General features: G+C 33.3%; 10 protein-coding genes and 2 long non-coding RNA genes across 36 annotated transcripts; 7 read left to right on the forward strand and 5 right to left on the reverse strand.

Annotated features, from left to right (window-relative positions):
* Window positions 1-36,603: 36,603 nt before the first annotated feature.
* On the reverse strand, window positions 36,604-39,321 carry LOC112294631 (pentatricopeptide repeat-containing protein At3g18110, chloroplastic). Its single transcript, XM_024545307.3, has 2 exons — window positions 38,387-39,321; window positions 36,604-38,020 (listed from the first exon to the last, which is right to left on the reverse strand). The coding sequence occupies exons 1-2, from the start codon at window positions 39,164-39,166 to the stop codon at window positions 37,652-37,654; spliced, it is 1,149 nt and encodes a 382-aa protein (XP_024401075.1). The 5' UTR covers window positions 39,167-39,321; the 3' UTR covers window positions 36,604-37,651.
* Window positions 39,322-39,405: 84 nt separating this feature from the next.
* On the forward strand, window positions 39,406-40,715 carry LOC112294632 (uncharacterized). The gene is made up of 3 exons (XM_024545308.3): window positions 39,406-39,590; window positions 39,872-40,055; window positions 40,290-40,715. The coding sequence occupies exons 1-3, from the start codon at window positions 39,461-39,463 to the stop codon at window positions 40,513-40,515; spliced, it is 540 nt and encodes a 179-aa protein (XP_024401076.1). The 5' UTR covers window positions 39,406-39,460; the 3' UTR covers window positions 40,516-40,715.
* A 2,334-nt stretch (window positions 40,716-43,049) lies between these two features.
* Window positions 43,050-53,570, forward strand: LOC112294654 (AP-2 complex subunit alpha-2). Of its 2 annotated transcripts, none has more exons than XM_024545351.3 (27): window positions 43,050-43,587; window positions 44,466-44,597; window positions 44,685-44,810; window positions 44,974-45,036; window positions 45,411-45,508; window positions 45,756-45,963; window positions 46,305-46,376; window positions 46,507-46,599; window positions 46,823-46,924; window positions 47,115-47,212; window positions 47,722-47,803; window positions 47,936-48,024; window positions 48,260-48,365; window positions 48,511-48,576; window positions 48,932-49,038; window positions 49,230-49,334; window positions 49,601-49,721; window positions 49,894-50,082; window positions 50,266-50,568; window positions 50,720-50,800; window positions 51,083-51,247; window positions 51,460-51,546; window positions 51,769-51,894; window positions 52,144-52,224; window positions 52,371-52,439; window positions 52,745-52,824; window positions 53,048-53,570. In XM_024545351.3, exons 1-27 carry the CDS (start codon window positions 43,456-43,458, stop codon window positions 53,175-53,177), a joined length of 3,111 nt encoding a protein of 1,036 aa, XP_024401119.1. In that variant the 5' UTR covers window positions 43,050-43,455; the 3' UTR covers window positions 53,178-53,570. The 2 variants fall into 2 exon arrangements, with proteins under 2 accessions (XP_024401119.1, XP_024401120.1); XM_024545352.3 differs by having other exon boundaries at window positions 43,220-43,587; window positions 45,394-45,508.
* Window positions 53,571-72,688: 19,118 nt separating this feature from the next.
* Window positions 72,689-75,397, forward strand: LOC112294409 (ras-related protein YPTC6). 4 transcript variants are annotated; one of them, XM_024544766.3, is made up of 3 exons: window positions 72,689-73,005; window positions 73,201-73,412; window positions 74,478-75,397. In XM_024544766.3, exons 2-3 carry the CDS (start codon window positions 73,248-73,250, stop codon window positions 74,961-74,963), a joined length of 651 nt encoding a protein of 216 aa, XP_024400534.1. In that variant the 5' UTR covers window positions 72,689-73,005; window positions 73,201-73,247; the 3' UTR covers window positions 74,964-75,397. The 4 variants fall into 4 exon arrangements, with proteins under 4 accessions (XP_024400534.1, XP_024400535.1, XP_024400536.1 ...); XM_024544767.3 differs by having other exon boundaries at window positions 72,689-72,784; XM_024544768.3 differs by having other exon boundaries at window positions 72,689-72,738.
* A 1-nt stretch (window position 75,398) lies between these two features.
* LOC149987522 (uncharacterized) lies at window positions 75,399-77,828 on the reverse strand. Its single transcript, XR_016498146.1, has 4 exons — window positions 77,034-77,828; window positions 76,363-76,642; window positions 75,901-75,986; window positions 75,399-75,745 (listed from the first exon to the last, which is right to left on the reverse strand). It is a non-coding gene; the product is annotated as an uncharacterized LOC149987522 (long non-coding RNA).
* Window positions 77,829-78,672: 844 nt separating this feature from the next.
* LOC141046425 (uncharacterized) lies at window positions 78,673-80,769 on the reverse strand. Its single transcript, XR_012219423.2, has 3 exons — window positions 80,636-80,769; window positions 79,249-80,292; window positions 78,673-78,845 (listed from the first exon to the last, which is right to left on the reverse strand). It is a non-coding gene; the product is annotated as an uncharacterized LOC141046425 (long non-coding RNA).
* Window positions 80,475-85,229, forward strand: LOC112294406 (tryptophan aminotransferase-related protein 1). Of its 6 annotated transcripts, none has more exons than XM_024544761.3 (7): window positions 80,475-81,072; window positions 81,305-81,622; window positions 82,860-83,436; window positions 83,565-83,865; window positions 83,975-84,261; window positions 84,401-84,696; window positions 84,826-85,229. In XM_024544761.3, the coding sequence occupies exons 3-7, from the start codon at window positions 82,922-82,924 to the stop codon at window positions 85,002-85,004; spliced, it is 1,578 nt and encodes a 525-aa protein (XP_024400529.1). In that variant the 5' UTR covers window positions 80,475-81,072; window positions 81,305-81,622; window positions 82,860-82,921; the 3' UTR covers window positions 85,005-85,229. The 6 variants fall into 6 exon arrangements, with proteins under 6 accessions (XP_024400529.1, XP_024400531.1, XP_024400527.1 ...); XM_024544763.3 differs by having other exon boundaries at window positions 80,722-81,072; window positions 83,224-83,436; XM_024544759.3 differs by having other exon boundaries at window positions 80,753-81,072; window positions 82,865-83,436.
* Window positions 85,230-86,758: 1,529 nt separating this feature from the next.
* On the forward strand, window positions 86,759-88,779 carry LOC112294410 (protein RAFTIN 1A). Its single transcript, XM_024544769.3, has 2 exons — window positions 86,759-86,932; window positions 87,092-88,779. Exon 2 carries the CDS (start codon window positions 87,346-87,348, stop codon window positions 87,916-87,918), a length of 573 nt encoding a protein of 190 aa, XP_024400537.1. The 5' UTR covers window positions 86,759-86,932; window positions 87,092-87,345; the 3' UTR covers window positions 87,919-88,779.
* Window positions 88,780-91,548: 2,769 nt separating this feature from the next.
* On the forward strand, window positions 91,549-93,878 carry LOC112294408 (malate dehydrogenase, chloroplastic). The gene is made up of 5 exons (XM_024544764.3): window positions 91,549-92,149; window positions 92,340-92,513; window positions 92,658-93,008; window positions 93,153-93,242; window positions 93,410-93,878. Exons 1-5 carry the CDS (start codon window positions 91,697-91,699, stop codon window positions 93,596-93,598), a joined length of 1,257 nt encoding a protein of 418 aa, XP_024400532.1. The 5' UTR covers window positions 91,549-91,696; the 3' UTR covers window positions 93,599-93,878.
* A 799-nt stretch (window positions 93,879-94,677) lies between these two features.
* Window positions 94,678-98,244, reverse strand: LOC112294411 (uncharacterized). Of its 13 annotated transcripts, none has more exons than XR_012219417.2 (5): window positions 97,700-98,244; window positions 96,560-97,381; window positions 96,233-96,304; window positions 95,432-95,921; window positions 94,678-95,166 (listed from the first exon to the last, which is right to left on the reverse strand). XR_012219417.2 is itself a non-coding variant. In XM_090244122.1 (3 exons), the coding sequence occupies exons 1-3, from the start codon at window positions 97,729-97,731 to the stop codon at window positions 96,945-96,947; spliced, it is 309 nt and encodes a 102-aa protein (XP_090100248.1). In that variant the 5' UTR covers window positions 97,732-98,244; the 3' UTR covers window positions 96,365-96,944. The 13 variants fall into 13 exon arrangements, 3 of the variants coding, with proteins under 3 accessions (XP_090100248.1, XP_024400539.1, XP_090100247.1); XR_012219415.2 differs by having other exon boundaries at window positions 96,233-96,313; XR_012219416.2 differs by having other exon boundaries at window positions 96,224-96,313.
* A 545-nt stretch (window positions 98,245-98,789) lies between these two features.
* Window positions 98,790-106,101, reverse strand: LOC112294825 (protein TIC110, chloroplastic). The gene is made up of 15 exons (XM_024545710.3): window positions 105,425-106,101; window positions 104,577-104,760; window positions 104,177-104,245; window positions 103,767-103,865; window positions 103,596-103,662; window positions 103,328-103,392; window positions 102,975-103,069; window positions 102,602-102,726; window positions 102,305-102,405; window positions 101,859-102,075; window positions 101,500-101,654; window positions 101,133-101,258; window positions 100,181-100,720; window positions 99,533-99,979; window positions 98,790-99,270 (listed from the first exon to the last, which is right to left on the reverse strand). Exons 1-15 carry the CDS (start codon window positions 105,976-105,978, stop codon window positions 99,025-99,027), a joined length of 3,090 nt encoding a protein of 1,029 aa, XP_024401478.1. The 5' UTR covers window positions 105,979-106,101; the 3' UTR covers window positions 98,790-99,024.
* A 417-nt stretch (window positions 106,102-106,518) lies between these two features.
* On the forward strand, window positions 106,519-108,618 carry LOC112294826 (haloacid dehalogenase-like hydrolase domain-containing protein At2g33255). 4 transcript variants are annotated; one of them, XM_090244117.1, is made up of 2 exons: window positions 106,519-106,625; window positions 107,192-108,618. In XM_090244117.1, the coding sequence occupies exon 2, from the start codon at window positions 107,323-107,325 to the stop codon at window positions 108,052-108,054; it is 732 nt and encodes a 243-aa protein (XP_090100243.1). In that variant the 5' UTR covers window positions 106,519-106,625; window positions 107,192-107,322; the 3' UTR covers window positions 108,055-108,618. The 4 variants fall into 4 exon arrangements, with proteins under 4 accessions (XP_090100243.1, XP_090100244.1, XP_024401479.1 ...); XM_090244118.1 differs by having other exon boundaries at window positions 107,198-108,618; XM_024545711.3 differs by having other exon boundaries at window positions 107,267-108,618.
* The last annotated feature ends 35,561 nt before the right edge of the window (window positions 108,619-144,179 follow it).

Genomic DNA, 144,179 nt, shown 5'->3' on the forward strand with positions numbered 1-144,179 from the left:
TATTATGCATGTAATAAGATAGTGGTTTTTATTGTAAGCAATCAAAATATGAATTTTGGAAGTTGAAAGTCATCTTTTTGGGGCATATAATATCCTCCAAAGGTGTGCACATAAAGCATGATAAGGTAAAAGTAATAGATGATTGGCCAACTCCTAGTAATGCTTTTGAAGTCCATTCATTTTTAGGCCTTTTTGGATATTATTGCCAATTTATTTGACAATTTACACACATTATTGCTTAATTGATAAATCTATTGGAAAACGATGCCCTATTTGAATGGAAATTGGAGTAGCAAAGCACCTTTGATAGATTGAAGGAGGCACACATTACTGCTCTAATATTGCAACTGTATAATCTCAACCTTCCTTTTACACTTGACATTGATGCTTCCAACTTTGTTATTAGAGTAGTCCTTCAATAAAACTTTGATAGGAACCTTCAACCTATGGTGTATGAATTATGCAAGCTCAAAAGGATAGAGCACAATTACTATGCATGAAATTGAGAGCAATTAGCGATTGTATATATCACAAAGGTATGGCAATACTATCAGTTAGAGAAGCCAATGATTGTTCGGACTGACTATTGATCCTTGGTATATAATTTACATATGGATAATATGAAATCACAACATCATCATTGAAAAGAATAGTTGGAGCTTTTTAATATTTAGCATGAATACAAGCAAGGGTAATAATATATTATGTCAAAGAATTTATAATAGAGACCAGATTTGAAGGCCAAATCAACGGACAAGACAAAAATTGCTACCATTTGTAGTATCTTTTCAAACCTAATCAAAGTAAAATAGAAGGAAGCTATGCATTAAAATACTTATTTTAAGATAGTTAGCAATCGAGAGAAGATGGACAATATACAATATTAAGATTATATTTTTAATAATAGCTTGTTCTATTTTAAAAAGAATATTTATATACTTGATAATGTTATACTCTGGACACATAGATTTTAAGAGAGACATGATATTCCAATATCTGGATATTTACAGTGTAAAAAGATTCTAGAACAAATTACAAAAATATGATTTTTGATAGGTTTGGATCATGATGTTAAAACTTTTGTGTACTCTTGAAAGTTATGTCAATGTAACAAAGCACCCAATGTAACATTTCTTGGACTATTGTAGCTAATTCTACTATCTATGACACATTGAGAGCAAATAATTATAGTTTTTATTATATGTTTGCTGCAGATGCTTTATAATCACTCCACAATTGGTATCTTTGTAGATTGGCTTTTGAAGCAATTTCATTTGGTTGTAGTGCAATTTGATATTAGTGCCCCAACACTTACACGGATCTTCTTTGACACTGTCTTTTGTCACCATGGATTACGTCGTGTCATCATTTTAGATCAAGAATTGTACTTTATGGAGAATTTTTGGCAGACCTTATTCAAACTACTAGACACTCAATTTGTCATATCTATTGTCTCCTATCCTCATACAAATGTACAAATAAAGCATACAAATTAAATCTTAGAGGAATGCTATGAGTATTTGTAGCGATTCATTATCTTTGAAGTTTGCTTACAATGATAGTATTTGAGTAAGTATCAGTCATTCACCATTCTTTTTTAGCACTAGTTAGCATCCAATTATATCAACAATTTTCTATCATCTCATCGATACCAACAATCTAACAACAGAAGATTTTATATAACAACTTATAATTACCTTGTAGAAAGCACATCGCCTTTTTATTGTAGAAAATCAACAAAAATAATGTAAGAATAATTATTAGAAATATAAGATCTTTTGAAAAAGTGATCAAGTATTATTCTCCAATGCTAACTTTTCACTTGCTACATCAACCCAAGTCTATAAGCTGGTACTTTGGTGGCTTGGACCTTGGCTTTAGAAAGACTATTTCATCTATGATGCAATGTAAGAACTTGTATAGAATCTCATCTATTGTCAAGAAAAAATCTAGAACTACTATTAAAAATAAAATAAGAATATTCTATATTAGTAGAAGAGATTTAATTGCAATAAGATATAGATAAGATAATTATATTATTGACGCATAGAAATAGATAATTGTGGTTATTTTTAGAAAGTTTTTAAAAGTTTTTAGAATTGATACAAGATAGGTGATTAATATAAGATCCACCATGGAACATCCTAAAAGAAGTAAAGGCAATTATCTAAGTAGAGTCCACCTCTAGAACCTTCTAAGAAGGTAGTTATTGAGGTAGGACCTATCTTTAAAATCTTTTAAAAGGACTATTATCTTGATAGGGCCTATCATTAAGAATATTCTAAAATTTTTTAAGATTGTAAGAAAAAGTATAAATGAGACTGATCAACGCTATTTGGAGCATTTCATTAAATATGGCTATAGTTATTTTTTCTCAATAAAGTTTGATTTATAATTTTTATTTTATTTTATTCTTTTTTATTTATTTATTCTTTTTATATTATTTTATGTTTATTTTTATTTTATTTTATTTTGATCCATTTTATCCTACTTTATAATAGAATTTATGTTGCTATAGATTAGAAGAGATTTAGGATCTTTAAGAGAATTCAATCTCATTTCATGGATAGAATTAATAAAGAAATTATACAAAAAATCAATACAATATATGATATTATAAATAAGTTTGCTGTCTGTAAATTTAATTCCAAAAACTCAAATGAGTGAAGAAAAATATTCTAAAAGAAACTTTGAAATTTGGCCTTTTTACTTTCTACTAGAAAAGAGCCTCGACTAATGTCACTTCAATACAAGGACAAAGTATTATTCATAGGCACCAAAAGCATAGAAATAATAAGATTAGACGAAATTATTAATTTTGACAATATTAAGACTATATTACCTCTTTTTATTGAACAATAAACTCTCAAGTCCTATCCAAATGAAGAAGAACCTCGACTAATACCACATATGAATATTAAAGGCTCACTTATCACTAAGCCAATAGATAATACTAACTACAAAGATATATAGACTATATCATCTCTCTATATTGACTATCAAACTTCTATTTCTAATTTATTCAATATTTGATTACTTGACCATATAAAAAATAATTTAGCTATTTATACAACAATCAATCAAAATATTGGAATAGACACATTGATCATTCAAAAGATATTAGATATAATGCACTACACAATAAAAAAATCTTAAAGCCTTCATTGAAGCAAAATTGGACACTATAGAAACTTTTATTTAAAAAACCTATAATTTAGACTACTACATCAATATACTATGGAAAAAGAGCTCAAGCAATTTTTGAAGCAACTAAAGCCAAATGCCAATATTCTATTGTAAGCTTATCGTATTGATATTCCTACTATCAGCAATATAATCATACTTATGCCAATTGTCACAATATCCTTACAACTTTAATCTATAGACATCATAATTAAAGCCAATATTAGCATAAATATAATACAATAATTTTAGGAGTAAATAATACATGAAGAGAGACACACCTTTATCAGTTACTTAAAGAAGAATCCTAGCTCGAGGATACTCCATGAATGGACCACTTATGTATTCTATATTTCCTATTCTTTAATAATGATATTAAGTGGAAGCTGCTTTGAGTATAATTCATAAACAAATAAGAAAAAATACAAGCATTAATAAAACAATATAAATTCAATAATCAAAATATCATATTTTCTATATGGCAAGCTGATTTCAATCCTGAATCTATATTAACTTTTCAACATGTCACCTATCTAATTTGTACCCTACTTAGAGAACTACATCATTTACTATGCATTCCAAAACTTCTCACAGAGGTATTCAATAGCATTAGAGAGGTGATAGTGATTGATCTGTGTAAAATATATAGAAGTAAAGTATGAAGCTCTTGCATACAAATATTAGTGGAAAACATCACAAAACTCTTCCATTTAGTAGTCTTATCAAATTTTTTTGGTGGCAAAAAAGAATACATCAATAAATACAATGGTTTTTAAAATTAATATAATCAATGTTGAAGTATCTTATACCATATCAAAGATTGTTCACTCATTAGAAATAAAAAAAGAAAGAGGAGGAGCAACAACAAAGTAAACCTATTCACTCAAAAAATTCTAATATAATCAACCTTTTATCACCTAAACAAAGTAGTGAGAACCAAGAGACTTTGAAGAATAAAGGATTAAGCCTACGTAAGAAACATATATCTTTAATCTAAAGACTATAATTTATCTTGATCAAAAAAAAAAAAAAAAACTAAACTAAATACTTCCATGAGATTGTACAACCTGTAACACTCAAAGGAATAATTTCCTATAATTTTTTATTAATATATTTAAATTTTTGACAAGTATTGGAGCTTAAGAAATTATATGGTAATACTTTACAAAAGAACATCATTTCATTATTAGTACGAACTACTCCAGACCTCTCTTTGAAAATGCTAATCTATAAGGACAATGATGCTTTCTTTTGCATGCTACAATTGCACCATGTACTCAACAAAAATAATTGGTCTAAAACCTGTACATATATACACACATATATATATATATATATATATATATATAGATATATAATACCTTAATAGAAGAACTTAGAACAAAGATTATTAATATAAACAATGACTTAAATCCATTGAAGTAATAAAAAGACATATTTTAGAAGTCAAACTAAAAAATTATAAAAGACCTATCTATAAGTGACTGCATAGTCATCATTCCTTTGAATGACTAATGCATCTAGATCAAGCAGAGTAAGAACATATATTAGAAAAAATTGCCTTTCAATTCCAAAAAAATTCAAGTTGTTATACTAAAATACCTACAATCACTAATCCATGTGGATTAGATAATAGAATTTGGACACTCATAGTAAATCAAACTTATTAAGCTCATACTTTTGGCTCTCTTAGCTTACTTTTAGTAGAGATTGGTATTAAAAAATCCACCTCTAATCTATGAATGATGGCCTAATGATGGCCTCATTCTACACCTAGTGCTTGAAAAAAAGACAAACAAATGTGAAAAAATATTAAAAATTACAAGACTTCATGTAAAACATACAATTCAAATTAGGTGTTATTTTATTACAAGAATACAAATTTATTTACAAAAATTTCCTAAAAAGATTTATACAACTAGAATTTATAAAAGATGTTCTTTTTTAGAATATTATATCTATTTTATATTAGATGATAGCCTTGTAGGAAGAATGACAATCTTAATCTCCACAATATTCACAATGAAGTTACAAAAATATAACATAATTGTTTGAAGTTGAGCATAATATGTAGTCTTTGAATTTACTCCTTTGATGCAAATAGGCATTGTTAACATCTATATGTATAATCATACAGGTCAAGGATCTAATTGTGGTAAAAAATTTCTAATCACCTCTCCCTTATCTGCTTTGTAAATAATAGAAGGTAATCTCAACTTTATTGAATCTTACAAATACAAATAAGGTGGCAACAACAATCTCAACTAAAGACTTAAAGAGGTTGCATTTTGGACCAATTTTTTTATCAGATTATAATTTTAATACTTATTATCATACTATAAATACTTATAGTATATAAAAATTAATTAAAATATATTTTATGTGGATAAATTTTGATGTGTCTTAGAATGGTTAATAAATTAATATAAAGAAAGTGAATATAAAAAACTTTATTTTGAATTTTATCTATTTTAATCATAATATTTAAATTATATAAGATTTAAATATTTAGTATAGAGCTTTAAAAGAAGGTAGAAGCCTAAAGATAAAAATCCAAACCACTAAGAGGCTTTTGGGGAAGAATGAAATCAAGTCATGGTTGGATGAAGGCAAAAGGTAAAGATCTTTATTCCCATCTTACCCAATTAATCCCTATTAAAGGCCATGCTTAATAGGCATTCAACAGGCAGACTGTGACCATAACAAGGGTTTTAAAACTTCAAAAGAAGCATTCAAGAATCAAAAGTAAGGATTATAAGATTTAGGATTTGGACTATAATTTATGTATAAATTATAGAGGATTTGGAATTAAGATGATGAAGTTATAGCCATTTGAAGTTAAGGTGTTGTTTAAGACATATTGTTGTTGTTTTGGAAATGCGAGGAGTTTTATGATAGATTTTGGAGATCGAAAGGTGCAATTGCAAAGATAATTTTAAGATTTATATTTTTTATTGAAAATTTTTTGTATTTAAAGTTTTTTTTAAGAGGTTATAAAGTATTAAAGACAATACATGTAATTCAAAGGCAATAAATGAGTTGTTTTGTTGATAGTAATAGTTGGAGCCATATCTTGAATTTTTGGATGAATTTTTTGCTTAAAATTTCTGAAAATGTATGCTATTAAGTTAAGAAGATATTTATTAAAATTTTATGGTATTTTAATACTTATTTTGTAAGATATAAAGAAATTTGTACATGGATGTATATAAGCAAGGGTTTGAAGCTATTGTTAGAGTTTTGGTGATATCTCAAGATCCATAACAAATTATGGTTGAAATTAGTTGTAATAATTGTTAAAAGTATATCAACACTTCATGTAAAATTTGGATTTATTTAGACGGTTTGATCGTGAGATATAAGTTGTTGAAGTTCAAGAAGAATTCACCTTAAAGATATACAAGTTTTTATAATATTTTTATCACATTTTTGGTGATCTTTGGTAATTAAGGTTTATGTATTGATGTAATTGTCTCTATAGGAATAATTTTATATATAAACTTGGTATTTTTTGAAATATTGAGGCTTAATTAAGAAATTAGTGACAGCCAAAAATCCAGTGTATTCTTAAGGCAAATTCTCTCTACAACGATATCATTCCAAAATCTGTAAAATTAATACAAAAATTAGAATAAAAAAAGAATAGCTTCCAAAAATATGATCAAATGTTTGGATCAATCTTATAATAGAAAAAAAAAAAAAAAAAAAAAAAAAAAAAAAAAAAAAAAAAATTGTAGGAACATAATTGGAAGCTAGTTCATACAATTCAATATTTCAATCCACACTCTAGTATTTATTAAATTGAAATCCCTCCACTTCCTTCTTCTCAAACTCAATTTTTTAACAAGTACCAATTAGATTCACTAGCTAGTGAAAAAATTCTCATCAAAGCATGGAAATAAGCCATTATCCAAATATATTCCATTCATATTATAATTACATACAAATTGCTCTAATTATTATTTAAGCAAAAAATATAAAAATTACTAAGAAGAAATGAGACACTTGGGAGCACCAATATCAAATTCAACTCACAAAAATCTTCAAAGCCAAAGCATTCCTAAAAATAAACTAAAATGGCCCATATACATAGAAGAAATTTAACTCAGCTCAAATCTACATTCAATAGATATGATACAAGAAACTAGAAAAATAATTCACCTCCCTATTTATGAAGTGGATCCAAGTAGGTGATAGATATAATATTTATTTCTTTTACTACTATAGTATAAGACATAAGAAGGTTTGCATCAAAGAATCCAATGTATGTGGCTACATACTAAAAAAATTCTGAGATATGGTTTCTTGTACTATCATGATGTAACACAACTAATAGGTGAAAGAGGTGAAGAATATATTATATTATAAAAGCTCTTACTTCAAATATTATAGCGAATTATCTTAGAAAATAGACAATAGTTCAAAAGAAAATAGAACTAAAGGTTTAAATGCTACTTTTTTACAAAGTAAGCTTCTACTTAATTTATAAGGCCATAAATATAGTAAAATAAGGTATATTAGAATAATAAAGAATATGAGAATATATAACAAGAAATTAGGAGTTAATTGAAACAAAAATTAATTCAAAAGGATAAAATTAGATACCCTAAGAGGATCGATTATTAATCTAGATTGAAATTAGATCCCGAGGCATAAAATCAAGCACCTATGGCAACTTAGGGATTCATTGGTAGATTAAAAAGTATCAAGGACATGAATCTCAAAGAAAGAGAATCGTCAATACACTCTTCTATCATTGAAGAGAACTAGAAAGTCTCTCAAAAGGTGATGTAATATTAACTAGAATGGCTAGTACCAAAAACAAGAAGACTAGAAAGTCTTGAAACAAGACTAAGATTAGAAAGGCATTGATAAGAGTGAAGAATGCTTCACTCTTGCCTCCATATATACTATCTAACTAAGAGCTATGTGGCGATGTCCTATAGGACCTCCAACATGTGTTGACTTTATTAGCCACATGTCTTATCTTGCAAGGCAAGTTATCTATGTATGGACCACGTAGTTGGCTTGTTCCACAAGTTACTATACGGAGATAATTTGTTCCACAAGCTACCAATACATGGTTAGTTTTTTGGCCAAGTTTCTAACCTACAAATACATCTAAAGTCAAAACCGTGTCTATGAAGCTTCTAGAAAGCTTTTCTAGAAGACTTTATAAAATTATTCTATACTTACCTACTTCTACTTAATCATTTAAGTAACTATTGAGGTAAATATATATGTCTGTGAAATTACCTCTCCTTCTAGGAATGAGTTCCACAAGGAGCGGTCTTCATATGTTGACGAAGTTCAAGATGCGGCAAATTGTATTTTCTACATACTCTGATTTTTGCTCTCTTCGAAGATAGTTGATACATCCTCTCAACCATCTATAGTGTCTTATACTAGGACAAGAAGACCACCCTATTATTTGGTTATTGTTGAGGCCTTCATAACTTCCTTCAAATAAAACATTTAGAACACCATCAGAATTTGTTCCTACCTCTAATAAAATCACTAAACATTGGGAGTCTCTTCCAAGGTCATGATACCAAACAAGTTGTAACTTGCCATCTATTCGAGGAAGCGCATGTCATTCTTGAAGATCTTCATCTTGATTCTGTCATCTTGAAGGTTATGACAATCGCAATGTCTCATCTTCTAAGTCCGCAAATGAGAGCTCTTGAGTTGAATCTGTTGATTGTCGATGCTTCATCTCATCACAAATACACAAAAGCTACAATGAAAGATAGAAGGTAGAATGTTAATTTCTTTTGATCTTGTTTCTTTTATAGCAAAGGTTTGCTATTCTTTATCTTGGTTTTGATAGATGTCATTGATGAAAGTCTTCAACTTTCTTTGCTGTATTTGTAAGATTTTTTGATGGCTTCCATGTGCATTCACTAATATCATATCCATGCCAATGAACAAGATATTCCAATCTATTTTGGTGCCACCTTGAGTTTAAGACTTCTTCCACCTCAAATTCTTGGTTATTATCCACTTCTATAAGAGGAGGTGGCATTTGTCTTCTTTCCAAGATTTTCACTATCTTATACGGCTCCAGAAGAGACACATTGTCATATGGCATAATTAGCTATCTGGAAATACATTGGATATCTAGATGTAGAAAGTGTAGCTTAATTTTTTATATGAATCTTGTCTTAGCTTCCAAAACTCCTTTATAATGCATAAAACTCAAAATATAACAAAATCCCTTCAAAACATATTTTTTTCATGAAGGGTTTTCTTGTTCCAAACTTTAGAAATTCATAACTCTTGATTTGGCTATTCAGTTTATCTCAAATTTATAGGATATGTAAAATTCACCCTTAAATTTTATCACAAAAAAAAAACCAATTACAAATTCACTCCCGAGCTTTTGACATCTAAGAAATCCTAGCAGACACTCTAAACCCTAATTTATAAGCACTTGAGCACTACTTTCTTAATATCTCAAGAATGCAATACTAAAATATCATAAAAATTATATATAAAGTTTACTAACATGAAATTACACATTCTTTGAAATTTTGAGCCAAAACCTTGTCAAATTGCTCAAGATATGGCTCAAGCCACAACTACTAATAAATCGGGTCACTTACTACCCTTAGATTGCATGTGTTGACTTCAAAATCCAATAACTCCTTCATTCCAACTTAAAATCCAGCAAGCAATATACAAAAAATATAGCCACAAAAGTGCTCTCTCTAGTCACAGTCACCAATCCTCAATTCCTATCCGTACGCGTGCGTTATGCTAAAAAGAGTGACAGTAGCTCCCAAAACAATACCTTAACTTTGAGCACCTATATCTCCTTCATATAAACTCCAAATCATACAAAACTTGAACTAAAACCATAGCTAAAAATCTAATCTTGGTGACCATAGTCTTTAAAGCTCAAATAGCTCCAAAAAACTAACCCTAATCTCTAATATGGCCTCGGGCAGATTTTTATTTTTCATCTCCATTCATCTATATTGGTGCCCTAATTACTCCCTTTGCTACCAAAACCCTTCTTCATTCCTTTTTCTTATAAGATTTATATAATTTATGCTCTAAACACCAAATAAAAGAACCAAAATAAGTTTCCAAAGGTCACCAATGTCTAACAAAGGTGACTCTAAATATTTAGAAGTTACTATCAACGAAAACCAATCTTAAAAGCCACTATTAAAAAGAAATTCAAGTTATTCAAATTCTATAGTAATCTTTTTAAACAACCTCTTCTCAAGGTAATAATCAAATTATATTCTACAACCAACTAAAATCTACTAACATGGCTCTCACCATCTTACTTAATAAATTATATATTAAGTACATAATTACATTATTTTCATATAATAGCCAAATCACAACATGACAACGTGAAATATAGAGTGGACTTTCATAGACTCGAGTAGATGTAATTGATAGGCAATAGGATTAATTTATTAACAAATAGGAAAAGGTCCTAGCTAAGATAATCTAATTTATCACAAGGACGAGTAATCTTGATATTACGATGAAGTAACCATATCTTGTCACCTATATTATATTGTGGTTGCTTCTTGTGATAGGCATCCGTGTTGGTCTTTTGTCGTTCTTGAGCTTCCTTTAATTGTATCTTCATTGTTGTATATAGCTCTGATAAGTGATTTGTAAAATCTTCTGCCACAAGATTATCAACTTTTGAAAAGTCAAAAGTATCAAGACATAAATCATAACCATAATTAGTAAAAAAAATGTATTTGTTGAATGGAAGAATATACCAAATTATTATATGTAAACTCTGCCAATGGTAAAAGAGTTGTCCAATCATCTTCATGATAGTTGATGGTACATCTCAAGTACTACTCCAGAACTTGATTTATCCGTTTTGTTTGTCCATCAATTTGAGAATAAAAAGCTAAAGAAAGCTTTATATATACCCTTAGAAACTTAAATAGGATTCTCCAAAATCTTAATACGAATTGAATCCCCCTATCTGATATAATATCTTTTGGCAATCCATGATAGTGATAGATATTGTTAATGAAAAGCTTAGTTGTTTCTTCACCTGTGATAGATTTTGTACATAATATTAAATGTGCCATCTTGATAAAATGATCTACTACCACGAATATAGAGTCATAAGAATCTGAGATTGGAAGATCCATGATGAAATCCATAGAAATAGAAGACCATAGTTATTTTGGAATAGTTAACAGCTGAAGAAGTCCGTAAGGTTGATAACAAGGAATTTTTGATCTTGAGCAAACATCACAAGATTATACAAAAATTTTGATTGCCTTTCACATTTGCGGCCATCAAAAATCCCTGGATATTAGTTCCAAAGTTTTATTATACCTAAAATATCCTCCTGCTAGAAAGTCATGACGAGCTTGAAGAAAACGTAATCGAGCTTCACTTTTTGGAACATATAGGCGTCCTTCAAAATATAATAGATTATTCTTGAATTCAAACTTGGAAGTATCATGAGACTTAGAAGAAGCATCCTTGATATCCTGAACAAGAAGATCAAAAGACATGCTTGATTGAATTTGCTTCACAAATGTTGAATCAACAGTCGATGTTGATTTTATATCTTGAAGATGAAAATACTTGAGTTTCGAGATAATTTATCTTTGTTGATGAAAAGATGCATCTCTTTCTTTTGGTACAAGATAAGAACATTTAAAAAGAATGTCCAATAGATCTTATTGTTTTTTGAGTCGATAAGTGATCTTGAAATTGAATCTATATAAAGACATGCTCCAACGAACTTGACAACGATTCAAGATATGTGTTGACATGAAATACTCGAGGTTCTTATAGTCTGTATATATGGTAACTGGACTTGAGGTGCCTTCTAGATAATGATGCCATTCTTGAAATGAATCCACGATTGCAAGAAGCTCTTTGTCATGGATCTCATAATTAATCTCGCCTGTTGAAAATTTCCTCGAATGGAAAGCTACTGGGTGGAGTTTATCATCTATTTCCATTTAAGACAACACCTCACCTATAGCAAAATCTGACGCGTTTGTTTCCATAAAAAATACCTTAAAAAATTCAACGTAATATAAGATTGATGTAAAAATAAATTCCTTCTTTAAAACATCAAATGATGCTTTTGCTTCTTTATTCTACTCAAGTTTGTCTTTACAAGTCAAACATGTAAATGGAGTTGTAACTTGAAAAAAATTCTTGATGAAGATTTGATACTAATTAGCAAAGTTCAAAAAGCATTGTACATCTCGTACTGTACTTGGAATCTTCCAATCTATGATAGTTTGAATCTTCTTAGGATCCATCATGAGGCCTTTGTTGGAAATGATGTACTCTAAAAAATCAACTTGAGTAGTGTAGAATATACACTTTTTTAACTTGGCATATAATCCTACATCTTTAAGTTTTTGTAACATGCGACGAACATGAAGCTGATGTTCTTTTGTATTCTTAGAGTAGATTAGAATGTCATCAAAATAGCAAATAAAAAAATCATCTAAAAACTCTCAAAAAACATCATTCATAAGATGTTGAAAAGCAGCCAGTGCATTCGTGAGTCCAAAGGCATGACATTATATTCAAAATATCCATATTTAGTTCGAAAAGTAGTCTTTCATTCATCTCCTTCTTTAATAAAAACTAAGTTGTTTGCTCTTTGTAGATCTATTTTGGTATAGATCTTTGTTTGATTGAGTTGGTCAAGAAGTCTTGAAATTAAAGGCAAAGAATACCTATTTTTGATGGTGATCTTGTTGAGTCCTCGATAATCCATACATATTTGTACAGATCCGTCTTTTCTCTTTACAAATAAGATAGAAGCCTTGGCTGGAGATTTAGAATGGCATATGAAATTTTTTGCCAAATTCTCATCAATATACTCCTTTAATGCACCCAACTCATTCTGCGATAAGCTATAGATTAGTCCGAATGGTGGTTGAGCTCCTTCTTGCAGATTAATTTAATAATCATAAGTTCGATGCTTGGGGAGGATATTTGTATTCTTCTTTTAAAAAATATCTTTGAATTCTTGATATTGCTTAGGAATACCACCCGATGTTGTTTCACCATTAGAAATGGATGTAGCATATATAGCAAAAGATGATTCTTCTTTTGCAGCATGCATGAAAGCTTTTATATCTAGTTATAAAGGTTTCGACGTACTAGACTTACATACTTCTACTTTACTAATGCGATCTTAGATTATATTATTAGGAAAGTTAAGGTTACGAGAAATCCAATCTATTTAGGGGTTATATTTTTCTAGCCATGATAATCCTAAAATAACTGGATTAGAGGGAGATTTTATTAAATTAAATACTACTATATTATTATGATCTTTAATTACTATATTTAAAGGAATAGTTTCATGGATAACATTTCTAGAAGACAACAAACGATCATCTATGACTTATACATGTACGGATTTAACTTTCTTCACTAAAGGTATTTTTTGATTTTTGGCAAAATCTTTATCTGTAAAACATGCTGAGGCTCTTAAATCTAACAAGACAAAGACTTTGTGATTATTAGGTCCTAAATATACTTCTATTATAAAACAAGGTGAGGGGTCTGAAGAGAGGATAGGAACTTTACTAGGTGTTGCACATGATTCTAACTGCACAGTCCTTATTGTAGCTAGAGAAACTCATTTTCCGACATATTATCTTCTTTGGTAATTAAGCTCCTCATTTTGTAATTGTGTTGCTTCTTTGGATAATATTGAGCAGTGGGCTTAGCTTCTCCACACTATAAATACAACTCTTCTTGGTGACGTCAGGTCTTTTTCTACTTTATAAGAGATTTAAAATGTATCATATCCATTTACATTGGTTCCGACTTTGACGAATACATTTCAGAAAACTTGGGAGCTACTGCCATTACTTGACTTGTTCCTCTCCAACCAAATCTTTGTTCTTGATGTCTTTTAAATAAATGATTGTTGCATGCATTGGCTTAAGTAATAAATTATTTTAAAGATTCTACTTTTGGCATTGTTAATAAAAAAATCTTTTATGCTATCTTTCAATCCATATCAAAATTGGTTGATAAGTGCTTTATTGTTCCAGTCCAAGTCGCAAGCAAGATTTTGGAATTCGACAGTATATGTAGTGATTGATCGTGATCCTTGTCGTAAGGATAAAAGGTTAGTCTCTACTACTCGTTCTCGATCACTTTCTCTGAATGTGGCCGTAAACACTTCTAGGAATGAATTCAAATCATACATGAGTTGTGAATCTTTTTCCATTAAAGGTGCAAACCAAGAGAGAGCACTTCCTGATAATAGTGCGCCTGTAAATCCAACTTGGATAAATCCATCAGGATATTGGAAAGAGTGCAGCCTTAGATAGAACTTGATTTGTTGCAAAATCTTTGAAATTTTGATCTTGTTCTATCAAACTTCACATGCATACTAATCTTTGTCCCTGTCATACTTGTAGAAGCAAAATTCCGTGGATTTGTTTGTGACGTTGATCTACTTGCTTCTTTCAACTGCACAACTTCTTGCCGCACACTCTGAACTTCTTCTATAGGCGTAGGTATAGTACTTCCATGATTCACATTGGAAATACTTGAGATTTTCACTCTTAGAGTATTGACAAGCTCATGAAGATGTGCCATAGTTACAAATCTATTCTCACTTCCATTGAGAGTAGTATCTATAATCTTTCCTTCCATGGATAACTCATACGAATTCAAAAGTTAAATTAGAGGAGGGTAATCTACAACTTCTAAAAAGAAATCCCACAAAGAAGAATAATCTACTATCTTTAACGAAAAGATCAATGTTAGAAAATAAGATTTTTGTTTAAAGGTCAGTAGTCCACAATCTTCAAAACACAAGAATAGAAGTGGGATAATCCACTCACTTCTAGAAGAAGACAGAAACAATATGTTAGTACTGTTGTTAAACTATCAAAGACATGAATCTCGAAGAAAGAGAATCCTCAATACACTCTTCTATCACTAAAGAGAACTAAAAAGTCTCTCAAAAGGTGATATAATATTAACTAGAATGGCTATTGCCAAAAACAAGAAAACTAAAAAGTCTTGAAACAAGATTAAGACTAGAAAGACATTGACAAGAGTGAAGAATGCTTCACTTTTGCCTCCATATATACTATTTAACTGAGAGCTATGTGATGATGTCCTATAGGACTTCCAACATGTGTTGACTTTGAGCTACATGTCTTATCTTATAAGGCAAGTTATCTATATATGTGCCACATAGTTAGCTTGTTTCACAAGCTACTACAGTGAGATAACTTATTCCACAAGCTATCAATACATGGTTAGAATTTTGGCCAAGTTTCTAACCTACAAATACATCTAAAGTCAAAACCGTATCTATGAAGCTTCTAGAAAGCTTCTCTAGAAGACTTTATAAAATTATTCTATATTTACCTACTTCTACTTAATCATGTAAGTAACTATTGAAATAAATATATATGTCTATGACAGAGAGTAGGATTTTTAGAACAAACTTGATAATGTTCCTTTGAGCATTAATTTTAAGAAAATTAAGTGTATAATGACTTTACAAGAGCTTTGCAAAGTCATAATTATTTCAAGTGACTTTCAAATTTGTGAAATAGAAAGGATGATATATTTTAGAGAATTTCATGAGTTTGGTAGTAGATCGATAGTTCAAAATTTTGAAGGCTTATGAAATTAGTTCTTTCAAGTATATATTATAAGTTTGAGCTTGATCGAATAGTTGAATTAAAGGATATTGAATTTCAAGTAGGTTGAGATCTTGGAAAATGGACTTTGAGAAGCACTTAGGATTTTTAAGATCTTCAACAATCTATTAGCTAGATTGAAATAAAATTTGAGTTTGAAGATAATAGATTGATTTGATATATATAAGTAAAATTTGAGATTAATTAAATAGTTTTATAAGGAGATATTCATGTTGGAAGTTCAACATATAGATTGAAGTAGAAAGCGAGTCAACACTCAAGCAGAATTTAAGATTTTCTTCCATTTGATAAGTGTAATGTTGTATTATGTGGCATTTGGCTTGAGAATGCACTAGGCACCTAGTTGTGGAAGATAAAAGGAAAATTGCAATAACAAGTCCTAACAACTTTAATAGATTCTTAAACAAATTACAATTAAAGATTAGCAAATATAATCAAACATTGATCAAATTCAATCATAATTTTAAAAGAATTATATAAAAAACACAAAGTATTTATATAGACCTTTTAAAGAATCATAAAGAAATAATATAGAAATTCAAAAATAAACTAAAATAGAAACCTTAATAAAATATTAAAATATAAATCTTAATTAAATCCTACTCAAAATCTAATCAAATTCTAATAAAATCCAAGTCAAATCTTAACCAAATCCTAAATAAATCCTAGTCAAATCCTAAAAAATTCTAACCAAATCTTAATCAAATCGTAAACCAACTTTAATCAAATCCTAGTCAAATCCTAAACAAATCCTAACCAAACTCTAAACAAATCCTAAAAAAATCCTAAATAAATCTTAACCAAATCCTAAACAAATCCTAATCAAATTCTAAACAAATCCTAAAAAAATCCTAACCAAATCCTAAATTAATCATAGTCAAATCCTAAATAAATCCTGACCAAATCCTAAACAAATCCTAAATAAATCCTAAATAAATCCTAAATAAATCCTAAATAAATCCTAAACATATCCTAATCAAATCTTAAACAAATCCTAAATAAATCCTAAATAAATCCTAAATAAATCCTAATAAATCTTAAATAAATCCTAAATAAATCCTAATAAAAACCTAAATAAATCCTAAATTTATCCTAATCAAATCCTAATCAAATCCTAAATAAATCCTAGTCAAATTCCAAAAAAATTCTAATCAAATCCTAATAAAATCCTAAAAAAGCTTTAAATAAATCCTAAAAAAATCCTAACCAAATCCTAAACAAATCCTAATCAAATTCTAAATAAATCCTAGTAATTCCTAAAATAGATTTAAATTTCAATAACTAATGAATGAACTATTGATTTTAACTCAAATTTTGCACATCTCTTAACAATTAAGTTGACAAGAAGTAAAAAAAATTGAAGAAGATCAAACTCACCAAAAAGAAGATTAACCTTAATATTTACTTTGATGTTGGCTAGCCTCCTTCTCTAATCTAAATGTATAATTTTCAGTGACAATATCTCCTTATCAAACCATTTAATTGATTTCAAATTTCTTAAATATGTAGAAAAATAAGTCTACTACCTACATACATAATTTTCACTCCAATCCAACTGGTAGATTGCAAAAAATCTTAGAAATCCTCATTGGACCTAAAACTCTACTTTCCAAGTCTCCAATCCACTTAAACTTCAATAACCCTCGATCCAATCCTTGAATCAAGCTCAAACTCATAGCATATATTGAACACATATAAATCCACAAACCTTCAAAATTTCACTTGTGGATCTATTGCCAAACTTACAAATTTCTCCAAAAAGTATCTTTTTTTTTATTTCACAAATCCAGAGTCATCCAAAAAAAATCTTGACTTTGCAAAGCTTTTACAAAGTCAATACAAATCTAAATCACCTCAAAACAACACCTATTAAAACCTTATCAAGTCTACTCTCTAATTCCACTCTTTAATCTGCCAAAGAATCCTAGAGTCGTCGTTAAGGCTTAGTTTTGTGTCTTGAGGTCTGATTTCAATCCTGGTTCATAACTGGCCCTCTTTGGACATCAATATATAGTTTTTTTAGGTAATTTTTTCTAGAATTTACTCTTAACTTCTTTCTCAAGGTGCTTATATCATTTATTTTTCCAATCTACTTTGTTTTGCCTTATTTATGGTCCTACAGAATAAATAGAAGTCACTTTACTAAAAAGGTAGTATTACAACTAAAAGTTTTACTACCTTCCTATCTTTTATCCATATTATTCTACTTTATCTTTTAACTTGGCTCTTTTATAATAAGATCCATATTATCATCTTTTATCATATAATCATATTACAACATAATAGTGATTATCTTCAAATTTTTGTGTACTTATTTCCAACTTAATTTTTGAAAAGTATATAAATTTTTAAACAAAATCAACGGTTTGATTGATGGATATTGAGGTTCTAAATGGTATTAGAATTAGATTGAATTGATTAGAATTTGGTTAGGATTTGGTTTAGGATTAGGATTTGGTCTAGGATTTGATTTAGAGTTTAGGATTTGTGTAGGATTTCTCTAGTGTTTGGTCTAGGATTTAGGAATTTTTTAGGATTTGGTTTAAAATTTAGGATTTGTCTAGGGTTTGGTTTAAGATTTAGGATTTGTTTAGGGTTTGATTTAAGATTTAAGATTTATCTAGGATTTGATTTAGAATTTAGAATTTAGAATTTTTCTAGGATTTGATTGAAGTTTAATAGGATTTTAATTAGGGTTAAGTTAGAAATTAATTAAGATTTATTTAAGACATATTTTTGATTATTTTAATATTTTTTAGTAATTTTTAAAGATTCTTTTAAGGTTTATTATGGATTATCTTTCAATTCCTTTAAGATTTTTTTACTATTTCTTTTGTAATTTATTTAAGGTTTCTTTGAATTTGATTAAAGCTTCTTTAGCATTGTTAAGGTTTAATTAGAGTTTTGTATTCTATTAGAATTAAAATTTTAAAATTATAATTTCAATTCTACCTTTGATAGTCAAGTGCCTGGTGTACTCTAAAGCAACACCTCATGTAATACAACAATGTCCAAAAATACTAAAAACAACTCTTCACTTAACATAAAAAGATAGAAATGAACATTACAATCAGGTTACTATATCTATCTAATATGTCCAAATTAATCACCTACATCCAAAATATTTAATTAGAAAAAAGAATTATAGCAGAAAAGGTCAAAGTAGCGATAAAAGTTCTATCTTAAAAAAAAAGCTTACAAAATAGACATGATCCTAGCTAAGTTCTTCCAAATATGCTGAAAGATATAAGATCCATCATGGTCGAATTTATAAAAGAGGTCATTTTTTAAGAATTTATTTTTGACAAATCAAACATAAGCTATATAGTATCATTTCAAAAATAAAAGACCTCTCAATAATCACCAATTATAAATCTTTATTTTTCTTTAATATAATATACAAGATAATTGTAAAGATCTTAGCCAATGGACTAGTCTCAAATCTACGTAGATAGATTTGATTATCTCAAACAAAATTTATAAATGATAGATATATATATGATAATATTTTTTTTCCAATGAAGCAATGACATAAGCAAAAGATAGCAACCAAGATCTACTATTAATGCTATTGAACTTTCAAAAGGCTTATAATTGAATTAGCTAGAGCTTCCTCCAAACAACATTGAAACAAATAGATTTTTTAGATAATTGGATCAAATGAATAATGGTACTCTACATTGAAGCAAAATCATTGATTATAATTAATAGAAAATAAGTGATATTTCTTGAATTAAAAAGATCTATATGCCAAGATTGCATCTTAGCACCATATTTATTCTTCTTCACAATAGATATTTTAGGATATATGCTATATGATTACGAACATAAGATAAAAGGTCTTAGTTTACTTAATTCAATACATACTTAATATTTGCTAATAATACCTCACTATTCCTAAAGAACATCTATGAAAACTTGAAAAAAATAATAAAAGTGTTAGATATATACTATGATGCATTTACGATAAAAATCAATTTGAATAAAATTACAGATGTATGAAATTCTTCAAGACCATACATTACAGATTGGAGACTTTAGCAAGGAACTAATTGGATTAGATTGAACTCTTTAATATAATATCTTGAATTTTTGATAGGCTTTTATATACCTCCAACAAAGAATGGAACAAAAATCCTATACCAAATCATATCACAATTCATTAAATAGGATCTAAAATAATTATTATTAGCTAGAAGGACTATGATCATCAATTAAGTAATTTTAGCATCAGTTTGATATATAATCTTATATGTAAGTATAGAAAATAAAATCTTCAAATAAATCAAAGTACTTGTGAAAAATTACCTTTCATCAAGCATAATTATTAGCACTATGTGAGCCAAGGCCCAATAGAATACCACCATTTAGCCCATCATCCATATAAGACTCAAAGTCTTTGATCTTAAGCTCCAAACACAAGTAATCTTAGCCAAATTAATTGCAAGGAGCATGGCATTGGAAATAGAGCCCTAAAAGGTATTTTTTTGAAATAGAGTAACACAAACTCAGTATTGCAATAGAAGACTCTAGTATACTGGTTCCTATGAGATCATGGAGACCAAGATATAAGTCTAAAATTAAGGCTCTCACCTCTAAATTACAATGAAATAGGCATGGCAAGAACTTCAAAATGATTTAGATCAAATAATCCTATGTTGTAGAGATGAATTATTATATCAAATATTATTCAATAATCTTCTTATTAGAATATCAAACGGCAATCTATACAACTATAATAAAGTTAACCAATATATTTTATGGATTGAACAAGAATTACAAACTTATAGTAATATTTGAAACTTTGACACATAAGATTGGCATAATACAACAGTCTTTTATTACATTACAAATAAAAGGCAAGTTAAAAATTAATATTCTCATATACTTAATAGTATATCTTGGCATCTTGGCAAGTTTCAAATCTATGCATGTATCAAATGGTAGACTCTAAATATTATTAGTCCTATCGTAAAAATATTCTACATATTCAATATAATAAACGAGGTTCTATGAAGTGACAAGTATATTGTCACAAGTTCAAAAGAATTAGAAATACTTAATATGAGACCAATTGATCTTAGTGACAAGAAAATCAAACACATCAAGTTGATAATATAAAGAGGCTTGACAAGAATATTCAAAGAATTCAACCTCTTAACCTATCCAATTAATGATACCGCAATATGGCTTGTTAGGACCACATTAATTCAACACATTCTCATAGATTGAATTGATTGGCAATAGAAACTACAAGGCAATTTAATAAAAACTAATCTATTTATTACAATAAAAAATAAGGTTATAAAAAACAAAATCAATCCAAAGTTATTTTTTCAAAAGAAAAAGCTATCTTTAGAGATCTTAACTTTGGAATCAAAGCTAAAAAACAATTCAATGCAATTTTCTAACATCTTTAGATCCTTTAAAAAGTATCAGCTATATAATGGCTAATATTAATTAGAAGCATACTCATAGGAGCATAGAGATAAGTAATACAAAGATATGGCTATTACTTCTTTTTCAACAATGATACTATAGAATCAATTGTCTATGTTTTTTGGAAGTACCTACATATCAACAAAGTATGGCATAAATACAATGCACTTTGATAGTCTATACATCTTCCACCATTTGCAAGCTAGAATAACATCCTCTATAGACCATTCAATTCTAATTTTTATTCTATGATGCATCTCATACTCTCAATCAATGTCTCTTTGAATATCCATACTTCATACTGTAGTCTTTAATACTTTGATATATCTAAGTTAAGAAGTGTGTATTCAATAGAAATTATATATTCTACTACATTGGATTGATATTTTATAAAGCTTAAAATATAATTATCTATATTAAAATAGAAGTATGGTGAGATTTACAATATCACAATAGTACTTTAGAGGCTCAGATAACAAAAAATAATATATTTATATAACTTTGGATTACATGTAATATATATTAAAAAAAAAAAAAAAAAACATCAATAAACTCACTTGACATTTTATCTATCTTCAAGCATTGTTCCTTCAAGATCTCAAGTGATACTTCTACGAATTGATTGTACAATACCATACAATAACAACTTTAGAGGAAATATCATTGACTTCTTTTAATAATATCCTTTGAATAAATATGACCTTAGTAACTTCAACAAATATAGCCATGATCAATGATAAGGACCTAAACCATGATAAATAATAGATGTTTGATAAAATTGAACAAAAAAAAAAGAATCAAGCTAAACACCAGAGTAACATCCATTAATACTCATCCAAGACCTTCTTCTTCTTATGTCAACAACTTCTCCACTATGCACAATAACACCAGACCATAATAGTACCAAACTTATAACTCTAAATTTATGCTCCGATGGTATTTATAAACATAATAGATGAAGACTTATTTAGATTAATTAATAATTTATATAATAATAAGTAAGACTTGAAGTAGAAATTAGATCCTATAAATAGATATTATATAAATACAAGGCCAAATAAAATGATATTAAATAAAAAAAATTATATATTAAGATCATATTAATAATAATATAGTAATCAAATCCTAACTCAAAGGACCATACTTCCAAAAACAAAGCTTGGCCAAAATAGAATAAGTAAGACAACTTGTGTTATTAGCATAAATTATTGCATTTTCACAAAGATACTAATCTATTTTGTAGGTGCATAGATGCATTGTTTTTATTTTATTATTTTAACCTCAATAGAATATTTTTCTTAGTGATAAAAAAATCAGCTATAGTTTAATAGGTCGGTGGATCAATCTTGCTTGCCTCCTATTATATTTTTTTATTTGTCCAATCTTATTACTACTTAATAGCAATCAACTTGAAAAATCAAATCTTCAAACAGAAGAAAAATAATAAAATTATTACAACCGATTTTTGATAATATAAATACTATAAGCAATTTGGCTCTTTATACAAGGGTATATAGCTCAATAATAGAGCCTGACCATAGCTTACTTGATAAAGTAAAGAAATAGTTTAAATAATAGATTGGAGTAGTTGTGTAGTAATAACCAATTAGAATAAATATTGTTATCAATTAGTTAGATAATTTAGTTCAGATGATAGTAACTTTAAGCATTCAAAATTTTCAAAGAGAATCTATGCATCAAAAGAACTTCAAAAAATATTTGGCATGAATTAAAGCAACTTTAGATTAATAGATCAATTAAGAGTATTCAAATATTTGATGTTTTTATAGCAAAAACTATTATATCATCAAAATATATAAAACAATCATATAAAATCATAATAGAAATAAGCCAATCTAAATTATATTACATGAAGAACCAAAAAATAATAATATTGCATATAGAAATATTGCATTTAAGTAAGAAGAAGATAGAATCATTCAACTAATAAGCTACCATTATATAAGTAATGGTCTTAGAATAAATAACAAAAGAAAATATATGTGACATTAAAATTGATGTTGAAATATAAGTAAAGACAAAAGAAGCCAATCAATTGCCATCTCTACAAGAGCGGCCAGCAACAAAGGACGAGATGGAAGCTTAGCTACCAAAATCTTGACTACTTCAAATCCTAAGATTGGATCTAGACAACATTGTACTAACTATATTAACACTATTAAAAATGAGACGCAATCAAGCATATCAAAAGATTCAAAAATAAATAAACAAAATAACAACTAATTACAACAATATGATGGAGCAAATAAAAGCAATCTTATGGTAAAAAATAGATGAATTTATTACAAACCAATACATCTAGCAGGACCAATTGAAAAACATCAAAAAGAAATCCAATCTTATGAAGCAAGGTGTACATGATACCATTAATTCATAAGTCATTTTCCTACCTCCATCTCTTATTTTGCCGCATCTACTATAGTCTCTTACAATCACATTGAAATCATCCACAATTAAAGCTAATAAATTCATATCCAAAATTACACTTACTAGATACATTAGCAAAAATTTGAGCTTATGCACTATTTAAGAATGGACCAAATATGCATTGCATAGATTAATCACCAATATTTTGTGATAGAAGAAAGAAATTTAAAGATTCAATTTTTAAAAGAAATTGGTATAGTATATGCTTTTTAGAAAACTTACCAATTAAAAATCAAAGATAATATATTTATTATATAAAAAATTCATCTTCACTTCAACAAAAATTAGTCAAATATTTTATTCGGATTTAAGTATGAGGTCTCCTTAACTACTAGAAAATAGAGACTTTCTTCAAGGAGCTATTAGCTCACCTTTTTTTAAAAATAGTGAACATTAAAAATTCTAAAAACTACAAAAATAAGCTTTCTAATTTCCATGCATAAGAACTAGTGGAGAATCATGAGGCCTTATTTCTATCAATATTAATTACTTTCTACAAAGATACAATGTTCTTAGATTTATATGATAGCTATTTAAGAGGCACAAGTATACTAGCTTCTCCAAAAATCTCTATGTCTTTTTGTAAATATGGTATCATTATCAAAAGTAGAACTCAATTCATCTTTTTTCAACTACCTCAAAAAGTAAGATAGGAATAATAAACATCTATGAACACAATACTATGGATTTATAGGTAAGCTTATAGCTTAAGATTACAAGACTAATATTTCATGAAATCAAACAGATACTAGCAAGAAATTTTAATTATATTAAAACATTAGATGACAAACTAGGAGGCCTACCCATGACAAGCCATGGAATACAAGAGATAGAATTCTAATTGAATATGATAATTCAACTTAGAGTTCAAAATGCATATAATCTAAGTGAAATTTGTCTTATCAGTATAAAAAGATTCACATGAGATAATTGAAGATTTGTACAAAAAATGGTCTACACAATAATTGATTATACCTATATATTAAAGGGATTAATTAAAAAGGAAGATATGATAGGAATTTAGTCTATAAACCTTCAAATATTAGATCATGCAAATTTTTTTTTTGAACCCAAAAGTAGGGATAGAAGTATTTTTAAAATACCAAAATTTGATAAATAATAACTTATTATAGAAAATAAAAAATATATATATCTAAGCATAGAAAGAAGAAATTATAACAAATAATAACCAAAGTTAGAACTTCAAAATTACCAAAGCCATATATACTATTTAAAATAAGAATCTTGAGATCAAAAAGTAAAATAAAAAAGAATAGGTGAAATTCTATGAAAATCAAATTTGACACATAATTAAAGATGAAATAGTCATTTGAAAAAATTGGAATAAACAAGAAGCTAGAAATACATTGAATGTTGCATAATTAAAATTACAAAAGGTATGATACAATAGACTAGAAAAATAATTTGATAATTAACTTACAAAGTAGGTAAGAATAGAAAATATATGTAGAAGTGAATTCTTTGATTTTTTTTAATTCTAAGATAAATATCAAATCTTCAAAGATTAAAGATTTCAATGATAATTGTTACATTTTATAACAATAAAAATAAATGGCTATATATGTACAAAGGTTCAATCTCATATTATATAACTAAGTTTAGGATGTAGAAAAAAAAACAACAATACTAGAGAAAAATGCCTCTCCAATGTGCATCATATTGTGGCAATTGAATAGAAGATACAACTGAAAAAATCAATACTAAAATCAAAAATACAAAAAGCTATCAATTAATTAGCTACAAGCAAGATATCAAAATTAGATAAAATCCCATCAAAGTTCTTCTAGGTATGTTGAGAAGAAATAAAAAGAGATATCACCTTCTTAATACATGAGGTATTTATTACACATAAGCTTATTTTATGCCTAAATATAAATAAGATCATTCTTATTTTAAATATTTAAGATTTATTTTTTATTACAAATTATAGATCAATTTCACTTTTAGGTTTTGTATACAAAATCATAGCTAAAGTCATAGAAAATAGGATGTTATCTTGTTTAATTAATCAAGTTTTTCTTTCATAAATTGATTTTGTAAAAAGATGCAACATCCTAAATAATATTTTTTTAGCAACAAAAATAATGCGATAGATAGAAAAAAAGCCAACGAGACCTTGTTCTTATACTTTTTGATTTTGAAAAAGCATATGAAAAGATCAATTTGTCTTTCCTCCAACAAGCTCTCCAAAGACTAGGATTTTCAATGTAATGGATTCAAAGCATACTATCTCTCTACTCAAAAGTCTTAGCAATAGTATCAATAAATGAAGAATAAGGACCAACCTTTGAAATCCAAAAATTGATAGGGCAAAGATATCCCTTGGCTCTTTCTTTTTTTTTAATAGTGGATGTCATAGGATATATGTTGGATAATCTAAAATATGAAATAATAGGACCAAGACTACTAAATAAATAAAGAATTAGCAACCAAATATTTACAAATGATATAATGCTATTCATACTTAAAAAATCATCTAACCTCACAAAAACAATAAAGGTCTTAGAAAGCTATTGTGCAACCTCAAGAGCAAAGATTAATTGACATAAAACCTTTGCTACATGAACTTGATAATAAAATAGAATATAGATATGGAATCATGAGAAGAGACTCAAATAGAAGAATATAGGAGAGTACACCTACTATCTATTAGAATATAATAGAATATAAAGACCTATATAAAAAACATGACAATTAAATCTTAAGCTAAATCACCAAGTACTTAATAAAATAGAGTATTCACAAATTATCCAATGTAGGTCAAAAATTAATCTTCAACTAAGTAATTTTTGACTCAATCAAGTATATTGCATTAAAAAAAATTCTTTCTAATAATCTAATCAATATAATCTGTATTATTTTTAAAATCTTTCTTTAGAGTAGTATCACTTCAAAAAAATACACACTCTAAAATTAAGCAAAGTATAGTTATATGATAATATCTATATATATATATATATATATATATATATAGAAATATTAAGATAATAGAACTAGGCCTACAATTCAATGCATTACTAGCCAAATTCATAAGCTACAAGATTAATTCAAGTACTAAATCATAGAAGATCCAAATATGCCACTGATTAGTTTATATACAATTCTCCAATAGTGATCAATAGTACAAATTAAAACCTCTCTAGAAAATATCAAGATTATCCATAAAGACTTACCATTATGACAAAGTATTCTAAAATAACAATAATAAATGGCTTTTAACCATTATCTTCAAAATATATTGATGAGATATAGAAACAACTAATATTTGAGAATAGACAAATATTGGACATTAAGAAACACACATGGAATATAGATAAGGGTGACAATTCTTACACCTAAGACAATAGAAGAATCACTATGATTAAAGATCTTTGAGATAAATTAAAAATAATTGATACGACAAAGCCACCTTCAAGTAATTCATCTACTTTTTGTTAATATCCTTCAACTACTATCAATTCTTTTCTAGTATTCTTTAAAATCTATACTAGTGCATGACATTGAATCCAAGAGACTAATCTTTAATAGACAAGATTGGAGAAATTATTGAAGTCTATTATTCCACTGATATAGTTGTAGGACTATTAATTGGAATTATATACATAGTCACCCCTTTCAAAAAATTGGTGCTAGTTCATAAAAATTTATTCAAAATCGACACTAAATAATATAAAAGAAGTAAGGTGGTCTATTATCATGTAACAATATGGTTACTAGATAAAAGAAGAAAGAAATTATTTCATTATAGAAGAGCCTAGTAGAAAGATATAGTAAAAAAATAAGAATAAATAATAAAAAGATAAAAATAAATAAAAATAAAAAATAAAATAGATTTAATATTATTTTTTTACAAAAAGAGACTTCTAATTACTTTTTAGAAATATAATTGAGCCAAATCAAAGTAAATAAGATAAATAATTAATATAATTATATTTTAAAAAATTAAGAATATATTTTAGTAAAAAATAATCTCAAAATATGAAGAATTGATACCTAAAGAGGACAAGTTATGAATCAAGATTGAAATCAGATCCTAAGGAACAAAACCGTGCACCTATGACAACTTTGGGGTTCTTTGATTGATCAAAGAGAGAGGTTTTAGAGCAAAATCGTGACAAGATTTTATAGAATTTATTTTATGTAATTTGAATACATATTGAGGTTTTAAGAGCTTATCAAACTAACAAGTATATTCTATAGATTTTTATTTTAGAAAATAAAAAAAATAATAATAATAAGTTTGCTTACTATGAATGTATGTGAGAATTTTTTTTGTTAGTTGAATGCATAGATTAAAGATTATAAAAGTTTTTGTAGATTATGGCCTTAGATAATTGAGATTAAAGGTTAGTGAGTGTTTTTGCAATTTTGCAACATCCAGCAGTTCAATTGAAAAAAAACTTAATGAAAGTAATTAAAACTTAAATACCTATATAAAAGAAAAAATTTAGCAAATGATTTAACAAGGAGAAACTTTTGTTAAGAGATCAAAATTCAAATTATAGAAGGAAGGGAATCAATATCTAAGTAATTTTGGGAGCTTTTTTTTCAATCAAAAAATTCAATTCTTCTTAAATTTTATGTAATGATAAATTTCTTAAAGCTTAAAGTCAAGATGAAATTTTAGCCAATATCAATAGTTCAATTAATATTTATTGAGGTTTCAAAACAGCTATTACAATTGATTAAGTTTTATTTAGAATTTTCTTAGAATTTTTTAAGATTTTCTTAGGATTTGATAAAGATTGGTTTAGAATTTTATTAAGATTTGATCAAGATTTGATAAGAGTTAGTTTGTGATTTAATCTAGAGTTAACATTTAGAAATTGATTAGGATTTGATTATGGCTTGATTTAAGATTTTTTAAAGATTTGGTTTAGGATTTGGTCTAAAATTTGGATTTATAATCTCATTAGGATTTATTAGGATTTATTTAGAATTTGATTAGAATTGATTTAAAATTTTATTAAGATTTGGTTAAGATTTTTTTAAGATTTTTTGGAGATTACATTAAGGTTTGAATAGGATTCAATTAAGATATCTATTTTTAATATATTTTTAGGATTTTTTATTATACATATATTTTTTAAGATTAATTTATAATTTTTTTGTTTTTTTATAAGTTCTTTAAAACTTCTTATAGAATTCAATTAAAAATTAATTAATCTTAATATAATTTAATTAAAATTTATTTATAATTTAATTAAAATTTGTTTAAAATTTTATTATAATTATTTGAATCTTCTTATTGCAAGTTCTATCTTACCTTCTACAGCCAGATGCATGGTGTATTCTTAAATATACTTCATGAAATAAAATATTGTAGGAACGGCCACACAAGATCCTTCTTTGATTTTAATCCAACCAAATTTGTAGGCATAGACTACATAGCATGATTCATAGGCATAAGTCCAATTGACTCATTAGACATTAATTATAATAAATGGAGGTGAAAAAGATAAGATGTTTTCTTGGAAGTACTACTATACAAATATGTATATAAGTGGAGCTACAAAATAGGCTTGCACAAGATAATAACATCAAATAAAACTAAAGACATATTCAAACAATATCAATTTATAAAAAATATATATATATTAAGAAATTTTATAAAACCTCTAGTATCCATATGTACTAGCCAAAGCTACATTCTTCCATTGACTCATAGTAACATGAAGATTATTTTTTTACAAATGAGGAATGATAATAAGCCATGATAGCATGTGCACCTTATGCAATTACACAAAGTTGGAATGGATGGAGCACTTATTTGGAAATTTTTTACATATCTTTATTATTCAGATTCAATATAATATCTTACAAGTTTAAAATGGACAATAATAAGCCAATATTTGGATATATATCTTATATGAAATACTCAATTTAATTAAAAAGAAAGAATACCAAAAATTCATTGATAGTATATAAGTCCAAAGAGGCACATGCTAACTAATCTTCCACAACTTCCTATTTTAGAACATTTAGAGAATAAAATATGATCACAATTACCATTATATGTTCTTATATACTAGTGCTATCTAATACCAAGCCTAGAAAACCACAATACACATCAATATGGAGATATAGCAAGAGCTTCATAAGTGCCTCAAAAACCACAAAATCCTTAATCATCAAGAATGTCTATTCTTTGAGATATACATATGAAATAACATATTTGCAACAAAATGTCAACCAGTATGGCAAATCCTTTTGTCAAAAAATTATTTACTTTATAATCTAGCACTTCAAGGTAAAATCTTTGATACTAATTCTAAAAAAATAAAAGTAGTATGATGTTGTATTGTAAGTATTCTTGCTTGAAAATTCACCAAGTATCTAATTTTAGAAGATAAGTAATAATATAATAACAATTCTACTAACTCTGATAGAATCTTAAATAAAATTTAAATAATTTTTAATAATCCAATAAAATTTTAACTTATCAATATAAATTTAAAAGGAGTCACAAAAAAATAAAAAGAATTCTAGAACAATATTAAAAATAAAAACCATAATATAATTTCAATTAAAATCTTAATTGAATCTTAATCAAATATCAAGTCAAATCTTAATTGAAATCCTAATTGAACCTTAATTAATTCCTAGGTCAAATCCTAATAAAATCCTAAATTCTAGACAAATTCTAGATAAGTTCTAAACCAAATTCTAATCAAATCCTCATCCTAACCAAATCCTAGACCATACTCTAAACTAAATCTAATCAAACTCTAAATCTTAAACAAATTCTTAATAAATCCTATAGAAAAATAGAGCCTCAATAACTAATGATTAAATCATTAGTATCAACTTAAAATTTGTATAATTCTTCATATTTTTGTTAGAAACAAGTAAAAGAAAGATGAAATCAATTGCACTTACCAATTGAAAAAAATGCAAGGTAATTCAATTAAGTATTAGGCAGCCTCCTATTCCAATCTAAATGATGAACTTTTATTACCAATATTTCTTTCTTAAACCATTGAATTGCTCTTAAATTTCACTTAAAAATTACAAATTCATTCTAATATCTATTAAAACAAATATCACTTCAATCCAATTGACAAATTGCTAAAGTTCTTAGAAATACTCACTAATTCTCAAATTCCAATTTTTAAGACCTCAATCCACAAAAACCTTCATATATTTCACTTTAACCATTCAATTGACCTCAAAATTTGCATACACATATATAACTAGCACACCAACATACTATCCAAATTTCATTAGTATATACACCAAAAAACTCAAGAAATCTTCAAATTTATAAATATATTTTTATTTTTCAAATACTAATCCCACCAAGAACATTACTAACTTTGAAAATCTTTCAAAATCTCAATTTTGATTTAAACAACATGAAACCAATGCCTAAAATTTTTTTCTCAAGTTTGCTTTCAAATTCTATTCTTTGATCTACCAAAAAATCCTCAAGTCACCATAGATGCGTGGTTTTAAATCTCATAGTCTAATTCCAATTTAGGTTGACAATTGGTCCTCTCTGGATATCAATTCTTGGCTTCTTTAGGCAAATTTTACTAAAATCTACTATTAATTTTTTCTTACACATGCCTATATTATTTAATTTTCCAATCTACTTTGTTTTTCCTTATTTATGGCCCTACAAAGTAAGTAGAAGCCTATTTTATAAAAAGGTAGCATAAGCTTTTTTTCATTTTACTATCTTTTTGACTATTATCTATATTTTTAAGATAATTTGCTATAATATTTTAAAATAAGATCAGCTATAATATAATATTTTTTCTCTCTTTTATTCATTAGCTATTTTACATCATGACAATGGCCATCAATAATGCCTCTATATCTTCTTGACCTTTTTTAACATTAATTACCAATGACATATACAAAAGTCTAACCTCCAAGTAGAGACAATAGAAAATTTCATTAACTATGTAACAAAAACATGTATTCTATCTCTTCGTGAATACATCTTTGTTGACCAAAGAATTGACCACCCTACCATATACAATGATTAAAAAATTAGATTGCATTTGGATAACTCTATGAATACATACAGCTTGGAACAAGAACTAAAAGAGGAAATAGATGGCTTTTTAGAAAAAATCAATATTCAACTACTATATGAAGATTAAATGATGTTGATAGATATGACATCAAAGAAGAATCATTCTTTCTACCACTAAGACAAATACTTCTTCAAGCATCAATAACCAATGTGCAATGCTTTTGCTTTCAACCATGCACTAATCTAATACTCCAAATCTACACCAAAATAACAAAAAAAACATCTTTAATTATAATTTCTTTTGACTATTGGATAGTACCTTTGAAAATAGATAAATATAGATAATACTATTAAAAAATAACATAAGTCATGAAAAATATGTCACTAGACCAAGAATAAGCCTAGAACCTTTAAAATAGATAAAAATCAGGATCCATGCATTTCTTTTAGAAGCAAAAAACTATGCTTTGAGATTAAGGTCATATTAGCATATTTTCATCTAGTTTATTCATATTTTATCTAGGGCATTGCACAATGTATAAACTTTTGGACTTTAATCCCAATAGAGTTTTTTGCTCAGTAGTAGAGTTATTGGCTATAATTTCAAAAGTTAGCAATTCAACTTTGTTTGCTTCATATCCAATGATCTTATAACATAGGCAAGTCCTGCTAATGTCAAGTAATTTTTACCTCTTCAATTACAAAAATATTGTCAAAATATCAAAAAATTATGCTCCAAATGAATAAAAAGTAGACAAAGGTACTTCTATAATATCACATATTGTAAATGAATATGTCAAATGAAATTGTTTACTTCTTTGTAATATCATCTTATATAGACATCTTTTCTTGGAGTATTTTATTTATATATAGTGATAACTAATAATAAGTATGGTAAAAAAAAAGTATATGCAAGGTTGTGAACATGGATTAATTCTTATTATATATATTTTTATTAAATAGTTGTATTTTGGCATTGACTGAGTATATCACAATTCTTTCATAATTATTTCCAAATCATCTTTATTACTATCTCTTTATTTTATAAAAGTTATAAATTTTAATTATATTAATTTAAAATATATATATATATATATATATATATATATATATATATATATATATATATATGGTAAGCAATATAATTACTTAAGTTTTACTTATCTATATAGAAAAAAAAATAAAAAAATAAAAAAATAAAATTATAAATGACCAAGTTTTATAAATGATTATACAATATCTCAAATTCAAATAATAGTAAGTTGACATGAGAAAATTACTAAAAGATATTAATATTTAAAAGAATATATATAATTTTGAATTTCAAATTCTAAATACAACTATAAGATGTTATATATTACTGAATGTTTTGTAAGAAACTCTTCTTATAAAGCCTTAAGTATAGTCTTTCTTTTTTTTACTTATTTCTATTATATTTATTACTATTTTATATATATATATATATATATATATATTTATTTATTTATTTATTTATTTTATATAATGATTTTATACTATATTTACTCACATTATTTTAAAACCAACTTTAGACAATAAAATATATTAGTTCTTTAATTTATATTTTATCCATTAAATAAAATATTTTAAAAAATAAGTTTTAAAAATAATTAATTATTTAAGTTATAGATTAAAATAAAATTTAATGATAATATATTTAACAAATACAAAAATAGAGGCATGAATTCTATTAGCAAAGAAGTACCATAGTTTGTTAAAAAACTAAGTTTATAGAAAGAAATTAGTATTTAGGATAATTAATTATTCAAGTGTCTATTTAAGATAAAATTTAATAGACATTTTTTTAGTAGGTCTATAAATAAGTATAAAAATTTGATAGAATAAAAAATTATAGTTTATAAAAAATAGAGATTTAAAATTTAAAAAAAAAACAAAAGCAAAATACGAGCAAGCTTTTAGAGACTAGAATTTAGGCTTTAAACATCAAATGGCGGCTTGGTTCTTGTAGAAGTGGATGGATAATAAGATGCTTGAATAACCTTAGATAGAAGAGTACTTGCTTGTTTGTTTTGGATACTTAGAGCTCTATGAAAATCATAGCCAATGAGATCCATAGATCCAAATTTAAAAAATAATCTCTATATCAGAATTTGATAGTAATATTAACTAGCATTCACCTAGAATGCAATATCTCACTCAATGAGCATAGATTATATCAAATTTTATAACATTAGAAATAAAATGAAGCAAGATAGGAAAATAGGCTAGATTAGAGCATAGGGCAATCAAAATAAGCTAATTACATTGACACTTGTAATAAGATTAAAGAATATATTCAAAACAATTGACATAGAAGAATTAGAGACAACAAACAAATATTATATAAGAAGTAGAAGTAGATCAACATATATAAATTTAGAGGCTTTCACCCAAATATCAATACATGGCAAGAAACTCAAACAACCTGCATAAAAAAAAAGATGTCGACAACAATAACAACAACCATTCACTAAAACAAATTTCCAAGAAATGCAACATCGGTACATGTTATATCTTGATGCTTTAACCTTGCAGGCACAAACAATATCTAAAAAAAAATATATGATGTACAAGAAATAGAATCCACATGATCTAAGGTAAGAATACAATAGATTAATAGGATTTTCTACAATACAAATGTGACTGAGTATATTATGAATGGATATTTAACCACACACTAGAAATTAGTAATACATGGAAAAATATAAATATAGATATTTATCATCTCTTATAAAAATATATTTAAATTAAAAAAAGATAAAAAGACTAGATATAAGGAATATGAACACATTAATTTCACCCTTTCTCACATCAAAAAACTAAGAACCTCAAAGGCTAATAGAAAGAGTATCTCCAAATCTAATTAAATTTTTGAGAGAAAATTACGAAAAAATCAAGATATAAGAACATTGTTGTGATGTAATATAGCTAATAGGTAAAAGAGTGAAGAAAATATTATATTTTAGAAGATCTTATTTCAAATTGTTGTAGCAAATTATCTTAGAAATATAGATAATAGTCAAAGGGTAGTAAACTAAAAGTGAAAATAGTACATTTTTACAAAGTCAACTTCTATTTAGTTTATAGGACCATAAATAAACCAAAATAAGATAGATTAGAAAAATAAAGAATAAATGCATATGTAGAAAGGAGTTAGAAGTTGATTTTAGCAAAAATTACTTCAAGAAGACAAAACTTGATATTTGAAGAGGATCAATTATCATTTCGAATTGAAATCAGACCCCAAGGCACAAAACTAGACACCTACAACGACTCTAGATTTCTTTTGCAAATTGAAGAATGGATTTTGGAAGGAGACTTCATAAGATTTCCTTTAGTATTGATATTGAGGAATTTGAGTTTGTAATGACTTTGTAAGACCTTTGCAAAATCAAGGTTGTTTTCAATGACTTTATATTTTATGAAATAAAATAGGATTTACAATTTTAGCAATTTCATGAGTTTTATAGCAAATCTATAAGTAAAATTTAATAGGATTATGAATATAGTTGTGATGAATATATGTTGTGAATTTGAGCTTAATTGAATAGTTGAATTGGAGGTTATTTAATTTTAAGTAGATTAGGGTCTCAAAAATTAGATTTTTAGATCTAATATGGTTATATAAGATTTGCAACGATCTCCTAGTTGGATTGAGGTGACTTTTATTGGAGCTAATACTTGACTTAACTTCCAATACTTACAATAAAATTGAGAGCAAATCAACGATTCAATTAGGAGTTATTCTTGTTGAAAGATCAACATTAAGATCAAAGATGGAGGTTGGCCGACACTCAAGTGGATTATGATGTTTTTTTCCCATTTCATAAGTTCAATTCTCTTCAAATTTGTTGTGCTTATTATTAAGTAAGATACATATATATACAATAAAGAAGAGTCAAAATTTATCTAATCTGCTAATCTATTGAATAAAGTATTATAAAAAATGATCATTATCTAAAATATTATTTCAAATGGTTTTTTAAAAAAACTCACTTATGATAATAAAATCAAGTGTGAACGTATATACAGATATATATATATATATATATATATATATTCATATGTATATTTATTGATTTCAATCATAGTCTTTTATATTATTTTTATAAAATAATAAGTATTTATAATCTTAAGAAATAATATTCATAATTTGATTTTGTAATAAGAATTGAAAACTTTATGTTCATTTTATACATTTAATATAAAATTTATAATTTAAATAGTTTTTAAAGCAATTACTATAATTTATTTTAAATTTTAATCATTTTTTTTTAGTTTACATAAATAAATGTACATATATATATATATATATATATATAATTTATTTTTAACTTTTAGAAACAAAATCTCTAATTTAAAAAATATGTATTACATAATATTCTATATATCAAGTTTGTATCAAAGATTCTTAAATCAAATCTATTAATGAGTTTTAGTTTTTAATAGTCTTTTAAGGTACATCATAAATAAGATCTTGTTTTGTGCATATTTACCTTTGTTGAGTGTTCTAGCACAATAAAAAGAGTACAACTGAAAATAAAATCACAATCCTCAAATTTTACCAAATTATGACGTCGTTTTTCCAAAAAGTACATCATGGTCCTTTTTTTATTCTTGCCCAACACTTGAAATTCTCGCCAGAATTTCAAAAGAGGATGTAAATGGGTTTCATTGTGTTAAAGCATACAATGTATTGTTAACAGTTTTACAACTATTATTTGACTGATTTCATGAATGAATGCACTCAATTTAGTTCATCCGACTAGGAGACAACCTGCGGATTTTCTTAGTAATCACAACGTCTACACTCTCCACCAGAGATAAATTTCACGATGGTTAAAGTAATTATGCACTGTTTGTTATAGATATTCCAATTATTATTGAACAAATGCTGAGACCCTTTGGCAGATCTCATCCCGACTGCAAGCAACAATCTAAGCAGAAAGTTGTAGCTCCAAAATTTACATGAACATCATCACCAAAGGAGGTGGCTAAAATGATTTTTTGTATGGGCGTCACAAAATCCCTACTTTACATTGAAACTCTTCGACGTAAAGCATCATGTTACTTTTAAATCTATAGTACAGAAGCTGTAATAGGAGAAAGCTGACGTACCTTTTCTTCAACTTTGCAACAGCAGTTATCAAAACCCTGAACCACAAATCTCTTCAGCCTCGAGCACTGTACCGATCACAGATGTACACTTTTGAAGACGACCTTGGTTTTCTTCGTATGATCTCCGTCTTTCGTCGGAAATCCCTTCGCACAGATCTATTGCACTGTCTCATCAACTCAAAGAAAGCAACTTAGACCTTGTGCATTTGACACCTAAGTGATCGGCTACCGTATGGTCATCCTCTCTCAGACTGACACTTTTCCAAGTCTGCACTGTCTCTGCCTCTCCCCAAGCTTGTGTTAAAGGATAGGAGGAGGGGAACCTTCTAGGAATCAAGCAATTCAATATCCAGGAAGAAATCTGCTGAGGATTTCTAATTCCAAAAAATCCTCGTCTGCGCAATTGGTTCCCACCCATATGCCCAGAAGAACTAGACAGATAATCATTGCTGTCACTGGTGGACTATAAGATGGAGCATAACTACCATCTGATGTACCCAGAAGGGCCAGATGTTTTTTATCTGAAACTCAGCATATTCTTCCTAATCTGAGTTCCAGATACATTCTGAAGGTCCTCGACATCAATTTGTCGAGGGGTAAGCAGTCAAAGATTATTCGCCTTTCTCAGAATCTTGAAATGATGCGCTCGATTGATGCACAGCACAATGGTCTGAGAACCCAAGCGAAAATTGTGGTGATGCACATTGACTGTTGAGAAACTCCAACCAGTATGCGTCAGTTTAAGTTCGAGAGTCACTTACTGCTCTTTTCATCTAATCTCATCAAGAAGGTCCTTTTTCTTTCCTAGCAGATACTTGCTATAAGCATCTGGTTCATAACCCCGCCGAACCATTTCCTTCACAATTTCTTTCGCTTCCATGAAGTTTTTGTTGGCAATGCATCCCCCTAGTAAGGTATTGAAGGTGATTAAATCTGGTTTGAAAGATGCTCTCTGAACTTCTTTCAGAAGAGCAATTGCTATTCCAGGTTGCAAATTGGCTTTGCATCGAGCATTTATGACTGTGTTGAATGTGATGATGTCAGGTTCACAGCCTTTTGACTCCATTAGCTCAAGGATTTGCTGGACCACCTGCCATTTCCCTTGCTTGGCATAAACCCCCAAAATCCCATTAAAAACCTGCAGCAAAATCAGAGCACAAGATCTATGTTATGTTGAAAGCAGGCAGCACAAGACTTCTCAGATTATCATGAAGGAGACCCGAAAGTATATGTCCAACATATCACAACAATTGCTTTCAACTTGAATCAGTAAACGCTGCACATAAACTCTGCTGATCACTTCAAATAAAATTTGATACAAACGATGGCGTTCCCGCAATCAACCTAACAGAGTTCTGAATCCTCTAGAGAAATAGAAGGATCATTTTTTTTAAAACAAAAATTGCAAACACTGCAATGCTCGTCAAAATCTGTACACAACATGCAAACCTTGAAAACGAACTCCTTGAAAACTTTGAAAGATTAAACAAATGACACAACTCACCTGCACATGGTCAGCGGTCAGCTCCGGCTCAGCCCGCAAGAACAGCTCCCGAGCAATTTCCACTTGGTTCGACCTACCGAGAATGCCGAGAATTGTAGCTAACATGTGGGTGTTAGGGGTATACCATTTTCGCATATTTAAACACTCATAGAGCTCCAGAGCACGGCGCCAATTTTCCCTACCGACGTTTCCAAGCACAACAGATAAATCCTCATTATTCAACTGCTCTGGCCAGCCTTCCAGCACATCAGCCACCGGCCTCGCTACATCCAACTCGCAAATCGCATTCGACAATCTCGCGGTTCTGGCTTTCCAATCCACCGCTTTCTTGAGCGCCAACTTACTCATCCTCTTCAACCTCCTAGTTTGTCCCTTCATCGACTGTCGAAACATCTCTCTTTCCCAAGCCTTCTCCCTAACCTTGTCTTCATTAATCAACCGATAAATAGGCGACACATGACCGTCAACTGCATCCTCCGGGGACGGACGCGCTTGCAATTCATCAACCGCCCTCATGACGCCCTCCACCGCCTCCCTCACAGCCCGCTTCTGGATTTCGTCACTGCTATCCCGCCATCTCTCTGCAGGAGAAGCTCGACGATACACGAACGACTTCTCCTCTAATCCTACGTCAACCTCAACGGGCTTCTCTCTGCGCCAAGCGCAACACACCGAAACGGGAGCCAAGCGTGAATTTCTCTTACTGATTGAAATTGCAGAAAAACGCTGGCACGCCACAGCAGAGGGCGACACGGGTACCATCGCCGCTGCTGCCGCCATAGCTCACTCTCCGCAAGCATTTTTTGCAAAACCTTGGTCGAAACAGGGTACCCTCAAGATACTCCATGCAGACGATGGCCACTTCTGATCCACGTAGGATCCACGTAGGCTTAAAGAGGGTGCCATATAGATGGAATCCTGCCGTTGGTTCTGGAAGGTCGAGATTAAGTCTGCCTAAGACCGCTGGATGTCTCACCTTAGGTGATGAGTGTGGCACTCGCATTTCGGTGTTGCGACGCGAGGTGGGATTAGGGTTTCAGACCATTTTTCGTGGTGTTTTGTGTTCGTGAGGCCATGGCTATGAGCAGAGTAGCTTCGATTCGGCCTCACAGGCTGTTGCCGCTAGTGCGGCTTCACGCTTGCATGTCCACTGAGGCCACGTCGTTAGCCGAGAAGGTTCTTCTAGCTGCGAAGGTGCAAGCTGGTTCGATTCTGAATCCTAGATGCCGGACTTTGTTTCCATCTGTGATCTGTTTGAATGCGCGACTGAATTAGTATTAGGAATTTTTAAATCGTTAGTCTTGACTTTCCCAGTTCGCATTTTGTCTCATCCTCTACATGGATGCGAAATTGAGCTTTTAGGTTTTTGAAGTGTAGGATCACTCGTTCCGTACTTCGTTATTTTTTTTTTTTATTTTTTTTTTTTAAGGAATGCGGAGTCCAATGTTCGATGTTGAGATCAATGGTATGGGCGGTGATGTTCAGGGGATGTATTGGTCCAAAATGAAGCTGATACAGAACTAGGGAAGGCTGTGATTAAGGCTGCCAAAGAAAGAGGAATTTCCACCATCAACATCTTGCCCTCCAAGCCCGGTGTTAACGAGTCCATTGAGCTCTTGAAGAGTATCGGGGGTGATGTCGTTGTCACTGAAACCTACACTAACACATGGTAGGCGCTTCGTTTACATTCTGTTTTAATTCTCCGCGATCGTTCTCTTTGGACGTACTATAATTTTTAGATACATGGTGAGCTCTCGTTGCTTTCTCAGGTTTCGTTCGTAATCTTTTGTAATTTCACTCCTATGTATTCGCATGAAGGTTTTTAGGATCTGTTGCTTTCCATTAAGGTTTTTAAGGATTTTGTATAATTAAAACTTCATCTTCATCGCTTGGAATTTTCCAGGTACATGAAAAGGTTGATAAGCGACCTTCCAAAGCCTACCGTGGGTTTGAATTGCGGGGAGGGGTTACAAGCCACAGCTGTTGCCAAGTTGCTGAAGGAGGGAGGAACGCTTTTGAATTGTGGAAAGAGTTTGCCACAAGACGTGACGTATCCTGGTGCTGATAGACGGCCACTCAAATGGGATGACCTTCTGAAAGCAAGGAAGTTAAATGTTAAGTCTGTTTGAGGCCCAATTTGATTCTTTCTCTTGGAACCGAATTTGATTTACAAGGGCAACTTAAGGTTCATTCGAAATGAGTCAACTGGTCATGTCCGTTTCAATCTTTCGTGTCGCATAAATAGAATTGGTACTCTTCTCAGTTACAGTACCTGAAATCCTGACTGCAGTGTCAAAGCACCACCTAATGAAATAAGGGCTTGAAGTCAGCTGTGTCATTGGCATCCTTATTCTGGAATGGGTTTATAATGCAATACTAAGTTTCGGTTCCAGTAACAACTGGCTGATTGCTTCAGTGAGATTTTTAGGCAGCAAGATATAACCCGGGTAACGTTGGGTGCGAATGCATGCCTGACCATTAGTTTTGCTGTGTTGCACGTTGTTAAACAAGATTATGTGTGTCTAGTGTTCATGTATGTCTACAGTGAAAACTAGCCCTACAGGAAGGAATCCAGTTTCGACATGCAGCTTTGATGATTACAATCCAAGTCAACTTTGACGAGATAGAATTTGCGAGATATAAAGAGCAAATGTTAATAATATAACAATAGGTCAAATAAGCTTGAGCCTATTAAAGAGCAGGGTGTTGAGTGGTACTTTATTTAATTCAGTTTTTACAACAGTACATAACATCAACAAAAATTTAATATTATGATATCACTGATAGATGTATAGATGAACTTCACAAATTTACTTAAGAACGAGTGTAAAGCATACTCTCACCCGCATGATCTTCCTGTTGTTCAACAAGATTTGTTGAGTTCACATCAATACTATATTGAATTATCAATGCAATTCATAGTAATGGGAGAACCAGTAAGGTCTGTTTGCATTAAGTAATGAATGCGCGTTGACTCAAAACATACCCAAATTCATCTTGTGTAAATCTTTGAGAATATAAATATACACACAGTTATTAGGAATTATTTTTAATTTTAAAAAAAATACTATAAAAAACACATTAATATATATATATATATATATATATATAAAAACGTAATTCCATTAAAGTAGTGTATACTTTGAACTTGATTACAAAAATAAGCATTTGTCCAAAATTAATAAGATAAACAATCTTTAATTATAATTGCAATATAACAAGAACTAAGTTTGTTTTAACATAAATATTGTATGATTGCACTATTGAAGAATAAGATGATTATTGGCTTAAAAAGATACAAATCTATGGATTTTCAACCTTCATGTATACTTCTAATAACACTGTTGGCATTTTGGTTAGTTTCTATAAATTACATTTTTTATTTATAAAAGCAATGTATATTTTATTTCTAGATCCACCACAAAAAATAAATAAAATATAAATAGTGTAATTATTAATATCTATAATTTTGATGACTATGTCTATATTATTGGATGTATTTTTTTAAATATATAATCTAATATATATAAGGAATTGTAAAATTGACAAAAATATTTACTAAATGGACACACTCATCATCATTAGTTGTAGATCCAACCATTTTTTTGGTGGTTTTCAACCAATTCATATCCATTGTAGAGATTTTTTTTGACAATGGTTAGGATGGGTGGATTGATTTAGTAAATGCTTGGGTCAATTTAACGATTATATATATATATATAGTCACTTACTTATGTGTAAAATTTGCATAAATAAATAGAGAAAAAATATAAAAATATATATAACAAAACCATAATACATAATCAACTTAGCTTATTAAAAATTAAAAAAAAAAAAACTACCTTTTTAATTTATGAAATGAAAAAAAATATATTATCAAATATGAAAACATGCCTAGTCTATATATAAATATATTAAAAAAGCTTGAATGGAGTTCACAAAATATGTCTCGAAAAGTAGTAGAAGATGAATTAGGTTTTCTACAGAGTTGACATGAATTGTCTCCAAAGTATAAAAGTTTTAATCAGACTTTATACAAAGTCTTCAATTTCGATAAACAACAAACAGATTTGAACATGAATATTTACAAGTTACTGTATATATATATATATATATATATATGTGTGTGTGTGTGTGTACATACATCTACTAATACCACACGAGATGATTAAAAAAAATTCCAGAATAATCTATCTAAACATGACATAATTTATATGCCATATTAAAAAGAGCAAAGAAATGGATCCAGAGCAAGAAGTGACGTGAAGCCGAGGGGGACGGATGAAATAAGAATGAATGACATAGGGATGATACGAGGATGAAGGTTGGAAGCTGTGGCGGGAGGAAGGGAGGGGGGGGACTCTCAATGGCCTCGTCCAAGCTTCACCCGGGGAACGGACTCAGAGGGAACACGGGAACACGGGAACCCTTCGTTCGCGAGAATGGGGCGGGGGCGGGGGAGGGGGGTGGAGATTCGGAGACCCGCTGAAGGTTCGCGAATCGGCCCGGCCGGCGAAAATTTGAAGTATGGTGCGAAGGAAGGAAGGAAACGAGGAGGTGCCGAACGGAGGAGCAGGCAGCAACGGGAGGGAGAAGAACCACACCAGCAGTGTCGCACAGTGTAAAGAGAGCCTTTGAAATTTTCTGGCTACCAAACCGAAGCTGTCCATTTGCCAGACTTTTCAAAGCCCTGCATCCCAACGACCGTCTCCGGTGTCTCTCTCTCTCGCTTGCTGCGTCGCGCTCCCTCTCGCTACCAGTGTGTCCCACCGCTGCCCCGTGAGCCTCTCTTGGGAGTGGCACGGCATTTTACAACATTGTGGACGTGAGGTTTCAGCGTTTGTTAGGGAAGTGGGAGTGGAACTATGAAGAAGCAGCGGAGCGCTTGCCAGCGGTGGTAGGCAAGGGATAGGGCGAAGGAGCTGACGAGTTGACAGTGGTCGAGTTTGTGTTTTGAAGCTTTGAGATTTAGATTGGGGGTGGAGAGAGAGAGAGGGGGAGAGAGAGAGAGAGAGAGAGAGAGAGAGAGCGAGCGAGAGAGGAAGGTGTGTTCAGTGAAGTGATCGGCGATGGCGCTCTCGGGGATGCGGGGGCTGTCTGTGTTTATTAGCGATGTGCGGAATTGCCAGAACAAAGAGCAGGAGCGGGTGCGGGTTGACAAGGAGCTTGCTAACATTCGGACGCGGTTCAAGAATGAGCGGGTACGTGTGGTAGTCAATTTCGGTGGAGAGTGTGTGTGCGGAGGTATTTTACTAGTGTTGATGCGTCGGGACTGGTGCGTAATGTTGGTCCCTTTTTTTTGGGGAGGCGACGGGGTGCGAAGTTCAGTGGCTTTGATCTCGAACCCTTGTTGGATTCGGAGGCATTTTATGTTTCAGGGATTGATTGCTCTGGTGGATTCGCGAGGAATGTGATTTGGAGCAGATATTCAGTTGTTTTTAGAGGTCCATGCAATCTCGCTAAATTATAGGTATTTGAGTTCGAGTTGGCAAGGACAATCTGGAGAAGAGAATCTCCTGCTTTTGAGAGCCAGAGGATTTCGTACAGATTGTAATTGGAGTAATCTATTTGACTCAAGCGCCTTTGGTCATGAAGTTGGAAGCAGTGATCGGTATTGCCTTCGGTTCTTCTTCGATTCAGTCGTCTCTCCTGCTGGACATGCTATTCTCTCTGTTATCCCCATCGAAACCTTCCATATTTCTAAACATTTGGGGACCAGCTGGCTCTTGCCTCGCCTGCGAGTTCTTGAATGTAGTCTCCTTGCACGTTTTGTTCGGGATAATTGGAATTTATTATTTTGCTTTAGTTGCAGAGGGCAGATAATTGACCGAACTAGCTGCTCTGATTCACCTCCTTTCGTAAGCTCTTTAGGTAGACGTAAGAGGCTTTAGTGGAAACTTTTCGACATCCTTTGCAGCGACCTGGAATTCCTCTGCCCTCGCAGATATTCAGTTTCATAAGCCAGCTTTAATGTAAGGATTTTTCTTGAGGTAGCCTGTATGGCATCAAATGTCATGGATTGTCGAACCCAAGACTTTTCACACGCGGTATGTTGCAATTTTGCCATTTGTGTTCCCAGGGCTTGTCTGTATACGAGAAGAAGAAGTATGTTTGGAAGATGCTATACATTTACATGCTTGGCTATGATGTGGACTTCGGACACATGGAAACAGTGCAACTTATTTCAGCTCCGAAATATGCAGAAAAGCAGGTATGTATCAAATATCGATATTCCTTGCAACCGTCAGTGACTTGCCTCTGCACTGTTACACTGGGTCTAATGATTGGTATTAATCAGGTTGGCTACATCGTCACATCTTGCCTGCTCAATGAGAACCACGATTTTTTGCGACTGGTCATTAACACTGTCCGTAATGACATCATTGGTCGGAATGAGACTTTTCAATGTCTCGCCTTAACAATGGTACACCAACTTCAAATTTCAGTTGAAATCCCGTTTCAAGCTAGATGATGTTGATTATTATTTTTTGTCCTGTTGGTGTGTTTTCTTATATTTTTATGTTTTGATTCCCTCTTGTCTGTATGTGCTCGGTTACTCTTGACATATTTGATAATTCTGTAATTAGGTGGGCAATGTTGGTGGAAGAGAATTTTCAGAATCGCTGGCTCCAGATGTACAAAAGTTGCTGGTAAGAGAGAACTTTTCACTAAGTTCCTTGTTGTTTTACTGTATTTTTCACTGGCAGTCATGAATATGTGGGCACTTTTTTCTGCTTTTCGAAGACAAGCAACGTTGACCATCACCTGTATGCTGATGAACACGCTCTTCAGCACTATGCTGATTTACCACTTGTAATGTGTATGTTCATTTGTGAGGTTTGGGGGGGGGGATGTTGGTTTTTCTTAGACGTAAATTGATGCGAATCAAGTCTGCTTTCAATCTTGTGAATTTCTCATGAAGTGGTTATCTAACGGAGATTTAAAGAAGAAAGAGTTAAAGTTCTTACAGACGCGACATGAACAAGCAGTATTTTACTTTGTGTTAGGAGGTGTGATGTTGCAGATCTCAAACTCTTGCAGACCTTTAGTGCGGAAAAAAGCAGCTCTCTGTCTGCTTCGTCTTTATCGCAAGAATCCTGATGTCGTCAACGTCGATGGCTGGTGGGTGGCAGTCTAATAGACTGTGAATTATTCCTCGAGCTGCTGCTGGTTTGATAGTGTGAACTCAGTTGAATTTCTTATGTTCTTCATTAACGTGGTTCAATCTCAAAATAAGTTCAGACTTTATTGACCAATAGTATTTTATTCCATTTGGGTGTGTTTCAAGCACTATTTGACCGTTTGAACTTTGTTGAGGATAGTCGTTATCGTCCCGGATTATTGACATTTTTTGCTGGGGTTCAACCAGGTCGGAACGCATGGTGCAGTTGTTGGATGAGCGGGATCTAGGAGTTCTTACAGCTGTCATGAGTTTGTTGGTGGCACTTGTGGCAAACACTCCTCATGCGTATTGGAATTGTGTACCTAAATGTGTCCGTACATTGGAACGATTAACCAGAGGTCAGGATATTCCGCAAGAATATACATATTATGGCATTCCGTCCCCGTGGCTCCAGGTATGCTTTCAAATTGTTGTCACTTGCATATCTCTGTATAATCAACCTAATGGATATCTTGGTTTTGTCTCAATAACTATTCTGCATTTTTTGTGATAAAATACAACGTGCTTGTCTAGGCTTCCTACCCTTGTTTTTTTGGAACGGCTTTGCCCTTGGTTGGACATTTGAAGCCGTTGTTGCATCTGTGGATCTCTACTTGATTCTTTTCTTGTATACTATATTTGGAGTATCCATTTTAATACTGTTGATGATCGTGCTCAAGTGCTGCAATCGTGTATTAATTGTTCCACAATGAAAGTTTACAGTCGTCTGTGTTGCACGGGTGCCGAATGGAATAGGTCAAAACAATGCGGGTGCTGCAGTACTTTCCGAAGATTGATGATCCTACTATCAGGAAGTCGTTGCTTGATGTAAGCTGATACTTATGTCTATTCTTTTTTTCTATTTCATTCCCTAAATTGCTTCTGTTTCTCGTACACTGTTCTTATGGTTCTCTCGGTCATAAGGAGCGTATTAATTAACTAATTTTTTTGGGTACAGGTTTTACAAAGGATCTTGTTGGGCACGGATGTTGTAAAAAATGTCAACAAAAATAATGCATCTCATGCTGTTCTCTTCGAGGCTCTTGCGTTGGTATGTCGATCCATCTTGTTTAATGCTGTATATGAGGGGTAGGATAAGGAGTTTTTCGGAAGTTGGAATTTGTCAAATCTTGTTAAGCTTACGTCGTTTTTCGTCAGTATCATTAAAGTTGGCGAACTTGTTGTACTGTCGATTAATGCAACAGCAGTCTACAATTGTAGCAGTCTTCTGTAGTTCTGTCAGGGCCCTTTGAACTGATGCTGTTCTTTGGCAGGTGATGCACCTGGATGCCGACAAGGAAATGATGTCGCAATGCGTAGTGTTGTTGGGGAAATTTATTTCTGTTCGGGAGCCCAACATACGTTACTTGGGTTTGGTAAGTGTTGAAATTCTAAATTCCCATTTGATGAATTACGAAGCGTCGGTTTGTCAGCTGCTTTTTTCTGCGATCTAAATATTAGGAAACATAAAATAAGAACCTCGAGGTGGTTGCTAAATGTGTTTTGGTGATTCGGTGATGCACATAAAGGTGGTCCCTCAGATTCTAGTGCTTTTGATTCACACAGGAGAATATGACTAGGATATTACTAGTAGCTGATGTGGCCGACAGTATTAAGAAACATCAATCGCAAATTATCACATCATTGAAAGACCCAGATATCAGGTAATGTGGTCTTCACTGATCACAAGACCTTGGCTCTACTTGTCTCTTTCTTCTCCCTTCTTTTGTTGTGTCTAGCTTCAATTTTTGTTGTATTGGGGATTTGTTTGAAAGTCCTCATGGTTGTGACGACGTTTTGATATGAATGAATCGTCTAGTAGATGCGGTTACTATAGTAAATACATAGTCATTTTATAAATCGTGACGCCCCTTTTAATACACATGCACACACACATACACACACATATATACACGCACGGTTTCAATGCAAAAGTGCCAAAAGATGGCTCTCTCATGACTCACTGAATCTTGCGGCACTTAGTTCAATCTAGTTTTTAATTTTTGTTTATGTGGTTAGAATTGCTTTTCTGTTCTGTAAATATTTCAAGGCTATTTCAATCACCGTCGTGAACATACCATGTAAGCCACTGTCCGGGGTCACTGTCAAAAGTCGTACCTGATTACGTGCTCAATTTTAAGATCCTGATATTTTAGATGTTTGTTTTTCGCAGCATTCGAAGGCGCTCTCTGGATTTGCTGTATGGCATGTGCGATGTCAGCAATGCCAAGGACATTGTGGAAGAGCTGTTACAGGTTTGCCCCTGTAGTACTTGATGTTACCCTCTCAACATGGTGCTTTTTCTATGGTTTGAAGCTCTTTCAGTTGTTATCGCTGATCTGGACATACTGATATCTGCTGTTCACTTTATGTTGTTTTTGTCACAGTATTTGACAACTGCTGACTTTGGAATTCGGGAAGAGCTCGCTTTGAAAGCTGCCATTCTGTCTGAGAAGTTCGCTCCAGATTTGTCTTGGTACTCTCCTTCTTCATCAGAAGAGTTATTTTGAGCAGACTAAGCTCAATGCTGTAGTTGGTTGTATATTTAGGCACGCAGTTGTTCATTTAGATTGTTTGAGGAATAGTGAATTTGTTTTAGTTTTTTGTCCAGTTGACCTTGATATGGAATGTTCATTGTGAGTTATTGATTACCTAGACTTCTAGAATACTGTGCTAAAGTGAAGTGCTTTATATTGTGATTGGGATCGCAGGTACGTTGATGTCATATTACAGCTTATTGAGAAGGCTGGTGATTTTGTTAGTGATGATATATGGTACCGAGTGGTTCAATTTGTTACCAACAATGATGATCTACAGGTACTCTAAATAAGTGTTTTACGTACATATTGAATTGCGCACTTCGGTTTCTTTTAAAGTTAACCTAGAGAAGTGTTTGGGCTGAATTAACTAATACAATTATTCCGTTGTTATGTTTATTTTCTTGAACTCTTTGGATACGTAGGTGCATGCTGCAGCTAAGGCACTTGACTACTTGGATAAGCCCGCTGTGCACGAAACTATGGTGAAGGTAATTCTTTGCAACCTTACTTGAGTCTAGTAGAGATCAGATTAGTAAGTGGGTATCTGGAAACAGAGAGGTTTGCGCTTTACCCCCTTCTTGAGATCGAGTATTAGTTTGATTTTGCTTCTTTTGCCGTTCAGTGCGTGGGGTGGGCTCGAAAGTGTGAAGAGATGAACTTGGACACTTCACGGGGTTTTGTTTGTTTGTTTGTCTGTTTGTTTGTTTTTTTTGTGGTCATCTTAAATGCAACATTATCTACAATTTGGTCTTTTTCAAACTGGTATCGTTCTTTAGTATCTACAGAGGGTTATTATAGACTTGGTATTCTAATTCATCGATGATGGCTTCTTGATGCGTGCAGGTTTCAGGATACATATTAGGAGAATATAGCCATCTTCTTGCCCGACGACCTGGTTGCAGCCCTAGGGATATTTTTCATATCTTAAATGACAAATTTCCAGCAGTCACGTGAGTTGTTAACGTGTGTGTGTATTGCAACATATATTGCAAGTTATCATGAGTTTAACCCGAATATAATACTATGTCCTCTGAATGACTGTGTGTCGTGTTAGCAAAGGGAATTCGGTGCTTATTTCTGATGTTCCGTTATCTTCACTGCCTCTCAAGTTTTATGTATTCACTTGCTGTTTGTGTTCCAGGACTCCTACCAAGGCGTTACTCCTTTCTGCTTGTGTGAAGATTATGATGCATTGTCAGCCTCCGGACCCGGAGTTGGTGGATCAAGTAGTTGCGGTCTTTAGGAGGTAAAGATGTTATTGTTCTGAAAACAAGATTATTCTTTTGAACTTCTTCTCCCCCTGCCCCCGAATATACAGCAAACAATTGAGAATTGCCTGACCAATGACATTTATTTTATTTTATTTTCTTCCCCTGTACACGAGGTAAATCTTGAGATGAAAGAATGTCACTAAGTGTTCTTAATGTGATCAAAGACATGGTGATACTTTGGAGTATTCCATTTGAGATATTGCCATCGTTCTCATATACAATTTTGAGATGTGTTGATTAGGTATGAGAGCTCCGTGGATGCCGAAGTGCAGCAAAGAGCCGTGGAGTTCCTTGCACTTGCTCGCAAGGGAACAGCCTTTGTGGACATCATGGCTGAAATGCCGAAGTTTCCTGAGCGCCAGGTATACACCAGATTTGATTAAATGGGAGGGGCAACGTTCTCAGTCAACATTCTTCATGGTCAAATTCTGTCAAAAATACTGTGATTGGTTATATCTAGAGGGTTGTATGCCTTATGAAAAATATATCATTTGTAGTTTATTTATTGTTGAGTATATGTTTTGTGAACTACAGTCACCTTTGTTGAAGAAAGCAGAGGACACTGATGGAGATGCATCTGAAGTGAGTGCTACCAAGATACGGCAGCAGCAGATGCAGCAGGAGCAGAACTCAACAGCTTTGGTAGTGGCAGATCCGCAGCCTGCCAATGGTGGCCTTCATCCTGTTTCTGTACCAAAGACAGCTGCTCCCGCTCGGCACTCAGTATGCACCTTATATTCTGTAACTTGCATTATTTTGAAGTTGCTGTTTCTATGTCTGTTGTTTAGTACAGCACGGTCCGTAGAATTATAATAAGTTTTTTAACTACGTAAGCTCCATTGCTGGCGTTGCCCTTATGAACGCCACGAACCTTCTGCAATTGTTCATGAGTTCTATTGTTTGCAGGAGCAAGCAGTCACATCAGAAACTCCTCAAGATTCAAAATCTTTCCCTCCTTCCCAATCGCAAGCACACTCAAATGGGGGAACCCCACAACAAGCTCCTGGGCACACCCCTGGGTCAGCTTCTGCTGACTTGTTGAGTGACCTTGTGGGCCCACTTTCCCTGGAGGCACCTCCTCCTGTAGCTTCTACAAGTTCTAGTGATTTACTTGCGCTAGAAGCACCTCCAACACCAACTGCTGCAGCAGCTACACCTGCAGACTCTCTTGCGTTGGCCCTACTAGACAGTGCTCCTACCCAGGTCCAGGTATATGCTTTGTTGTAACCTTATTAACATGTACTGCTTGTGAACCTTGAGATATGTTTCTTCTCAAATATTTTCTTGTCTGTTTGGGATCGAACCGCCGGACCTTTTCTTTAACAGGAGTACTAATTTATGCGAAACGTTTTATGTACAGCCTCTTGGAAATGTTTCAGAATGGTTCAAAGAGCTGACTCTAAAGGACAGTGGTGTACTGTATGAAGATCCTTATGTACAGGTATATTTGACTTCAAGCTATGTATCTTGCATTGAGTGGATATTTACTCTTATTTGTGTGCATATGTTAGCAGAGGTAATGCAAACTGAAGGAGTTCGAAATCTGTTTGGCTGTGATCAAATTTTGTAAAGGCAGAACGCGTGCCTCAAACAGATAAAATGTTACATGTAAAAGTGGTTGAACTTCTCGACATCTTACGTTGTGTTTATATGGCCGCGATTAGCGTTGAGCGCTTATCCTTGTCAATTGAATGCTAAATTGTAATATTTTAAATGCACGCAGATTGGTTTGAAGGCAGAGTGGCGTAATGCCCAAGGCAGAATTGTTCTTTTTGTTGGAAACAAACACACTGGACCTTTAACGAATGTCAAAAGTTCAGTTTTGCCACCGCCTCATCTAAGAATGCAATCAGCGGTTGTGCCTGAAAACATTCCTCCAAGAGCGCAGGTATGTTCTAGGCGGTATTCAGTTTGCAGTACTTCTTTAGAGAACGCAGTTCACCATGTCCAAGCCTTGAAAACTGCAGTTTGTGAGGACATAAAAGTTACTGATCAGCTTTTGAGTTTCTATCGTCTCGTGTTCCCCCTTCTGTCTTCTAGCGTGCGTTTGTCTCGCACAGGGTTTAGAATCTTTCACTTACTTTTGCTGTGATTTGGCAGGTGCAAGTTCCTGTTGATGTGGCATGCCTTAGTGCAAGCAGAGAAACTGCAGTGCTTGAGTTCAGCTTTAATGTTGGTCATGCGCCTGTACGTACTCAACCTTGATTTTTGATGATGCCTGAAATTGTTAGAATGTTTACTTATTTCTTCACGAGTGATTTTTGTTTGAGGAGTATTTTTTGTATTTCTTTGGCGAGCTTAGCCTCGGTTTACTAATTGGCTGCTCAGAAATCGGAATGCCATCTCTTAGTTTCTGTGATCGCCATAAGCTTCATTATTATGTGAACATGGTTTGGTAATGATTGGCAGGTGAGTGTGCAATTAAAATTGCCAACATCGTTAAACAAATTTTTGCAAGTCGCTCCTGTATCGGCCAACGAGTTTGTCGCTCGATGGAGGGCACTTGGAGGTCCACCAAGCAAACTTCAAGAAGTGGCAAGTTATCCAATTTATTGTCGCCTTTCTCATCAATGTTATGTTAATGTGACATTTCTTTCAAATTTAGAAAATCATATACAACTTGCTCTTTTTTTTTTTTTTTTTTTTTTTTTTTTTTTTTTTTCAATTCTGTCCACTGTGTCTACCATTATGGAGACGCGATCGTCCAATATTTTCTTGTTTTAGTTTCTAGGTTTAGTGATGACTATTCTCCTGGTTTCTTACTTCGTGATTTGAATTTTTTAGGTCCGTGGTGTAAGACCTATGCCCTTGGCGGAAATGGCAAATCTCTTCATCCGCCTTCATATTGGTGTTGCTAATGGCCTCGTAAGTTGTCACTTGTGGCTTTCTTTATCTTTCTATATTTAGTCGATTCTCCTAAGTGAGACCTGTATCTCTTAACCAGGTTCTACCTGTCGTAAAAGCTCAGCATTGTAGACCCCGTAATAGATGTTGACCCTTGGACTTTACAGGACCCCAACGTGAATAATGTTGTTGCTGCAACAACATTTTATTCTGGAACTGCAGCCACGTTGTGCTTGGTACTCTAAATTCTTTCGCAATACTCTTCATTGACTCTCTTTGGTATATCCTTTACGTAGTATTAAAAATTGTGGACAATACATTACAATCTTAGGGATACAATCTTTCTCACAGTTTTTATGGGGAACTATCATCAGTTGCTTTAGATTTTATTTGAATCCATTGGCGCCTCTAGTATAGCTTCGACTACTAGTTCAAATAAGTTAAGGAATGACATTTCACTTCTAAAGGTTGAATAGGTTAAGTGAATAGGTTTATTGGTTAGTTCTCGTGTGTGTTGTTGAATACTAGGTTTTTGGCACAGGTACGCGTTGAGACGGACCCATCGGACAGGACGCAAATGAGATTAACAGTTGCTTCAGAGGATCCCAACACGACATATGAGTACTACATCTAATTTGACTATTCTTTTTTCGCTCTGTTCACTTTTGACTTGACTTCAAAAACATGACATGTTGAGTCTTTAAGTGTGGAAGCACCTGTAACTCGATCAATTGAAAAACTTCGAATACTTATCTTAGGATCCTTAAGTGATTGATTCTGCACGCATCAGCTTCTGGTGTGAATGTTTGTTGTAGTTGAAGATAAACTCTTGACTTTTCTGCAGGCTGAAGGAATTCATCAAAGAGCAAGTCATGGACATTCCGTTTCCAGGACAATCGCCACAAGCTGCAACAGTTACACCTGCTACAATCCCTCTGACTGGACCTGCTGCTGCGCTCGCAGGGCTTATCTAAGAGTCACAAGTTCTTTTTTCTATAACATGCCGTTGCATAGACTTACCTGGTCCACCTTGATATTAGGAACAAATCTATCGATTTTATAGAGGTTTCTACTTGCACAGCTCATGCAACACTTTTTCAACGGAGTGGTATACATTATATAATATCCATGCATCATTTAATTCCTCTTATCAGTTGTGTAATTTAGGTGTGGAGGGTGATTTTAGAGTTCTGAAACATTAGAATCGTAGGCAATTTTAGCGTGCTTGTTGGCAGCGGCAGGATATTTGTTATCTACAAACTAGATTAAACAGCATCGTCCAAGTGATGTCTATGTAGAGCATGGTTATTTCATGCAAGAATCCCAGTGTTATTTTATATTGAATAAGGGTATTGCTCAGTTTTGCATGTTCTGTCTCATTACTTCGTCATTGGTCGAGACTTTGTTTGGTGCTTGAGGTTACTGCTGATTTCTCTCAAGCTGATGGCGACAGTGAATAACGTAGTGTTTCTTCCTTTTTCTGTTACCGCTCACTGTTGAATGCGTGGAGATCCCAAATGGTCCCCAGGTAATGTACTCTTCTTAATACCCAACTGAAAATCTAGGTAGTTTTGAAACTGATTTAAATTTCTTGTACGTTACCTGGGAACCATTTTTTCTCATGGTAATATTTGAATTTAAATAGGGACCATATTGTGAAACTTATTAAATTAGACTGAGGTAAGCATGTTCTTTCATTTGCCGTGTTCATTAAATGACTTCATCTGAGATTTAGTCCAATGAGGCTGAAAATCTTTGCAGACATTACATGAAGTTAAGTCAACCCATTGTGAAATTATGTTTTGTGATTAATATGCTTTTACACAATTGTGCATCTTTTCGGATGAGCCTGGGTGCGTCAAAATAATCTTGCAGCTCTCATCCATATAAGAATATGCCATCAAAAATACAACCCCACGAAATGTTCTTTCTATATTACCCCACCTAATTTAAAGGTCAAGATGATACAGGAAAGGATATTGTGGCGACAGTGGAGATGATTTGTCATGCTAGAGATCTTCTATCCCTACGAAGAAGCAAATAGATAGGTAGATAGATAGATATATATTTCCTGATGTAAGATGTAAATGATATTGTAATTTTAAACTGATCATGGAGTGAGTTTTGGTGGTTGAATTTTAATGATGTATTCATAATGGGATGGATGTGCAATGTTGATTCTTTTGTGGTGATTCTTGTAAGGTCTAAAAACAGGTTTGAAGCTCAACAAATAATTAAAATTCTCAGTTATGCAATTACAAGTAGTAAAAATATTTTTTTTTATATTTCTTCAAAATATCATTTGATGCTTCGATTTGTAGCTTATCCATTGTATGAAATATAAAATTAAATGTTCTGTTGAGTGAATAAAAATTGCTACTCACACCAAATTGAGTGCCACAAACCAACATTGAGCATGACAAAAAAAAAGAACCTTACAAATATATCCTCCAGTGAAAATATAGAAAATCTAATTCTATTAATAGTTAATTCAATTTTTTAATCACAATAAAATTGTTAAGGTATCTCTCATTTCACAAAGGGAGAATCTAAGAGTGTAAGCATGAAAGCAAACTTAAGGTTTTATTCCATAATCACAAATAAATCTTCATACAAACTCTTTCTACAAAAAAATTCACAAGACTTAATTTGACAAGAATGTCAAGTCAAGGAGATTTTTTTCCACTATACTCTTCCAATCTTAAGTTAGATGAAACTCCAATGGATATGGAAATACTAAATAGATGAAAAATCTCAAAACTAACACAAACTATCAAAATCTACTAAATATACTACTTTGACATGGTTTGATCCTTGGGGCCACATCACATGATAATTAATATATTATAATAAAGTCATTAGAGGTCTATAAAGAGGTCTATTATAATAAAGTCATTAGAGGTTTAGAAAAAAATAACTATCAATAAAATAAATAATGTGATGAAAAAATCAATAGAAAATATTATATTATTTTGTTTGTAGTCCATTCTTAAGATTTAATAGAGTTGAAGTATTTTTTAATCATAAACTTTAATAATAGTTTAATTTTTCAAAAAAATACTTTGGACATCTTTTCTATAAAAATTAATTTAATTTTTTGACCAAGATAAAATCTATATATATATATATATATATATATATATATATATATTGTATCCTACATCTTGGTCTTATTTGAGCAAAAAAATTATTATTAACATAAAATCAAACATGTATGAGACTTAAAATAATTTCAAATTACAGCATGTTTATGAATTGATGCCATAACTATACATGACCACAAAAATTAACAACCATAAATTTCAAGCCATTACACATATTCAAAACTTAATCAAGTTGCAAATAATAAATGATATCAATATTTACGAAGATTCTTAGATGATTATTAATTTTTTAGAAATTTCAAATGAAGACTATTAGTAAACCACATTATTTTATACAATAAGCCATTTTTTTGTTTATTTATTTATTTATTTATATTTAAGATATCAATAAAATATTTTATTTTAAAACAATACAATATAATATAAAAAATTGAAATTTTGTACATATTTTATTTTTACATAAATTTAAAATATTATATATCTAATTTTAAGATTTAATGTACTATTCAAAATATAAAGATCCTGTATAAAAATAATTACATTTGTACAAATTGTCGGTTTGACATTGCTATCTAATACACTTATTACAAAAAAATATATATTTTAAAATAAAAATATATTTGTCATAATATCTAAATAGTTAATTATTACATCTAAGTAATATTTTTAGAGTTTTAAAAAAAAAAGAAAAAATATTTAAAGCTAAACTAATCTATATAATTCTTTTTTAGTATTTATATTTATAATTTTTATTCTTTATATTTGATTAGTAGAATTTTTTTATTATTAATAGTTTTGTATGATTTTTAGTGAGGTTGTCTATAGTTTATTTCAAATAATAATTTTTATATTTATTTTTTATCATATAGATAGAATACATATGATAAACTTGTAGAAAGAAAACAACAAAATCATTGGCCAAAGGAATCTTTGTTTTAAATTATATTTGATTTAATTTAATAAAAATATTCTTTATTTTTATAAAAAATATAATTTTTATAAAAAATATAATTTTTTAAAAAAATATCAATTTTTTAAAAAAATATCAATTTTTTAAAAAAATATCAATTTTAAAAAAAAATATCAATTTTTTAAAAAAATATCAATTTTAAAAAAAAATATCATTTTTTTAAAAAATGATAAATTTAACAATAAAAGGAATATTAGACATAATTTTTAATGTATAATATTTAATTTCTTCTATTACATTTCAAATTTCAAACATATTTGAATTAAGTAGAATATTTTTTTATCCAACAATTAGTACAAAAACATATTTTTTCATATATCAATAATCTCTAATGAATTCTAGATACATTTAGAATTAATACAAAGCATCACAACTAATAAAAATAAAGTTTGTAACTATGTAAGTCTTTAACTTTAAAAAAACTAATGCTACTTAAGAATCAAAAAGCATAAAAATAAAAGTCTTATTTATTTTTTTGTAAAAATTTACAAAGAATCTAAGATTTAATAATAGCATTTATTTGATTAATATATTATTTAATTTTAAATCATAATATATCAATTTAAAACATAAAATTTTGACACTTTGCATATAAATTATTAAATTTGTACAAATAGAATTTTAAACCATATTATTTATAAAGTTTAAAATCATTTATATCTATATGACAAATCATCACAAAGAAATATGTATATATTTCAATCATGTCATAGATATATATATTTACTCCAATAATTATCTATATAATTAGATAAAAGTAGATAAAAATAGAATAATTTTATAATATCTTCTAAAAAAACTTCTTAGAAGCTTTTTAGATGTGGTTTTGACTTCACATGTGTTTGTAGTTGATTGATAGGTTAAAATCTAGTTAATTAGTTAACTATGTATTACACATTGTCATATGGTGTGATTTTTCATCTAAGAATATACTAGATACCTAGTTGTAGAGAATTTAGCTTTAACCTATTGGCCAAGTTGCAATAAGTGATATATTCTTGTTATAGAAGATAACTAAATACAATAATATCAAAAGATATTCTACTAATAAAATCCATTTATATTTAAGAAGCTTTGTACATAAGGCTTTCTAAAGCATCTAGAAATGTCTTAACATCCTTTGTTATACCAAATCATAACTAATCATTTGCTGGTAAGTTAGATTTCTCATAAGTTCAAAAAAGATTCATAATCTTCTCACAAAAATCCATCTTTATATAATAATTTTATCCTAGCTCTATATCTCCATCTTTAACATATATATAAAGTCTTCGCTCTCAAAAATCTCTTTATTTTGCATAAAATGTCCAAATAGTAGCAAAATACTTTCAAAACATTTTTCTCCTCCAAAGGATTTTTTCTCTTCAAAATTTAGAAAATCATATCTCTTGATCCAATAGTTCAATTTTTCTCAAATTATTAGACAATAAAGAATTTACAAGCACCCAAATACTATTTTCTTCATATCTCAAAAATCCAAATTTCAAATGCAACAAAATTTTTATATAAATTTTAGTAATATGATAGTATACATTCTTAAAAATTTTGAGCCAAAAACTTGTCAAATTGCTAAAGATATAGCTCAAAATACAACCACTAGTAAATCAAGTCACTTATTACTTTTAGATTGCAAGTGCTGACTTCAACTTCCTTTATTTCTTTCATCCCACCTTAAAATTTATCAAACAATATGTAAAAAATTTAGTTTAAAAAGTGCTCTCTTTAATCCCAATTTTCGATCCACCATTGCTTTCTATACGCATACATTATGTCCAAAAGTCTGACAATAGGTACAAAACCAACATCTTAACTTTGAGTTCCTATATTTCTTTTATAAAAATTCCAAATGACTCAAAATTTGCCCCAAAACCATAACTAAAAATCTAAACTTCTTGATCATAGCCTCTTAAGTTCAAATGCCTCTAGAAGAGTAATCCTAATCTCTAATAAGACCTCAAGTAGTCTCTTTGAAGTCCATTAGGTATGAATTTTGACCAATAAGAATGGAGATTTTATCATCCATTTTCATTCATTCATATGGTTGGTCTAGCTATTCTTTTTTTTTTACATAAAAATCCTTCTTTAATTTTTTTTTTTTTTTTTTTTTTAATAAGTTTTGTATAATATGTGCCCTAAATACCAAATAAAAGATTTTTTTTTTCAAGAGTCACTAATGTCTAATAAAGGTGGCTCTAAATATATAAAAACTATTATCAATATAAAATCAATCTCAATAATAGCTCTTTTAAACTAACTATTTCAAAGTGGTAATCTAATTATATTTTGTGACTAATTAAAATCCAATAATATGGCTCTCACTACATTATATAGTAAATTATATATTAAATATATATGCACATTATTTTTACAATGTAGCTAAACTACAACATGACAATGTATTGATAGTTTGTAAAATAAGCTAACTATGTGGTGCACATATAAAAAACTTGTCTTGCAAATTAAGATAGATGTCCTACAAAGTCAACACATTTTAGAGGTCCTATAAAACATCACTATGTAGCTTCTAGTTAGATAATATATATGGAGGCAAGAGTGAAACATTCTTCACTCTTATCAAGACCATTTTAGTCCTCAGTCTTGTTTCAAGACTTTCAAGTCTTCTTGTCTTTGGCAATAGCCATTCTACTTCAATATATTACTATCCTTAAGTGATTTCCTATTCTTTTTGAGTAATACAAGAATATATTAAATTTCTTTTTTTTTTTGAGATTCATGTCCTTGATAAACCATCTTCTAAATATAAATATATATATATATATATTATGGCAATAAATACACTTAATAGTATAATAAAAAAGGATATAAATTTAAATATTTCTTCTATAAAGTAATTCAAGGAGAAAAATGAGTAGAATAAACAAGAAGAGACAAAAACCAGCTCTTATTGGCTATATATTTCATTGCTTTTATCAAAAGTAAAGCAAAAATTTAACTCTCAATTGATCAGAGATCAAAATCTATATGATTTTTGAAATAAGATTAAACTATTTCAAAAACCTAAGATCCTTCTAATCTACATCAATATAAAGTCTCGTCACAAAATATGACAAAATAGACCAAGACAAAATTGAACAAAACTAAACAAAATAGGACATGAAAGACAAAACAAAATAAACAAAAATAAAAAAAAAACAGAACTAAACAGAAAGATGCAAAACCAAATTTTACTAAGAGAAAGGATCCAAAGCTATATTTGACAAATGCCTCAAAAGGCCTTGATTAGTCCTATTTATACCTTCTCATATTATCCTAGATTTTTTAGAATGTTCGTAGGTGGTGGACCTTACTTTAATTACTACCTTAAATTCTTTTTTAGAAGGTTCTATAGTAGGCCCTATCTAAATAACTATCCTAAATTCTTTCTAGAATATTCTACTGTGGATCCTACATGGTCTACTAACCTAACTCTAATTCTAAAAACTTCTATAGTTCTAACTATTTATACAATTATCTTATTTATACAACAATCTTATCTATATTCTATTACAGTTAATCTTCCTCTGCTAATGCGGAATGTCCTTATTTTTCTCTTGATGGTATTTCCAAATTGCCTTTTGGCAATAGATGGGGTTTTGTGCAGGTTTCCATGTTGCATTGTCAATGGGATAACCTTTTCAAAAAACTTTATACTGAAGTTGTGGACGTCCACTGCCACGATGAGGTAGTGATGCTCCAAAATGTTCTCCACTTCATATTCTTGTTGGTCATCAACTACAACTGGTGGTGGTGGTAGTAAGTGTCGATCTAAAAAGTGCTTTGGCTTGGTATGAAATTCCTTTACTTATAAAACATGGAAGCTTAGATAGACTCAAATATGTAGCGAAGACTTGAGGTAGTATGTGACATCAAAAATCAGTGCAAAAATATGGAAATGATGAAGCCACCAAGGTATTAGTTTATGGATTTGGGTTGATGTAACAAGTGGCAAGTTGGCGTTAAAGAGTAATACCTAATCATCCTCCTAGAAAATCTTGTGTCATTGATGGTTATCCGCATATTACTTCTATCAATTCTATATAATAAAAAGGTAGTGTTGTGCCTCTTATAAGGTCATTGTAAGCCATTGTATAAATTCCTCTATTGTTGATTTATTAGTGTCAATGGGATGATAGAGAATTGCTTGCATAATTAGATGTTGACTAATATAAAGAAAAATTATTGAATGACTAATACTTGCTTGAATACTATCATTGTAAGCAAACTTCAAAGGATCAAGTATTCAATTCAATCATTATGATAAACCACTATAAATGCCTACAATATATCTTCCAAATTCTAATTTGCATGCTCTGTTTGCCTATTTGTTTGGGGATGGAAGGCTATAGATATAGCAAATTATATACCTAGTAGCTTGAATAAGACTTACCAAAAATTTTCCTTGAAGTATGGATCTTGATCTAAAACAATGATCTAGTCTAGTTTCAAGAGTCTTTAGTTTTCTTGTCTTTTAGCAATAGCCATTCTAATTTCTTTCTTAATATACATATTGAATTATTTCTATTTTGTCATCTTTCTTTGAGAGAAGTCTCACTAGTTTATATCTTTATCAAGTTCTTGTCATTGTCAGTAATTTATGGTGACAAAAGATAATATCAAAAAAGACTCGTGCAAGCATTGAAGCATCAATATCCGAGCACACCGCAGCCAAGTGAAGTTACTTCAAGAGTTGACCCATAAAGACAATAACTATGATATGATTATGATGTATTTACAGTAAACACATAATAAGATCTATAGTCATCTGCTTCCAATGTGCCGTAAGTAGCAAAATTGGTTGTAATGGTCTAGAAGACACTACATTGCATACTTTATAATGTTGACATGATTTATAAGAGCATATAAAGGTTTGAATATCATGGTTCAAACCTGCCTAAATCCATATCCTTGAGATCCATTCTAGAGTCTTTTTTCATCCTAGATGTCCAAATATTACGATGTAATGTCCCTCCTAAAGTATGCACGTCTAAAGTTTAGCATTGTTGAGTATATAAATTTACTTCTTGAAATAGAACAAGCCATCACTAAGAGTATAATCTTGATATTATATATTGTCCACCTTCAGCCGATCGCTAACCATCTTGAAATAAACATCCCAATGCGTAGCTTCCTTCTATTCTGCCTCTTTGATTAGATCTACAATGATACTACTAATGGTAGTGACTTCTGCCTTGTCTATCAATTTGTCCTTAAAGATTGGTCTTCACAATAGGCTCTTTGATACAATATGTTTTTGCCCTTGCTTGTATTCAAGCTAGATATCAAAAAGCTGCAACTATTCTTCCCAACAATGATGTCACAATTTCATATTTTTTAGATGTAAATTATGTAACAAGGATCAATAGTTAATCCAAACAACCATTGGCTTTTCTAATAGATAGTGCCGCCATACCTTTGTGGCATGTATAATTATTAATTGCTCTTGATCACGTGTAAAGTAATTGAGCTTTAGCCTTCTGAGCTTGTGTGATTCATACACCATAAGATTGAAGGCTCCTATCAATTTTTTTTTAAAAGACCGCTCTAATAGCAAAGTCGGAAGCATCAATGTTAAGCATATAAGGAAGATTAGGATCATACGATTACAATATTGAAGCAGTAATGAGTGTCTCCTTCAACTTATCAAAGGCATTTTGGTACTCCAATTTCCATTCAAATGGGACACCCTTCTCTAATAGATTTGTCAATAAAGCATGAATGTGAGCAAATCTGCAAACAAAATGGTGATAGTATCCAGCAAGGCTTAAAAATGAGCAAACTTCAAAAGTATCTTTCAGGGTTGGCCAATCTTTTATTGCTTTCTCCTTAACTTGTTCTATATGCATGCATTTGGAGGACACCATATGCCTCAAAAAGGTGACTTCTAACTTTCAAAGTTCACATTTTGATTGCTTGCAATAGAAGCGATTATCTTGTAGTTGGAGCATCAATTCTTGTAGGTGTTGCTCATGCTCTTCAGGGATTTTGTTATATACAAGGATATCATTAATGAAGATGACTACATACTTATTTAAAAGATCTTGAAATAATATGTTGATTTGATCCATGAAAGAGGCTAAATGTCAAGGACAAGAACTCGATAAAAAAACAATTCAAATAAGTGAGCATTCACTCAAGAGAGGTAACAAAATATATATATATATATATACAAGTATATATATTGAAAGAGAAACTGGAATGGCTATTGCCAAAAGACAAGAAAACTAGAGACCCTTGAAACTAGACTAGAAGCAAGAAAGGAGTTGACAAGAGTGAAGAAGCCTTCACTCTTGTCTCTATATATACTCTCTAACTAGAGGCTACGTGGCGACGTTCTATAGGACCTCCAATATGTGTTGACTTTGTAGGGCACATGCCTTGACTTACAAGGCAAGTTTTTCTACTTGTGGGCCACATAGTTAGCTTGATCTTCAAGCTAACAACATGTGTGGCACATGGCCAACTTGTTGACCACGTTTCTAATCCAAAAAGTCAATTAAAGACACCTATGAAGTCAAAGCAGCGTCTAGGAAATTTCTAGGAAGCTTTTATATTAAATATTATAGAATTAACTTACTTTTACTTATTTTTACTTACTTCTATCTATTTCTATATGTAATTATTAGCTTACATGATTATGGCCGTGACATTACCCCCCTTTCTAGAGACGAGTTCCACGAGGAGTGGTCATCATATGTTGAGGAAATCTATGAAGCGACGAATTGTATTCGCCACATACTCTGATCTCTGTTCTCTTCGAAGATGATTGATAGTGCCTCTCAACCATCGGTAGTGTCCCATACCAGGGCGGGAAGACCACCCAGTTATTTGATCATTGTTAAGGCCTTCGTAACTTCCTTCGAATAGAATATTTTGAACACCATGAGGAATTATTCCTACCTCTAGTAAAATCACCAAACATCGGGAGTCCCTTCCCAAATCGTGATACCAAACGCATTGTATCTCACCATCTATTCGAGAAAGAACATGTCGTTCTTGAAGATCTTCATCTCGATTGCGTCGTCTTGAAGGTTGTGACAATCGTAATGTCTCGTCCGGCAGGTCAGCAAATGAAGGCTCTTGAGTTGAATCCACTAGTTGTTGGTTCTCCATCTCCTGAGCGCCACTACTACAATGAAGCTACGAATAAGAATTGAAAGTAGAATGTTATCTTGCCTAGATGTTGTTTCTTTTATAAAGAAGGTTTTCATCTTGATTTTCATGGATGTCGTCGATGAAAAGCCTCTACCACCTTTGCTGCATTTGCAAGATTCTTCATTAGCTCCCATGTACGTTCACTAATATCATATCCGCACCAATGGACAAGATATTCTATTTTATTTCGACGTCGCTTTGAATCTAAGACTTCTTCTACTTCAAACTCTTCATTATTGTCCACTTCTATAGGAAAAGGTGGAGCTTGTCGTCTTCTTGGTATGTCCACTGTCTTGTATGGTTCAAGAAGAGACACGTGGAATACTGGATGGATTTTCATTGTCTTCGATAGATGTAAACGATATGCAATTGGATTGATTTGGCAGAAATAGAAAATGGTCGCAGCCTTCGATAGTCCAACTTCTCGCAAGGACGAGTGGTCTTGATATTACGACGAAGTAGCCATATCTTATCACCCACGTTGAGTTGTGGTTGCTCCTTACGATATACATCTGCGTTTATCTTTTGTCGTTCTTGAGCTTCCTTCAATTGCGCCTTCATTATTGCATGTAACTCTGACAACCGATTTGCCATATCTTCTGCTGCAGGATTATCAACTTTTGAAAAATCAAAAGCATCAAGTCGTGGATGATAGCCATAATTGGCAAAGAAAGGTGTTTGTTGCATGGAAGAATGTACCGTATTATTATAAGCAAACTCTGCCAATGGCAGAAGGGTTGTCCAATCATCTTGTTGGTAGTTGATGGTACACCTTAAATACTGCTCCAAGACTTAGTTTACGCGCTCTGTTTGTCCATCAGTTTGAAGATGGAAAGCCGAAGATAGCTTTATGTCTACTTTTAAAATCTTGAAAAGGGTCCTCCAGAATCTCGACACAAATTGAGTTCTCCTATCCGATATGATATCTTTAGGTAATCCATGATAGCGATAGATATTATCAATGAAAAACTTAGCTGTTTCTTCACCTGTGATAGATTTTGTACATGGCACAAAATGTGCCATCTTGGTGAAATGATCTACTATCACAAATATAGAATCATAAGATCTTGAGCTTAGAAGATCTGTGATGAAATCCATAGAAACAGAAGACCATGGTTGTTCTGGTATAGGTAATGGCTGAAGAAGTCCGTAAGGTCGATGACGAGGAGTTTTTGATCTTGAACAAATATTACATGATTGTACAAAGTCTTTGACTGACTTCCACATTTGTGGCCACCAAAAATCTCTTGATATGAGTTCCAAAGTCTTGTTATATCCAAAGTGTCCTGCTGCTGGAAAATCATGACGTGCTTGAAGAACACGTAAACGTGCTTCTCCTTCTGGAACATATAGGCGTCCTTCAAAATATAATAGATTATTTTTGAACTCGAACTTAGAAGAATCATGAGACTTGGAAGAATTATTCTCAATATCATGAACAAGAGGGCCTGAGGACATACTGGACTGGATTTGCTTGAGAAAAGTTGAATCAACAGTCAATGTTGATTTCATTGCTCGGAGATGAAATTGCTCCGGTTTCAAGAGGACCGTTCTTTGTTGCTCAAAAGTTGCATCTCCTTCTTTTGGTACAAAATAAGAACGTCTAGACAATGCATCGGACAAACCTTGTTGTTTTCTTGGCCGATAAGTGATAATGAACTCGAATCTTGACAAAGACATACTCCAACGAGCTTGATGACGATTCAACATGCGTGCTGACATGAAATACTCGATGTTCTTGTGATCTGTATACACAGTAACTGGACTAGAAGCGCCTTCTAGATAATGACGCCATTCTTGAAAAGAATCCACAATTGCAAGCAGTTCTTTATCGTGGATCTCATAATTGATCTCGGCTGCTGAGAATTTTCTTGAATGAAAAGCTATCGGATGAAGTTTGTCATATGTTCCCATTTGTGACAAAACTGCATCCAAGGTAAAATCTGATGCGTCTGTTTCCATAAAAAATGCCTTGAAAAAGTCAACACGATATAAGACTGGTGCAGATACAAACGATGTCTTCAAGGCTTCAAATGTTGCTTCCGCTTCTTGATTCCATTGGAATTTGTCTTTATTGGTCAAGCATGTAAGTGGAGCTGCAACTCGTGAAAAATCTTTGATGAAGATCCAATAGTAATTGGCAAATCTCAAGAAACATTGGACATCTTTTATTGTCCTTGGAATCTTCCAATCCATGATTGTCTGGACTTTCTTAGAATCTATCATGAGACCATCATTTGAAATGATATATACTAAAAAGTCAACTTGAGTAGTGTGAAATACACACTTTTCCATCTTGGTGTACAATCTTGCATCTCTAAGTTTTTGTAATACTTGACGAACATGTATTTTATGTTCTTCGACGTTCTTAGAATAGATCCGGATATCGTCTAGGTAGCAGACAACAAAATTGTCTAAGAATTCATGAAATACATCATTCATGAGATGTTGAAAAGCAGCTGGTGCATTCATGAGTCCAAAAGGCATGACATTATATTCAAAATATCCGTACCTGGTTCGAAACGCAATCTTCTATTCGTCTCCTTCCTTGATTCGTACTAGATTATATGCTCCTCTTAGATCTATTTTTGTATAAATCTTAGCTTGATTCAACTGGTCAAGGAGTCTTGATATCAAAGGTAATGGATACCTGTTCTTGATTGTGATCTTGTTGAGTCCTCGATAGTCAACACACATTCGCAAAGATTCATCTTTTTTCTTTACGAATAGAATTGGAGCTCCTGCTGGAGATTTTGAATGGCGTATGAAATTCTTTGCTAAATTCTCATCAATATATGTCTTGAGTTCAGCCAACTCATCTTGCGATAAACTGTAAATTGGTCCAAATGGTGGCTGAGTTCCTTCCTTGAGGTCGATTGAACAATCATATAGGCGATGCTCAGGAAGAATATCTGCATTCTTTTTCTCAAAAACGTCTTGATAATCCTGATATTGACTTGGAATGCCACTTGAAGTCTTTACGCTTTCAAAAATAGGTGCAGCATAAATAGCAAAAGTTGATCCTTCTTTTGCTGCGTATATAAATGCTTTTGCACCTATAAATACCGATTTTACTATACTAGATTTATAACTTTTTACTTGGTTGGTAGAACTATTAATAATGCTTTGGGAAAAGTCAAGTTTACGAGAATTCCAATCTATTCGAGGGTTATATTTTTCTAGCTAGGATAAACCTAAAATAATTGGATTGGACGGGGATTTAATTATGTTAAAAGCTATGTAGTTAACATGACCGTTTATTGTTACTTTTATAGGGCGAGTTTCATGAGTGATATCTCCAGAAGACAAAGGACGGCCATCAATGACTTCTACATGTACGGGTTTAGTTTTCTGTACAAAAGGTATTTTATGACTTTTAATAAATTGTCCATCTAAAAAACATGCTGAGGCTTCCGAATCTAATAAAGCAAAGGCTTTGTAATTCTTAGGTTTTTAAATATAATTCTATTATAAAACAAGAAGAGGGTTTTGGGGAGAGGATAGGACCTTCATTAGGAATTGTACAAGATTCCAGCTGCACGGTCCCTATTGTAGCTGGACAAATCCGTTTTCCGACATGTTGTCTTCTTTGACCGTCGTACCCCTCATTTTATAGTTACGTTGTTTCTTTGGATAATGTTGAGCGATGTGCTTAGGTTCTCCGCAGTATAAACATAATCCTTCTTGACGATGACAAATCTTTTCTTGCTCAGTTAGGGGTTTAAAACGTACTGCGTCAATTTACATGTCTTCTACTTCCTAATGTACATTTGGCGAAGATGCTGATGTTGCCACTGAGTAATAACGTTGAGGTTCCCGTGTACGACTCTCGGATCGAAATTTAAAAAGTCGATTCTCACATTTTACCACAAAATTGATTGCTTGACTCAAAGTTTGAGGATCAGGTAAGTTGAGCATCAATTTCTTTACTTCGTATTGCAATCCATAAAGAAATTGACTGATGAGTGCAGCATCATCCCACTTGATGTCAATTGCAAGTTGTCAAAATTGTGAAGCATACATTATTACAGAGCGGTTTCCTTATCGCAGAATTCGAATCTTGTTTGTTGCGACACGAGTTGCATCGTGTTCACCATACATAGATCGAAACTCTACCAAAAAAGCTTCTAAATTGTCCAATATTGGATTTTGTTGTTCGAGAAAAGACGAAAACCACGATAATGCAGAACCAGAAAGTAGAGTGCCAATAAACCTGACTTGTGATCCTGGAGTTGGATAGCTTTGCGGTTGAAGTTCAATTGCCAATTGTACTTGATTGATGAACCCTCGAAACTTTGATCTTGTACCATCAAATTTCTCGGGTAAAAAAATTCTTGGTTCTCTAGTGCTTACAGGGTGTTGTACAATTGGAGAAGAAATGTGATTTGGTGCAGATGTTGAAGCAGCTCCGATCATCTCTATGTCTCCACTTTCTGCTATTCTTGTTCTTTCTTCTGTTGGTGAATTGAGTTGATGCATCGCAAGCATTAACTCCCTCAATTGTTCTTGCATTTGTGCCATTGCACTCTTTATTTCAACAAGCTCTGCCATAATGATACTAAGAAGAAAAATTTGTCTGATATTACTCAAGACAAAAGAAAAAGAAAAGACTTGATAACAAAGAAGATACTAAGAACAATATCAGTTTAGAAGTGGGTAATCCGCAAACTTCTAATACGCTTATGTCTTGTCAAGAGAAAGGAGTAATCCACTCTTACTCAAGAAAAACAAAGCTCTGATATTGTAAGTGCACTCTTCTCAATCTTTCAAGGAGAAGAACTCGATAAAAAAATAATTCAAACAAGTGAGCATTCACTCAAGAGAGGTAACAAAATATATATATATACAAGTATATATATTGAAAGAGAAACTGGAATGGCTATTGCCAAAAGACTAGAAAACTAGAGACCCTTGAAACTAGACTAGAAGCAAGAAAGGAGTTGACAAGAGTGAAGAAGCCTTCACTCTTGTCTCTATATATACTCTCTAACTAGGGGCTACGTGGCGACGTTCTATAGGACCTCCAATATGTGTTGACTTTGTAGGGTACATGCCTTGACTTACAAGGCAAGTTTTTCTACTTGTGGGCCACATAGTTAGTTTGATCTTCAAGCTAACAACATGTGTGGCACATGGCCAACTTGTTGACCACGTTTCTAATCCAAAAAGTCAATTAAAGACACCTATGAAGTCAAAGCAGCATCTAGGAAATTTCTAAGAAGCTTCTATATTAAATATTATAGAATTAACTTATTTTTACCTACTTTTACTTACTTCTATCTATTTCTATATGTAATTATTAGCTTACATGATTATGGCCGTGACACTAGAGCATTAGTGAGGCTAAAGGATAAAACTAGCCATTTGAAATATCCATAGCACATATAAAATATCATCTTTTTGGTATCCTCTCTTATAATAGGTATTTGCCAATAGCCACTTTAAAGATCCAATTTACTAAAGATGGTCGTATTTACTAAGTTGATCAAGAAGATTATCTACACATGAAAGTACATATGCATTTTTAATAGTCTACTTATTGAGGCCTTGATAGTTGATGCAAAGGCAAAGTCCACCATCTTTCTTGAGTGCAAAGAGTACATGTACTCTCTATGGTGATGTGCTTTCTTGAATGAAGCTTTTTTCTAAGAATTCGTCTAATGTCTTCCATAGTTCTTTAAGTTCTTTTGGTGTTAGGTGATAAATTAGTTGACTTGTTGGTTTTGTTGAGGCAATAATTCTATTTGAAATGAGACACCTCAATGACGAGGTACGCTATTAGGTAGGTTGGTTGGAAAGACATCTTGATATTTCCATATGAGTTCTTCTACTCGTTCTACTCCCTCAATTGACTTTTACACTACTAACGTAAGATTTGGAACCACCATATATATTCGTTGTTCATGTTTTATTTGCTTTTCCATGAAGTTTGTCCCTACGAGTAAGTCTTTAGTTGTAGATTGTCTTTCCTCTTTACTTAATATAGAGGTGTGAAGAGTCACTTTGCATCTTCTATCTTTAAAAGAGATTGTCCTTGCTACTCAATCAACTTACTTAATTCTCATCCCTAGCTATGGCATACCAAAAATAACATCATACTTTAGCTTAGTTATCTTGAATTTTTCTCTTAAGATGTAGGCATCTATCAATTTCAAGGTTTTTTCTTCACTTATCTCACTCAATACGTTCTCTTAGTCATTTATAAGATATATACTTTCTTCCTTGATTTTCTTAATTTTAATTCCAAATCAATCAGTAATTTCAGTTGAGATATAATTTTTTGTAGAGTCACAATCTATAAGTACTCGACATGGTTGTTTTCTTAGTAGTCTCGTCAGATATATGAGTTGAATATTTTTATAGTTATCTAAGGCCATGCCATTTGTCTCTAAGAGACAATACCTATTCCCAATACTCGCCATCAATACCTTTATTGGAGAGCATCATTTTCTTACTTTGACTAATTATTGACTTGGTAAATTTTGAGATTGTGAACCCACCTTTTCTTGTTGGTGCTTGAATTTTGGCATTTTGGACAACTTCCAATTTAATGGCCTGACTTTTGACAATAGAAACACAATCTCTTTTGTACCAATATTTGTCATCTTTGTGGTGTCAGTGATCCTTGTAGGGCATCAATTTCTATTGGTATTAGTTGTTGTGCCATAATATTAGATAGTGGCATAGGACTTCATACTATAGGTCATGCTCCACAATTTTTGAAATCTATAGCATCGATCCTTTTTGCAATCCGTATTACCTTTTAGAATGTTTATGGATTCCTTAGCTCCACCTCTAAAACATTGCTAATTTGAAAACATAGAGACTTGAATGGGGAGACATAATCTTGTACGGATCTAGCTTGTATAAGATTTACTAATTGATTCCGTACTACCTTTTCTATATTGATGGGCCAAAATTAATTCTTAAACTTGGTTTCAAACTCCTCCTAATCACAAAATCTACTTTGAGCTCCATAGCTTTGAACTTGATATCGCCACCAAATAACTGTCACATCTTTCAAATAGCTGACTACATATATAAATCTTTTAGTGATATTTGCCCTAGATAGTTTGAAGTATTGTTGTATGTTGAAGTGCCATTGACATACATCTTCTTGTCTTAAAGTCTTAGAGTATATACTAAGCTTATTCAATTTCAACATAGCAAATGTTGAGTCTTTTGTCCTTGAGGCTTTTATTTGTCCTTGTAAAGTAGCTATTTGGTCTAAGACGTGTTGTATTTGAGCCTCTATTTGAGATTGCTCCGCCATATCTTCCATACTATAATTTCTTTTTTAGACTCTAGTATTGTAATATTTTTTCACCTTCCAATTGACTTTTTAAGAGTATCTCGTGGTAGCTTCAACACAATACCCAGTATGGACTAGATAATGACTATTGACACACTACCAAAAGTAAACAATCTAATATTCATTTTGATACCAATGAAATAAGACTAGACTAACTCAAAAATCCAAGATCCTTCTAATCCATAGGAACATAAAGCTTTATCACAAAATAGGACAAAAAAAAAGAAAAACAAAAATAAATAGAAGTAAATAGAATAGGACATGAAAGATAAAACTGGACAAACAAAAACAAAACAAAATAGAACTGAACAGAAAGATGCAAAACCAAATTTTACTAAAAAAAAGGGTTTGAAGCCATACTTGACCAAATGCTCCAAAAGGCCTTGGCTAGTGTCAGGGACATGAATCTCAAAGAAAGAAAATCCTCGATACACGCTTGTGTCATTGAAGAGAACTAAAAAATCACTCAAAAGATAATGTAATATTAACTAAAATGGTTATTGTCAAAAATAAGAAAACTAGAAAGTCTTGAAATAAGTCCAAGGACTAAAACGACATTGACAAGAGTGAAGAAGTCTTTACTCCTGTCTCCATATATACTCTTAACTAGGAGCTACATGACAATATCCTATAGGACCTCCAAAACATATTGACTTTGCTAGCCACATGTCTTAACTTGTAAGGCAAGTTATCTATGTATGCGCCACATGGTTAGCTTGTTCCACAAGCTATTATGTGGAGTTGACTTGTTCCACAAGCTATTATGTGGAGTTAACTTGTTCCACAAGCTATTATGTAGAGTTAACTTGTTCCACAAGCTACCAACATGAGGTTAACTTGTTGGCTAAGTTTTTGCCCTATAAACATATCTAAAGTCAAAATCGCATCTATATAGCTTTTAGGAAGCTTCACTAAAAGACTTTATGAAATTAATCTATATTTACATACTTCTATCTAATCATATAAATAATTATTGAAGTAAATGTATATGTCCATGACAACCAGTCCTATTTATACCTTATCCTATCACCTTAGACTTTCTAGAATGTTCCTAAATAGTGGGATCCACCTAGATAACCACCATAAAATCTTTTTAGAATATTCTATAATAGATTCTACTTGGTCCACTAACCTAACTTCAATTCTAAAAATTTCCATGGTTCTAATTATTTATATAATTATCTTATTTATACCTTGTTACAATATTGCCACAATTTACTAAGAGTAGCATTGCAAGGTCACTAAGCATAGAGCTTGAAAGCACTACATATAACATAGAATTTTACATCATATGAAACTTAAAACAACAAGTTAATTTACAACATATAATTTATAATATCTTTTTATAGGTAACAACACATGTTTCTACTATTATCTAATAATAGTAATTCTTCCCAACTGCCCTACCAAAACTATTTCCAACATCAACCACCAACTATTTATTTAACACAAATGCTGCCAATTTTATAAAGTATGGAAAATGGATTATTAATTTCATCTTCAAAATTATTTCAAAAAACTATTAGCATGATAATTTTAGTTCAGTACTTAAATACATATGCACACAAAAGAGTAAAGGAATGAAAAAGTGATAACATAGTTAGGTGTAAGACTACCCAAGTTTCATATTCAACAACCGTTAAGGGAACTGAAACTGTTAAGGGACTTTAGATTTTCATCGTCAGAACAGTCATCGACAGTGGGCACTGCAAGCATGTTCCAGACTGGAATCCTGGGGAAGAAAAGGAGGCTCGCATGAGGGGGACTGGCAGCATGTTCTGAACTGATTTGTGGGGGAAGACAAAGAGCTCGGCGGACACGATACAGGACTGTACAGTGAGTGCACGGACGGTGATTCCGAGTGGAACTGGTCTCCGCCTTCGGAGTCAGAGGATCTGCTTGGAAGTTCGCACCCCCGCTCGGAGAAACACTGTTATGTTTTATCCTCACAAAGCAGTTCCCCTCGTATTTGCTCCGAGATTTCACTGCACAGATCCGTGAGCCTCGTGACAGATAACTCGGCGACCTCATCACGCACCACAGGCTTGCTGTCTAACAATTTGTGGCTCCATATTTTGTTTGTTTGTTTGTTTTTTCTTTTTTTGTGTGTGTGTGTGGCTTCATTGTGTAGTGCTGCTGTGCTAGGGTTAAGCTTGCTGCCCTTGTTGCTATGCGACGTTCCAGTCCCGGTCGAGATCCACACCGTTCCTTTAGTCATTTTAGATTCGTGTGAAATGAGCGCTTAATTCGCTTCTGTTGTTAACGTAAGTTTTGTCGATGGATGTTTAAGGACATCTGGGATGCTGACAGGCGTTTTTTTTCATATTTATTCGTTTTCTTGCGTTTTGAGCTGGAGGCAGAGCCTGTGTGTTTCATTTGGCGAGGGTCTCTGAGGTGGTGAGTTAAATTTATGAAGGTTTCGTGGTTTTTGATGGTAGTGTTTTTTCTAGGTGCTTCAGAGTGAGACAGCTTTATTTGTTAGTCGGGTTGCTAACAAGTTTAGAAGATGGCGCACAAGGCGGATGACGAGTACGACTATCTGTTCAAGGTGGTGTTGATTGGAGATTCTGGTGTCGGGAAGTCCAATCTACTATCCAGATTTACGCGTAATGAGTTCTGTCTGGAGTCCAAGTCGACCATTGGTGTGGAGTTTGCTACTAGATCTATTCAGGTATCATCAACCTGCCCCTAAATGCAATGTATTCACTGCGGAGCTTGCTTTCGCTGTCTTTCTCATTGTTAACTGTGTTTGAAAACGAACGACTTGTTTTGAACAGATGACCTTGTATGTGATGGAACGGAGTGTACTGGAAGAAGTAAATTCATTAGCAAATGAAACATATGGCACTGTGCGGTCTAGTTTAGAGGTCGAGATCAATCCAATCTTTTTCTTATTTTTCTGTTTCTTTTTTGATTGAATGAGTTTTCGATACAGTATTCTGTGGTTCGTTTTGATCCTTTTCCGCTAGGTCTGCAGAATTACTTACAAGATTAATTGCTGCTTGTTCTTCGTATACGTTTTACAGATGTTTCGGTTTACCATGTGGTTGCAAGTCTTTTTTTTACATGCTGCATGTTTCTTGCCTGAACTGAGCCACTGGTGGTTTAGATTGTCGACTGTTTCTGTACATTTCTTGGCGATTGATTGGTGATTAGTCTGTACCAGTTACATGTCATGGATCGATAGTGATTGTCCACTCACAAGGTTAAAAGTTGTCTCATAGTAGGGGTTGCAAATAAGTTTTCTTTCTTAGAACTTCAGTTTCCTCTATTATGGATTAAGCTTTCACGAATACTTTCAATTCTAAGCTCGCACCTGCTTGATATTCTTGCAGGATATGTAATTATGCCTATTGCTTAAAAGCGATTAAAAAGTCTTATGATTAATGACACATGGTCTCATTGGAGTTAAGTAACCGCCAGAGTGTATTTTATAATGTGTTTGATACATAAAAGCTTTCCATGGTTTTTACGCACTCTTAAAAATTAACCCTTTTTTCATTTCTTTTCTTTTCCTCCCCTTTTTCTTGGTGAAATGTCGTGATTGTCAATCTGGGAATCCAGCGCGGGAGCATTTCATGGAAGTTCGATGTCCGGACATCATGTGCTATAGATTTTGTTGCTTAGGTAGTCATCCGATTTTTTCATCTCAACCTTGATTTGGATGATCCATCATTGCCTCTTTTGCATGTGTTAAGGCTTTTTGCTGATGTTTAAGTTTGCTGTATTATATCAGGTTGATGGAAAGACGATTAAAGCTCAGATTTGGGACACAGCAGGACAGGAGAGGTACCGAGCCATTACAAGTGCGTACTATCGTGGAGCCGTCGGAGCTTTGCTGGTGTACGACATTACAAAGCATGTGACCTATGAGAATGTTGAAAGGTGGCTGAAGGAGCTCAGAGACCATGCCGACTCCAACATTGTTATCATGTTGGTGGGAAACAAATCAGATCTTAAGCATCTGAGAGGTGTCCCCACCGATGATGCCCAAGCTTTTTCAGAGAAAGAGGGACTTTCTTTCATAGAAACCTCAGCTTTGGAGTCCACAAACGTAGAGAAAGCATTTCAGAGGATTTTGACAGAGATTTATCGTATTGTGAGCAAGAAAGCTTTGGCTTCTGAAGAGAGCACCACTGAGGGTCCAGGCCAAGGAACTAATATTGTCCCGCTAGACAGCAACTCCCCGGATCTTAAGAAGAAGGGCTGCTGCGGAGCTTAAAAATCTCTATAGCTGGTGGTTTCGTTCACCAACGCCGTCTCATGGCTTGTCTCAATTATGTAAATCACTCTTTGATGTAATGAGGTTCTTACGTAAAAACAAACTGTAGCTTACGGAACTAGAATTTTTTTATACCTTGGGTAGACTACAATGGATAACTTCTCGCCAGTTAATTGTATAAGATGCTGTGAGCAGTTGTCGTTGGACAAGTTGTAATCTGCCGTTGTATTGATTTAGCGGTCTTTGTTACTGGTTTGATCAGAACAAACTGAGGTGCAGTTTTGAGAGGCCATGTTAGTCTTGAAGTTTACCACGGCCTCGGTCCAGACATCAGGATTAATATTGTTTAGATTAATCAAATTTGTATGCTAGGACAGATTCCTGTCTAGATAATTGTTAATGGAAATGTTAATTTGTTGTTTTCAGCATGTTAATTTCAGAGTGATTAATTTTGTGCTCGTTTCAAACTTGTTCTCTTTTGGTTATGCTACATGCGTTTAGGATTTGTACTGAGGAATTGTGAGCTGTGAGTATGGGAACAGCATTTTTCCTTTTAATCTGTGCTGCTCGTTTCCGAGGAACAGGAAATTTGCAAGGTTGCTGTGTGTTGATTGCCGAGAGTTGCTTGATTTATGGGCTTGAGAACCTCGATGTATCGAGGTCAGCGTGTGGTGTAAAACGTGGTGCCAATTTAAGAAATGTGGATGGAGGTTACTGCCCGAAGTGTTCTTAAAATTCAAGTCCCCCGTATGTCTTTTTTCTTCTTCTCATTCCTCCTTAATCTAGAATTTCCAGTACAACTCAATTTTAGTTTTTTTAATTTTCTGTTCAGAATTTTTTGCTATTAGTCTTCTTCTAACAACAACGCTGGTGCTGTGGTTGTTTTTGTAGTTCATATGCATCATGCCAGGACTTGTGCTGGAAAGAGCATACCTACCTTACCTGATCTTGAACATAGTAGATGTATGACAGCAAAAGATAACCATGGTTCTCTGCAGATGATCTTTCTGTACTTAAGAAGTCCTGCAGGATTCAAATTTCCCTAAAGATATTAATATTTTGGGTTGAGTACAAGTTACTTGACAAGGTGACAAAAAATAAATAAAAAATTGCTGCAAGTATATGTCCTGTGTACAAGTGTGGGGATTACCATTCCAAAATGGTTTCCTAAATAGTTAACTAGATAGGAATATTTCAACCAACACACTGTTAAGGAAGAAAGTCCATGGCCTTTTATCATCCATCTTCCTGCCTTTACAATTAATTTCTTAACTGTTACATATGATCCCTAAACATATCCTCCCACTCTCTCTACAAATAAATACCTATCTATTTCCCCTAGTTATATGCTTAAAGGAGCTTTGCATGAGGATTTGGGAGGGCTTGTCCTGAGGCTCACAGTAATCCAGTATGGGTTGTGGTCATGGCTGCCAAAATCTCTAGATAACTCCCCAATTGCTTGAAAAGATTTTCACTGATGCAAAACAATGTGTGAGATGAGAGTGGACCATGTACTCAGGTAAGTTAGGGTTAGGATTACCTGCATGGCCATGGTGTGACCCTGCTTGCAGAATCTCCATAGGAGATTGCTTTTGTCAGTCCCAGGTGCAGCTAGAGAAGACAAGCACTCTTTTGTACATTTGCTTGTCTTGCTTTCATTTTTGTAATGTATCTGTCATCTGGGTGCACCACAGTCCATGATAGATGACATTCAGTGTCCAGGATTATGGATCTTTAGAGGTGGACATTACTCAACACAGGATGCTGCCCCATGAGACCCAGTATGTGAACCAATTTTAGCTGCTTTTTTTAGGTCTTTAAGGGGTAGGTGCACAACATGGATCTGGAAAGAGCCTTAGTGGTAAGTGCACAGTATTAGCATGGCTGACTCATAGATTTGAATAGAAAAAAATCACTAAGTCCATGAGTCAGCCATGCAAGTACTGTGAAACAGATTGAAATTTAGGTCTGGGTTGTGATCCCATTTTGTACTGTTACATATCTATATATATATATATGTATATAAATTGTCAACAAATGATGTGGATTTATCTTCAATAATGGGACTACATGATGCTGGCTCTCCCCTTGCTCCTTGTTTTGCTTTTCTGTCATGTGAAGAGATGGCCATAACAAATCCACAGAATCTGATGGAGGAGACATTTTTTGTCCTTTCCATTGCCTCAGATAAATGGACACGTTCCATTTCTTTCTGCGCCAATTATCAAGTGGTATCATGGCAGACAATGAGTTCACATGGTGCTGACAGTAAATTCTCCTCATTCTACCCAAGATAAATAATTGTTATAATTATAATCAATGAAAAACAGAATTGGTATTGGTTCTCTGCGAAAGCAGTGGTGGTGGTTTTGGCTGTGTGGAGTATAAATCTTGCCATTGATATATTGGATTTGCTGCATCATGGCTTCTGCACTGTATCATTCATTCTTATCCAATTTGATAATTTTGGGGCGTGCACATGCAGGAAGACAACCATTGGCTGATGAGAACATTTTTTATGGAGTTTGATTTATGCATATAAATATATTTTTTCAGTTTTTGAAATTATGGCTTTTTTGTTTGTTTGTTTGAATAGAAAATTATAGTCACTAATATATATATATGGGAATATTAAATAGACCCACACTTTTATTAAATTGACCCACCCATCATGAAAATAAAAATGACCTTTAGATTCATTTCTCCACTATTAGATTTGCAACCAATGAAAATCAACCACATTCATCATGATTACCATATACTTGATCATGGGTGGATCAATTTAGTAAAAGCTTGGGTCTATTTAACATTCATATAAATATATATATATATATACATATATATATTATTATTTTTAAATTATTTTAATAGACTATTTTAGAAAATAATAGAATGTAATGTAGTTAAATCTTTATTGGACAACACTATTAGTCCATTGTATTATAAAACCAATAATATTTTTGGTTTAAAAATATTTTTGACCATAACATGGGATAATTTTATATACAATATTTATTATTTTTATTACTTTTATTGCAAAAAAACTACTATATCTTCTTGTGTAGTATCCAAAGTTAATTAATGAAGTAAAAGTATTCTAGTTCTTTAAAAACTATATATTTATATAGATTTATTTTATTTTATTTTATTTTTTTAGTTTTTCAGTTTCAAATAAAAATACAATAACAAAAATACTCAATGATGTTATTTTATATGGATACAATTTATAATGTTTTAAATATTTTAATAATACAATAATAAAAGAAAAAAATATATTTTTTTTAAAGATAAAAAAATGTGTAATTTTGTCAAAATATCAAATATAGAAATAAAAAATTCTTCATAATAAGTAAAATTTTTAAGCATATTTACATAAGTGTATTTATGTGTTATGATGTAGGAGAATCTAAAACACTTATACCAAATTATAAAATCGTTTAGAACTTATAAGACTAATAAGACTATACAGAAGATATTAATGAATAATCTTTATTTTTATGAAAATATATTTATAAAACATTTTGTTTGAAACACTATGAAAATGAAAAAATTGTGGTTTAAGTTTTAGTAATAACAAGTTATTTTAAAGAATGTTTTTATATCATAGAGATTTGTAGTTGTCATAATATGCTATTGTAGATATTACAGATATATATATATATATATATATATATATATTATACCTACTTCATATTAAAATATTCATATAAATATTAAAAAATATGAACTTGTACCTTCAATGCTGCTATCTTGTGGTTAATTGACAAATCTAATGGTTGAATTTGACAACTCTATCTCATTGTCCCAATCTTTACAACTAATGCATATCATACCTAATGTTTCCTCTTATTATTGAAATAAGAGTAATGCCCAACTTGATACCTTGTGACAACAAACATCTGAATTAGCAAAATCCTTTGTGGATAATTTATTTGCAATTCCAATCTATAGATAATTTTGTTCAAACCTTTAAAAGTAACTATGATATAAGTAATCAACTATGAAAGAATATGCAATCAATTGAGATTAAAGTGTATCCTTTAAACATAACCATTCTAAAAAATTTACATCTTTCTTATACAAATACATTCTTACCAGATTTAGTTGTCCATTTCACATAACAAGTGATTTTTTCATATGCATCAATCAATTAAACCATGCCACATAAAAATAATATTATGCCCATATTGATATTTTTGCACTTTAGCAATATTTCCTTTTCTTTTTGCTTATATATACATACATATCCATATATATAGTCGTTTTAAAATTTGATGATTCTCACCATTCAAAATACACTTGAAGAATAAAGTGTCGTTTGGTGTTTGGGAGAGAGGATAAGCCTGTGAAACCACAACCAACCACTACAAGAACAGACACACACACAGAGACATGCACAGAAACAGACCCACAAGCTGCTTCCGTAAGGAGTAAGCAAGCAAGTAAGCAAGCAAGCAGGATGTGGTGATGGTGGTGCTGTCCAGCATCGTCCCTTGCTCACCTCCATCCTCCCACCCCCAACTCCCAAGCACCAATGCTGACAACCATGACAACAACTACTACAGCAACAGCAACAAAACACACAGTACAAAAGCAAAAAAGCAGGGGAGAAAAGAGAAAAAAAAAAGAGGAGGAAGGGGGGCTATGGTGATGGTGGGTGAGGACGCAGGCACATCCCCTTCTGCAGCTGCTGCGCTTCTACTGCTTCTGCTTCTGCTTTGTGTGCGAAACTGATGATGATGAGTGATGATGATGACTCCTGCTGCTTGTTGCGACGTGCTGCTGCTTCTGGACCTGGAAGAAAGCGTCTCACTATGTGCTCCCTTCCTCTTCTTCCTCGTTTCCGTGTTCTTGCCTCATGTCTTTGTTCCTTTTTTGTCCGTGAAGCGTTGCGGATTTCCACTGCAAGGTGGTGACTTGAGGGTCTGATGCTGTCGTCCAGTCTCCCCCTACCAAGGTCCTTGCCAGCTTCAAGGGAAAAGAGAGGGTGGTGATGGTGGTGGTGGTGGGGGAGGGGGGAATAAGAGAAAAGAAGAAAAAGGAGAGTAAATAGAGAGAGAGGAAGAAAAAGGAGGTGGGGAGGATGGAATGAATGTCTCCTTTTTTGTTTGGTCGAGTTAAATGAAACCTCAGCGCTGCCTTAAAGCTCGACACGTCCCTTTGATTGATTGCTGCTGCTGCTTTTCTGCTACCGCTGCTTTTTGTGCTTTTGATATTTTCTTCTTTTTGCTTGATTCCTTACCTGGGTTCTACACCGTTTGCAGTGAGTGAATTGGCACTTGCTTCTGGACTCCTGTGCATTCGTGGTATGCATTCACGGACATTGCTACTGCTACAACAGGAGATGGATTCACGGTTGTAACTTTCTTTTAGTAAAACGAAAAAAAAGAAAAAAAAATCCGAAAAATAGAATAAATTTTGTAGTATAAGAAAAAGAATGCATGTGCGTGTCGGATCGTTTAAAGATTTTCAGCACCCTGATGGTTCGTTGTTTGTTATTGTTTGTTGAGCATTCGAGCAGTGAAGATCCACCAATATGGGTTGTGTTTGGAAACTAATCATCGAAAAGTAAGAATGGATTCGAAGGGTACGTGAGTGAGAAGAGTGAGTGTAAAAAAGTAAGTTTCGGGGATGGGCAGGAGGGGTGGGTAACGGTTTTCGGGAATATCTACAGTTTCGTTTATCGTCACACGTGGGGAAGTCGGCGAAGAAATTCCGCCAGGCTCGCACTCTCTCGCTTACAGAATCATGGCAGCCACAGATTTGCGTTTCAATCGAGTTTAGAGCCTGCTTGGAGATTAATTGTCAGGGCCCCACAAGGATTGATGGCCTCGCACGGACATCTGCGTTCTCTGAATATGCCTGAATTGTCTGAGTTGCACATGATTTGAGAATTCAATACCACCGCAGGGACATGATCACCAACTTCATGACCAAATCCTCACTTTCGCCAACTCACTGAGAGGCTCATCAAATCTCTGCTCCTTGGCTGATCTAGGCCGAATTTCGCGGCGTCCTAGCTTTTAAGCTTTTAACGAGGGTCTAGTGGTTTCCGAAATAGCAAGCTCTGCAAGTTCTTTGAGAGTTGTCACGTTCCCTCTCTCGAAAGGTATGCACAACGTAGTAGCTCTGCTTAAGGATTCCTTCCAATCCATCTTTTCGGTGCCCTAAGATTCTCGGCGGCTAATTTCCACGTGTACAACCTCCGTTTCGCTTTGTATCACGTGTGATCCCTTCTGCTTATTCCTCTTGTAGCGCTGCTGCAATTTTGGTTATACTGGCGATGTCAGAGATCTGATTGGTGTCAGTTTGTCATGTTGATTTTTGGGGACCTTGGCCAGGATGCACAAGCTGTGGCCGGACTAAGTAAACTGGCAACGGTCGGCTGATGCTGCGAGAGGTTGCGACGGTTGTGACATTTGGGGGTGTGTTTTTCTGCTGTGCATGTAAGGGGATCTGTTGATTGTGTGTATGTGTGTGTGTGTGTCTGTGTGAGAGAGAAAGAGGTGAAGCAGGAGGTGGGCTGGTTTAACGACGGCGCAGTACATGGGGTCCCAGTAGCAGCTCGAGGCTGTTGACAGGTGCATTAAATTGCGGGATTCCTTCTTTAGGGTGACGTTCTCAATGGTAGCGACGGCAGCGACGTCGGCCAGCTGATGGTGCGTGTCTTCCGTGGTTGATCCATCATTCTCTGTGCGTGATTACTATGCCTTCGCTGCGTACTAGTCCAGGTCCTGCAATAGTACGTTTTTCGACCTGTTCGATCCGGGAGTATCACTGAATTGGCTCTGAGACCTGATACATAGAAGTTTTAGATTCAACCGACAGTCTGCAAAGGATTCTTATCGCTTAGTGGGCTTCTTCATGCCCTCTTTCGGATACATGTTGTCTTCTTAGTTACTCAAGTGTCGCCCCGCGTGGAGAGGTTTAATGCCTTTGCATCGAACGGGTTGATTAGCCAGTTGCACCTTTCTCCGAGAGAGTGAGTGTCAGATTCTTGGTTAATCTGCTTCAGAGTTTGTGCCTCACTGATATTTCAAGTAGGTGTCCCTTCTTCAGTGTAGTCTTTGAATTCATCATATCTTCAAGGGAATGAGAATCTAATAGAAGAAGCTCAGTTCACTGCAAGCTATTTAGGAGAAATACTCTGGTACTACCCCGCGTTTATAGAAAATGAATTGGCTTGTTACGTCAGAGAGCAATCAGCTGCCGCTTAGAATGGTTAGGCGACGTTGTAATCGAGGATTTTTCTTGTGGTATTGACCAAGTGATGGGCTTATAAAACTGCTATCGCAGACAAGAGGTCGTGAAAAGTTGATCAATTTACAGGTTGCGCAAGGGTTGCTAAAGTCTTGTCCTTGTTAAGGCGCTTAAAGTCGTAAATAACTGGAGAGTTGGAAATTAAACCCTTAGGTATATAGGGAAGACATGTACATATCTGTTCTAGTACTGGAGGCATTAAACTTGTTGACAGTGCAAACGTCCTCATCGATTCCCCCTTGTCAACCGACGTATATTCGTTACCTTCATTGAATGAATGAATATATATATATATATATATATATATATGAGAACGAATGAATGAGGAAACAGCCAAATTCCTTTCAATACGGACACAACCCCTGCATCATTCCCAATACTGAAGTAAGATTTTGGTCCTGCCCAAAGCAAAGGAGTGATTACCTTCTCATGGGTGTTATTGCTTCTTCAAAAGTTTTCGCGATTGGTGAGAGCAAGAGAGGGAGCGGGACAGAGCGAGAGTGAACACTCTTATGGCGAGTCATGCACCTCCTTAGTCTTAGTGTTCAGGAGGATGTCAAGCGTAACTATTCTACACGTTATTCTCAGTTTCCTGTTTTAATTTTTCACGCAACGGGGTGATTGGTACCTTCGAAGTTCAGGAACGCCCTCTTGAATAAAATTCTGAAACTCGCACAAGCTACTGTCTGTCTGCAAGTATGGACAGCAACGAGGGGGGTGCACCGACTGGGTCGCAGGACGCAATGCCTGTGTTATCCTCCCCAATTATGCAGCGGTTTAGTTTTGAGAATGGGCATCACGCGCAAAGGATGGCCGCTGTTTGTCCTTCTGTATCGAGCAAGGGATTCATGACTAATTTTGCAACGCCAGTCTACATAGCACTCCTTGCAGTAATGCTGGTGCTGCCATCTCCAGCTGCGGATTGGATTAGCAAGGTCCATGAATTTCCTCTTATAAAGCAGATGAATGGATCAAGTAATGACTATTTCACTAACTCTAGGGAATCAATGATGTGCTTTCCACATCCCGAGAGCCCGCGTCTATCTTCCTATGCAAGTGACCATTTACAGCTTTGTTCCGGGAATGGCCATTATGAAATAGCCAGCCACCAGGAGCGAACTACACCAGACGCTGGAGCTTGTCATTGCTACGGATGCTTCTCGGGAAAGCATTGTGAACATCTCAATTCTGATTGCGACCTCAACATATTCCAGTATGCAAACTCTTGCCCTATTTCATTCTACACGATTCATATCACTGAATATTCTTCGTTTGTGTGTGCCGCCGTTGAAAGCAGTTCACCTGATTGACTTGTGTCGATGGATGTGTGGGAATTAACAGTGGCGACCCGACTCTGTTCGAGGAGTACTGGCTCACCCAACCTGACGCACCCACCATCATTCCATCATGGCAGGGCCTTAGCTACTTTGCCCACCGCCACAACTCCTACTTGTTCGTTGATTCCTTCTTGGAACAAACAATCCGACAGCTGCACGGCATGATTGGAAACGCAGTAACTGAAGGCCGCTTCCTCGTGCTCGGCGTTGGCTCCACGCAGCTCTACCAAGCAGCTCTGTACGCCTTAACATCACCCGACTCCCCAACTCCCACCAGCGTCGTGTCTGCAATCCCTCACTACTCGGTACACACAACCCAATAGCCTCATCTTAGCACAGATGAATCTTCTTCCCAATTTTGTGTGTGTGGGCAACACTCGAACGTCATCTGAGGTCGTTGTGCGAATTGTGCAGTCTTTTGAGGGAGTGACGAGGTTTCTAGACTCAAGAAGGTTCAAGTGGATCGGAGACGCAGAGAAGTTCCGGGACAGTGGGACTTCAGAACCCTATATCGAGCTTGTAACGTCGCCCAACAATCCTTGTGGATCTATGAACAAAGCAGTTGTAAATGGCAATGGATCTGTGATAAACGACCTTGCTTACTACTGGCCTCACTACACACCTATCACGGCCCCAGCTGACTATCCCATCATGCTTTGGACCTTGTCTAAAATCACTGGCCACGCCGGCACTCGCCTTGGGTACTAATCTCTTCCTTCTACGCTACCGTCATCACCTGTCTCCACTGCGCCGCGGTAGCTAACTGTTTGCAGCTGTGTCGGTGTTTTACTTATTTATTTAGTTTTATCACTGATGTGCTTGAGGGTGGTGGAACTGCAGTTGGGCTATTGTGGAGGATGAGAAGATAGCGACAAAGATGGCTTTCTTCGTCCAGATGAACACGCTGGGGGTGTCACAGGACGCACAGGCGCGAGGCGTCACTTTATTAAGATCAATCACGTCTAGTTACAACACGCGGCCAGAGAGACAACCTTTCTTCCACCTTAGTCAGGCAGTACTGGAAGATAGGTGGGCCAGGATGAGCCAAGCGCTACAAAACAGTTCTCGTTTTGTTCTGCCAGAGTTCGAGCCTGCTTCCTGCTCATTTTTCGGCCGAGCATTCCAACCCAATCCACGTACTCTACCATCCCCTAGCTCGTGCACTTTGCTTCATTGCGTTTAGACAGCCATCAATTCTGTCTTTCATATATATATATGTATGTTTATTTATATCCTAATCCTAACTATCTGGGTGTCTTTTCCAGCTTTCATGTGGCTGAAGTGCAAAGTAGACGAGGACTGCGCCCAGCTGCTAAAGGACCACAAGATCATTTCACGCGGGGGCCGTGCCTTCGGCGTGTCCACGCAGTACGTGCGAGTAAGCATGCTAGACAGGCGGCCCCTGTTCGATCTGCTGCTCTCACGCCTCGCTGCCCTCCACTAGACTTGCATCCAATGTACACAGATTTCAGTTCCCATCTCAAGCTAGAGATTAGGCCTTTCTGCACAGTTGTTGTTATTATATTTTGTTTTATTTTTGATTTCCACCATGCTTCCCCAGCATGTAGCACTCCACCTCCCCCACCTGCTGTGTGTTTCTTCCTCCTCGGTGCCTGAATCCACCATTTGTGACACCATAAACCGGATCAAATCCTCCATATTTCTAGCATGTTCTTCCGTTTGTTGAATCTCCATCTCCACCCTCTCTCTCGTTCATCTCCATGATCTGATCAAATTTGACTTTCTACACCATTCCATCATTGATTCGCTTAGCTACACCTGTAAACAGAATATAGTTGCCACGTCAGCATCGATGCATACCAACACACTGTCCTCTATTCTAAATTTTACACGATTCTCGCTCTTTAGGTTCCGTGTTTTCTATCCTTCTTTCCCTTCTCTTGAATAATCCTGCTTTTCAATTGATATGAATTAAGGTTTGAATGTTTTGGAAATCGGAAATGAGATTGAGTTGCTTTGTTAAACACGCTACTATGTGTTTGTTATTTGGTTTTATTGTCATGTCTGTCATGCAATTACTCTATTCATTAAGAGTAATCTTTCTATAAAATTTTGATTTACCATTGAGTTTTCATTGTTCTACAAGGATCCAAAAATTTCTTGCCAAAACACATACAAAGTGCGAAACTAAATACATAGCAACAGATTCGTGATAAATAATCATCTGATTGATACAGCTAATAATGCACTGATAAAGCTCATCAAGTAATTATTGATTGCGTTTATGACGTTGACATGCAGTGATAGTATGAATGATTTTGTTATTCATACAGAGCAAACTAAAGGTACTTGCACAATTCATTAGTTAAGAATAAAAAGTATTTAAAAGTTAATATTCGTACAAATAAGATATCTTTCATACAAATATCAAATCAAAACAATCATGGAATAATTTAGAATTTGGTGTTACTCCAAAACCTCAAAATTATATATTCTGGAAAGACACCAATAAATTATATCAAATATGATAAACGTTGTAGATGATGTGTTAATTTCATCAAAATAAAACGAGATGTCAATCCTCAATGATGACGACCAAAATCATTTCATCTGTATATATATATATATATATATATATACATATACATTAATAATAACGCACTATTACATAACATTATACTCTTTATAGCTACTCTACAACTGCATTCACTTTGAAATATACACACACACATATCACAATCAATATACCCAAGTCACACTCAACCAATTCTAAATACAGCAACAAATGGAGTACTAAAAAACTGTGAAGGTCAGGAACAACAACACTAATGTGGCCCCTAATTGATATTTTAAAGAGAAGATCCCTTGTAACACTATTCTCTATCCCTTGCAGTAAAATCTCCTTCATACCTGACGGAAACCTACGACTAAAGTGGTTAACCCCCTTGATGTTTCAAAAAAAAAAAGAAAAAAAAGAAAAAGAAAAAGAAAAAAGCCACTCAAATCAACATGTCCTAGTTCCCATCACAATAAAAAAGCGCTGACCACCCAAATGATGAGATGCAAAGAATATGCGACACAAAGCCAAAAAGCCTACACAGGTACTCATGGATGAACGCTTTCCAACGATGAACGGAGCACCCACACAAGTTTTCGTTAACGTGTCTACCTTTAACATCCATCTTTTATGTTTTGCTTTAAAGGCACGCGTCGTTCCTTCGTATTAAAGCTTGCAGAGAGAATCCAGTGATTGCATGCTCTTGCACTGCGCCTCGCTCGCGGCGTCCACAATTGTCTAGATCTCGTTTAATCTCGGCGTTTTTGCGGCGTCGCTCGTTGATCGCATCCATGGCCATCGGCATACGCACCATCGGAGTCGTGTTACTAGCCCTTTTGGGCGTGGATATCATGGTACCCACCTCGTTGAAATGAATCTGAGACTGTCTGCCGCTGATCTGCACTGCACTTCACTAGATTTCGTATTTTGTTTCTCAACAGGAGTTGCCAGTTTATGGTTGTGCTATGTCGATGCGTGTGCATGTTCTGAGATTTGACGATGATGGACTGCAGCTGGAGAACCCCCCCCTGGGGCTGGTTGCCGCGGTTAGACCCATTACAACAGTGGACCGGAGCTTGTTTCCTGATCGAGACCATGGCATTCACACCATCAACGACTTCCAGCGGAATTTTTTCCTGGAAGCGAGTCTGGTTCGAGGATCGACGGGGAGCTTCGTGACCCAGTTGCCCGGAGGGCGTTCTTGACTGCTGCAGCTGCCGATGATGTGCCTGAAATCAACACGTCTAACTTGCCTGTGCTGTTGGAGATGTTCGGCGTTCTGCCTAGCACTCAGCTGGCCACTGATATGGGCACCACCGCGTTCCTTTGCGGCAGTCCGGCACTGCCGGGAGAGTCCCGGTCTTGTCCCATTTCTAGAATAGCTGTGGCGCAGTTCGTCTCGGAGCAGTTGAAGGTGAACGTGGTGGAGGTGCTGGCAACCAGGATTGGCACAGTTGCCGATGCAGTGCCGTTGGATCACGAGCCTATTTATACAATTGTCGACTTCGCAGTCGGTTCAGAGGAGCAGGGCAAAAGAATCATCATCTGCCACAACGTGAATTTTGCCTCCCAGGTATACTACTGCCACAGCGTCACGAAAACAAAGGTTGTGCTTGCGACGTTGCGTCTGAAAGCAAACGGATCCACCATCAAGGCCTCCGCGGTTTGCCAAATTGACACAATGCTGTGGGATTCCTCGCACCCGGCGTTTGCTGCTCTCTGGATCCCAAGGGGTTCAGAGGTGTGCCATTTTTTGGTGGACAACGATGTACTGTTTGCTCCTGTCTTTGGGGTTAATGCTCACGTTGTCCAATTCCTGGATGGGTCGCTGGAAATTTGAGGCCTGTCTAGCAATGCCATTGAACGTTTCTCGAGGGGAAGAGATTGAGCTCAGGCACGAAGACTTTGTGGTTTTGAATGTCTCATCGAACCAAGATCTCGTAACGCAGCGACCTGCCTGTCTTTACATATGTACATTTGTTGTTGTCCTCTGTCGTACATACCATCTTAAAGTTTTACTTGAACATCCTTAAGCGCAGAACCATGTCAATCGCCGCCGTAAACCATAATATACAAATTAAAAGTGGTCGACAGCGTCCATAGTTCCCAAAAAAAGCGAGCAGTAGCGTAAACATGAAAGAATACAAATCCTTCCAGTCTACCTGCTCGGGTGACATACAGAATACTATCAGACTTATACCTTCAATATATCTGCGGTTTATTCCTGTGTTCTATCCAAGTTTTGGGCTAGGAATTTGTAGAACGTATTCTTCTACGGAGATGCTCAGATTTTTAACAAAGCCTCGGGTTTCTGCGCTTACGCATGTGTACAGTTTTTATTCATACCCAAGTGCTGTCCATCTTAATGATCAGATGTTAATTTTTGTATTAGAAAGCAGCAATTTAAGCAGAACATATCCCATTAAATTGAGAAAGATTTCACCGTCTCCTTCACCAAGCAAATCTCCATCGCTGTCTCAATTGCAGGAATATTGAGGACTCTCAGAAGTGCAGAGCGTATGTGTGAATATATGTACGTGTGTGTAAATATCTATATCTATATATATATATATATACATGCATGACTAAAACAGAGGGGACACACAACTCCCACACTATCGAATTATATTCCTCGTCCATCTGTTGGGCACCGAATTGAACAAGAACCATGTGTCGAATTCGCCAGCCACTATAATTCATTCTTTTTCTTGGAAGTGGGAATCACAATTTGCGACTATAACATGACGTCGAGATCACCTTTACTTTCTGGTCCTGAAAGCTCCCACAATTCAAAGATGACGCTGAGAATGGTTCCAACACTGATTCTCATTGTTCGGGGTTTAGAATTTAATTAAATAAAAGACTTGGTTTCAATGACCCCATTTTCATAAGTGAATCACGTTGGAAGATTCCTGTGACAAAGAGTTGAGTTCGCTCCAGAAAGTGAGAACAACTGTTGGTGGCCAATGTCTTGGTTGCGTTCGCCGAGCTCTTGACTTCTAACGCAACACATGCTCAAGTTCTTTTTCAAGAGCACATGTGTAGTTCAACATGTATGTATGTATGAGTGTATATAATTGTGTTTTTTTTGAATCATTAGAAGTTTAATAACACCAAAATGTCGTCGGCCAAATGAATTGGTCGATATTTGTTTGATAGTAAATCAGTTCTTTGTTGTTTGGACAAATTTAGAGGGTAGAGTTAACAGTATTCATACTTGGTATGTCGGCACTCGTTACTAGCATCAGTTAAAATTTAAAAAAAATATATCTGACGCTGCCAACCAAAGAACTCAATAGGAAATCAATGCATTGCATAGGGTGTGAAGTAGAAGTTAGATTATCGGTATTCTGTAGTTATCATCTTTTATAGTGTGTTCCTTAATACACTTTCAAATAGTACCATAAGTTGTTATAAGATATTTTAAAGAATATCTGATATGTGATTCTAGAACTTGTTGAAAGTCTTTTTTTTAAAAATTAAATCATATATAGAATCTATAAATAGATGAAAATACATCAACTTAAAAACTCATCATCAATACCAAAGAAATATACCAATAGTTCACTTTAATAAGACTATGGTTCATATTGTTGGAAGGATCCTAGTTTAGACTCTAGTTAGATTATATTGGTAGTTGGCATAAATATTTCATAATGCCAAATTCTAAAATTTAATAGAAATAAAATATCATATATTTCTTTAAACACATCAGATATTGGTTTAACATCATGGAAAAACAAGATAAATATGTAAATTATATTAATTATTTTAATTTATGACATTTAAAAAAATAAAAATTTTGTTTTAGAAAAAATTATGTAAATTCAAAAAGCACATTCTTTGTCTTTAGAATATTATTAAATATATTTAAAAAAGATTGTGTAGTCTTTTGCAATACCAAAATTCAATTGGTATATTAGTAATATATATATATATATATATATATATATATATAGTGTTATATTTATATATATAGAGAGAGAAAGAGAGAGTCTTAATACAACATTTTTAATTGATATTGCTATACTCTATGTGACATCTACACAACTTAAATTGACTAGAAATTGTGCTTCTACACTTAGGATGCATTTTGCAAAGCAATATTTTAATTCTTATATTGACCCAAAATAGAATCAATTAGTTTCTTTTTTTATATTTTTGGTAGCTAAATTATTTTAAAAAAATCTAAATTAAATAGTTTTAAAAAATATTATTATGGGATATAGTAATATTAAATGGAATGTAGCATTAAAAATTCTTTCTTTCTCTCTCTCCCTCTTCATTTATATATATATATATATATATATATATATATAGTTTTAAAATTAATTGTTATGTCTCTACACATGTGATGTTCCTGAAATTCTTTTTGATGTTATATTATTATCCACTTGAAATCCGTGATATATATATATATATATATATATATATATATTAGATTGAAAAAAATAAATTTTAAAATTTTTATATGTGTATTTTTTATTATTATTATTCCCACAAAAGCCTTTAAATTTTAACTCAAAATCAAAACCTTCCTTGCAATGCTAGAGAAATATTTTAAATAAATATTTGTGATGTTTATTTCTATTGAATTAGAATAAATGCTTTTATTTATATTAGAATTTGTAGAGGTTTGTAAAAGCTTCATAAAATTTAAGGAAGTAAACATTAGATTATAATGAAATCATTTATAAAATATTTGTTTTTACCTTTATTTTAGGTCTTAGTATTACTTAAGTGAATTTAAGATAAAAATAATATTTTAATAAGTCAAGTTTATCATAGAATAATAATATTTTAAAAATTTGGACCAAGAAAGAATTTTCCCTTAAAACCTTGGACAATTAAGTTCTAATGCTACTAGAAAACATTTTAAAAATTAAAATTTTGTAAAGATATGTAGTTTTGAAGTAATTTACGAGTTTTTTCATAAAAATAAAATTGCTATTGAAATTCAAAATTTTAGAAACATTTTTTTACATTATAACATTTTGGTAAGTTACAAGACATTCCCATCTATTGTATAGTGTAGGTTTTCAATAATTCTACTTAAAATACATATGTATACATTGCATGAAACTTAGTTTTATTTATTTATGTATTTATTTATGTATTTATTTATTTATAACTTTAAATCATGTAATTTTTTAAAAATATTCTTGTGTAGTGGCAAAGAAACCACCAAATAAAGATATTTTAAAACAATAAAAATCTAGATTACAAGCCCAAAAAGTAATACACTAATGGGGATCTCGAAAATCGTCTAGAACAGAAGATTCCAATTTCATCGAATGAACGAAAAAATTCGGATGAAATCAGAAGACTTGGGAGATCTGTCCATCCATCTCGAAGGGAGGTGCTGCTGCCGTTGCGTTGATGGTGGAGATGCGTCGTCCCCTCGCTCGATCTCCTCGCGAACCCTAAAATCCCGTGCGAAATTGCGTCCGTCTCCGAGACGCAACTCTCGCGCGTGCACAGAATCGAGCCCAATTAGCCTCTTTACCCGTCGATTTGCTGGGTGAAGTGCACAACAGCAAGCCTACTTCCTGCCTCCTCTTATTGAGTTTTAGCGTGGCTTTCGTTGTTGGGTCAGGGTTTAGACGGACTTGGCAGCCATGGCGTCCATGGCAACGACTGCATTCCACGCTGCCACTGCTGCCAACAGAGCTTGCCTTAGCTCCATTGCTGCCTCGTCTGCTTCTCCAGCCTCGTGCAGGAGCGTTTCTTTCTCCTCGTTTAGACTCGCAGCTGCCTCTGGATTGCCAGGCTTGAGCTTGTCGTCTGCGTCGGTGCGGGGTGGGTTCGTGAGATTGCAGAGTGATGGAGTTTCTAAGGTTAGTGTGCAAGGCATGCCCGTGCAGGTTCGAGCTGATTCTTCTGCTTCCGCGGGTCCCAAGTCGGGATCCTCTACCTTCAAGGTTGCGGTCCTGGGAGCTGCCGGAGGAATCGGGCAACCGCTCTCTCTCTTGATCAAGATGTCCCCCTTTGTGTCCGAACTTCGCTTGTATGATATTGCGAATGTTAAGGGAGTTGCTGCAGATCTTAGCCATTGCAATACCCCCGCACAGGTACATATGTACTTTGTGGGCTCCATCTTTGAATTCTGTGTAATTCAGCAGGCCTCGTTTTGTGTAGCGTTTTCGTGAGAGTGTATCCTTCTCTTTCAAGCTGAGTCTACAAAGAGTTCCTCAACCTGTACCGTATGGCTGTGTGAAATGATATAGCTATTATTGATTCGTTCTAACTGTCCTTGGCCAGGTGTCTGCCTACACCGGCGCTGGAGAGCTCGCAGGAGCATTGAAGGATGTTGATCTCGTGATCATCCCGGCTGGAGTTCCGCGCAAGCCTGGCATGACCAGAGATGATTTGTTCAATATCAACGCCGGCATTGTCAGAAGTCTCGTTGAAGCTGTTGCTGACCATTGCCCCAACGTGAGAATTTCTCGCACCAATACATGCTTGCATAATATGTAAAGTTGGCTACTTCATGGTCCGTTGTCATCGGATTGCGCATACAATTCTCTCTCATTGGGCTGAGATTCTACCAATCCTAGTAACCAGTGTTTTCTGTTACAGGCCTTGATTAACATCATCAGCAATCCTGTGAACTCCACAGTCCCAATTGCTGCGGAGGTTCTCAAAGCCAAAGGTGTTTACGACCCCAAGAAAGTCTTCGGTGTGACTACATTGGACGTAGTGCGTGCCAACACATTCGTAGCTCAGAAGAAGAACTTGCGTCTCATTGATGTGAACGTCCCCGTGATTGGTGGGCATGCCGGTATCACTATTCTTCCCTTGCTTTCAAAGACGAAGCCTACCGTTGAGTTTATGCCCGAGGAGGTGGAAGAGCTGACGGTGCGCATTCAAAATGCTGGTACCGAGGTTGTGGAGGCCAAGGCTGGAGCTGGATCTGCTACTCTCTCAATGGTAAGATTCCTATTTTGCATCCAACATGGTTGGCTTAGTATGTTACGTAAAATGAACTATATTCCTGCGTAAACACCTATCTGGAGGTAATATTCACAATCCCTGCATCTAAGCAGTGATGATGTGGTTCATTTATGTACGCAGGCGTATGCTGCCGCCAGATTCGCTGAATCTTGCATGCGAGGATTGGATGGCGACTCCGATGTTTATGAGTGCGCTTATGTGCAATCTGAGGTATGGATGACATTTGATGTTAGCCCCTCTTTCCAGATTTAAAGCCAGTCTCTGTTTCGTAGTTTCTGTGGTTTTTTCTTTTGTGATTGAATTGGAGGGTCAGTCATTCTTCCTTTCTATTAAATGTTGAATAGTACTCATAGCTCTTTTGTGTGATATTTCCTTAGGTCACGGATCTGCCTTTCTTTGCCACCACGGTAAAGCTTGGAAAGAAGGGAGTTGAGGAAATTGTTGGTGAGGATTTGAGTGGCTTGACCGAATACGAGAAGAAGGCTGTGGAGGCGTTGAAGGCAGAGTTGAAGGGCAGCATTGAGAAAGGTGTCCAGTTTGCGAATAAGCAGGCTGCCGCCGTCTAAATTCAATTAGACACGCAAGTACTTGCGGTGGGGTGTTAGCATTCAACGTTGGATTCCATTGATACGTCTTCAAATGTTTTTCTTTAGCACGAGTTTGATTGATATTGGCCCCCACCACATTTCGAAATTCCAGTAGTTGAGTTAATTTTGCGAGTGACTTGGTGGTACTGGTCACAATATAGCATTATACCCCCATTTTCATGTCCTTTTTGTGTGACAAAGGGGACTCAAATTCTTGTTCAGACAAATTGGAAGACGGTACGTGAATTTTTGCCTCTGATATTGTGAGCCGGGTATCCTGGTAGTGTATTGGTTTGTACCATTGGGTCTTCACAATTAGTGCTGTTCAGTAACTCGTGTCTCAGCTCCCGGAATCGTGGTTCTACTTGTAGGTATTGACCGTTTTTTTCTTCTCAAGCTACGTTTCTCCTCACACCATTTGCTTTCACCACGTTCTTTCGAAGTTGAGTGTCACTTGCATGATCGAGCTGTATACAACAACGTATCTCTCTCTCTTTCTATCTCTTTCTCTGTGTGTGAAAAGATACTGATCTTCAGTTGTAGTGTAACAACCACTCACATATGTGAAGGAAAGCTTCTAATAGCACATTTTAACCTAATCATGAGTACTTTGAAAGCTTACTGTCTCGAAATTACCACACCCCTCATGTTCCGGAGCATCGATGATATGACTGCCCGCAACAATGATGGTGTCCTGTTTTGAAGAATGTAAAACCAATCAACTAGTTACTACAGGTGAAGCAAAGCAAGACCTACTTGAAAATGTATTTACAATTGATGGGATCTAGCTGCAATCCTGAAATCGTTATGAAGAGTAGTCGTCATCACGAACCTCGTATATAGCAGTAATTCACAACATTCAAAGTAATTGAGATGATTTTACAAGACACCAAATACAGCAGTTCTACAAGTCAAGCACATGCCCTGATCATTTACTCTTGATGCCACCATCCTGTGAGCCATGACACCATGCTGTGGAACTGAATGTTCCAATGCATCATGAAACATGGGGAAACCTATAAATGGAGTACTACTGCTTTTGAACTACATTTAGTGAATTTCTTGTAATTGTTATTGACCATCTATTATATTTAAATTGATTCTCAAGTTAGGGTTACACAAATGCAAATGAACCTTTTGGTGGTGAAACGGTTTACTAAAACGTAAACTGGACTTGCAAAACCTTAAGTTATTAAGGTTTTGTTCAATGAATGTCGGGTGGTGTAAAATGACTGCATCATGATCAGAACACATGCATCTTCAAAACTAAAATGCTTTTGAATATTTTTCAATTGAATCATTTTAGTGACTGTCGTTGCAAAAGCTCATTTTTGTTGAAATCATTGGGTCTGTAAAAATAAATAAATAAATTCAGGTTGGTGTATGATGTTTGGTTGTAAATCAATTTACCACCAAAGAACTCAAATGAAAGAATTTTATCTTGATTGGCATTTATATTCTGGAGAAAGGGATTATTCCAATTTCAGGTTCCTTATAACCTAGATCCAGATTCATGATCTGCTGCGATCAGCAGAATGCATCCTCACCTACGAAAGAAATTTACTTCAACTCAAGCAACTTACAAAGTAATACAAAGTAATACAAAGTTTCTTGACTCCTCAATTTACAGTTTAATGCCACAAGAAACATACGTTTAGATAATTTTCAAACAAAATCTAGCCAATTCTTCAAATAGTACTTGGTCTTGACGATATAATTCAATTTTATAATTTCAGGTCGAGTTGTGTAGAATTGAATGCCTCATTTAGGAAAACAAACATAATTGTTACTCTGTCAAGTTTAGGTGGGCACCTGCATAGGAGATAGGCCAGGAAGAAATCCATCAGTTGTAGAAGCGAAAGGCCACATAACAGCGACATCAGCAGCACCTCGGTGTCGGCGGGACTATACCTTTCGATAAGATTGAATATGTAAAAATATCAATATCAATATCAACACCTACAGAGTCGGTTTCAGTCGCTGGTGTGGTAGCCAGGCAATCCATAGCTCCTCCCATATCGTTCAAAACTGTATTGGAATTGATGCTCGAAGACCAGGTGGAAATGGGAGGAGCTTGCTGAAGTAGTTTGACTCGAAGGTTTCTCAAGCCAGTCACTACATCACCGTGCACAAGACTAGGAAGTGGCAGCATACCATATTCGAATGCCTCTCGTCGCACATGAAGCCATGGTGGCTCCCCTGCTGCTCCTATACTCTTATGTCCTGCTGTCTCAGCACTAATATTGCCTACTTATATATTTCCCTCTTTCATTCAAACTTCAAAAATGTGAAAAATTCGAACCTGCAAAAGTCACAACTTAATCTGACGTAAATACGATGAGGCATCAATCAAAGAGAAACACTGGTCCGTGGAGTGCAACGAAAAGACCTTTAGCCAGGTTCAGCATAATCCTCATGATTCTATTTTCATTTCGAGAAACGATCTCTAACCCTCATGAGTTTGATCAGAATTCAGCATGTTTTGATTTCCTCTCCAGCTACACAGGTTCTAAACTCAAGAAATTTCTGTCATGAATATAGTTTTTATTGTCAGGTTTGCGGATGCCGACACCCGTCTAACTCATATTACAGATGAAACCGCACGTGATACACCTTTTGAGGTTCCTTCCTGGATGATCATTAAGTTCCATTTTTACAATGAGCCCCACACCGCACTGGCTTCAGCTGAGAGTTCTGCAACAGGTAGAGATTAACATGCAAAGAGCATTGTAGACAGTAACACCATTGAGGCCAATACGTCATGAGTACTTCCGGACCTTTCCAGCATGACGTGTTGAAGTCAAAAATAAATAAATGAATGTCGTTGGCTGACAAAATAGCATGGCGATATTAATTAAGACAACAGTATCATCCTAAAGAGGTGATTAAGTTTTCCTACTCTAACCCGATCTCCAAAATTAAGAAGGTCTGGACACTTACGGAACCCGAAGCAGAGATCCGTCGCACTGGAAACCACCAATGCAACTCCTCTGCCGCTTGGCTCTCACAACCTAATCCTAAAAGAAGCTACTCAAAACAATCTCTTCCGCGTGGTTCATTCATCACTACTTCACCAGCTCACAACCAACACCTTTCTCCAGGCACCCTGCTGGTTGTCTGATCGTTGAAATTACTCCTTCCTCCAGTCCTCTACCACTTCACGCTAGCTGATCACTTCAACCACGCGCAACTACTCTTCCTCTGCTCTTCTTCCCTGCCCCACGTTGCAAACGCTACTAATTCTATTCTCGCATGCATCCCAACGACTTCATCCACAATCACCATCACCTCCTATCTCACATTCCTCTCCTTCGCTCCCTCCAACTCAACTCCCTGCCAAATTATGATCATGAAAGAAATTCCGCCTGAGAAGCTGATTCAGCAGATGCTACAGCTCCCGCTTGGCAACACAAGGAGATTGACAAAATAAAATAAAATAAAATAGAATTCTGTTTTTTCAAATGTACATGACCGCATGAAGAGAGACCCTTGCCGTAGGTGGAACATCTAGATCGAAACTGAGGAAAGGCGGAGTCGAAACGAGAGTAGGGGAATGAGAGGATCTCATCTCCAACCACGCTCCAAACTAAGATCTGGTTGCACTCTGCCTCGACACGGAGTTCAAGCTCAAGCACCAAGTGGGTTTGCAACTGCAGCTCTAAATAGCAATCAGGAGCTATTCCTTTATAGCAAATGCTGGAGTTGCACTCGGGTGCGCACTCACCAAACAAACAGCAGTCTCGGACTGTGGACAGAAACAACCTGCACCGATGAGACTAACACCCTAACTCAAGAAACACCTCCTCGGCATTCACAGAGTATTAAAAAGATGGGGGCCAAATGCTCCACAAAGACGACCACAACCGCAGAGTTACACAAACGACCAAAACCAATTGTGGGTTTCAAGCACGCTCATCAATGCAGTCCATTGGAAGCTCAACAAAACGTGTTCGTTACAACGACCAGCCTACAAGCTCTGTCTCAACTTTTGCAAACTCCCACAAGAAAAAACTTGAGTATACACTCTCTCAATGCATAAATTCCACCAGATTGCTACAACATGAAACTCACAGAGCTCACCAAAACAGGATACGAACCGGCTGCTGTGGCATCTCTTCACGCAATGCACCGATCCACAAGCCTTTCTCCAGCACCTTCACGATTCCAACAACATACCTCTGCAATTGTGAAATGCATAGTCTGGTATGATTCAAGGGTATTCAAAGAACCTACACATCAGGGGTTGTGGGAAGTGCAAAGCAAAGGAGGATTGTGCATGCATAGGATAATGCAACAGTGGTGGATCTGCACGGTGATGATTTTCTCACAAGCTGATGTGGGGATAGGGCATTGCAATGTATCTGTGATTCAAAGAATCAACTCTCGTTATTATCTTTAGACAATTCCATTCTCAACCTCTCTCTCTATATATATGATGTATCTTTCAATCTGTCATTTCTTCACTCTTTTAATCATTTTTTTGACAAGGAGGTTCTCTATATTTATCCACTATAGGATTGTTTTAGTTACAAATTGATTTAAGACATTTATTATTACTGGTTACAAATACTTTCAATGGATGTTGAGTTTGATGAAAAATAAATAAATGTAATCACAACAATTTTCTACATGGGACTTTAAACTAATATATATATATATATATATATATATATTCAATCATTTTCAAAACCCCCTTCATATATCTCGTATTATTATAACATTGAATGTAAATGGTTATATCTGAACGGAAAGGTAATGTTGGTAGTATACTTTAATTTTTTTCAAATACTTAACTTCACAAAATCATTTTTATGTGTGTGTGCATGTATGTATGTGTGTACATATATATATATATATATATATATATTATACTTAATGCCTACTATAGCTTCTTCATTGTGATAACTACAAAAATATTAATTTATATCATAATCAAATGTATTGCAAATTAATAATAATTAAAAAAACCAAATGATATGTTTATTTACATAGTGCACAACATGTCAAGAAAGCAAACAAAATATTTCAATTATATTAGAAACTTGTGGGTTATTATAATTTGTATTCATGATAGTCTACAAAGGATATATATATATATATATATCGTTTAGAAAACTGACAACTCAACATCCATTGAAAGTAACGTTGGAACAACACGCCAATGCTGCACTTGGTTTGGAACAGTTGATTCATGGCCATTCTTATAACGAGCTGGTTACTACAAATACATTACCAATTCACTCATCTTCGTAATCTATGCTCTAGCAACCGTGCAAGTTCGTGCCATGTTCTTGAAAATTTGTTACATTACACTCAACCTATTCGAACCTCCCTTATTTCTACCTCTACTCTTCTACATTTGTAACCAGGCATAGTTCTTCAAATCTGAACTTTAAAACCTTCACCTAAAAACTGAACTCTTCCTCCTCTAAACCTAGTGAAAATCCTTTAGTTAACACCATCTCTTGCAGGCTCTTCGCTTGGGACTCGTCAATACCAAGTAGCTCTCGTAACCTCGATACTTTCTCATCTGACTGAGGATCTTTCACGTATATGCAGAAGAGATCTAGCAGTTCATCTTTGACTGCCCAAGACAGAGCAGGTGATGGGGACACCTTGTCGCACGCCAGCAAGTTGTTCAAAGTGGAAACCTAGCAGCACAAGGTTATCCAATGTTAAGACGTGATTTAATATCATTTAAGATGAGCCCTAGAGCAAATGCCATTTCGGAGATACATGACGTTGTGGCTTGTTGTTAGTTTGCAGTATTATTGTAACATCTGTATGAACCTATGCATTGGAGATACCAGATTGGAGTCTAAATAATGGCTAGCTAATTCGCCATATAATAAGAGATAAAAAAATGATACTAAGCGTAAATATCATCAGAACAGGTTCAGTTTGGAGACTCACCACGTCAGCCGGTTTCTTTTGTCGCAGGAGTGAAACCGCTTGAATGAGAGAATTCGACAACCTTTCTTTGGCAAGGTCCAGCGTCATCTTCTTGGCTTCATCTGTGGTAATGCCTAGCTCTTCGGGCAGCTTCTCGTACAGTTCGGCTTCATCAAAGTCCCCAGTTCCTGAAGATAGAGTTCTGTCGACTACCTTTTTGAATAACTTTTGCCTCACTGGCTTAGGGATCATCCCATCGATGTCCACTCCAGCTTCCCTTAGTTCTTTCACTTCTTCAACATTCAGCCTTCCTTGGTTAATAGCAGATTCGATAGCACCAGACATTCTTGTTGTGGTGATACCCTCGATGACCTTCTTGGCAGACTCTGCTGGCAAGCCAAGTTGCTTCTGGAGTTCCGTGAGTTGCTCCATACGGGCTTTGCTAAGCTGGCCATCAGCCAATATAACCTGCAGTCAAAAGATTTCTAGAAAGTAAGATAGCAGATGATGGCACTTCAAGGATGTTTCCAGCTCTTCTCAACTTAGAAACGACAGCCACTGCGGCATGCAATGTAAGGAGTAATATGCACACAATAGGTTCACTAGGATTGTCATTTCACACTTAGAATAAATGTAGGTTATTATACAAAAGCGGTTATGAAAGCTGACCTTCGCTTGTTGACTGAATGCTTGCTCAGCAAGACCTTTATGAACATCCGCAACCTCCTTAGAAGTCATGCCCAAGATTTGACCTAATTGACCAAGTCTCACAAACTCCGTATCATCCCTTTGAGTAACGATTTGAGTGCCCATAGGCATTCCAGTCGTCTCTCCCGAGAGACAGTAAATCAAATAAGTTCTGTAGAGGTCCGTCCGCTCACGTAATTCCAGTTCATCTCTAACTGTGATTTCATTTTGTGAACTTTTTTCCATGCGGCCTTCAAGTTGGGCTCCAGGCTTGGTTTTCTTCAGAGACTGGATGTTCTCAAAGTCCTCCTCATCCTCAAGGTCAATATCTTTCTCATCCTTCTTGGTTTCTTCCTTGGTCTCTCCTTTCTCTGCAGCTGGGATGTCACCCTTAATATCAGCAATAAGCTCTGAAACTACTATGTTGCTGAAGATGACCATCTTCTTAAGCTCCCTAGCAGACTCCACACGGCTACCAGCACTCCTTGATCTCTTGACATACGTCAAAAACACTCCCCGGACCTGCAAAGGGAAATAACAAGTGACCTCAGTAGTGAACCTAACAAAGCTTAAACTATGACCACGCCCAGAAGTGCAGTGCGTCGAGCTTACTTAAAGCATATGGCAGGTTTCTCATTGAACTCATTGACATATAAATAGAGTAGATACACCCAGCATGTACAACATTGATAAAATGCCTTCAAGGAAAAATCGCTCTTCAAGAAAAACGTATGCGTGAGAAGAATTCGAAAAGCACAATTATACAACTATGCACTTTCAACAAGAAGGACAACAAACAATAGCACTAGGATCTATTTTTAAAGTGAAAATTATCCATAATTCTGCTTAAAAGCTGGCCTACAATTCAGCCATCAAATCTCCAGAGAAATGGATTTGAAAAAAACCGGTAAGTTGATAGGGGCAAATTACTAACCGCCTTAGATGCGATGTCCATAGCAGCCTGTTGTGTGAGACGTAGGCCTGTTGCTGCATTTCGTACAGCAGCCTTCATATCTGCATCATAACCATCGATACCTGCACTAATGGCATCATCCACTACCTGCATTACCAAGGAAAAACAGCGTCATATTTAAGAGAATCGATCAAAATTGCCTGAAACAACCCCAAAGGTTGAGAGCAACCCAGACTACTCGTGACAATGTAATACCTAAACAAGAAATGTGCAAGGTAAAACGCCTGAATCAAGAAAATTGCATGTAAAAGCTATTCTGCTGTGGAAAATGAAGTACACTCACAGGAAAAGAGAGTAGGGTTTAGAAATAACATCCACAAACAAATACCTTTGTGAAGATACGTCCACAAATTTGAGCATGCGCAGAGTCAACAATGTCTTGAGGAATGCACAAAAATACGCGCAACCGCAACAGGTTTTTGACGTCTTCATCGTCCAATTTGCCATCCGCGACACACTGCTCAAGTTTATTCCTGTAAATTTCTGCACAACCCAGGGCCTCTCAGATAGGAACTAAATCCAAATAAACCAAAACAAGAAAACATACATAGAAAAATTAAATAAACATATCCCACATCCAACATTCAACAAACATTAGATGAAATGAAGACCTTACGACATACTTAATATTTGCGTTGGACAAGGAGAATTTAATGAGTTTAGTTATGAGAGCTGAAAGACAAATACCCTCATGAATTTGACTAGCTTTAGTAGGGTCGAACTTCAGAGTGTCACAAAGATTTTGCAGGAAAACTGCCTTGCTTGGTGCAGCCTCGAGGTCGCCATTCTGAACAGCTTTTGCCAACAAGCGCCTATATATCTTCACAACAACTTCTTGCATAACATCTTCAGCTTCCCGTTTGCCCATTCCAAAGGTGTTTCTCAGCTGGCCAAGTGCAATTACCTGTTCCATATTCTCCTGGATTTAGTATATTTATTAATTGGACACTTCAGAAACTGCAGCACATGCACTGATGCTCCTGCCGCTTACATTTACAGGCCTATTCAAGATTTTTGCAATACACACCCACAGACAACAGTGTCCTAAAGCTAATAATCTTTACTCATAAACACTGAAGAGTTAAAAGATCTTCATTCAGCACATCTTTACATTGTCAGTTTAGAGTGTACACCTTGGTATCCTCTAATTTGCCACCAGCGAACGCTTCAGTAAGGAATACGCGATAAAGTTGTTTAAGATCATCCATCTGCCGGTCAGATTCAAACTGGCCACCTGAAACCAAACACATCTACCTTTAGTAAAAACTCACCAAATACGCAATATCTGATCACACGTTTAGTAGAGTACAACTGGCAATGTAATATATCGGTCAGCAACAGCTGATTTACTATCTGCTCTCCGTATAAACTAAAGGTTTCTTCTCTGAAATCGCTGCAGCAATAGGAGATTCGAGAAAAATGGATTATACCTAGAACACTAATAGGGCCAATCCCAGGAAGAAGATCATTTGCATCCGCTCCAGATGCAATAGCACCTAATTTCGCATTGAAGGCCAATGCGTTGTCCAGATCTCTGACTATCTTCGTAGTGTCCCTACATTACGGAAAATCAATTCACACGTCAATCTCAAAGACCAAGGTCCTCATGCACATGAGAGCAAGTTCAGACGAACGCTTTAGTCGAAAGGAGGTTCATTAGAGAATCACTGATTTCGAGGACTCACGGGCTTAATAGATTCAAACCAAAACCAAAAGATGCGTGATTGATGTTTAAGACGATGTAATCACTATAAATAAATAAATAAATAAAAACCTAAACATGAAGTAGGTGCAGTAACAAACTTGATCCGAGCTCGAGATTTCAAGATTTCCATGGCAGAAACAATGTGCTGTTCAAGTTGCTTTTGGACATGACTTCTAAAAACTTCAGCAGCAACCTACAACACAGTTTGACCAAAATGAGTCGATCTGGAGTAAACTATACATGGATGTGAGACTTAATCTTGCAACCCCTGATGTCTTTGATCCTTCGTGATACGCTAGATGAAAACATATAACAATTCGGCTGCATCTTTCAGAGGCTGAACAAAGATGAAGAAAATCCAGCGGTTGAAAATACGATGATTAGCACGACCCACAAGTCTAAAATCTATGACCAATGACGAGTGCTAGGAAAATAGATGAAAGCACAGCACCTCATCTGTAAGTTTCAGTTTAAGTTGGGTCTTCCTCAAGTCCTTAATCTGCTCGATGTCAAAATCTGCAGCATGAAATTGAAAACATCGTTTATGAAGGCCACCAAGTGTATTAATGGCAGCTATCAGGAATTTCAAAGCGGGGAGAATAGATAACGCAAGGGAACTCAACTTCAACAGAGTAAAAAAAAATCTTCTCTTGAAAAACACGAGTCATTTCATTTCGCTTGAGTTATCTTGTTGAAAATATAGACGCTGCAGAACTTACCGGGCCCGATACTGTTGAGTTGCACACTAAATAGGCGCGATGCATTATCCCGTACAGCAACATCAACCTGAAGGCATTCACTTGTATTTCAATGAGTCAAATTTGAAAAAACTAGGCTGGTTCTTATATAAAACTCAAGAAAGATGCCTTGTGAGAGGAGCAGTGATTGACCTGAGCATCTGTAACTTTGAAAACCCGCTTCCATGGAAGTAGAAACTTGGAGGCCTCGCCAAATACCAAAGTTGACACGTACACTAACTTCTGGAATGTCTGTAAGCACTCAAATCAGAAATCCTCAGCATATGTGTGCAAAAATTGAACCGGGATAAAAATACTGGAATCCTCTTCCAAGGATGAAGAGACGCGTGAAAGCCATAATTCATCAATCGCCAGAAATACTTCCTGTTTTGGATGTTATGACACCAACTTTCTAAATCGGACCGCTTTCACGTTAACAAATGCCCAGACTTGTTCGATGCAACGAGCAATTTGAACAACAAAACAAAAGCCAATGCACGCCGGCTCTTAGTACTCCAAGCATCCAAACGCAAGTGGACATAAGAAAGATGTTCACGGCTTACCCTGCGCTCCTCAACGGCACCTTCGCGATCACCAATCTCTAATCGTTGCCTGAATAAGCGTCTGCCAACCTGGAAATCCATGCCAATATTATAAACCTTTCCGAGAAGGAAGGTGCACCCGCCAGACATAAGCGTATTCAAACCCAGACAAGGACACTAAGAAGGATATCATGAAAAGACAAAGTTCCTGTACATTCTAGTTTGAACAGACTCGTTGTTGCAGCCAACACACAGAGTGGTCATGATGTAAGCGGGTTAAGCATATTAGAATTCTTAAACAGACATCCTACAAGTACTGCAGTCTTACACGTGGATGGAAAAGATAACTTAGTACACAGAAAATAGTCTCAGGTGATTCGAGAATGCTTCATACAAGAGAATCACGCACTAAAAATTCTACCTCAATGTGCATAGCCGCAGCATCAGGATCATCCAAGCCCAGAGCATTCTTAAATGCAATAATGGATTCCACTTCATCTCCCTTCAAATCTCCATTTCCTGGAGGAATTACCCCCGTAATATAACTGGCGTACAAGTCTCGAATCTCAGCATTGAACCTTTCATTTTGCCTACTGATACCATACCTGTAAACAATCATAGTAAAGTTACGGTTAGGTCTTCTCTAAAATTTCGAATTTTCAAATCCAGATGCCCATCGACAAAAGAATCCGCCACCTCATCGATGGGGGTCGTGTGCAGGTTTTTAAATAGCTTGATTCATAGCAACCTTAGACTTGGCACAAACATTCGGGGCTTCCTCAACAATGACTTGAACCCTATATCTACTCTGCAAGCACCTAAAATATGATGAACATCATTCTAAAGAGGTCAGTAAAAACCCTGAACCCAACCGTTTCAAACTATGTATACACAGGTGACCAGGAATTCGAAAATCTGACGATGACCCCATTCGAAACTTGTAATTAGCAATCGTCTACAGACACAGCACCCTCATTTCGTTCTCATAACCAATACAGACAGACTGAGAAAAGTGGTCATACTTAGTCGCAGAAAAACCTGACGCAACAGTCCAGCCGGGAACTTCAGTTACTCATCCACTACAAGATAACACTCCCAACTCACTCCGGGATAGAAAAAACATTGAATCGTGCAACATCCTCAGATGTTTTACCATCATCCCAGACGTTGCGAATTCTCAATTTGAAAGAATTCATGGACAACTTGAGTGACCGCACCACGGCAAACGTCGCATGAAATCATAAAACGAAAAAGACATGAATATCATACTTTTTTCCAACTTCGTCAATTTCAGTAGGGGTCAAGCTCGTAGGATCAGAGTGATTGACAAGCTTATTTCTCAGCTGCACGGCTGCGACCTGGGGAGCCGCAGCATTAAAAGCAAAAACAGTTGCACCTCCAATGACACCCAAAGAGACCGCTCCCCCAACAGCAGCAACCTGGGACCCTTGGTACCTTCCTATGGGCACCCTTCCTCCCAGCAGGTATCCTGCTGCCAACGCTCCAGCCACAACGGCTGCGCTTCCGACATAGCGGGCGGGCGCCGGCAACCCTTCCAATATCTTCTGTGGCCCCGAGAGCTGTTGCTCCCTCCCAAACAAACTAACCTTGGGTGAGGAATTCGAGGCTTCCTGCTCTAAGAGAGCCCTACATGTCAATCGCCTCCTGCTGCGAAATACAAAGCTCGTTGGCAATGCCTTCCCGGGTCGTCGAGGCAGCGAAGCTTTCCACAACCCAGTGTATGAGGGAATCCTAGCTGAAGAATTAGAGGTGAATCCAGGTTTGTGGTGGCACCGAAGCGTCTGCGCTTGAGAGGCTAACATGATGGTGAATGCTTCTCACACTGTTCAACAAGAGGTAAGCCAACCCTTCTCTAGCGCAACCGAGAAAGGATTGCGGCAGAGAGGGGGGAGACACGCACACTGGGACCAGAGCCAGGGGAGGGAGCAAGGCAAAAGACTAAATGCTTCAACAGAATGCAGTTGTATAGCTACACCGGAAACCTTCCCAACTATCGACAGGCGGATGGATAAGTCGCGCGCTACTGCCTTTGGAATGACGAGTTGGGATCATTTACTGCCATGACTCGAAGTGACCACCATATTATTTTAGTATCTATATTTTTCAGGTTTATAGGTTTCTGTATGAATGACTCTCACTCGCAAACCCTGGCGAAGGGTAAGGGATGAATGAGAATCTACACGTCTCTTCGCTCAGAGTGTATTCCTATTTCGAGCCTGGGCTGCTATTGCGAAGGGAATGACGATCATTGGCGGGGTTGGATGGACGGTGGTAGATGCTGCTGGCAATCCAAAAGGCCTTATGGTTCAGAACAGAGCTGGTGGTGGTTGTAGACGGAGAATTGTAAAGCCTTTGCTCGGGAGCCAAACATATTTTGGAGCATCTTGGGAAACGTACAATTTCATGTCGTGGATTTCGTGTGTTCTCCAAATGTCTGGAGTTTTTGGAGGTAAGCGTGTTGTATTGGCAATGGACCTTTGTTGGTCTTAGGGTGTGGTTTGGTGCTCTGACGCTGAATTAGAGGTTTTTCGTCTCTGATTTGGGTGGTGGTGTTTGAATATTGAATTCTCAAGTAGTATGTTTAGAATTGCCAGATAGGTATCCAAAACCATTACCGGAATTTCACATGGTGTTGACTGTAGAGTTAGGTTAAGCTTCTCTACGAAGCCATCACGGTTGTTTTTAATGGCTTTTGTTACCCAGAGCTCGAGTCAAGTCTGCTGCACATAGAATTTTGGGTGTTCGACAACTTGAAATTACGATTATGGTATCATTAGAATTTGAGATTGCGACACTTTGTTGAACTAATAAACGTCACTCACATTTAATACAGATGCTGCATGTGCTTATCGTCTTTCCAAGAGTTCATATGCTGTGCTTTTGTATTCTTTAAGAAACTGTTTTCTGATGCCCTCATTAAGAGTAGTGTTAACACAATAGCTGAAGTAAGGAACGCAAGAAACTTACCTACAATTTCACCTTTGTATGAAGATTAAAAGTGGTTTGTGCGGAAAGGTGTAGGGAGCCAGGCAAGTGAATTGAGCTCAACCGGTTCTATGGACTCAGGCTGGCATTTGTTATGTTTCGCAGAGGAGAAATCGTAACATGAGCTACTGGTGGATGAACTGTGAACCACGGGAGGATTGATGCGGAACAGTTTGGCAGGGGCTGTGTTACCCATACGACGGCTTGCGATAATGGCAACTGCTGGAGCAAACTCACATGCCAAGCCTCCGTTGAAGGGGATAGTCTTCGACATGGACGGGACCCTCACTGTGCCCTGCATCGATTTCCAACTCATGTACAAACGCACATTAGGGGAAGACCACCCGGACGTTGTAAACAACTCCCCAATCGACATTCTGCACGAGATTTCCTCGTGGAGCCCCGACAAGCAGGTTCGCGCATACGCTATTATCACGGAAATTGAGAAGGAAGCCCACGGCAAGCTCCAGATTATGCCGGGCGCCAAGGAGGTTTGCTCGTTTCTGGACGTTCGTCGCATTCGTCGAGGTCTAATCACCCGCAACGTGAAAGATTCCGTCGACTACTTCCACTCTCGATTCGGATTGAAAGCATTCGCCCCTGCCCTGAGCCGTGAGTTCACGCCTTACAAACCCAGCCCAGCGCCGTTACTGCACATCTGCGATGTCTGGGGTATGAGCCCTAGCCAGGTCATGATGGTGGGTGACAGCGCATCGGACGATATCGTCTGCGGCAACCGCGCGGGCGCCTTGACATGCTTGCTGGACGAGTCAGGGCGATACGAAACTGGATCTCTTCCCGATGAACAAACCCCAACCCACAAGATTCAGAGCTTCTACGACATCATCTCCATCCTCGACAACTATGATCTGCAATCTGCAGAAACAGGCTAGCAGAGCCAGGATTGAGCATCTTGGCTTTAGCGCACCCACTAGCTCCACATCCATTGATTCCAACCCACGTCGGCCTCTCCCAGCTCCTGCATCTGAGGCAACTCCTCTTGGTGCGATCATGACTTGGATCGGTCTTCTTTGTGGATTGTCATACCAAATTCCCGTTGCACACTCTTCGTGAGAATCCATACATCATAAAATCCAATTCGAGATTAATCGCACTTCGAGGGATTTGTAGGAATTCGGGGACTGATTCGCGGGTGCAGTTTCAAGCCGAGAGACGAGGATTCCAGTTGTCGTATCAAGTTTGGAAGGATTTGTATGAATTAAGTAGATGAAATTTATTCAAAGATTTGTTCTGGAAGAGTTGGATTCGCCTACATTTTTCGCGAGGTGGTAATTGGCATCTTCCATCTCCTAGTTTTTACCTTTTATTATACACGAGGGATAGATCTCGCCTACACTTTTAGGAGTGTTTTGGCCATTAAACATTTGACATTATGGCTTGATAAATTTTAAGTGATTGTGTAAGCAAAAAACGGCGAGTGATCAGTTTTTGTCCAATCTGTCCATCAGACATATTTTCACTTGTTGGTATAAACGTACTGAAGATTTCATCTTATAAATTTGTCTGTAATTTTTACAATTGGTATGGACTCTCTTTAAACCGCTCAGTAATATATTATTTTGATTAATGAGTAAATTATCCATGCTATTTGCTGTTTCGTGTAAACTTTAACAAGTTGTTATTACCCTACCCGTGTGTACTACTTTCCATCAGTTATGATTCCAGTCAAGTACTTCTGCTTGATATTGGACAGCCCTGATTCGTATCAGCCATTCCGGTTTCGGCTTCCCATTGACTACAATCCGAGACGTAGTGTATGTCCAAGTACTTCTGCTAACTTCATCATCAAACATCGGCAGTTCAAGTTTAAACTGTCCAGTGGCTTTCCCGGATTCAGAGAGACCAACCAGCGCCCACGAATCCAGTATAACCACGGCCTGTGATTTCGCGCAACCGCCATTAAACCATCAAGTATTGTCTTACTCTTGGTATTGGTAAAGGGGCGCAAGGACTGTCAGCAAACCACCATTGCGGTGGTCGTCTCGGAAACCCTCAGAAACCCGTGTCAAATCATTCGCCAACTTCTGATTCACCTATCAAGCTACCAAGCCTTCTGCACGACTGCGATAGTATGCCACGCTCGCCGCAGATACAGAGGTAATGACTAGTTATTCAGAGATTGACTTTGCATGTCATACGGCACTTCCTATCTTGGGAGATTGTCGTCATTGGGTATGTGCATGGCAGACAGGACTAACAACATTCGATATCATCACCTGAAATGGCGCCATTCTGCAACGAGATTTACAACTGGCTTCCTATCAAGGGGTGAAACTCAATATCCGCCTAACCCTGGTCGAAAAAGGATCACTGCAAGAGCTACCCCCTTCGTGGCAGGTTGGCGGGTCATCCCCACCCAATGGACAACAAAAAATCACCCAACACAGGAGCTCACATCCAACCTACAGCCGCACCACTCCTCCGTGCACCGCACCACACTAGGCATCAGATCATTTCGTTCGCATCACAGACATCAGGCGCAAATTACCCATATGAAAGTGTCTCGTCACTTGCCCCCCAAACACAACAAATGGAAGCACTCAGTATGAGTAGGAGGTTTGATAGTTCACGGAGCGAGCTCTCCAACAATCGCTTTATTTCTCCTCATTGCGCAACCCAAACAAAAAATAACGCCTGCACACACTCAAGACAACATGTCCCTCTCCTCTGGGGTGTCGAGTCCCAGGGCCCGATTATGCCGCACAAGCGGAGTAAGGGTAAAGATAGGAATTCTAGGTAGGCAACAGGGAAGGAGGAGGTCACCATATCCAACCTCACCGAAGTGAGGAGGTGTGGTGAACTCGGCAGTGTTGCCTCTAAACACACAAACTAGCATACCAGTATACATAAACATCAGAACAAGAAACCCCACACATCCTGCCTCGGGACACTACACGAATGAGACTTGAAGAAAAGGCAATGCCCCCCCACCGATGGGAGCTACACAATATACTGAGCGCCCAAGGAGGACGCCGTCGTCCATGCCAGACCAAAGGGCTTCGAGATTAGGGTTTCGAAGGAACGAGGGAGTCCAACGGTCCTGATGAACGAACAGAGGTTCTCCAGTCGTCTTCCTTGTCGCTTTTACAATGCCACTTCTATACTTGGTCAATCTTGTAAACTCTTCTGTCCAAGGCTGGAACCTCTCAATTTGCAAACCGCTTGGAGTTGTCGCCTATCCCTCCAACTTTAGGTCCTGGCCAGCTAGTTAATTGATCGGCTTTTCACATGTGACTTCAATACTTCATGCATTTGTCATTTTTGTGATGATTGGCAAAATATTCAAAAAAAACTACATCTAGGTGTTTGAACATCCAAAAATCACATCCATGTTTTAGGAATTTGATATAAATTGGTATTGATTTTAGTGTGGAATGAATCAAAATTTATTCTAAGATAAAACCTCCTTGGTTGGATGCACTTATGGAATTGTTTATAATGTTGAATACACATTTACTTCAAAATCTGAGATAGTGAGGTAGTTCTTTGAACATATTAATTGTTGAGATTTTGGCAGATTAATTGTCATCAATGACAGCCAAGCGATGTTATATCAATGTTGTAGATGCCTTCATCAATAATTTATTGATTATACATATGATGACCATTGTTCATTCTCACTTTTAATTTGAGCTTGTATCACGGATATATATATATATATCCTTAATTACTTATATGATTAAGTAAAAGTATATTAACTTTATAATATCTCCTATCAAAGCTTCCTAAAAGCTTCATAGATGTGATTTTGACTTTACACATGTTTGTAGTTGATTGATAGGTTAGAAACTTAATCAACAAGTTATCTACGTGTTACATGTATTGGTAGCTTGTGGAATAAGTTAATCATGGTGCACATATTGAAAACTTTCCTTGCAAGTTAAGATATATGTCTTGCAAAGTCAACATGTATTAGAAGTCTTATAAAACATTGTTGCATAGCTCTTATTTAGATGTTATAAATGGATGCAAGAATGAAGCTTTCTTCACTCTTATCAATGCCTATTTAGTCTTTAGTCTTGTTTCAAGACTTTCTACTCTTCTTGACTTTGGCAATAGCCATTCCAATTCAACATATTACCATCTTTGAGTGACTTTTTAATCTTTTCAAGTGACACAAGATTGTATCAAGTTTTCTTCCTTTGATGTTCATATCCTTAACAATTTGACAAAAGTTTTAATTCATTATTTCTGTTTTGTTCTAGAAATGAGTGGATTATACAACTTTTATTGTTGAATTTTTGAAAGTTATAAACCTTCCATATTTAAACTAATTTATAATTTTCTAATAATATTTTTTTCCTTAAAAAGAGATAATTACTTTTTTTTGTAGAAATTTTTATTTGATATTAAAAGTTGTAGATTATCTTCTTCTAATTTAACTTTTTGAATTTATTTGAGTCATGTATTAAAAAAAAAAAATTATAGATGCTACTCTTGGCGGAAGTAAAAATAGATTTGCAACTATTGTAGATCTTCACAAGCTTGTTAATATTCTTAGAGTAGAAATCTCACATTTTATAATTATGAACTATAATAATCCCTGATACTAGTTGGAAGCTTATACTAACTCACAATAATTTAACTAATTCCTAATTCTATCATTTTATGATTATCTTACAAATAATATTCAACAAATCCTATAACCTTCTTATTATGAGTTAAATAAATTCTTCTAATTCTTGCTTAAGATTCTAAGGCTTTTAGTATTAATTAAATTGTATACTTACATATCTTATAACAATAATATAAGTTATTTGATAATTCATAACTACACATATTAAAAATAATTTCTTTTTTTTATAAATCAATTTTTAATTCATTGATTTTTTTTTCTAATATTAATTTCCATCAAAAATTAAAAATTCATCCAAAGTAATTTTTCATCTACAATAAAGTTTTCATCTAAGAATAACTTTTCATCTATGAATAAAAAGTCATCCAATTTAAAGCACAATTCATTTACAAATTATCATCTATATCTAAACCAAATTCATTCAAATTTTAAAAATCCATCTAAAATAATTCATTCCAAACTCTAATTAAATTGCATCTTAACCTAAGTGAATCCTTAAATGATTCCAATTTAAAGGCCACCATTCATTAAATGATTCTACAACACTCTAATGCCACAAATCGACTTCCTTGAAGGTTAATGGCAACTTGATCCAATCCAGCATCACAATCTCATTGCAGCTTAAATTGCCTTGAATTTCAAACACTAGTATTGAAGTAGATCCTTAGCTCATCAAATCAAAGTCCAATACAAGTAAGATCCAACCAAGCTCCCAACTCTTGTTGACACAATACCAAAAATCTATCTTCCTTTAATATCCACTCCGCCTTGATCATTACAACCAATACAACTTGACATTATTGAACATTACACCAAAGCTTGTGAAGCACTTGAATTGCAGTCAAGATAAGACTAAGAACTCCAATCGATATGTTCAAATTCATGAATTAGAGATCTACTGCTTCTCTGTTAGCTATCCCACCACTTTTATTCATTTCATAATCTTGACATTGACCACATCTGATAATAGTACATGATTATACAAAGTCTTTAATTACCTTCAACATTTGAAGCCATCAAACATTTTTAGATATTAATTCCAAAATGTTTGGCTGTTGGAAAGTTGTGATATGTTGGAAGAATATGTAAACATATTTTGTCTTCTTGAACATATAGGCGACCTTAAAAATACAATGGCTTGTTCTTAAACTCAAACTTAGACATATCATGAGACTCAAAAGAATTATTATTAATATCATAAACAAAAGTATCAAAGGACATATTTGATTGAATTTGCTTGACAAAGGTTGAATCAACAATGAATGTTAATTTTATTACTTGAAGATAAAAATGCCCTAATTTCAAGAAAACCATTCTTTATTAATCAAAACCAACATTTTTTTTTTGGGGTATAAGATAAGAACATTTTAAAAAATCATCTAAAAAACTTAGTTATTTTTTGGATTGAAAAGTAATCTTGAAATTAAATCTTGATAAAGACATATTTCAATAGATTTTGAAACAATTCAAAATATATACCAACATGAAGTATCCTAGATCTTTATGATTTATATATATGGTCATATTATCTGATCTATCTGGACTAGACTATAGGTATCTTTTAGATAATAATGCCATTCTTAAAATGAATCTATGATTGTAAGTAGTTTTTTATCATAGATCTTATAATTAATCTTGGTTGTTAAAAATTTCCTAGAATAAAAAGCTATTGGATAGAGCTTGTTATATATTCCTATTTGTGACAAAATGATACTTATAATAATATTTGATGCGTCTATTTTTATAAAAAATATCTAAAAAAAATCAATGCAATATAATATTGGTACAAAAATAAATATTATTTTTAAGGCTTTAAAAGATATTTTAGCTTCATTGCTCCATTCAAGTTTGACTTTACATATCAAATATACAAGAAGAACCATAATTTGAAAAAAATTCTTAATAAAGATCTTATAATAATTGACAAATTTCAAAAAATATTATACATCTCTAATTATTTTTGAAATATTTTAATCTATAATAGTCTAGACCTTCTTTGGATCTATTATAAGACCATTGTTTGAAATGATGTATCTTAATAAGTCAACTTGAATAATGTGAAATACACACTTTTCCATCTTGGCATATAATCCTACATCTTTTTAGTTTTTGTAATATACGACAAACATAAATTTCATACTTTTTTGTATTCTTTAAATAAATTAAGATATTTTATAAATAATAGATGATAAAATCATCAAAAAAATCATAAAAGGTATTATTCATTAGATTTTGAAAAGCAACTAGTATATATGTGAGTTCAAAAGGTATGATATTATATTCAAAATATCTATACTTGATTTAAAATACAACTTTTTATTCATCTCTTTTTTTAAAGCATATTAGATTATATGCTCCTCATAGATCTATTTTTGTATAGATCTTTGCTTGGTTTAATTAATCAAGAAGTCCTAAAATTAAAAGTAGAAGATATTAATTCTTGATGCTTATCTTATTGAGTCTTCAATAATCCATGTAGAATAGGCAAATAAACTTTGTGGTAAGTTACTGGTTGGTTATTGATAACCTTGAGAATTAGACTGATCATTAGGCAGTTTAGTTGGTAACAATAGGTTGTTAGTGGAATAAATGGTTAAGAATTCAAAGGGTCATAATCTTTGGAATTTGCTGGCCGACAGTCCATCTTTTGGTAGGATAAAGAAGTTGAGGAAAAGAAGATTGGGGCTTGACTATGAGAGTTGTAAGCTGAGGTAAGCTTGGTACTACCTCTTTTTGTTTCTTTGTTGTTGATGAGTAATGGATAGTTTCTGAATACTAAGAGGTTAGTCTGGAGTGCTAGACTGTGAGAGTCGTAAGCTGAGATATTGAATCCTGTGTGATGAATTGAGAAATTGAATACAATAGGTAGGTTGGAGACGAGTAATTGAATATATATAAACCACAAAGAGAGTAAGTGGGGGATGAACGGATAAGAATAAGAAAGTATTGTTGAATTAATAGTCATAGAATGGATTATGGGTTGAATTAAGATGAAAGTAGTGAGCCTTGGTATTTTGTAGTTTGATAATTGATTTCAGATAGATGTCAAGGACAAAGACTCGATGAGAAAAAATATACACCAAAAGGCTATCTCGATATAATAAGTCAAAATATAAACAAGTAGGTATATTAAAAGGAAACTGGAATGGCTATTGCCGCAAGACAAGAAACTAAAGACTCTTGAACCTGGACTAGAAGCAAGAAAGGAGTTGACAAGAGTGAAGAAGCCTTCACTCTTGTCTCTATATATACTATCTAACTAGGGGCTACGTGGCGACGTTCTATAGGACCTCCAATATGTGTTGACTTTGTAAGACACATGCCTTGACTTACAAGGCAAGTTTTTCTACGTGTGGGCCACATAGTTAGCTTGATCTTCAAGCTAACAACATGTGTGGCACATGGCCAACTTGTTGACCACGTTTTTAATCCAAAAAGTCAATTAAAGACACCTATGAAGTCAAAGCAGCGTCTAGGAAGTTTCTAGGAAGCTTCTATATTAAATATTATACAATTAACTTATTTTTATCTACTTTTACTTACTTCTACCTATTTCTATATGTAATTATTAGCTTATATGATTATGGCCGTGACAATAGAGTACAGTCAATTGTGACACTAACAGCCTCAATTCATATAACCAATCTTTCTCTGTGTTTGAACCTACTTCTATTAGTTCAATTGCTTTGGTATATTGAAGCTTGAATACAACGAGAACAATATTTTGGCGCTGCTGCCGGGGAAATGATAACAATATGAAATATTAGAAATTGATTGTATGGAAGATGGAATTATATGTTGAATGAGAATGTGAGAAGAATCACTTTTAGGATTACAAATATGTAAGTTATAATTCAAGGCAGTATTGATTTTGTAAAAAAGAATGAAAGATTATGATTGATAATTATGGAGTGGAGGATTATCAAAGAATTAATCGACAAGCAAAAGAAAGATAGGAGTGATTACGCATAAGAAATCTCCTATGGGAACGACAAAAAGGAATTATATGTCCAAGTAAAACCAAAGGAAGAAAAATTCAAATTCAAATAGCAAGGAGACCAGTGATAACACCAACGGCAGTGGGAGTGCCAGAAGTATCAACTGCAGTACAAATGAGAGCAGTAGGAGACCGAACTACAAGTGTGGCACCAATACCTACTTTTAGTGGTTGGTCGGGCTCTGATCTCGACCACCATATATGTCAATTCTTGACAGCCTGCATAGCTAATAATGGTAGAAATGAAGATATTTGGTTGAGACCACCATCCACCTGAATGCCAGAGATCATGACACTATCAATCAAAACATCGATGGTTGGTGCACTTGGATCAGGGTTCAAACTGACTTCACATACCTCCTTATTACATTCTCGATGCCGTATTAATGATGAATTCAATGTAGAATGGCACTCTGGTGCGACCGCTAGAAGTTGCTTCATAGAAATAGAAGGCCGAATAGCATTTAGATCCTTCAATATGTCATGGGGTTCCATATTTAGGATAATACTCAATGCCTTTTTTTTTTTTCATTGGTTGGAGTTTAACTCCTTGATGTAAGATATTCTTCCACCATGGACTTGGAATTGGAACAGTAGATGGAGCTTCCTTGGAATTTACGACTCTGAGAGGATCTTTCATCAAAAAAGACGTTTCTTGGAATGGCATAGAGAACGAAATAGTTTGAAATGGAACAGAAGCCTCTATAATTGGGACCTCATTGGGTTGTCCAACCGAGTCAGGTCTCATATTCAGTAAAAAGCCCGTAATAGGACCAGGATTGGATGTCCCCATAATTGGGTCAAATTGGCCCTTCGCATTAGGCTCACCCAAATATTGAATTGGTCATTTTTTCTTTTGGTGACTCTTGATAAGAACGGCTTGAATACATTCCACCCAATTTATCGAAGAATCTTGAGGATCTTGATTTATCTCCTCCTTTTTTTCCTTAATTTTGGATCTGTTGATCCCGATTATTGAAATTGGACGAAGCATTACATTGTTCATAAGTATGTCCCGACTGCTTGTAATTCCCACAAACTGTTGTATAATCATCACTGGTTCTGGGATTGGGACATTCATTGGCATAATGATCAATCTGTCTTTAATGGAAATAACAAAGTGGTCTTTTTGCACCCCCATCTGGCATATTGGGTGTATCCACTGGTATATACCTACTACGCTTGTTCCATGTAGGGTTAGAAAATGATTCTGGTTGTCTCGTTGGAATGGCGGGAACTTGGTTCGATGACGTCGGAGAAATATATTGTTGATATCTCTGCTGCTCTTTTCTATAATGCTGGGGGTTTGATGCAGACCCCTGATTAAAATTGAAACTTTGAAAGTTATTGAATGCTTGATTTTTTCGATTAGATGGCTTTCCATTCTATCCAAATGTATTTCTCGATTGAACTTGATTGACGTCCCAATGAATTGGTGGAATCATAGTCTGATTACTAAATTGTTGTTACTTTTACAAATTCCAACAATTAGCTATTAAGTGCTTTCCTCCGCAAAATATACATTGATTTATCATTTGTGAGGGTGAAGGGTATTCTATTACCAAATGACCATGGCCCTTACAATTACTGCACCAAATATTGGTCCTTGTATTGATAGGCTTTTACCTCTTCTCCTTATCCTTGGTCATATTCACGGCCATTTCCTCCATTTTCTTCATCAGGTTCAACAATAAGGCTTTATTGGAATCTTTTGGGACTGATATTATTGATAATTCTATCGCTTTTTGTTTATATGGAAAATATAGAGCATACACTGTTGTCACGTTTGGCGGCATAGCTTGCAATGGGGTGACATTAACTGGCCCCTGAATATTAGTACTAGAATTGGCCACTGTTTCTAATCTTCGTGGATAACTACCTATTAATCCGTTTCAAGTTGGATTTTGATAACTGCCTTGAACTGGAATCAACGTAGCTTCCGCAATTAAAAATTGATCATAATGGCATTCTTCCCAAACTTTGGCTCTATTAAGGGATGCAGATACCGTAACGGGTTAAGCTTCCTTCACAAACATTTTCAACTCTGGTGGTTGCAAAACATTGATTAATATGGATAAGATAAATACCTCTAGCATTTAGTGATTTGGCTACTTACTGAGTATATTAGCCACTTAGCCATAATACGATTCGACCGCCTTCCCTAGGATCATTTTGTTATTTATTAACCTCTCTCGAAAATGATCCTCAAAACCTATTAGTCAAAAATGGATTAAAAATATATTCTTCAATACTTCTCAATTTGAAAATTGATCCACTGGTTGATGGTTGTACCATTCAAATGTCGTGTCTTTTAAGGTTGTTGACAACCATCGTAACCAAATATCTTTGGTTCTTTCATTATTGGCTACACATATTGTTAGAAACTAAGACAAATGTTGATCGAGATCCGCACCCGAAAAGCCCCTACAAGTAGGTAATAGAGCCACGCTCGTTGTGCGATCGCTCACATCACCCATTTGTAGTGCTATTGGAATTGCTGGACCACCCCTCGCCATTGAAGAGGATAATGTGCCGCTTAATTTCTTATTAAAATTACCACTACCTTTTCCAATTGTCTTTTTTGGACTTTCTAACCTCCTCAATTTAATATTATTATCCTTGAATAAGTTTATTGGTTGAATTGGAGGTAAAAATGACGAATTTTGAAATACGCTAAATTAGTCCTTATTGGCAAGCAATTTATGCCATTCTATAGAACCAATTTTTATAAAATTGATAGTTTCCGCTATTGGGAAGGTACCCAACGGAGTACCCAATTCTTTTGTATTTCTTTCTTTTACAGTTAACGAGCTCAAGAGATACATTGGGCTGTTGACAAAATTTCCTGCAAGTCCTCTTGGCAATTTTCTTAATGGTATATATGTCTAAAATATTAGAAATTGGTCAGCTTCTGGGTATGCTCGGATATACCGACAGGCATGCAACCTTAGCTTAATCAACCTTTGTCGATACTTCTTTTTTAACTTGCATTCTTCCTCGCTTCATAATGATTCTCTTGTTTGTACTCTCTCTTGTCTTTCTTTTGACTGATATGTTTTATTTACTGCAATGTTCTCATTCTTAATAACTATAAACTTTCATTATATACTGCTGAATTTGCTTCCTATTTTCCATTTATTCATTCGGTAGTTAATTCCTAACACTCAATGCTATCGTCAAATCCCGGCAGCGGTGCCAAAATGTAATTGTTGTTTTACTTATTCTACAAATTCCTTTCAGAGTAAACCTGTATAGGAAAATTCGAACTTAAGAAAAGACTAAGTACATGAGCTTTACTTGTTAAGGTCACACGATTAACTGTATTCCAAATCACTAAAACACCAAGAAACACTACAATGCTTCTTTCCGGTAACAATACTCCTTCATCAACTAATAACAATAGTGTGCAACCTTGCACTCTTAAAAGACTGCTCAAAACTCATAAATTCCATCTAATACTAAAAATAACAGACTTCAGTCCAACCAATTTAGATCCACATAATTTCTGTAATCACAGACTTCATGTGTAGAAAACACATATAACTCTCAATAAACAACAATCATAATCTTCCATCCATAATCAATCTTCCAATAACTTCTCATATAATTCAATCACATAATATTCCAATTACATAATCAATAATTCATAAATCAATCTCTGATTTATTCTACAGACTCACTTCTTAGTATTCAAAAACTATCCATTACTCTTCAACAACAAAGAAAACAAAGAAAACAAAGATGTAGCACCAAGCTTAACCCCAGCTCATGACTATCACAATCATATCTATTCTACAAATAAACTTCTACAGTCCTATATAATTGCTACTGATTTCTAGATCCTAATCGTAATCCATTAATAACCGCTTTTAATAACTAAATCAACCATCCGTCCTCCTAAACTGACTATTTTATGGACTATTAATCTATTTTACTAATATGTTACAAAAACAAACTAATATCTATTCTACAAAGGCCTTGAGGAATGCCTTCCTAATCCATTTTAGACCAATTGGATTTGAAGATTGGCTTCGAGAAAGTTTTATGAATAGGAGGATATTTGTGAAGGAATCAATAGTTTGCCTGGTCGTGGATATACTTTGTAAATGGAAAAATAATCAAATGTCAGATGTGTTTATATTATCGATATTAATCAATGGTTTGCATCCACCAAAATTAAAAATATTTGTAAAAGAGGCTCGATCAGCTATAGTAGAGGCATTGTTGGTACAAACAAAGGTGTAGGAAGAATGTCATTATGACCAATTGTTAACAGTGGGAGCTACGATGATTCCAAGTTCAAGAAGCTAACAAACATAATCGAGAAATGTGTCAATGGATAATTATCCACAAATGGCTGCATGCAACATGAAGAATGTTATGTTGTAAAAACCAATTAATGCTACCCCACTCCAAGCAATAGCGCCAATAACAATGACACCTTATTTTACATTGCCAACCTATTGTCACGGCCATAATCATGTAAGCTAATAATTACATATAGAAATAGGTAGAAGTAAGTAAAAGTAGATAAAAGTAAGTTAATTATATAATATTTAATATAGAAGCTTCCTAGAAACTTCCTAGACGCTGCTTTGACTTCATAGGTGTCTTTAATTGACTTTTTGGATTAGAAACGTGGTCAACAAGTTGGCCATGTGCCACACATGTTGTTAGCTTGAAGATCAAGCTAACTATGTGGCCCACACGTAGAAAAACTTGCCTTGTAAGTCAAGGCATGTGTCCTACAAAGTCAACACATATTGGAGGTCCTATAGAACGTCGCCACGTAGCCCCTAGTTAGATAGTATATATAGAGACAAGAGTGAAGGCTTCTTCACTCTTGTCAACTCCTTTCTTGCTTCTAGTCCAGGTTCAAGAGTCTTTAGTTTCTTGTCTTGTGGCAATAGCCATTCCAGTTTCCTTTTAATATACCTACTTGTTTATATTTTGACTTATTATATCGAGATAGCCTTTTGGTGTATATTTTTTTCTCATCGAGTCTTTGTCCTTGACACCTATCAACAACCAGAATTGCTCACAAATGTGATTGTTAAAGATCCAAATGAAGCCTTGTTATTAAATCTAACAAAGAAGATAGAAGAATTGGTGGTGAATTTGACTAAAGACAAGGAGAAATGACATAAGCCTTTTGATACGAGAGCTAATGTATGGTATAATAATTATAATGGACAAGGTCATTTTGATACGGAATGTCTATTACCCAGACAAAGAGGTGTTCAATATACATTTTGTGGAGGAAAGCACCCTATCCAAAACTGCTAGCATTTACAAAGGCAACAACAGTTCAATAACCAGACAATACAGCCAACTCAATGGGATATTAATCAAGTATAGACTAGAAATATGAGTATTTGGAATAGTAATCGCTCAAATCGACCTAATCATGGCTTTGGGAATTTTCAAAATACTAATTATAATCTGGTTTACGGAACAAAGATGTAGAATGGTAGAAATAATTAAAGGGATAATCTCCAAACTATACCAATTCAGCAGTCTAATTCTTGACCAGTAGCAACTGGTCAGCCAAGATCATTTATTATGGCTACTTGGAATCGGCCTAGTAGATATATTCCAATGGAGATTCCAAGTGTATATGATAATATGGGTCGAAAACCACTACGTTGCTACCAGTGCTGGCAAATTGGTCATTATGCTAGTGAATGCCCTAATCCAAGGTTTATAGACAAATATGCTCTACTATATAGAAATTACAAGCAATTAGGTCATTTTTATTATCAATGTAATGTTCTATTTAATCCTAATAATCATGATGAAAAGATATAATCGACTTTATAAATTATAGAAGAAAAAAATAACGGAACATAAGAATCACTAGTTCATCGTGTAGAAGTAGTCCAAGCTGTCCATATAAGAAGTCAGCAAAAGGAAAAAGGACCAATTCAATATTTGGGTGATCTTGAAGCGAAGGACCAATTGGACCCAATTATGGGGCCATCCAATCTAGGTCCTGAAATGGGCCCTTTACTCAGTATAAGACCTGAATTGGTTGTGTACTTTAATGAGGTACCAATTACAAAGGCTTTGATTCCGTATCAAGCTGTTCTGTTTTCTACACAATTTCGAGAAATAACCTTTCCGTCGAAAGATCCTCTCAGAGGCGTGAATTCTAAGGATCCAATATCAGCCCGATTTTGAGAACAATCTTACCCATTGAAAGAACGAATTTTACAAGCTCCGTCAAATTCAGTTCCAGTAGCTTTACCAATTTCTAATATAGAGAAAACCAATTTATCTGCATCGGTATGTAGGATTGGGAAGAAAAAATGGACATTGAGAATTACCACTAATATAGAACCATATGATATTCTAAAAGATTTGGATACCATACAGTCCACGATCTCTATAAAGTAACTATTGGCGGTAGCACCTAAGTGCCAAACTACCTTGAATTCCTCATTAATTTGTCGCAAATCTCAAAATAAAGAAATTCAAGAAGTAAGTTTGAATCATGATCTAGGTACACCAACGATTGATGTCTCAATTGATGGAGTGTTATTATCGAGAGTGCAAGTAGATGGAGGATCTAGTGTAAATCTTATGAATGCTAGTACAATAGAGGAGTTGGATTTGAATCACTTATTGCCTACTACAATGGTTTTGAGAATAGCTGACTCCAGTCGGGTTAAACCTATGGATATTTTACAAAGTATTGATATAGTAATTGCGAGGATTTTCTACAAAATTGATTATATTATTTTTCAATTACGAAGCTCTATATTGTCATATCCAATTTTATTGGAACGGCTGTGGTTGTATCAAGCTAAAGCTCGAAATGACTAGGGCCATGGTACATTGACAATTGAAAAAGTTAATGATAAAATTGTGCTTCAAATGTACCCTGTCCAATATCACGGAGAAACTCAAGTTGTTAGTTCAAAATTCACGTCGGATTAAAAAAATGAGTCTACAGAAGAAGAAATTGGTGCACATGACCTAATTTATGCTGATACAAGGTAAGTTGTTGAGTACACTAGAATGAAATACCAGTGTAGGGGACCGAGAGAGTACTTAATTCTTCTAGATGTTATTGACAGTTCTGATCATATAATTGCATATTGGATGAATAGACAGGATGTTAATTACATTAGTCTACTGGAGTTGGAAAGTTCTAATTTGTCGGATTTTATGAAAGATTCTGGAATTGAGCAGAATATTATTTTAGAGACTCCTAAAATTCCATGATGTCAATCAATTAATTTAGGTAAAGGAGAGGCTTCCCAAATCATTCAGATTTACGATGGTATAAAAGACAAAGAGAAAGAAATTTGGATGGATTACTTTTTAATGCATAAAACTACTTTCGCATGATCATATGCAAATTTGAAAGGAATTCCAGCTGAAGTTTGTGAACATCAAATTATATTGAAAGAGAACGCTATATTAATATACCAATGACAACATCGACTTCATCCAAAATACTCACTTATGATACAAGAAGAGCTAGATAAACTCTTGGAGGTTGGATTTATCTATCTAGTTTCTTTCAGTGAATGGATTTCACCAATTATTATGGTACTGAAAAAAAATGGAAAAGTTTGCATCTGTCAAGATTTCCACAAATTAAATGCGGCTACAAAGAAGGATTATTTTTTTTTTACCATTCACGGATAGTATATTGGATGCTGTCGCTGGACATGAATTTTATTCATTTCTTGATTGATTCTCCGATTATAATGAAGTTAAAATTACAAAAGAAGATCAGTTAAAAACTACTTTACTACGGATTGGGGGACCTTTGCCTATAAGGTTATGCCGTTTGGACTTTGTAATGTACTAGCTACATTTCAAAGGGTAATGACACAGGCATTCCAAGATTATCTACGAATTTCAATGGAAATATTTCTAGATGATTTTTATACATTTAGTACGAGAGCCAGGCATTTAGAAAGTCTCGGTCAATATTTGAATCAATGTGTCAAATATGGAATTTCTTTAAATTTAGAAAAGTACCAATTTGGTGTGCCTTCTAGTAAACTATTGGGTCATATAGTTTCGATGGCAGGCATTGCTATAGATCCGGATAAAATAAAGATTATAGTAGAATTAAAGCAACCAAACACTGTTACGAGTGTTCAAGCATTTATCGGCCATGTCAGTTATTATCAGCGATTTATCTATCTATTCGTAGTTATATGCCTTTCCTTAATAAATCTCTTGAAAAAACCACCAACCGATGGGACCAATCTATTTTGGACGAAAGAATGTATAATTGCATTTGAAACATTGAAACAAAAATTGGTTTCAGCACCAATATTGGTGGCACCATGTTCGACAAAATCATTCCAAGTTTATCTGGATGCATCTAATATTGTAATTGGTTCTGTGCTAAGCTAGAAAGATGACAAGAGTTTTGATCATCCTATTTATTATGCAAGTCATCAATTGGTAAGAGCTAAAAGAAATTATACAACAACCGAAAGAGAAGCATTGGGAATGATTTATTCCGTACAAAAGTTTTGACATTATCTTCTTGGTTATAAATTTGTTTTCTATGTCAACCATGATGCTTTAAAATATATGATTAATAAGCCTCAATTGAGTGGTCATATTGCACGATGGATTTTACTATTGCAAGAATTTGACTTTACTATTCAGGTAAGATCAGGAAAATTACATTCCAATGTGGACCATTTATCTCGGTTATCCAATATATTGGGTAATGAATCCATTAACGATGCACTACTCGATGCGGAACTGTTTGTGGTAGATGTAATTACTGCGAAGTATAGTGAAATAATTCAATGCTTAACATTTCAAACCTTTCCATCGAATTTCAATGAAAAGCTTAAACAACATTTAATATTAAAATATGCACCTTATACAATGATTGGTGAAGCTTTATATAAACAAGGTAAAGATGGAATTTTGTGATGCTGTATTTATCAAACTGAAGTGAATACTATATTGGAAGGTTGCTATTTGGACAGTTGTCGTGGATATTATACGGGGAACAGCACGGCTCGTAAAGCTTTACAGGCTGGTTATTGGTGGCCAACAATGTTTGCAAATGCCCACCAATTCGTCCATCATTGTAACCCATGTCAGAGAACGAATCGACCTACTGAAACTTCAGCAATGCCATTGGTACAAATTCTAGCTCAAGCATCTTTTGAAAAATGGAGAATTGATTTTGTGGGACCAATTATACCAGCCTCGAGAAATGGACAAAAATGGTATATACTGGTAGCAATGGATTACGTAACAAAATGGGCTGAAGCCATAGCTACAAAAACCGATAGTGCAAGTACAATAGCAACCTTTTTGTATGAAAATATTATTACACGGTTTGGTTGTCCACGAGAATTGGTTAGTGATCGAGGAATTCATTTTCTAAATAGTACAATGGAAGAACTTATGGCTAAATACGAGATAAAACATCAGAAGACTACACCATATCATCCTAAAGCCAATGGACAAACGAAAAAGATTAATGGAATTTTATGTAAAATCTTAACAAAAGCAGTTTCAGGAGCGGGAATAGATTAGGACACTAAGTTGTTCGTAGCTTTATGGACATACCATACTACGTATAAAGTTACTACCAATGCTACCCCTTTCCAATTGGTTTATAGCCAGAAAGCAATATTATCTATTGAATTGGAAGTCCAAAGTTTACGAATTACTATAGATAATAGATTGAGAAATCATGATTCATTACGGCACCGATTAGAAGAATTGGAAAAATTGGATGAAACTAGATTCAATGCATTAATGATCATGGAAACTACACAAAAACGAAGGAAGACTTATTATGATAGTAAGCTTAGACCAAAGGCTTTTCTGCCAAATAATTTGGTACTTCTTTATGATAGTCAATTTAAAAAAATTTCAAAAAAATTTCAAGTTTGATGGCATGGGCCATATCGAGTTATTGATGGATTTCCAAATGGTTCCGTATAATTAAAAGATCTTATAGATACTAAATTTACAATACGGATCAATGGCAATCGGCTTAAACTTTACTATACATAAACCGGAGAAGGATTTTTTGTTACAAAAGGGGAGTCGACCGAATTGATTGGACTATAGTAAGAAGTAGAAGGAAGGCTCTTGATAAGCATCGTGTTTTCTTTTGTGGTTAAGGAGAAGATGGCAAACATGGTGTCTGAGAAAGCAAGGATGGAGACCGATTGGAAGGAACGGCAAGAACAGCTGCAGGTAGAGGTTGTGATGTTGTAGACTAAACTAGCCATATTAGAGAAGGAGGCCAATAATTTAGTGCGGACCAATATGCCAATTCAGTGACAACACCTTCGAAGATACCTTTGAAACTGATAGAAGAATGGCAGAAGATGTTGGAGGAGCGCGACAACCAAATTACTCGATGTGAGTTTTAGGTACGGGAATTGGATTTGTTGAATGAAGATCTGACGGTGCGTTTGGATGGGGAACCCTCAAACACTAAGGCAGATGACAAAGATGTAAAGAGAAAAAGGTCACCAATTTAAAGGGTGGTTAGCCAACGCCATTGATTGAAGAAGCCAACGCTGCTACGTCTTTATAAGTTGAGGTTAAATAATGTTTGTGAGGATGCTGCATAATTAGGAGTTGAGCTATGTAGAATATACAAATAAATTTTGTGATAAGTTATTGGTTGGTTATTAAAAACCTTGAGAATTCAACTGATGGTTAGGCAGTTTAGTTGATAACAATAGGTTGTTAGTAGAATAAATGGTTAAGAATTCAAAGGATCATAACCTTTGGAATTTGCTGGCCGATGGTCCATCTTTTGGTAGGATAAAGAAGTTGAGGAAAAGAAGATTGGGGCCTGACTATGGGAGTCATAAGTCGAGGTAAGCTTGGTGCTACTTCTTTTTGTTTCTTTGTTGTTGACGAGTAATGGATAGTTTCTGAATACTGAGAAGTTAGTCTGGAGTGCTAGACTGTGAGAGTCGTAAGCCGAGATATTGAATTCTGTGTGATGAATTGAAAAACTGAATACAATAGGTAAGTTGGAGATGAAAAATTGAATATATCTAAACCACAAAGAAAGTAAGTGGGAGATGAACGGATAAGAATATAGAAATATTGTTGAATTGATAGTCATAGAATAGATTATATGTTGAATTAAGACAAAAGTAGTAAGCCTTGGTGTTTTGTAGTTTGATAATTGATTTCAGATAGTTTGAGTACAGTCAATTGTGATACTAATAGATCCAATTCATATAACCAGTCTTTCCCCATATTTGAATCCACTTCTATTAGTTCAATTGCTTTGGTATATTGAAGCTTGAACACAATAAGAACAACAATCTATATACATCTATAGAAATTTATCTTTTGTCTTTACAAATAAAATAGAAGCTTTTGTTGGAGATTCAAATGATGTATGAAGTTCTTTACTAAATTTTCGTCAATATAATCCTTCAGTGCAACCAACTTGTTTCATGATATGCTATAGATTGGGTCAAATCATCATTGAGCTTCTTTTTAAAGATTAATAGAACAATCATAGGGATGATGTCCTAGAAGAATATCTATATATATATATTTTAAAATATCTTGATAATCTTTATATTGATTTGGAATGCCACTTGAGATCTTTCCATCAATAATAGGTATGGGATATATAGCAAAAATTTACTTTATTTTTGTAGCATGCATAAAAGCTCTTGTACCTAGTAGTAATGATTTGGATGTATTGGACTTATGGATTTCTAATTTCTTTAAGAATCTTGAGCTAAACTATGAAAAAAATAAAGATTATAAGAAATCTAATCTATTTAAAGATTTTAGTTTTTTAATCATAATAATTCTAAAATAACTAAATTAAAAAAAATGAATCACATTAAATATTATTAAATTGTTATGATCACTAATTACTACATCTAAAGAAACAATTTCATATATAATATCTTCAGATGATAATGAACAATTAATTATAACTTTTACATATACAAGTTTGATTTTTTAAATTAATAATATATCTTATTTTTTGACAAAATCTTTATCTATAAAATAAGCTAAGGCTCTTAAATCTAATAAAGCTAAGAATTTGTGATTTTTTGATACTAAACAAACTTCTTTCATAAAACAAGATGAAGGATTTGAAAAGAAAATGTGACCTTTATTAAGTATTATGCAAGATTTTAGTGCATAGTCTCTATTGTAGCTGGAAAAACTTATTTTTTAACACCTCTTTCTCTTTGATAATGTTGCAGACATATATATTTATCTTAATAATGGTCAATTTTAATGCATTAAAATAGCACCTCAAGTCAATTACCGTCACCAACAAATTTTATTCCAATCCAACTTGTAGATTGCTAAAGATCTTAGAAATTCTAATTGCCTCTCAAAGTTAAATTTTTGAGCCTCAACCTACTTGAAATTCAATAATTATCAATTCAACTATCCAATCTAGCTCAAACTTATAGTATATATTGAACACATATGTATCTACAAACTCTTAAAATTTCATTTATAGATCTATTACTAAATTTACAAAATTCTCTAAAAAGAATTAGCCATTATATTTCACAAATCGAGAGTCACCCAAAACTAACCTTCACTTTGCAAAGCTCTTACAAAGTCAATATACACTCAAATCACTCAAAATCAATGCTTAAATTTTGTTTATCAAGTCTGCTCTCAAATTCTATTCTCCAATCTCCAAAAGGACCTCCAATTTGTGGTTGGAATTTGGTTTTGTGCCTTGGGTCTATTTTCAACCCACGTTCATAATTGGTCTTCTTTGGGTATCAATAAGTAGTCTTTCTAGGTAATTTTTGCTAAAACCAACTTCTAACTCTTTTTTATATATGTCTATATCTTTTATTTTTCTAATCTACCTTATTTTGCCATACTTATGGTCCTACAAAATAAGTAGAAGGTATTTTTTTTTTAAAATATTACTATTAAAAGTTTTATTACCTTTCTATCTTTTATCTATATATTTTTTACTTTATCTTTTAACTTGGCTTCTATAATAAGATCCATATTATTATCTTTCATTACATAGTCATGTTACAACATGATACCATGATTCTTACCGTAAAGATAAGAGCTTAGTCTTTGCTACTCTTTTTCAATCATTTTTTCTAAATGTGGATGTGAATACTTCTAAGAATGAATTCAAATCATAAAAGAGCCACAAATCTTTTTTATATTAAAGGTGCAAACTAAAAGAGAGCACTTCTTGATAGAAGTGCACATATAAATCTGACTTAAATAAATCCATCAAGATATTAGAAAGGATGTAATCTTAGATACAGCTTGACTTGTTGAAAAATCATCAAATTTTTTTTTTTGCTCCATCAAACTTCTCAGCCATACTAATCCTTGTCTTCATCATACTTCTAGAAGCAAAACTCCTTAGATTTGGTTGTAAGGTCATTCCACTTTCTTCTTTCAACAGCACAAATTCTTGTTGCAAACTCTGAACTTCTTCCATAAGCGTAGACATAGTACTTCCATGATTCACATTCAAAATACATGAAATTTCTACTCTTAGAGTATTAATAAGCTTATAGAGATCTGCAATAGTTACAAATTTATTTTCACTTCTACTAAGAGTAGCATCTATAATCTTTTCTTTTATAAACAATTAAAATAAATTTAAAAAATTAAATTAGAAGAAGATTATCTACAACTTCTAATAAAAATTTCCACAAAGAGGGATAATCCACTTTCTTTAAAAAAAAGATTAGAGTTAGAAAATAAGATTTTTTTGTTTAAAAGTGGATAGTCTGCAACCTCTAAAACACAACAATAGAAGTGAAGTAATTCATTCATTTTTAAAATAAGATAAAAATAATAAGTTAGCATTCTTGTCAAACTGTCAAGGATATAAACTTCAAAGAAAGAAATCCTCGATACACTCTTGTGACACTAAAAAGAACTAGAAAGTCACTTAAAGATGGTATATTATTGAACTAAAATAACTATTGTAAAAAATAAGAAGTCTAAAAAGTCTAGAAATAAGACCAATGACTACAAAGGCATTGATAAGAATGAAGAAGGCTTCACTCTTGCCTCCATATATACTCTTAATTAAGAGCTATGTGGTGATGTGCTATACGACCTCCAAAACATGTTGACTTTATAAGACATGTATCTTAACATGCAAGGCAAGTTGTCTATATGTGCACCACATAATTAGCTTGTTCTACAAGCTATCAATAGGTGGTTAACTTGTTGACCAAGTTTCTAATCTACTAATCAACTACAAATATATATAAATACAAAGCATCATCTATGAAGCTTTTCTAGAAAGTCTTATAAAATTAACTCATTTTTATCTACTTTTATCTACTCCTACCTAACCATATAGATATTTACCAAAGTACCTTTGTATGTCCGTGATAGAAGCTTCATAAACATGATTTTAACTTTACACATGCTTCTAGTTGATTGATAGATTAGAAACTTAGTCAACAAATTAAGCACTTATTACTAGTAGTGGTAGCTTATAAAATAAGTTAATTATATAGCTCACATATAAAAAACTTGTCTTATAGGTTAAGATATGTATTTTATAAAGTCAAAATGAATTGAAGATCTAATAGAACATTGCCACATATTTTTTAATAAGATAATATATATAGATGCAAGAATGAAGTCTTCTTTACTCTTCTCAATGTCTTTCTAGTCTTTAGTCTTATTTCAAGAATTTTCTACCTTCTTTGGTAATAGCTATGCTAATTTAATATTATATTATTTTTAAGTGATTATCTAGTATTTTGAGTGATACAAGAAAATCTTAATTTTTAGTTTTTTAAGATTCATATTCTTGACAATTTGACAAGAATACTAATTTATTATTCTTATCTAATTTTAGAAGTAAATAGATTATTTTAATTTTATTATTATATTTTAAAGATTACAAACTATTTACCTTTAAATAAATAATTTTATTTTATAATATTAAATATTTTTTATAAAAAAAATTTATTATTTTTTATAAAAAAAAATTTATTATTTTTTATAAAAAAATTTTTATTATTTTTTATAAAAAAAATTTTATTATTTTTTATAAAAAAAAATTATTATTTTTTATAAAAATTTTTATTTGAAAATTTAAGATTAGAAATTACCTTCTTCTAATTTAAATTTTTGAATTTATTTGAATTGTCTATGGAAGAAAAAATTATAGATGCTACTCCCAACAAAAGTAAGAATAGATTTATAACTATTGTAGATCTTTATGAGCTTATCAATACTTAAAGAATAGAAATTTCATGTATTTTTAACATGAATCATAGATGTATTATTTCTACTCTTATAGAAGAAATCAACAATGAAGTTTAAAGTTTGTCCCAAAAAATTGTGTAATTAAGATAAGCAAGTAGATTAAATCCACAATTAAATCTAAAAAGTCTTGCTATTACAAGTATAAGGGATGCAAGGATAAGTATGCCAAAGAAATATGATGGACTAAGATCAAAATCTTGAATATTTTTACAACAAATAAAGCTCTATTTAAGATTGCATCCTTCTCAAAGTTCTGATAGATTTACTCAAATTGGATTCATAGAAAAACTTGACTATTTGAAAGATGCTAAGAATAAAGATTTTATTGGAGAGATATAAGTCAAGCCATAGAAATACCTTCTAAGTTTTTGGAAGCTTACTTGTTCAAGCTAAAGCTTATGCAAATTGACATAATATGTTTTAAACTTCTTACTAAGCAAAAAAAGTTTAATTGTCATTAAAAAGATTTGTACCTATATTGTAGAAAATCCAAGCATATTGCTCAACATTATTCAAAGAAGAAATGTAATTAGAAAATGAAGAGCATGGTTTTCAAAAAAGATAATATGTCAAAAAATAAGTTTTATCAACTATAATAAAAATTGTGTGACTAAAATCTTATATAACACCTAATGAAGGTTTAATTTTTTTAAAATTCGTCACCTTGTTTTACAATAGAAATTTGTTTAGAAATAAAAAATTACAAAGTCTTAGCTTTGTTAGACCTAAGAGCTTCACCTTGTTTTATAGAAAAAGACTTTGTTTACAAACAAGAAATATTTTTACTTAGAAAAATCAAATATACATATGTAGAAGTAATAGATGGTCATTTTTTGTCTTTAAAAGATGTTATTTATGAAATTATTCTTTTAAATATAATAATTAGTGGGCACAATAGTTTAATAATATTTAATATAATTAGATCCCTATTAATTTAATTATTTTAGGATTATTGTGGCTAAAAAAGTATAATCCTTAAATAGAATAGATTTCTTGTAACTTAATTTTTCTTATAATTTAGCCCTAGATTTTGCTAGACTAATAGAAATCCATAAGTTTAATATATCTAAACCATTATTAACAAATATAAGAGTTTTTATACATGCTGTAAAAGAAAGGTCAACTTTTGTTATATATACCATACATATTATTGATAGAAAAATGATTTCAAGTGGCATTCTAAACCAATATTAAGATTATTAAGATATTTTTAAAAAGATGAATGCAAATATTCTCTTAGAGCATTATTTCTATGATTGTTATATTGATCTTTAAGAAAGAGTTCAACCACTATTTGGACTAATTTGCAATATAAAAAAATATAAATTGGCTCCACTCAAGGAGTACATTGATGAAAATTTTGGTAAAAACTTTATATGCCATTTTAAATCTCCAACCAAGATTCTTAACTTATTTATAAAGAAGAAAGATAGAATTCTATGAATGTGTAGACTATAAAGGACTTAATAAGAATAATATAAAAAATAAGTATCTTCAACTATTGATTTTAAGATTTTTTGATCAATTAAATCAAGTGAAGAACTATATGAGATCTCAATTATGCTCTAAAATTAAAATTTTTATTTTTTTCTTATTTTTTAAGAATTGAATAAGTTGAATTATGATTTATATAAGAAAAAAATAATTTTATGGAGTTTTAAAGGTTGTAACCTTTGGTGGTACAAATTCTAGCCTAATTTCTTGAATTTGATTAATTAGAATCAAAGTAATAAGATTTAAAAAATTAAAATAGTAATTTATTTAACTTTAATAATTTAGAGGTTGTTAAACATTGCTATAAGAGTTGATTGAGAGCGTATGAGTTCACCTACAATCATCTCATATGATTTAGAAGGAATTATAATTATAATTTTTTAAAGATATTAGTAAAGATTAGTAATGGTGGTTTTCAAGTTTTCTTCCAAATCCAACAAATCCAAGAAATAAAGTGGTTTTTCTAATTAATGGAAGCCTTTCAAATACAATGGCAGTATTGAATTCATCTCAAATAGTGAAGAAAACAAGAAAAACACCCTTTCTACCAAAATACAAGTAGAGCCATAAAAATTTCATTTTTGAAAGAGTTTTTAATAAATACTAAAATCTTTGGAAGTAAATATATGTATAAAAATCACATATGACTATAGATATAGGCATGTGAGTAGCCAATTCTTACCATAAAAAGGTGTTTTGAACACAATGGTGAAGTTAGATTTATCAAAAAGTGTTTTTTTGACCACTTACAATAGCCATCAGCCTTAATAATGAAATTAGTTCTTGGATGAATAAAAGTCATAGATCTAGATTAGGGATCTTGGAGATCAAGGGTGGAGATGTGGCTGCCTCCCATGAGCCTCCATTCACTTGTATAATATGGCTTGGTTGCTCAATCTTTTGGTCTCTCTTTCTTTAAATGGAAGGCAAAGCCATGCCAAATTTTGGTCTTAAATCCTAACTCTAATCTCATGCTAGATTTTATATCTCATTCTACATCCTGTGAATGTATGAAGATATTGATTGATATTGTAGAGGGTGCTTATTATGGTTTAGAAGGTACTCCATTAGAATTAGTGGTTCTCAAATTCTTCAATAGTCAAAGGCATTTGAAGGACCTCAAATTTTTCTCAATCAATCTATGGTTTTTATGATTTTGAAAGTGAATTTTTTTGAGCACATGCCTCTTGTTGTCAATTTATATCAAGCTAAGACTTGCTTGATTAGGAATTAGAAATTTTTTTTGGTGAATCATTGAGTACAAGGGAATTGATTATCTTGGCAATTTGAATTTCTCAATTTTGAAAAGATAATTCTCAGTTCTTTTTAATTGGATAATTCTGAAATTTTTAGAAAAATAAGGTTTATAAGCTGAACTTCCAAAGGCACTAATTTCCTAGAAATTGAAGCCGATTTGAATTTTTGGTGAATTCCTATTGAAGGGTAGATAGGCTGCCATGGCAATTCCAATTACTCAACTTTGAAGGGGCATTTCTTGTGGCTCAAGTTTTGAATTTCTACAACTATGTTTAAATCAGAAGTGCCTTTAAGTAAGATTTTTTAAGCAAGTAAGAATCATTATATTTGAAGTTGATCCGAAGTTTTGGAAAATTTTGGAATAGAAAAAAATTTGCTCTCTTTAAATGGAGCACAATTGAGGTTAGGTCCTTCCATCTTTACCTTGTTTTTTTCTTTTTTTTCTTTTTTACTCTTCACCTTCTAATTTTTGACTTAAATTAACTTTTAACTTTAAATTTTCAACTTTTAATTTATTTTAATTTTTTCTTTATTTTTACTTTTAACTAAATTTTTAATTTTTATTCTACTTTTACTTCTATTTTATTTTAGTTTATATATATATTTTTCTTTTCTTCTATATACATAATAACTTTTATATGTTAAAATAAATCAATAAATTATTATTATCATAATATATATATATATATATATATATATATATTAAAATTTATAAATAAATAAATCAATTTAATTTAAATTTTTAATAATAATAAAATTTTAATAAAATAAAATAGAATAAAATAAAAATAAAAATAAAAATAATAAAATAAAAAAAATATTATTTAACATCGGTAACCATTATTTGAAAGATAATAAGTTAAATTGAATTATAAATACTTATATTTGAATTAATTTATTAATTACATAATTAAAAGTTTTCCATTCTACATCTCAAACTTATTGTGTAGCACTAATTTCACAAAGTGGTGGAATTTGGGCTCACTTTTTGGTGCATTTGCAAAGAGGTGGCAATTATGAATTTGCTTCAAGCATAAATCTTAACTTCTTTAAATACATAAAATTTTCTTCTTCATGTTTTGTACTTATATGCTTAATTTTTTATAACAAATTGATTTTCATTAGAATAAGTATTATTATTTTTTGCATTGCCTTGTAAATCAACGTCATCTAATCGCATGTAAACGTATTTTTTCTATGGATCATGGTGAAGTAGAGAATATCATTATAGTAATTACTTTATGTGATGTAGATTATTTGTGATTTTTGGTAGACATTGCATGTTATCATATCCAAGGGATTTGTTATCATACTGTAATTGCTTATAGTATGTAAAAATTAGTTAGAACATATAATATGTTCATAAATCTTGGTGTATGTTAGAATGGTTAATAAATTAATTTAAAGAGAGTGGATATAAGAAACTTAATTTTGAGTTTTATCTATTTTGATAATGGCATTTAAAAAATAACAGGACCTAAATGTTTAGTATGAAGCCTTGAGAAGAGATTAGAGCCTAAAGATGAAAATTTAAACTAGTAGGAGGCTTATTAGGAGAGATGAAAGTAAGGCATGGTTAGATGAAGGCAAGGAATAGAGATCTTCATTCCTATTGGTCGAAGGCTATATCCAATAGGCTTTTAGAAGATGGTCTGGGACCATAAGAAGAATTTTTAACAATTTTAGAGAGACATTTTGAGAATTAAAAGCTAGGATTGTAAGTTTTAGGATTTAGACTACAATTTGGATACAAATATTAGTGAGTTTGGAGTTAGGATGAAGAAATTATAGCCATTTGAATTTAAGATATTATTTTAAGACATACTATTATTTTTTTGAGCATATGAGGAGTTTTACAATAATTTTGGAGATCAAAAGATGCCATTGAAATGGCAATTTTATAAATTATTTTTATAAATTTATATGGAATTATATAAAAGAATTATTATATTTGGATTTTGAATGAAGAAATTATACAGAGTTGAAATTAGCACACCTAAATCAAAGGCAGTAAGTGAGTGATTTTATTCATAGTAATTGTTGGAGCCATATATTGAATTTTAGAACAAATTTTTTGCTCAAACCTTTTGAAGAAGGTAAATTAATGTGTTAAAAAGATATATATACAAATTTTGTGGCATTTGAGTACTTAATTTGTGAGATATAAAGAAAATTGCATATAAGTATATAAAAACTAGACTTTGAAAGTACTGTTAGGATTTTGGCAATATCTTAAGATCTGCAATGAATTTGTAATTGAAACTTATTATAATAGTTTTTAGAAGTACATCAATACTTAATGTAAAATTTGAATTTGTTTGAATGGTTTGATTGAGAGATATGAATTGTTAAAGTTTGGAAATAATATCACATAAGGATATGTAAGGATTTAGAATTTTTTATCATATTTTGGATATTTTTGGAAACTTAAGACTTATATTTTTGGTATAATTATTCCTAAAAGTGACAAATATATATATATATAAACTTAATCTTTCTTATCTCAAGACTTGATTGAAAAATTAGTAATAACTAGAGTCCAATGCTTTCTTGAGACAAATTCTGTCTATCCTAATATTGTGTTGCATGGTTTAATTGATTGTTGGTTACTCTTGGTGTATTATTTGTTAAATCTCATAGTCGTTTCTATTATTATGTTGTACAAGCATTGTTATTTATGTCATTAAACCTAGAAAGAATTTGAATTAATAGTCAACAAGACTCTATAGGTTTGATGAAACCATAGGTATAATTTGCTTATTTTTCCATTAATATTTCAAAAAAATATTTACTTTTTTATATTTTTATTCTTAATTTTTTTAAATTTTATTGCTCACAATAAGATCAGATAAGATTCTAAATCTTAAAACTTTCTTTTTATTCTCCTTCAATTCATCTAATGATAGCTTTATAGGAGTCATAAAGTGTTAAATGCCAAAAAAAAACTTATTACTTTGGCATCTAAATCATCAAAGAGGATTACAAGATCACAGGCCATTATTATGATGTACTGAATTTAAGCACATCAAAGATATTTAGAAGGTAATTAATTTTTCTTATAAAAGAAAGAAGAATATAATGCTAATACATTTATAAATTTGAATAGAATTTAGAATATGAAATTATTTTCTTAAATGGATTATTTGAGCTTGACAGTATTATCTTTTAAGATAGATTCTCGACTCTATAATGATTTAAGATGGATATTAAGAGACGGTTAGAAATAGGAAATTTTGGCATTAAGAATTTTAAATTTTTGAAGGATGGGAGGGATTGGGATCTAAAGGAATAGAAAAGGAGGTTGTTATAAATTTTGAGAAGAGCAAGCTTTAAGCTTAGTTTAGTGATTTGAAGGCTACTAATAAATTTTTATCTTTTAGTTTTGAAATTTTGAAAAATATTGGATTGCATTGTTAGTTTTTCAAAAAGCTATAGCATGTAAGAAATGGAGCTATAAGAAAGGAGATCCAAAAAAATTTATAAAAAAAAGATTGGTAGAATTTTTAAGTGGCAAGATTCAAATCTAGTTAAGAATTACTATGTTATTTTTTTGTATTTTCTTCTTTTTATTCTAAGATTTTTTTAAAAAATAGATCTTGTTGTTAATTTTTCAATAAGCTATTTTATGTAAGAAGAAGATTTGTGATGAGGGAGATTCATATGAATTTGTAGGAGGGAATTTTTTGGAATTTTTGGATGGTAAAATTCAAGATTGGTTTGATATTTTTTATGCCATTTATTATATTTTTTAAATTTTTTTCTCAGAATTTAGAAGAAACAAGAGCTCATTGTTAGCTTTTCAACAAGCTTTAGCATGCAAAAAGAAGAGCTATGAAAAGGGAGATCCAAGCTAATTTGTAGGTAAGGATTTTGAGGGCAGCGGCTATAGTAAGTAGCCAATTTTTTTCCTCCTTGATTTGGCTCTCATTTTCTCAACATTTTGTTTATGGACTTGGACAATTTAAAGTTTGTAGCTTGAATTAAGCTCAATAAGCTAAAACTTTCCTAAATTGGATTAGTAATAAGTGAGTCATAGGTATTTTAATAAGATGAGATTTGGATTTAAGATTTAAGTGAAGAATTGGATGCATCTTGGTATAAGAAAAAAAATAAGTCTAAATTTTGTATTTAGTCTTTGGCTATCCTTTTATATTTGACTTCATTTGGGTAATATTTTTCTTCTTGGAACATATTTGCAATCAAAGACCATGTATTCTCCCAAGGAGGCTTATTTTTTTGACATTATTTGATAATAAAAAGCTCAAGAATCTAAAGACAAGAAGATCAAGTTAATTCCATCAATATTAGAAATCACAGATTGAAGATGGATGCATCTTTCAATTGTACCAAGTCAACTAACTTTCATAATTTTTCTAGCTTTATTAATGGAACCATCTACATCTATTGCAATTCTACTAATGATCATAAGAGTACATCCTACCTTAGTGGTATTTTTTTATCTCAATCAATACCTTCTATAATGCCATCTAATGGCCTTGAAGTAATATCATTGTAACCTCAAAATATAGATATAGCTCCTAATATTGAGATCTAGTAAAATTTGGCACATCCAATGATGTTTCTTTCAAGATTGACTATTGTAGTTCTACAAGGTGTATATGAGATTCCTATCCTATCCAATCTATCACAATTTGTAGGATCTTCTAAAGAAAATCTAGTAGCTCACATAGGACATTTTATAGAGCTTCATAATCTTGGTATTGATTTAGAATATTGATTGTAGTCTTTTCACTATCAAAAATTATCGTGGTATATAAAACAAAAAATGATCCTACTTTTATAGCATGTATGAAAGCTTTTGTAGCTACTAGTAAAAATTTGGTTATATTGGACTTATGTATTTTTACTTGATCAACAAAATCTTGGATTAACTCATAAAAAAAATTAAGGTTACAAGAAATCTAATCTATTTCATAGTTATATTTTTCTAGCAATGCGAGTATAAAATTTATTTTTTAATCCAATTACTAGATGGCTTCAATTAAAAGTTGCTTGTAATAGGTGGTATGAAGTAAAAGTAGCAAGAATAAGAAAAAAAGAAGCAAAACACAAAAAAAAGTGGAATAAGTAAAATCAAGCAATTGTATACTACAAAACTAGTCACAGTTTATTCACTGAGTTTTCATCCAATAAAAAATTAAAATTAAAATTAAAAAAATATATTTTTAGAAATTTAATTTTTTTTATCTTTTCAATAGTATAAAAAACATATAAATCTGAGTTACTATGAATAAGTTATGAAGGTTTGAAAAATAACAAATAAATAAATAAAAAATTAAGTAAATAATTTTTACTTCAAAGAAAACTTTCTTAAGAGATCAGGAGTACAGACTTCACTAAGGCTCACAAGTAGTGTATATGGATCCTAAGAGAGGCTACAAAGCCTTAGTCTTAACTTTCTAACTACCTTTAAGGTGCTACAACCTATATAGGACTTATGCACCTCCCTTCTTACAAGGACTACACTAGTTGCTGGTTCTCCTATTTGCTATTAGTAAACTCTATTATTCTATATTTTTAACATTACCATGGTATTTAAAAATACCTAATTATCCTAAGAGCCTTTTGTAGCCTTCAAATCTTGCTCTATTTCTTCATAATGGCTCTCGAAGTGGTAAAATTCATTTTTACCCAAGTCTTGGAAATTGCTCTAAAAATTCCTAAAAAATCTAAATAAATTCTAGATAAATTATTAAATTCTTTTAATAGTTATATAATACTAATATTAATTTAAAAATATAATTTTCTAACTTTATAATTTTAATAGTAATAAAAACAATTTAAATCTACTATAAATCTTACTCTCTATATAACTAAAAAGACATGAGGTTCTTTCTCATGCTTCTTCAAAATACTAACTAATATTTATAGTTTTTTTATAAGTAATATTTATAGATAGAAGGCCAATATTAATATTTACCTTAGTAATTAATATTCATTACTCAACAATAAATAAAAATCCTAAATCAACTAAAATAATTACCTCCAAGTTTTATTAGGACTCCATTCCTTCTCCACTAATACTATTTTCCTTCATTTAACAGCTTCTAAATACATCTTCATCTAAAAATTATAATTTTGGCACTCTACATGCATTCTTTTGTCCTAAAACAACTAATGAATCAATTTGATGATTCACAAGTCATAATAATCCAGAAATAACTAAATTAGAAGAAGATCTAATTATATTAAATATTACTAAGCTTTTATGACTATAATTTATTATATCTAAAAGAAATATTTCATGGATAATATCTCTAAAAGATAATAAATAATCATCTATCATTTCTACGTATTTGGATTTAGTTTTCTTAACTAAAGGTATTTCTTATCTTTTGACAAAGTTTTTGTCTATAAAATATATTGAGGCTTTCAAATCTAATAAATTAAAGACTTTGTGGTTTTTTATCTTGATGTCATAGACATATATACTTATTTTAATAATTACTTCTGTAATTAAATAGAACTAAATAAAAATAGATTATAGTAAATTAATTTCATAATATCTTTTAAAGAAGCTTCTTAGAAGCTTCATAGACATGACTTCGACTTTATACATGTTTATCGTTGACTTTTAGGTTAGAAACTTGGTCAATAAGTTAGCCTCGTATTAAACATATAGATACCTTATAGAACATACTAACTATGTGGTGCACACATAGAAAAATTATTTTTCAAGTTAAGACATGTGGCTTGCAAAGTCAACACATATTAAAGATCCTATAGAATGTTGCGACATAGCCCTTAGATAGATAATATATATAAAGGCAAGAGTGAAGCCTTCTTCATTCTTATCAATTCCTTTCTTATTCTTACTTAGATTCATGAGTCTTTAATTTTCTTGTCTTTTAGCAATAGCCATTTTAATTTTTTTAATATATATGATTCTTTACTTCTATTTTGTCATATTTCTTTAAAAAAAAATTCACTTGATTATTTGTTTTTATTAGATACTTATCTTTGATAGATTGACAAGAATATAATTATAATATTAGAGCTTTGTTTTTTTTGATTAAAAGTGAATTATTCTTTTTTTTATAAAATATTAGCATATTAGAAGATGTAAATTATCCTCATCTAAATTGATATTTTTCTTAATATTTTTTTTATTCTTAAGTCCTTTCTTTTATTTGTCTTAAGTGATATTAGATATTTTTTCTTCTTTAAGTATTATTTTGGTACAACTTTTTGAAATTAAGAATACAATGGCTTAAATGTAAGAAAAATTGAAGGGATTTATGTCCCTAATGCATCAACTGAATTTACTACTACAAAGAGCAACAAGAATGGAAAAAATCAAAGATATAGAAATGATAGAAGCTACTTCAATATTTGCACTAAATCATGTCCCTTCACTTATGGTGCAATATTCTTCCAATATTAAAAAAACCAAGGATTGCATTATCGAAGAAGTTTAATAGTACAAGATCTAAGTTTTGAAGATTTATTAATCAAGTACAACTTGTGATTGAACTTCAATCTCAAAGCTATCTAAGTACAATATTGTAAGTTAGATTCATTGATACATTTCTTTCAAATTTAGTATTTTCATGATTTTCATCTTTTTTGAACAATAAGATTTAGTATTAGATAATTTAGAGGTTTTTTTAATAAAATTTTAATCTATGTATAATAAATATAATGCAATTTGAGTTGCAACCAACAAGATTTTTATTTTACAACAAGGCGATTGATCAATAATGATATATGCTTCATAGTTTTGACAACTTGGAACTAATATCGAGTAAAATGATGCTGCATTTGATAGCCAATTTTTCTATGAATTACAATGAGGTAAAAAAAAATTGATAGTCAACTTATTTGATCTTCATATATTGAATCAAGCAATTGATTTTGCTATGAAATATGACAATGGTCTATTTTAATTTTTATCTGAGAATCACACAAGTGTGCTTTAATATTATGATAATTCAATGGCAACACCAACATCTCTTCAATACATACATTTGGAAGTAGAAAATATGAAAATTGATATAATACATTTTAAATCTCTTACTAAGTAAAAAAAGACTTACCATTATTAAGACAAATTGTGCTTGTATTATGAAGAACCTAAGCACATTACTTAATATTATCTAAAGAAATAATACAACCACAAAATAAAGAGTATGGCTGTCAAAAGAAGATGGTATGTTAGAAAACAAGTTTGTCCAGCTATAATAGGATCCATGTAGTTGGAACCTTGTACAATACTTAATGAAGGTCCTATTCTTTCTTTAAAATCTTTTCTTTATTTTATAATAAATTTTATTTTAAGACCTAAACATCACAAAGCCTCTATCTTATTAAATTCAAGAGTTTCAATTTATTTTTTAGATGAAGAATTTGCTAAAAGACATAGCATACTTTTAGTGGAGAAAACTAAATATGTTCATATAGAAGTCATAGATAGTCGTCTATTATTTTTAGGAGATATTATTTATAAAATATTTCCTATAAAAATAACAACTAATAGCCATAGTATCTTTGTAATAATTAATATCATTAGATCTTCTTCTAATTTAGTCATTTTAAGTTTATTATGATCTAAAATAAACCTCTACTAATTAAAAGTTAATTTTAACTTATAACAAATGAATTAATTATCAAAACCTTATAATTTTTAATTTTTATTTAAATCTTGATGAATTTATCTTTAAAATTTCTTAATCTATCTATGTAATAAAAAAAAATCTTATAATAATTCACTTTGATGATAATAAGTCATTCTATAATTTCAAGTAATTAAAATAATTTAATAATATGATGTTATTTTTATTTATTTATTTATTTTAATTTTAATTTTAATTTATTTATATTTAATTAAATTCATCCATTAGAAATTTTTATCTTTCAATAATAATTTATCTATGAATGACAATTTATCCATATATTATATTCATCTTTAAATTAAATCTCATCTAATATAGGTTTATCCAAAGCCTACCGCAATCAAATTCTAAATTGAATTCATTTTAGCCTAAATTATTTTACCATAGCTTATTTGACTATAGTTCCTCTGTAAAGCTAATCTACATAAAGTACTTACTAAAAATAATGCTAATAATAATGATAATGCTGATAAAATATATTATTATTGTTTATTCTTACGATTAACTAAAACTTTTTAGCACTAGCTCCTTCTTAAATTCCCTCGAATGATTTGCCTTGCATTGAATGGATCACCCTAAAGTGGTTCCAAACTCCAATGTGGTCCCAATTAACATCTCAAAGCCCATTGGACATGTCTTCCAACCAATAGAAATGAAGTCTTCTGTTACTTATCTTATCTATCCACATGGGATGGTCTAAGAGTCAAAATACCATAATTTTTACTCCAAAGTTCTTCTAAACTTTTTACTAATAAATCCTAAAACTTCTATTTTTAATTACTAAACTTAAACTATAAACTTAAAGAAATTAGATAAGTATTTTATTTTATCTTTATTATTTATTTATTTATTTATTTTTATTAATTTTTTTAATTACAATCCAAATTTTTATGAAATTTCACCTTATTTTTATATATTATTTTATTTTTCAATACAACAATATCATCTCACCAATAGCTCAGCCTTTACTACATCAAGAACATCAAGAAAAGAGGTAGAAGGACATCAAGGCTTGATGTGCCAAAAGAATAAAAATAAATAAATAAATAATAATTTATAAAATAGATCTCTAACTTCAAACAATCATAATTCTTTCATTAATACTCCAAATTACATCTTAGGTACTCTTGTGCATCTTAGATTTGTGTATTTGATGTAATTATCTTCTTGAAGACAAGTTATAAATTATATTTATATTTTATAATCTTGCAACTTGTTTGAATATTTAATAGTAATTAGAGGTCTAATGCTTTCTTGAGGCAACTCTCTCTACTACAATAATGTATATAATTTCCATACAATCGAAGAGTGGTGGCTCATCTTATTCAATTATGTCAAATCTCTTCTTTTATTGTAACTAATTTCTAAGCTTTGAGTGTTGCTTGAATTATGTAATTGGTAATAAGTAAATATTGATCATATGCCAAATTAAAGAAATTATTATTACAAAAATTAATATCCTATTATTATGACTTATTGTAGAATAGATATTAGTTCGTTTTTGTAAGATATTGATAAAATAGACTAATAGTGCATAGAATAGTCAGTTCAGGAGGACGGATGATTAAATTAGTTATTAAAAGTGGTTATTATAGGATTACACTTAGAATCTGGAAATCAATAGCAATTATATAGGAGTTGTAGAAGTTTGTTGAAGGATCAGACTGTGATAGTCATGAGCCGGGATTAAGCTTGGTGCTACCTCTTTGTTTTCTTTGTTTTTTTTGTTGTTGAAGAGTAATGGATAGTTTTTGAATTCTGAGAAGTGAGTTTGTGGAATAAATCAGAAATTGATTTATGAGT

The sequence above is a fragment of the Physcomitrium patens genome, chromosome 17 (assembly GCF_059467195.1).
Source record: "Physcomitrium patens ecotype Gransden chromosome 17, ASM5946719v1, whole genome shotgun sequence".
NCBI lineage: Eukaryota > Viridiplantae > Streptophyta > Bryopsida > Funariales > Funariaceae > Physcomitrium > Physcomitrium patens.

Coding starts and splice junctions, on each gene's coding strand:
- LOC112294631 (XM_024545307.3), bottom strand. CDS start 39,166: ATGGCGGCAGCAGCGGCGATGGTACCCGTGTCGCCCTCTGCTGTGGCG. Junction 38,021..38,386: donor TGACCGCTGACCATGTGCAG/GTGAGTTGTGTC, acceptor ATTTTGCTGCAG/GTTTTTAATGGGATTTTGGG.
- LOC112294632 (XM_024545308.3), top strand. CDS start 39,461: ATGGCTATGAGCAGAGTAGCTTCGATTCGGCCTCACAGGCTGTTGCCG. Junction 39,591..39,871: donor AGCTGCGAAGGTGCAAGCTG/GTTCGATTCTGA, acceptor GGTGATGTTCAG/GGGATGTATTGGTCCAAAAT. Junction 40,056..40,289: donor GAAACCTACACTAACACATG/GTAGGCGCTTCG, acceptor GGAATTTTCCAG/GTACATGAAAAGGTTGATAA.
- LOC112294654 (XM_024545351.3), top strand. CDS start 43,456: ATGGCGCTCTCGGGGATGCGGGGGCTGTCTGTGTTTATTAGCGATGTG. Junction 44,598..44,684: donor CGAAATATGCAGAAAAGCAG/GTATGTATCAAA, acceptor GGTATTAATCAG/GTTGGCTACATCGTCACATC. Junction 50,083..50,265: donor CTGCTCCCGCTCGGCACTCA/GTATGCACCTTA, acceptor TATTGTTTGCAG/GAGCAAGCAGTCACATCAGA.
- LOC112294409 (XM_090244120.1), top strand. CDS start 73,248: ATGGCGCACAAGGCGGATGACGAGTACGACTATCTGTTCAAGGTGGTG. Junction 73,413..74,477: donor TTGCTACTAGATCTATTCAG/GTATCATCAACC, acceptor GTATTATATCAG/GTTGATGGAAAGACGATTAA.
- LOC112294406 (XM_024544761.3), top strand. CDS start 82,922: ATGGACAGCAACGAGGGGGGTGCACCGACTGGGTCGCAGGACGCAATG. Junction 83,437..83,564: donor TGCGACCTCAACATATTCCA/GTATGCAAACTC, acceptor GGGAATTAACAG/TGGCGACCCGACTCTGTTCG. Junction 83,866..83,974: donor CTGCAATCCCTCACTACTCG/GTACACACAACC, acceptor CGAATTGTGCAG/TCTTTTGAGGGAGTGACGAG.
- LOC112294410 (XM_024544769.3), top strand. CDS start 87,346: ATGTTCGGCGTTCTGCCTAGCACTCAGCTGGCCACTGATATGGGCACC.
- LOC112294408 (XM_024544764.3), top strand. CDS start 91,697: ATGGCGTCCATGGCAACGACTGCATTCCACGCTGCCACTGCTGCCAAC. Junction 92,150..92,339: donor ATTGCAATACCCCCGCACAG/GTACATATGTAC, acceptor GTCCTTGGCCAG/GTGTCTGCCTACACCGGCGC. Junction 92,514..92,657: donor TTGCTGACCATTGCCCCAAC/GTGAGAATTTCT, acceptor TTTCTGTTACAG/GCCTTGATTAACATCATCAG.
- LOC112294411 (XM_090244121.1), bottom strand. CDS start 97,731: ATGCCACAGCAGCCGGTTCGTATCCTGTTTTG. Junction 97,382..97,699: donor CCGGTTCGTATCCTGTTTTG/GTGAGCTCTGTG, acceptor TCATCGGTGCAG/GTTGTTTCTGTCCACAGTCC.
- LOC112294825 (XM_024545710.3), bottom strand. CDS start 105,978: ATGTTAGCCTCTCAAGCGCAGACGCTTCGGTGCCACCACAAACCTGGA. Junction 103,866..104,176: donor GTGCCGTTGAGGAGCGCAGG/GTAAGCCGTGAA, acceptor GAGTGCTTACAG/ACATTCCAGAAGTTAGTGTA. Junction 99,980..100,180: donor CATTCAGTCAACAAGCGAAG/GTCAGCTTTCAT, acceptor TTTTGACTGCAG/GTTATATTGGCTGATGGCCA.
- LOC112294826 (XM_090244117.1), top strand. CDS start 107,323: ATGCGGAACAGTTTGGCAGGGGCTGTGTTACCCATACGACGGCTTGCG.